The 144,179-nt window shown below is 32.8% G+C and overlaps 5 protein-coding genes and 2 pseudogenes across 7 annotated transcripts; 5 read left to right on the plus strand and 2 right to left on the minus strand.

Annotated features, from left to right (window-relative positions):
- Positions 1–17,599: 17,599 nt before the first annotated feature.
- LOC124919567 (probable linoleate 9S-lipoxygenase 5) lies at positions 17,600–23,747 on the plus strand. Its single transcript, XM_047459832.1, has 9 exons — positions 17,600–17,899; positions 20,377–20,669; positions 20,848–21,097; positions 21,266–21,607; positions 21,705–21,790; positions 21,876–21,983; positions 22,127–22,431; positions 22,505–22,768; positions 22,840–23,747. Exons 1-9 carry the CDS (start codon positions 17,686–17,688, stop codon positions 23,591–23,593), a joined length of 2,616 nt encoding a protein of 871 aa, XP_047315788.1. The 5' UTR covers positions 17,600–17,685; the 3' UTR covers positions 23,594–23,747.
- Positions 23,748–35,669: 11,922 nt separating this feature from the next.
- LOC124940443 (probable linoleate 9S-lipoxygenase 5) lies at positions 35,670–52,047 on the plus strand. The gene is made up of 11 exons (XM_047480965.1): positions 35,670–36,357; positions 36,460–36,730; positions 41,967–42,169; positions 43,217–43,509; positions 43,605–43,854; positions 44,349–44,693; positions 44,763–44,848; positions 44,916–45,023; positions 50,206–50,510; positions 50,599–50,862; positions 51,267–52,047. Exons 1-11 carry the CDS (start codon positions 35,670–35,672, stop codon positions 52,018–52,020), a joined length of 3,567 nt encoding a protein of 1,188 aa, XP_047336921.1. The 3' UTR covers positions 52,021–52,047.
- An 8,886-nt stretch (positions 52,048–60,933) lies between these two features.
- On the minus strand, positions 60,934–62,550 carry LOC124940453. The gene is made up of 2 exons (XM_047480977.1): positions 61,981–62,550; positions 60,934–61,902 (listed from the first exon to the last, which is right to left on the minus strand). The coding sequence occupies exons 1-2, from the start codon at positions 62,548–62,550 to the stop codon at positions 60,934–60,936; spliced, it is 1,539 nt and encodes a 512-aa protein (XP_047336933.1).
- A 2,916-nt stretch (positions 62,551–65,466) lies between these two features.
- On the plus strand, positions 65,467–83,749 carry LOC124919570 (DNA polymerase zeta catalytic subunit). Of its 2 annotated transcripts, XM_047459835.1 has the most exons (19): positions 65,467–65,689; positions 65,785–65,867; positions 66,291–66,345; positions 66,859–66,908; positions 67,010–67,122; positions 68,525–68,567; positions 68,988–69,056; positions 69,741–69,857; positions 69,960–70,131; positions 70,210–70,301; positions 70,369–70,749; positions 71,622–73,008; positions 75,765–75,992; positions 76,167–76,465; positions 77,484–77,626; positions 79,599–80,882; positions 81,545–81,848; positions 82,595–83,218; positions 83,413–83,749. In XM_047459835.1, exons 1-19 carry the CDS (start codon positions 65,578–65,580, stop codon positions 83,584–83,586), a joined length of 5,730 nt encoding a protein of 1,909 aa, XP_047315791.1. In that variant the 5' UTR covers positions 65,467–65,577; the 3' UTR covers positions 83,587–83,749. The 2 variants fall into 2 exon arrangements, with proteins under 2 accessions (XP_047315791.1, XP_047315790.1); XM_047459834.1 differs by lacking the exons at positions 65,467–65,689; positions 65,785–65,867; positions 66,291–66,345; ... (2 more) ...; positions 68,525–68,567; positions 68,988–69,056 and having other exon boundaries at positions 69,548–69,857; positions 69,964–70,131.
- An 8,977-nt stretch (positions 83,750–92,726) lies between these two features.
- Positions 92,727–93,593, minus strand: LOC124940462 (annotated as a pseudogene).
- Positions 93,594–93,619: 26 nt separating this feature from the next.
- On the plus strand, positions 93,620–95,773 carry LOC124940473 (annotated as a pseudogene).
- Positions 95,774–96,713: 940 nt separating this feature from the next.
- LOC124919571 (PWWP domain-containing protein 1-like) lies at positions 96,714–102,535 on the plus strand. 2 transcript variants are annotated; one of them, XM_047459837.1, is made up of 3 exons: positions 96,714–96,898; positions 97,015–97,981; positions 100,244–102,535. In XM_047459837.1, the coding sequence occupies exons 2-3, from the start codon at positions 97,021–97,023 to the stop codon at positions 102,079–102,081; spliced, it is 2,799 nt and encodes a 932-aa protein (XP_047315793.1). In that variant the 5' UTR covers positions 96,714–96,898; positions 97,015–97,020; the 3' UTR covers positions 102,082–102,535. The 2 variants fall into 2 exon arrangements, with proteins under 2 accessions (XP_047315793.1, XP_047315794.1); XM_047459838.1 differs by having other exon boundaries at positions 96,718–96,852.
- Positions 102,536–144,179: the final 41,644 nt, after the last annotated feature.

The raw sequence follows: 144,179 nt of genomic DNA on the forward strand, positions 1-144,179 counted from the left end.
GAATAACAAAAAAAATGGATATTTTGGAGTTATAGATTCCATGATGAACATTAATAGTTTTGATCCAAAAGAACATAAAATAGGTGATACAATTAATTGTGTGGTTTCTTTATGCATTTGATTACAAAGGCAGAAAAAAGAGATGACACTTATAGGGATGTTAAAGACATTATGTTGAGCCAATGTAAGATTGTGGTTGATAAGTTACAACAAGCAATTCTGAGTGAAACACCAGTTAGATTTAATTTCGAAGATGGTACATCTATAAGAGAACGGAATTAAATTGAAGAAAAAACCTACTTTGGTAAAATATTGAAAGGAGCCTTAGAGAATAATTCAAGGTAAAGAATAACAAAAAAACAAGTCAAGCAACAATAATTATGGTATTCACTGTTTCAGCCAAGCAATAATAATTCTGATATTCATTTCAAATCATTATTTACTAACAACTTTTTAATCGTTTTACTGTTTTAGCCTTCAATTTCAATGTCCACAACTTCTACATTATCAACTCTACAAAATTGAATGAAAGTTTGAGCATGGATGTTGACACTCCATTTACTATACTTGTGTAATTTCTCGATATATCTCACATAGGCCTGTGTTGATTGGCTTATCTAAAGCGATGATATTTTTTTGTATAAGGGGGCATAAAGTCACGACAAAATTGTTTATAGAGGTCGTGAGTGCAGTAGGAAATAACACATTCCAATCCCATAAGCGTGATCATGGATTCATCCTCCATCATGTATGCCATCTTCTTAATGGGATACCATAAGAGTAAATCCTGACTTTGTCGTCATTCTCTACAAGAGGTCCAAGTGAGCTTTCCTCATTCTCCTATATTGAAGAGAAGAAGACAAGATATCTTAGGGACATACTGACGAAAGGCATCATAGTTTACCGAGAAGCCAGATGTAGAGGTGAGCCTCTTCTACTTACAGTAGAGGTTAAGAACGAGTCGTTCAAACCTATCAACATTTTAGCTAAGATGATACATGGGAGGTTTTTGTTTCGCCTACGCATGTGGTATTTTACCTCGTGGATTTTGGAGGATGGGTTGTCATCTACTAGAGCCATGAAGAAATGAGCCAACAAGATTGTCATCATCATTATGAAAGATCCCATAGTTAGGGGGACTTGTCCATTCCTAATTTCCATCTTTGACCATTTTTGGAAGTCGATGACATTTTTTTTTTAGGATTGTCTCGGATATTGTTTTAGTGTATATATATTCTTCTTTCAAGAGATTCCTTAGGGACATTGATTCTACAAATAGTTTCAAATGCAAAACATTCTTGTTGTCCATAATTACGATAGCACAAAATTCTTCTATGGTTGGGCATATGGCATTTTCTCCCATATAGTAAACCCGTCCTTTATGGATCCACATCCTTTGAATTTTCATCATGAAGGTGTGGTTTATTTTCATGTTTGTGAACTTCATGATAAGGGTTAATCCGTAAATGGAAACTTTCAATCCATGGAATTAGCTCGACATCCATCAGCATGGACATTGTCTGATATTGGAAAGTCAAAACATTTATAAAAATGTGTTTGATTTGAAAAGAAGGAACATGTTTGAGATGCTCACTTAGACTATACATGTATACACATAATACATGTATAGTAGTCACAAAAGGGTTGTAGTGACAATGTTTTAGTTGTTTGAGCACGACAAATAATCGGCTTGATGATATTATCCAGGTTTTTTGTTCTAAGGGGAATCATAAGAGAGTATCTGTTGGGTCAAATTATTTTGACTAACGATACTTTGATGATGAACTTGTGTAAAATTTAAATAAGAATGAAACTAAGTCGTCTAATTGTTTTTGTGCAGGTGCATCAAATCGTACTAAGTTAGACTTAGCTTGAATCAGGCTCATTAGACGTGTTAGTTATTAGATGCGCTGCTAGTTAGACGTGCAGTCTAACAGATACGTAGTTAGACGTGCAGTCTAAAGGATACGTAGTTAGACGTGCAGTCTAACGGATACGTAGTTAGACGTGTAGTCTAACGGATACCTAGTTAGACGTGCAGTCTAACGGATACGTAGTTAGACGTGCAGTCTAACGGATACGTAGTTAGACGTGCAGTCTAACGGATACGTAGTTAGACGTGCAGTCTAACGGATACGTAGTTAGACGTGCAGTCTAACAGATACATAGTTAGACGTGCAATCTAACAGATACGTAGTTAGACGTGTAGTCTAACAGTTGAAAGTTAGATGCAGGGTGTCTAACTCCTTCAGACTAGTCTGAAGTGACCCGTAGTTAGATGTGTTGTCTAACCCCATTAGACTTGATGGTCTAATGGATCCTGCTATTAGACATGGGCGTCTAACTTCCTTAGACTTGGTAGTCCAACGAAGTACGTCTAATGCCTCGCTTCAGCAGTTGCTTGAAGTCAGCATCCGTCTACCCACGATCAACTAGTTGTACGCTACTTCTGCTCCACTCATTTGTGCAGATCAGTACGACAGCCATTTGCATCAAATGAATGAATGCCACGTAAGTAAATATTCTTTCCACTACTTGTTCCTTGTAGGACAATCCTAGAAGAATATTCGGCGCACTACCAGATTGGTACGAACACGATCTTTGTGCACAGAGTCTAATGTACTCGTGTACTATGGAGGCTTTCCAATGGGTGGAAAGCACGTTTCAATGCAGAAGATTCGACCGTTGGTACCTATTCTCTATTTAAAGATCTTCAAGGACAACAGACGAGCTACCGGGCTTACAATCTATCTCACGAATTGCGTACTTGATTACTGAGTTCTTGTACATCAAGAGAGAGAGAGAATCAAAAATCAAAACACTGTCTAGCTGAGTGATATTCTTAAACCTTCTGTAAGTTGAACAGAGTCTGTTCTGTTCAACATTTAGCTAGCACTGAAACTGTATTTTATTCAAAGAAATGTATAGTGAATCCTTCCGGTGGTTGGAAGAAGGGGTGACGTAGAAGAGTTTGTTCTGAACATCCATAAACAACATGCTGTGTCTTTTACATTCTGTCCTCTTCTCTCTCATTGGTTCTTAGCTTCAAACCTGAGCAAACATTTCCGCACTTGAATCACTTCAAGAGTTTGCAAAGAATAGAAAGTGATATAAATCCCTAACAGGATTTCTATCAAATTGTTTTCAAGAAGTTGTCATCAATAGTTAGACGCATATCTCTATTGGTGCCACCGATCCTTTCAATTGGTATCAAAGCTCTGTTTTCTATTCTCAAGCATTAAAGATCCTGAATCATGTCTATCATCAATGAGATCCCTCTACTTTCGAAAGAAAACTAAGATTATTGGATGATGAGAATGCAAGCTCACTTGGATGCTCTTGATTGTGATATGTAGAGTGTCATTACGAATGGTCCCATAAAGATTGCAAAGCCAAGATGTGAGTGGACAACGGAAGATAAAATGACAAACAACTTGGATAACGTTGCCAAAGATATCTTATATCAATCAATCAACATGAACATATTCTGCGAGATCAAAGTCTGTTCCTTCGCTAAAGATATTTGGGAGAAGCTGATTTAGATTTATGGTCATAACGTCCAAACCAAGAAAAACCAGAAAGATTAGAAAGTTTTCATGTGTGCTGAAAATAAGTCCAAATGGGCCGATAGCGATTTAGAGGATTCACCTATTGAAAAATATACGGAAGCCGTCACATGCTTGCTGGAAGATGATCAATCCAAGGTAAATGATCTTTCCCTACAAGAATTTATCAACGATGAGTTAACTACTGCACTCAATGACATGGCCATTGAGTACAAGAAGTTATCCGATTCTTTTTATGAAATGAAAGAAAAACATGAGACCAATATCCCTTCTTCATACAAAATCTCTAAATCAAATGTTTTTGAAAAGAAAGTGATCGAGATCTCATCTGAGAATGAGATGCTCAAGGAACAAATTCAAACTCTTTCTTCTGAAAACAAAAGGTTAAACTATATTATTGGTGTGTGGACAAGGTCTAGAGAAGTTGTCAAATATCATATTAGTCTGTTGAAACCTGCTGGATCTAAATCCAGTTTAGGATTTGATGGCAATGACTCAAACCATTCCTGTAAGAAGTTAAGCTTAGTAGCTGACAAGCTTAAGCCAATAAATTTTGTCAAAGAGAGTCTAACTAACATTGAAACTGATCCAATTCATGAAGAGTTAGCTTTGAAGAATGAAATAACTTATGTTCTGCCGACTATTAGCTGGCTGAAAATTAAGTTAGATGCAGCCAGCAAGTCTGGCAATCTAAAACCTGACAAGAAGTCAAGGATTTTTAAAAGAAAATCATCTTCAAAAGCTAAGGGATTAGAGGCTAGCAGGAAGACGTCTGCTATGTCAAAATCATACGCATTAATCACAACACAAAATGAGAAATCCATCAAAATAACTCAAATATGGATTCTTAAGGGACTGATTGATCGAGAACCCAAGAAAATGTGAGTACCAAACGATTGTAAATACTGTTTTGTGTAGGTACATGTGAGTGATTGTCCTCTATTTGCTATCTGTACAGCGGATGTTCTAGACACATGATAGGAAACAGACGACTTCTTACTGATATAGTAGACTGTTCAGGTTCTCAGATCACTTTTGGTGACAACAAGAAGGGTAAGACCATGGGTAAGGATAAGATTATCCATGGTAATCTAACCATTAATGATGTCTTTCTTGTTGACAATTTGTGTTATAACTTGATTAATATTAGTCAACTATGTGATAACGGTTTGTCAGTTGTTTTTCAAACTCATGCATGCCTAATTAAGGTTCAAAATAGTAATACTTTATTAACTGGAAGTAGGGTAGGAAACTCTTATAAAATGAACTGGCAAAATAAAACGTATGACCTTATGTGTATGATTGCCAAGAATGACCAGAAATGGTTATGGCATAAAAGATTAAATCATCTAAATTTTAAAACCATCAACAATATTTGTTCGAATAATTTAGTGTTCGGTTTACCTAAACTACAGTTTTCTAAGGACAGGGTCTGTCTTGCTTGCCAGTTAGGCAAATAGGGCAGATCATCGTTCAAAAGTAAAGGGAAATCTCAATCCAGCCGCTGCTTAGAACTGTTACACATGGATCTATTTGGTCCAATTCTTGTAAAGAGCCTAGGAGGAATGGGATTTACCCTAATTGTTATTGATGATTTTTCACAATTTACATGGGTAGCATTTTTGCAATCAAAGGATAAAATGCTGAAAATTTGATTAAAATCTTTAGAAGAATTCAGAATCAGAAATCTTTAAGTATTGTTTGCATTAAAAGTGATTAGGGAACTGAGTTCACCAACAGACGTCTATCCTCTTATCTCGAGGAGTCTGGTATTGGACACGAGTTTTCTAGTTCCAGAATTCCACAGCAGAATGACATTGTTGAGAGGAGAGTGAGGACACTGAAGGAAGCGGCGAGATCTATGCTTGCTGAATCAAATGTTCCTCAAAGTTTCTGGGCAGAAACCATAAACACAGCTTGCTACACACAAAATCGGTCAATAATCGACAAACGTTTTGATAAAACACCCTATGAACTGTTTTACGTAAGAATTCCTACAGTGTCTTACTTTAAAGTATTCGGGTGTAAATGTTTTATCCATAATCATGGGAAGGATTATCTAACAGCTTTTGATGCTAAAGCAGATACTAGATTTGTGTTGGGATACTCTTTAGTAAGCAAGGCTTACAGAGTATTTAACAACAGAACTCAAACCGTTGAGGAGTCTTTACATGTTGTTTTTGATGAGTCTGTTGAAAGTAACTCCATTTATCCCATCAACCTTGCTAACAGATTAGAAGCGACGAGTCTTGAGTCTGTGTGTAAGGATGAAGCTCTAGTTAAACGAATCCATTGCCTGATCCAATGGCTGATCCGGTTGAGAGCCAACCAGACGTCCAAACTCCTGTTCAACAAGATGTTGAGAGTTCGGACAGCGTGGAGCCATCTGGTCAGATAACTAATCCTTTAGGACCCAACTCCAGATGGAACAAGAATCATCCACCAGAATTGATCATCGGAAATCCTAACTCTCCTCGTAGGACAAGACGTCAATTGATGAATGAAATGGCCAATTCTGCCTTTATTTCTCAAATTGAACCTAAGAAAATTGGTGAAGCAGTGCTTGATCCAGATTGGATCAATAGTATGTAGGAGGAGTTAAACCAATTTGTGAGAAATAAAGTGTGGCATCTAACTCCAAGACCGACTAATCAATCGGTTATTGGAACTAGATGGGTCTTTAGAAACAAGCTTAGTGAAGATGGCCTTGTTATTAAAAACAAAGCCCGATTGGTTGCTCAAGCATACAGACAGGAGGAAGACATCGACTTTGAAGAGTCTCTTGCACTTGTAGCTAAACTCAAGGCAATTAGAATCTTCCTAACTTATGCGTCATTTAAGAATTTTAAAGTTTTTCAAATGGATATGAAAAGTGCATTTTTAAATGGTAAACTAAATGAAGTTGTTCATGTTGAGCAACCACCCGGTTTTGTAGATCGCATTTTACCAAATCATGTTTTTAAACTTGACAATGCTTTATATGGTTTGAAAAAAGCTCCTAGAGCTTGGTATGATACTTTGACTAAATTTTTGTTTGATCATGATTTCGTTATTAGAACTGTTGATAAAACATTGTTTAGATTTACTAAAGATTTTCACATCTTGCTTATTCAAGTATATGTTGATGACATTATATTTGGATCAACTAACCCCAAATTGTGTGAGAAATTTGTCAAGCTGGTGTAGGACAGATTTGAAATGAGCATGATGGGAGAATTAACCTTCTTCCTCGGCCTTCAAGTTCGTCAGCTGGAGAAAGGAACATTCATCAACCAAGCCAAATACACCAAAGAGCTGCTGAAAAAGTTCAGGATGGAGAATTGCTCTATTACAGCTACTCCAATGAGCTCCTCTAGTAAGCTAGACAAAGATGATGGTGGACAGGGTGTAGACATCACTACCTATAGAGGTCTTATTAGATCCTTACTCTATCTCACTGTCAGCAGCTAGACATTCAATTTATTGTTGGTGTCTATGGAAGATTCCAGGCTAATCCGAAACTCTCTCACTTTACTGCTGCTAAGCGCATTCTTAAATATCTGAAGGGAACTCAAAATGTGGGACTGTGGTATCCGAAGGATTCCAATTTCAATTTAACTAGTTTCTCAGATGCAGACTATGTTGGATGAAAAATAGATAGGAAAAGCACGAGTAGAACCTGTCAGTTTTTTAGAGATCGTTTAATCTCATGGTTCAGCAAGAAGCAAACGTCGATTGTCATGTCTACAGCTAAAGCAGAGTACCTTGCTGCAGGTAGTTACTGTTCTCAGCTCTTATGGGTTCAAAAACAGCTAAGGGACAATGGGATTGAGGCAGAAGAATCTCCAATTTTCTACGACAACACGAGTGTTATAGCCATCAGCTATAATCTAGTTTTGCATTCTCGGACAAAGCACATCGAAATCAGACATCATTTTATCCGAGAGCATATCAGTCAGAAGCAGATTCGCCTTAAATACATCCCAACAGATCAACAAACTGCAGACATCTTCATGAAGCCTCTACCCGAGACTAAGTTTTCTCACTTTAGAAATATCTTAGGACTTATTGATATTGATTGATTTACTAATTTTATTATATGCATGAATTGAGGGGTATGGGGAACGTATTGTTCAAATGTAACCGGACAGACAAGTAGACAGAGGTCTCAATACGTCCAATGGATCAGTAATTTAAGAAACACAACTACTTAGACGTGAGTTTGCTCAAGCAGTTTTTACCTTCATTTGGATTCTTGTCTTAGTTAATAACCTGCGTAGTTAGACGCTGACGTCTAATAGACGTTTAGACGTTTATAAGACATGAGCAAGTGGAAGCTCACGTCTAACCAAACACACGTGTAGCACGTGGTGTTTATGCGTAATTAGACGTTCAAAGTCTAATAGACTTCTGACCGTCTATAAGACAAACGTGATTAGACATAGATGTCTAATAGACGTATATCCAAATAAGAAGTAAAGAATGTGGAAAGTAAATTAGATGTCTAACTACTTATGTAATTAGACTGTTCATCTTCTGGCTATTGGGACAGTTGTCCACTGCCACCGTATCTGTCCATGTACTTTTCCCGCCAAAAATAAAACAGTCACATCTCAAATGGATTGAAGACATGTGTATTTCAATGTTTAAAGAGTGACTAAAATGTCTGATGATTTCCACTACACGTCTAACATTAATAACATTTTTTCATGATTAATATTAAATGATAGCTGCGTCTCTTGGGAATAGGTTTCTTAAGTTTTTGACGGTTCATATAATCATCAAGTTAATAGTCACACGTTAGCTTTCCTGTATTTAATAATCGATCATACTCAAAGATTTGAGTATCTCATTTCTGAATCTCTAATTCTCTCTCTAAGAAGTCCTCCCTTTAGCATTTGAATCCCTAACATCGTTTGTTCATCTTGCCAAAATGTCTTCTCTTTCTCCAAAATCTCTTCAAATAGATTTTAAATCTGTCTCCACCTTGGTGATTCCTGAAATGGTGTCGATGTTTGAGTCTCTAAAAGCTTCTGGGATGAAGTCATTTCTTCGTATCCACTGCATCTTTCACGAACAAGCGGTTCGTGAATTCTTTGAAACTGCCGGATTTTATCATAACAAGTATATTTGTGCAACCATTCTCGACAAAAGCGTCTGTTTTTCGGAGGAAACATTTGCCATGTTCTTTCGACTTCCAACTGAAAGAATTTATGAATTTCCTCCTTCCTCTGATGAAATCTTGTCCAAGATGAAACTCGTTTTCTCGAATCAATCGTTCGAAGGGCACTTCTTTCCGGTCGCTTCTCACGGAAAGAGTAACTACCTGAAGGTTGAGTATGCCCTACTCAACGACATTATCTCAAAATCCATTCTTTCTAAAGATTTGACCTACATCTACTACAACAAAGTCTTTGAAATAATGGTGTCCATCACAAGAGGTGTAACCATCAACTGGTCGAAATTCCTCTTCAACAATCTGGTAAAAATGATTTCTTCTCGTAAGAAGATTTATGGATACGATGCTCCTCCCAGCACGTTCCTTTGTTGTCTCCTCTCTGAATCCGGTCACGGGTTTCACTTTAATCCTTTGAAAGTCCTCAACAACCAAAAGGTTCTCGACTATGTTCTACGGGTAGGTAGGCTTAGGTTGAAGAGAAGAAACCGGGCAGTTTTCTTCCCTAATGATGTTAAAAAGGGGGAAAGAGAAAAGATTAGCCTTAGTCTTAGGGGGAAGAAAATATGAAATAGTTTGTTGTTTTTGATTATTGTTGTTTTTGAGTATTTTTGAAAAATATTCCTGATGCTATGGATCAAGTCATGTATATCTATTGCTATGAAATATATGAATAGTATTTTGCTATCTATTGCAATATGAATTTTCAACTATACTTATACATTTCTAATCTTTTATTTAAGTTTTAACATCATCAAAAGGAAAAAATTGTTGGGTCAAATTATTTTGACTAACGGTATTTGATGATGAACTTGTGTAAAACTTAAATAAGAATGAAACTAAGCCGTCTAATTTTTTTGTGCAGGTGCATCAAATCGTGCTAAGTTAGACTTAGCTTGAATCAGGCTCATTAGACGTGTTAGTTGTTAGACGCGCTGCTAGTTAGACGTGCAGTCTAACGGATACGTAGTTAGACGTGCAGTCTAACGGATACGTAGTTAGACGTGCAGTCTAACGGATACGTAATTAGACGTGCAGTCTAACGGATACGTAGTTAGACATGCAGTCTAACAGATATGTAGTTAAAGGTGTAGTCTAACAGATACGTAGTTAGACGTGCAGTCTAACAATTGAAAGTTAGATGCAGGGCGTCTAACTCCTTCAGACTAGTCTGAAGTGACCCGCAGTTAGACGTTTCGTCTAACCCTATTAGGCTTGATAGTCTAATGGATCCCGCTATTAGACGTGGGCGTCTAACTTCCTTAGACTTGGCAGTCTAACGAAGCACGTCTAATGCCTCGTTTCAGCAGTTGCTTGAAGTCAGCATCCGTCTACCCACGATCAATTAGTTGTACGCTACTCCTTCTCCACTCATCCGTGCAGATCAGTACGACAGCCAGTTGCATCCAATGAATGAATTCCACGTAAGTAAATATTATTTCCACTACTTGTTCCTTGCAGAACAATCCTAGAAGAATATTCGGCGCACTACCAGATTGGTACGGCCATGATCTTTGTGCACAGAGTCTACTATACTCGTGTACTATGGAGTCTTTCCGATGGGTGCTTGCCACGTTTCAATGCAGAAGATTCTACTATTAGTACTTGTTCTCTATTTAAAGATCTTCAAAGACAACGGACGAGTTGCCGAACTTACAATCTATCTTACGAATTACTTACTCGATTACTGAGTTCTTGTACATCAAGAGAGAGATAGAATCAAAATATCGTCTAGTTGAGTGATATTCTTAAACCTTCTATAAGTTGAACAGAGTTTGTTATGTTCAACAGTTAACTAGCACTAAAACTGTATTTATTTTAAAGAAAAATATAATGAATCCTTCCGGTGGTTAGAAGAAGGTGTGACGTATGAGAGTTTGCTCTGAATATCCATAAACAACATGCTGTGTCTTTTACATTCTGTTCTCTTCTCTCTCATTGGTTCTTAGCTTCAAACTTGAGCAAACGTTTCCTCACTTGAATCGCTTCAAGAGTTTGTAAGGGTTTGTGAAGAATAGAAAGTGATATAAACCCTAATAGGATTTCTATCAAACCGTTTTCAAGAAGTTGTCATCAATAGTTAGACCCCTGTCTCTCTATTGGTGTCACTGATCCTTTCAGTATCATTCGTCGATAGTAGAGGGGTAAAATCATCGCCATAAACCATGGACTATCAACTTAATTCGGAATTTTTCCCCACCTCCACAATGCAGCTTTTAAAATTAATTATAAAAATAATTAATTTTATTCAAATTTGAATAATCTGGGAATTTGCGATAATCAAATAAAATTTTGATTTTTTATGAAATCCTTGTTTAAATAATTAAACATAATTAATTTAAAGAATATTATTTATTTGAACATAGAGTTGCCAATTCAGTTTTGAAAATCAATAAAAAAAAAGTTATGTACGTGTACAAACGTATTGGCCATAGTTTCTTTTGGTTCGTAGTTTGGTGATACTCAAGAAATGTCTTTCGCGCTTCATCCTTCGTACCTCTTTTAAAAACGGTCTTTATTTATAAATTTAGCTTTTAAAAATTGGTTGTATCACATTTTATTTTTACCGATTATTCTTTTGATCCTAAGCACGCATAAGGTTTGTACGTTATTTAAAAATTGGAAAAATAATTATTTTAAATGTTGGTACCTGTTGCAGATGATAACTTAGGGAGGAAAGTACTTGAAAAACATTAGTCATTTAAAGGCATTAGGGTTTAAACATAATCCCAAATAGGCATTTATCAAAACTTATTTTTTGGAAACATCTCAAAAATATTTTGTAAACATTTTCTAATTTTTCAGGATTTTTAGAAAATGGTTTGAGGTTCCAAAATTACAAAAACAATTTTGGATTTGAAAATGGGAACCAAAGAGGCCTTAGAACTGGTGTTCTAGATCATGGGTTCGTTTTCAACGGTCGGGGTCGAGGAGCCTCTCGGTCCTAGGTTCGGGATCTTTGGTCGTGGTACCGAAGTCCCTCGGTCGAGGTGCTAAGGGCTTTTAGTCTTTGGTTGAAATCCTCGGTTGGGGTATAAAAATCATCGGTCATGGGTTAGACCTCTCGGTCCTAGGTTTTGGAATTCTCTGTTAGGGTCGAGATTTTATGGTCCTAGGTTTGATCTCTTGGTCCTGGGTGAAAGTCATTGATCATAGGTTCGACAGTTCTCGATCCTAGGTCTAACCTCTTGGTCGGATGTAAAAATCTTTGGTCGGACCTCTTGGTCCTAGCTGAAGAACATCGGTTGGACTTGTCAGTCCTATCAAAAATATCAGTCTTATGTTAAGATTTTTTGGTCGGACCTCTCGGTCCTCAAGAATATCAAAATTGTAGGTTTTTCAATTTTGATGGAGGCTTGAATTCTTCGATCCAAGGGCCTAGATAGCTTCACAAAGATCCTAGGAATATTTAGAACATCACCCCAAGGTATCAATCGACCTGGGTTATGATCAATTCATTCAAACAGCTTGTAGCCAAAAATCGAGTTTTTGGTTTTTAAAGTTGTTTTGAGGTGAAAGGAGCTAGCCAATAGCTTCCTTATACCTCATATACTTGGTTAATACCAAAACAAGAATATTGGCTATTTATTTGGACCAAATCAAAAACTCAAAATTTTTTATTATTTTGAAATTTTTGATTTTGATCAAACATGATCGGGACAAATCAAACATGATCGAAATAGTTGTCCAACATCATTACAATCATGTTAGAAAGTTTTCTAGGATGTGATCCTCAAAGATTAGCCCAAGAACAAGAAACCCTTTTTTTTTAAATTCAAATTTGAGTTTTCCTTTTTAAGACTGATTGATCGACTCTAACTTTCAAATAAATGATCATAAGATCGATTTCCAACCATCAAATTCAAGAACCAGACATCATAAAAATTTATGAAAACTAAAATAAAAAAATTTTAATTTCAAACCGGAAGTATGAATTAAAGGATGATTGGAAGTTTACCAAGGATTGGAGAACACTCCTAAAACCTTAGGAAAGCTTTTGGGATGCCTGGATCTAAGCTTGAAAACATTAAACAAAAATTTCGAAAAATCCGAAGCTTTGAGCTTCAATGGAAAAATTTCGATTTCTTTTGTTTTAGAGAGCTTGAGATGTTCTCTCTTCCCTTCAGAAGTGTTGAGGTAAGCTATTTATATCCTCCTTGAGTCGGTGGAGACTTCAAGTGGATTGAATCAGTCAAAAGTGATTAATGGCATTTTGGTTGTTCTTCATCCCACTTGCCGGAATAAGGATGAATCATCCCTATTGATGTAGGGAAATTATCATCGTGGTAGGGTGATCATTTCACATTTTTATTTAGTTCATTTGGTTGACTGTGGATAAAGTTCCACTTTTGAAAAATTAAAGGATGAGACATCATCCTTATCTCTTTGGTGTCGCGATGAAGATGATGGTAGCGGTCGAAACGACATTGTTTCATGCACGTGGGCGCGTTCTGTCACTAGTCCGTCAAGCGTCGTTGGCATTTTGGCGTTCTGTTAGCGATCCAGCAAATGGGGCATTAGCTGATCAAGTGCGGCGCGGGCGCAAGTTCCCTCTGTTGCAGCGAGCTACGCGGTCAGTCTGGGTGTGTTGGGTAACAATCCAGCGCTCATCCGATGGATGTGGTCCTTGCTACAGGCGAATTTCATAATTTCGGCTACACAAGATTACATATATATATTTTTATTAAATCCTTAAGGTTTATTTGAAATTGATTTTTCTTTCACCATTTTGACTTTAATTTTGATCTTTTTTAAATACACAAAATATTAAAATAAATATGATAAATATTTTGCCAATTTATTTTATTTTTTATATTTTATGGTTAAATAAATAATTTTGGGGGATAAAATGGGTACCTCATTTCATGCTAAATTATTTATTTGAATCTCTTGATTTTTTCTAAAATTATTTTAGGATAAAATGAGTACAACATTTATCCCAGATAATTTTTATTATTTGTTTTGGCCATTTTCTTTAATTAATTATGTTTTAATTATTACGATAATTAGTCTAATTAATTATTTTAATTGAGTTTTGGCTTTGGGGTTAATTATTTTGATTTTATTTATTTGAAAATAAATCAAAATAATTATTTTAATTTTATAAATTGGGTGTGTAGATTTTTAGTGCTTACAAACAGCTAATGTTCATATTTTGATTCTAATCAATCATATGAAACATAAGGAAGCTATTGACAAGCTCCTTACACTTCATTAAAGCATAAAAACCAAAAATCCAATTTTTACATCAAAACTTTTGGTTGAATAGAACATCATCCCAGTCGAATGACACCTTGGGATGATGTTAATAATGATTCTAGAAGCTTCGTGAAGCTTCCCATGCCCTTGAATCAAAGGATCCAGACCTTAATCAAAATTGCAAAACCTGTAGTTTTGATGATCATGAGGACCGAGGAACATAGCCTAGGTTCAATCAGGACCAAGAGGTCCGACCAAGAATTGCATTCGACCGAGGTTTTTTGAACCTAGGACCGAGGAGGTTCGACCGAGAATTTTGACATCCGACTGAGGATTCTAGCCTTAGGACCAAGAGGCTTCCGCACTCGACCGAGGATTCTAGCCTTAGGACCGGAAGGCTTCTGCACTCGATCGAGCAATCTAGCCTCAAGACCGGGAGGCTTTAGCACCCCAACCGAGAATCCCAAATGAGGACCGAGGAGGTCTTGACCTCAGGACCGAGGGTTTTAGTCCCGACCGATAAAAATCACACCCAGGACTAAGGACACCGGTCCTAGGGTCCGTTTGGTTGCACTTTTCATATTCCAATATTATTTTTGTAATTTTTGGATCCTAAATCATTTTCTAAAATCCCAAAAAAAAATAAAAAATGATTTCAAAATATTTTGGAATATTTAAAAAAAAAATATTTTAATAAAGGCTTGTTTCAAATTTATTTCTAACCTTAATGACTTTAAAAACTGATATTCTTTAGGTATATTCCTCTTTAGTAATTATCATCATCAATAGGTATTAGCATTTAAATATTGTTGTTACAATTTTAAATACAAAAAATCATATGAATGTCTAGAACCGGAAGAATAACTAGTTAAAATAAAATGTCATATAACCAATTTTCAAAAGCCAAGATTTTATAAAGTAGGTATCGTTTTTTAAAAATAGGTACGGAGGATAGAGCGCAAAAGCCATTTCTTGAGTATCATTAAACTACGAACTAAAACGAAACTCCAGTTAAAAATACGTTTATCTACATATGTCATTTTTATTGATTTTATAATTACTGATTCTTTATCAAATAAATAATCTTAATTAATTTAAATAAAAGATTTCTTTAATCAAGTTGTTTTATTTCAAATCTAAAAAATTATTTTAAATTTGATTAATAATTAATTATTATAATTAATTTTAAACGGTTAGGATTTGTTTTAATCTTTTAAAATAATGTTTATTTTAAAAATAAAAATCTGACATGTAAATCGTTATTAAAACTTCTCGAATCTCGAGTTTTTCTGGGATAAAAGTTTTCCTAGAGTTATAAATTGAGACTCTCATATCTGTTGTCCCAAACCAAATCTTCGAACAACCATTGATAATTCAGGCATTACCAATTGAGTTTTAGGTATGCTCAAAAGAAAACTTAAATATCTGCTCCCGTACACCAATGCAAAAAAAATGTGAGATGTGAGATAAGACACGTCCAAGAAATTAAGTTTATTTTATTAGATTTCGATCATGTGCAATATTTTAGAAGAAAAAAGAAATGTATATTTTATCTTGCTCCTTAGGTATGTATGACTGGAATTAAAGTTGAATGCGTGTAAGAATGTATGTGTTCGTGTCCAATTGGGAATATTAATTGTATTTTTCAGCAAATTAACACGACAATATTGGAATATTTAATATTGAAGCATGGAAAATAAGATAGTTAAGTCAAACAAGCTTCTATATAATTATTATTATTATTAGATGATTACTATTAGCACGACGTTGTTACATTTGTTTTAAATTATTATTTATTAATCTCAATATCTATTATATATATTATTTTTATAAAAAGAACACTAACGATTAAAATATGTTTTTTATACCATATCTCGTTGGTCTTGTCAGCACCACTGATATGTTCAATGGTCGATAATAAAGATCGGACCATATTGGCGGCTTAGCAGAAAAAGATAATAAACATGGCTTTGAAGAATAAATAAATAAATATATATATATTTATTTAAAATGGTTCTCATCTAAAGATAGGCAGATATAATAATATATATAACAGTAAGGCCTTCGGATTAGGGGATTAGGGTTATTGAAGTAACTTAAAGAGGGAAAAAAATGAGTAATGATGGGTGATTATTTTGGAGAGATAAGAATATTTTTGATAAAATTACTTAAAAAGTATTAATATATAATAATAAAATAATAAATAGTGATTTAAAATAAAGGGTATTTTAATATTTTGGGTAATGAATTGAGTGATGTGATTGATGAGAGAGAGAATGAAAAGATGTTTGAGTGGGTTGAGTTATTTAAATAACTCTAACCGAACAAGGCCTCAGAAAAATTAATAATAATATCTCATCTCAAAATTATACATAATTAATTAAGAAAATTATTATAAATTTGATTTAACAAAGAATCAATTTATTAGAAATTTTTAAAGAGTAATGATTTTTTTAATAAAAAAATTATATATATATATATATAATAAAATATAAAAAATAAAAATAAAAGATGTTTTTGTTAATGAATTGGATAATGTGATTAATGAGAAAATAAAATTATGTTTAATTTGGTTAGGATTAACAAAATCTAAATTAAGGTGTCAATATATAATATGAGTAATGATAAAGAAAAAAAAATTATTAATTTTTTATGCAATAAAATTGCCCGAAATCATTTTTTCCCTTTTATCCAAATTCTCCCTCAAACCTTTCTCATCTAATATATTTTAAAACATATAAACCAAGGACAATAGGAAAATATAATAAAAAGCAAAATGCCATCAATTAATTACTTTAGAGATCTGACATATCATATCTTTAAAACATTGACTCGAGGCATTTTCTTAACTCATTTTAACCCTGAAAAAGAAGAGTCACATGCCACAAAGCAATAAAAATATAATTTATTTATACGAGATGGAATTATATATATGAACTAAATATGTTGGATTGAGAAGATAAAAAAAAAACTATATTATCTAAACTAACAAGTATATATATTGAACAAAAGACAACAAACATAAAAAAGACAGCTCTTAATCTGAAATACAAAACCATTTTTATCCGCTCAATCTTAATCATTCCACAAACAAATGAATATAAACTAATAATTAATAATTTCATGGTATATAATAAAATAATTAAATTAACACATTCAAGTTAATTCAATCCTTAATTTTAACTTTTTCTTTTTTCTTTTAAATTAAATGAGAACTAATATGACAACCCATCTACAACTATAACCCCATTCAAACTTAAAATATTTTCAGATATAATCGAACTTGTGACCTTTTTTTAAGCCGACTATAACCCCATTCAAACTTAAAATGTTTTTAGATGTAATCGAACTTATGACCTTTTTTTTTTTTTAAGCTGATTCTGGTTTAAAAGACAATAAATATAAATTTAAATGTGTTTAACTAATTTTAAAATAGGTCTCAAGTCTTGTTTGGATAATGAGATATTTGGTATGGATTTCTTATAATAAATTAACAATATGTATAACTACTTGGTAATTAGTAATTAGAAATGATCAACTTTTGCAGCTTAGCATAGAAGGATTGACTTGACCATCTCTCTTTCTCTCTCTAGAATTTTCTTGGAGATGGTCCAGAGAGCTTTAATGGCGTCTAGTTATAAATACAACTAATTGCTTTCATTATCTTCACCGCTCAAATCATTAAGCAAACACTCATTCTCTCTCATCAAAAAGTTTTTCCTGTATCATTATCATTCGTCAATTTAGAAATCATATATAGTTGTGATGTGCAGTTGCATCAAAGATATGATGAAAATCTTTAACAAGGGTGGTGGAGATGATGAACAACAGAAGATTGTGAAGGGTAAAGTTGTGCTGATGAAGAAGAATGTTCTTGATTTTAGCGATTTCAATGCGTCTCTTGGTGATAGAATCAATGAGTTGTTTGGAAAGAAGATTTCTCTTCAACTTGTTAGTTCTATTCATTCAGATCCTTCAGGTATTATTATAATTACTCTAATCATTTCATTTTTTTATAGCATTTCTTAAAGATTGAGAAAATAGATAAAAAGGAATATCACATTCATAATAGAAAGAAAAAAAACATTATAAAGTTTAAGTAGTTCAAGGTTGTTTAATATTAGTTTTGTTGGGTTTTTTTTGGATTTTGTTAAAAAAAAAAAATTGGTTTTTTATTGGGTTAATTATTAAAATATTTTTTTTTATATTAAATAGAGGTGTTTTTAGTATTTTAATTAATAAAATAATAAAAATTTTAAAAATATAAAATCTTTGAAAAAAATATGAAATCAAACCAGCTGTTAAACCAGTTGTTAAGATAGTTTCACAAAAATACAAAAGATAATTTTTTTCATTATTTCAGTTATTATTATATGGTTTGATAATATTAAGTGATCATTTGATAATGATTTTTTTTGTTAGCTTTTTCATGAAAAATTTATATATTTTTTATTATCAAATTAATAAATTTATTAATTAAAATATTTTATTTTTATAAAATTTAATACAATTTTTTTTATAAATAATTTAACTAATTAATATTAAAAAATAAAATTAGAGATATAAATGTGAAATCTGACCAATTAATTAAAATCCCCAACTACTTATCTGTAACATCAAACAAAAAATTGCAGACCACATTTAATTTGTAGTTAGGCCTTGTTTTCTTTGGGTTTTTTAAAAAACCCATCCTAAATCAATTTTCCAATCAATCACTTCTCAACAATCACATCACTCATTTCATTAACCAAAATACTAAAATACCCTTTATTTTAAATTATTATTTTTTATTTTATTCATATATATCAATACCCTTTAAGTCTTTTTACCAAAAATAATCATCACTTCCTCAAAATTATCACCAATCATTACCTTTTTCACTCTCCAAGTTTTTTCAAAAACCCCAATCCGAACAAGACCTTAGAATTGAATAAATAATTGGTTTATAGGGGTCACCGTCATTGAGTAGAAGATATTTAAATGTCACGCTGTGATTAGTTATAAGATTGTGATCTTTATCATTATTTTACTGGGTTTGTTGAATAATATATAGATAAATTATAAGGAAAAAAAATAGTAATCTTCTCTTATAAATATAATATCAAACATGTAAGCTCTTAATATTGGACTTTTAGTTTTTTTTTTAAAATTAATATCATTATTGTTTTAACTATCAAATCAATTATTTTATTAAATTTTAAATACTAAAAATACATTTTAATAATTAAATTACTCATTAAAACCATAGATCAAATAAGCTCATGATTTTAATAGATAACACAATATCTTTAATTAATAGTACTTTATTTAAAAAAATAATAATAAATTGATATGCATGACAACTAGAGCTTGTTTATATTGGGTTATATAGAATTTTTATTGGATATGAAAATGTATGTTATTTAATTTTTTAATTAAATTAAGAATATTGTAGTATTTTGATGAATTAATTAAATATTTTAATTGTTAAAAAAAAAAATAAGATGTGATATTTGAATTTTTGATAAAAAAAAAATCAACATCCGACTAGCTCTTAAATTTTGTATCTTTATTTTTCACTTATGTGAAATATTATGATTTATGATTATCTAACTGCCAAATTAAAATTTTGATCATATGAAATAAATAATTGGTCAATATATATGATCGTATGACAGCTAATATTTTTCAATATCTCATAAAGTTTTGTTTACCAACTAATAATTTTGTTTGAATTTTATAAATTTATTTGGTTTTGATTATTTATATTGATTTTATTTAAAATATTTTATTATTTTTATTTAAATTATATATGTTTTTTTTTTTACTTTAATTTGAATATCATTATTCGATTTAGATTAAACAAAACTAAACACAAATATATATATATATACATATATATATATATATATTAGAAATAGCCGATTGAACAATTGAAGCGAGGTCCACTTTCCCAATCACAATCTTGTTGTAAATAAATAAAATAGGTAAATCTGATAACTATTTTGAATTTCTTGTAATTTATTAAAATAAATTAATTTTAAGAATAGTTGAGTTAGTATATAATTTTAACCAATCAACTCTTAGAGCTCCTTTAATGTTTTTTTTTTTTAAATTTAAATTTTACATAGGTTTTTAGATTTTTCATCTGTTACTTAGTATCATTTAAACTGTTATATTATTCATTTTATTAATTAAAATATTAAACTAATTAAAAACCCAAAAAATCTACAAGTATAATTTTGAACAAAATCTCAAAAAAAAACACTTAGAAAAAAATCAAGATCAAACAAGCTCTCATTTATTGTTCGATCACCTAAGAAGATCCTAACTTCATTAACAAAAGAGGTTAGTGATAAAATACGATAAACAATACATGAAGTTTTAATTCATATATGAAAATTAATTATGATACATATATTAAGTATAAAAGTGTTATAAAAGTTTGAATGATTATATGATTATTATGATGAGCAGACAAAGGATTAAGAGGGAGATTAAGCAAGGAGACATCTTTGGAGAATTGGATCACTTCAGCCACCTCTTTAGCAGCTGGAGATTCAGTTTTTGATGTGGTTTTTGAATGGGAAGAAAAGAACATGGGCCATCCTGGTGCCTTCATAATTAGAAACAACCATTCCAATGAATTCTACCTCAAATCTCTAACACTTGAACATGTCCCTGGCCATGGTAAGGTCCATTTTGTGTGCAATTCATGGGTCTATCCCGACGAAAAATACTCCACCGACCGCGTGTTTTTCGCCAATCAGGTAATAGTTTGTTATTTTTTAATCATTGCTCAATTTAGTGTGACAAGAATTCATAAACTCATTGACCATTTCTCTATTTTAAGAAACCAAATTAAATGCTTCCAAATTTGGTAGTTGTTTGTTGTAGAGTGTACAATCTTATACAATATTATTTAATGATTTGTGATAATTCATGCAGTCTTATCTTCCACATGAGACTCCGGTTGCACTTGTGAGCCTTAGGGAGGAAGAATTGAAGAATTTAAGAGGAGATGAAACTGATAAGACTAAGATGCTTCAAGAATGGGACAGAGTTTATGACTATGCCTACTATAATGACCTCGGAAACCCTGATAAGGGCGCAGAGTATGCTCGCCCAGTTCTTGGGGGTTCGTCTGAGTTTCCGTATCCTCGAAGAGGGCGGACTAGTCGTCCCCCTGCAAAGACAGGTAACTTCTAGACCAATATATTTCAAAATTTTAAAATAGATGTGACATATTACCACATTTGAATAGAGACAAATGTTGGATTTTTTTTATGTTCATTTTCTTAATCTAAACATACAAGTATATGACTTAACTAAAAGTTTTTTCTTTTGTTTTTTTAATCATTGGCAGATGCTAACATTGAGGGTAGATTGCCACTTCTGTCAAGCTTAAACATTTATGTTCCAAGAGATGAGAGATTTGGGCATTTGAAGATGTCTGACTTCTTGGCTTATGCACTTAAAGCCTTGGGCCAATTTCTCTTGCCTGAATTCGAGGCTCTTTGCGACAAAACCCCAAATGAATTCGACACAATCCAAGACACTTTGGAGTTGTATGAAGGTGGCTTTAAGTTGCCCGAAGGAAAATTACTTGACGATATTCACAAATACATTCCTTTTGAAATGCTCAAGGAGCTTCTTAGGACCGATGGTGAAGGCACGTTTAAGTTCCCTACACCCCAAGTCATCCAAGGTCTTGTAATTTTTTTTAATTGATTTCAATAGTTCATTATGCTTTTTCGAATTATTTGTTGTTTAACCAAACAAAAACATTCACGATCAATGAACAGAGGATAAGTCAGCTTGGAGAACCGATGAGGAATTTGCGAGGGAAATGTTGGCCGGAGTGAACCCTGTCATAATTAGTTTGCTCGAGGTAATTAAACTACACACATTCATTAACAAAACATATTTTTTATGTCGCATTTATAGACATACTCACCTTCTTTGATTACTTTCAGGAATTCCCACCAAAAAGCAAGCTAGACCCTTCAAAATATGGAAACCAAAACAGCACCATAACAAAAGAACACATTGTGCCTAATCTCAATGGATTATCAGTAGAAGAGGTATTCTTATTCATCATTTCATTGAATAAAAATAGATTATATTTATATTAAACCATGTACCAAGGCTCAACCAACCAACACATCCTCCTAATCTTAAAAAGAATTATTATTATTTAACTAATTGATGAAAATTATATTTTCAGGCAATAAATCAAAACAAGATTTTCTTATTGGATCACCATGATAGTTTGATGCCATACTTGAGAAAAATTAACACAACCACCACAAAGACATATGCTTCAAGGACTCTTCTTATCCTTAGAAATGATGGAACTTTGATGCCATTAGCCATTGAACTAAGCCTGCCTAACCCTAAAGGAGATGAACATGGTGCCATAAGCAAAGTCTACACCCCAGCTCAACAAGGTGTTGAAGGTTCCATCTGGGATCTTGCTAAAGCCTATGTGGCGGTTAATGACTCTGGTGTCCATCAACTTGTCAGTCACTGGTATAAAAACAACCTAATTTCCTTCTCCCATAATATTTGTCTTGGTTCGATGTTTATGCTTTTCAATATGTAGGTTAAACACGCATGCAGTGATCGAGCCATTTGTGATCGCGACAAACAGACAGCTGAGCGTACTTCACCCGATACAAAAATTGTTGGACCCTCATTTCCGTGATACAATGAACATAAACGCATTTGCTAGGCAAACTCTCATCAACGCTGGTGGAATTCTAGAGAAGACGGTTTTCCCTTCGAAGTATGCGATGGAGATGTCGGCTGTGATTTACAAGAATTGGGTTTTCACCGACCATTCCCTTCCCGCAGACCTTATTAAGAGGTACAAGATAATAATAATGTTATGGTTTAATGAATCAATGAAAAAATTCTCACTTTTCAAACAAAAAACAGGGGAGTTGCAGTTAAGGATGTAAAAGGCAAGCATGGCCTTCGCCTATTGATAGAAGATTACCCATACGCGGTTGATGGGCTAGAGATATGGTCGGCGATTGAAACATGGGTGGAGGACTATTGCAGTTTTTACTACAAAACCGATGAGACAGTTAAAGGTGACAAGGAACTCCAAGCATGGTGGAAGGAACTTAAGGAAGTTGGTCATGGAGACAAGAAGAACGAGTTGTGGTGGCCTAAAATGGAAACAAAGAAAGATCTAACCGAAACATGCTCAATCATCATATGGGTGGCATCGGCCCTTCATGCAGCAGTCAATTTCGGGCAATACCCATATGCTGGTTACCTCCCAAACCGACCCACACTTAGTAGAAGGCTAATGCCTGAAGTGGGTAGTCCTGAATATGAGGAATTGAAGACAAATCCTGACAAAATCTTATTGAAAACAATAACTGCTCAACTCCAAACTCTTCTTGGAGTGTCCCTCATAGAGATCTTGTCGAGGCATTCGTCTGATGAGGTGTATCTCGGGCAGAGGGATACACCCGAGTGGACCAAAGATGTAGAGCCACTTGAAGCCTTTGACAAGTTTGGAAAAAAGTTAGTTGAGATTGAAAAAAGTATTGTTGAGATGAACAATGATAAGAATCTTAAGAACAGAGTTGGACCAGTTCAAGTGCCTTATACTTTGCTTTTCCCAACCGGTCAAAGTGGGCTTAGTGGAAAGGGTATACCTAATAGTGTTTCTATCTGATTTCAAACTTTCACAAGCATATACAGTATTCTTTTATATTCATAAAATTGTATTTTTTTTTTTGTTATTGTTGAACATTGTAATTGTATTTCTTTCTTGTAAAATGTATTCCACTTTATTGTCATATATTTGTTTATAAAATAAGTTTCTTTATGTATATTTAGCTTAATTTTAATTTTCAGCATATTGTAGAAGTATATAATAAATATTATATATTAATATGAACTCACTAAGTACCTCCCATTCCAACTAAAAATCTTTAAGTTGAAATAGGCTACTACTATAATGCAACCTAAATTCACTCAATTAAACTAAATATTGCATTCTTAACCTAAGCTTATTTTTGAGTATTTTTAATTTCATGTTTTAATATTATCTTTTTATTTAGTGTTGCTACTATTGTTATGTCTATTAAAATAATAAAAACTGTTATATTATTTGAAATACTTAAAGTAAACAAGCACCACAATAATTTACTTCATCAAAATATAATAATGTTATCATTATGTATTTTTCTCTTTCATCTCTCCTCTCTCTATTATTCTCTTTTTCTTAATTAAATTTTAGATTTTAAAGATTATAAATATATTTTATCTTTTATATTTTTATCTTTCCTAATTTTTTTCCCTCATTAATTAATTAATTAATTATATATATATATTATTTTATTTTTCATCATTAACTTTATATATATAAATTTTATCTTTTATCATACATTTTTTTCTCGTCACACACGTATATATATATATTATATATATATATATATAATATTTTTTTTATTAGCATAAATAATTTTTTAATAAATATAAAAATTAATGGTAATAAATATTAAATACAAAATATATACATATAAATAATAAAATTATTTGAAAAATCTCAAGTGGTATAGCGGTTAAGTGTTCACATTTAACGCTTAAGACTAGGTTTGAATCCCAAAACATGCAAATTTAAATTTTCAAAAATGCATTATTGACTATAATATATAGTGACGTAATTTTTAAACAAATGATACAAAACATCTGAAAGTGTGATGTCGGAATTAGTAGTTGGTTTGGTGAGCATTTGAAAGTGTGAGGTCACGAGATGGAGGTCAGGTGGTTTGTCGAGTGAGGTCGGAATTATTGGTTGGTTTGGCGAACATTTAAAAGTGTGAGGTCATGAGATGGAGGTCGGGTGGTGAGTGATTTATTGAGTGTGAGGTCAGAATTAATGGTTAGTTTGACGAGCATTTGAAAGTGTGAGGTCACAAGATGGAGGTCGGGTGTTGGGTGGTTTGTCGGGTGTGAGGTCAGAATTATTGATTGGTTTGACAAGCATTTAAAAGTGTGAGGTCATGAGATGAAGGTCGGGTGATAGGTGATTTGTCGAGTGTGAGGTCGAAATTAGTGGTTGATTTGGCAAGAATTTGAAAGTGTGAGGTCACGAGATTGATGTCGGGTGGTGGGTAGTTTGTCGAGTGTGAGGTCAGAATTAGTGGTTAGTTTGGCAAGCATTTGAAAATGTGAGGTCACGAGATGAAAGTCAGGTGGGTGGTGGGTGGTATATCGAGTGTGAGGTCGGAATTAAAAGATTGGTGGTTGAGTTTGACGAAAGATAAGAGATGTTTAATCGATTAAGGTCGACTAAGATTGGTGGGTGGTTTTATGAAGAGTTAAAAAAAGAATATGAAAAAGTGCGAGTCAAAAGATGATGGTCAATTGAGGGGTTAAACGGGGTACCGAGGGAATAAAATATATGTTAACATTAAGTTTGAGATTAAACTTATTTTTTACCAACTAAAACCAATTTTAAATTAATTATATTTGAATAATATTGATTTTATATAAAATATTTATAAATAAATAATATTTTAATTATATTTTTATCCGTAGATTCATGCTACTTATATATAAATTTCTTAAGAATAAAAGTGAGATGTGACCTATAAACTTATTCAAATTATTATTTGTAGATAGATTTTGAAATAAAATCAAGTTTGAATAAAAAAATAACTTGGTAATTAATTAGAATGATCAAATTAGTCAGTACTACTACGAGGAATTACTGCTTTTGAGATAAGGTAATGAAAGCGACCTCGCCAAGAGCGAAATAATGCTTTTGGTGATATTAATATCCCCGAGGGCCAGGGTGCTCTCGGTAAAAAATATGATTATAACCGAGAATAGATGTTTGCTCTCGTTACAAAAGTTATATTTTGCCGAACGACCTCATTTCTTCCTCTCATATTCCCCCTCTAGCTTTTTATCTTCATTTTTTCCTCTTTAATGTCTCTTTTTCTCTTCATTCTCCCAAACTAAATTCCAAACTCTTCATCAAAACCACTAAGTTATTCAAAACTCTTCATTCTCCCAAGTTGTTTCTCTAGAGGCTCTTCAGTCTCGCCAGATCCAGATCTGAAGAAGTAGAAGAATCCAAATTTGAAGAAGTAGAAGAATCTAGATCTAGATGGATGTTGTAAGATACGTACTACAAGGGAGGAGTAAGTTGTGAAGGAGTGGAAGATTATATATACTGGTTAGTAATCTACTATTATTAATTAGTTTGAATGTTATGTGCGGATTAAAAGGCGTGGAAGATCATATATACCAGATCTGAAGAAATAGAAGACTCAGATCCAGATCTACTAATTTGAACTTCATTTTGCAGATGAAAATTATGTGCGACGTAGATCTGATGACTTGAAACAAAATTTTCATGTCTCCAAAACTATTTGCGAAGTGGTAAAAAGCTGTTGTTGATTTATGGATTAATTTTTCTCTAATTGAAATGAAATGTTAATAATAATGTTGGTATTGTAGACATTGATTGATTTTAGGTTTATATGATTTTGATCAGATTGGAGATTTAGAATATTATGAAGCTCCAAATGATCTGAGGAAGATTAGGAATTGAATGGGCAGGCAATGATGAACGAGAAGAAATTGGTGGAAGAAAGATCCGAGGGAAGGAGGGTGAAACCCAGATGAAGACTTCAGAATATTTTTTTATAAAGTTTATTATCTCCGAGAACATTAGCTCCACCCTTGGTAAAAAAGTTATAATTATATCCGAGAGTCACAATTGCTATCGGTGAAACCTATCATTGACACCATTCGAGAGCATTTATCACCCTCGACGAAAACAATCACCGAGGGTATTTTGGCTTTCTCCAAGGGTTTATTCCCTCGTTAAAAATCTGTTTTCTACTAGTGCACGTTGGAAAAAAATTATTAATTTTTTTCACAAAAACAGCGCGCCTCTTTATATTCTTTTCTCTCATTCCCCTTCCGCCTTCTCTCTATCCGTTTATGGTTAGATCTGCGCGCGTTTTTTCAAAACCCACAGCTAAAAATTGAAGATTTCAAGCTCCCTTCATGGTTAGATGGAATGTAAGATTTCTCTCATTCCCTTCTCTCTCTATCTTTATACCTTAGAAAAGTTGATTCAGTTGCAAGTCAGATGCATCATCCAACTTTTATTTTTCATGTTGAGATTTGAGAGCACTCTAATCAAAGTCCACATGCTAGCTTCTAAGAGTTACAAAATTCTTCTCTCATTACAGATCTATGATGTCATTTCATCGATAGAAACCAGAAAAATGTTTATAACGACACTAGTTAGAAATGTCGAATCCTTGTCTAACCCTATTGGTTTATGAGTATTTATATTGATTCACTTTCTTCTGCTTTAATTTTTCATCTTAGCTGTTTCAAATATTGATTTTATTTTGTTGTTGTTTTCTGAACTGTAATATTATTTAATTGAACTATAATGTCTTATAAACTAAAATGTAATGTCTTATAAACCGAATCGTAACGTTATATATAAATTGAACTATAAGATTTTTTAAAACTGAACTATAATCTTATAAATTAAAATGTAATGTCTTATAAACTGAATTGTAATGTTATATAAACTAAACTATAACGTTTTTTAAAACTGAACCATAATCTTATAAACTAAACTTTAATATTTTTAAAAACTGAACTGAAATGTGTTTTAAACTGAACTGTAATATTATTTAAACTGAAATGTAAAGTTTTATCAACTGAATTGTAATGTCTTATAAACTAACTGTAATGTCTTATAAAATGTAATGTCTTATAAACTGAACTGTAATGTTATTTAAACTAAATTGTAACTGTTTTTAAAATTAAACTGAACTGTAACATTTTTTAAAATTGAACTGTAACGTTTTTTAAAACTGAACTGTAATACTATTTAAACTAATTTTTAATGTTTTTTAAAAGTGAATTAATACGTATTTTAAAGTAAAATGTAAAGTATTATAAACTGAAATGTAATGTCTTATAAACTGAAATGCAATATCTTTGTAAACTGAACTTTAACGTTTTTTAAAAACTAACAATAATGTATTTTAAATTGAACTACAATTTTATTTAAACTGAATTATAATGTGTTTTTTTATTAAAGACTCTATAATTAAAAAGCAATACATTGAGTCTCTTGGTTTTCATATTCCAGCTATTAAGTGCATTAATTTTTTTTTACATATTTTAACTCTTTAATTTCCTTTATTTTTGTATAAATTCATACTCTTGTAATTGTAATAACACACTGAAATACATTCTTAATCTACAACAAGTTCTTTGTTACTTATATTCTCTATTTGTTTTAAACTGAAATGTAATGTCTTATAAACTAAACTTTAACGTTTTTTAAAATTGAACTATAATGTTATTTAAACTAAAATGTAATGTCTTTATAAACTAAACTTTAACGTTTTTTAAAAGTGAATTATAATGTATTTTAAACTGAACTGTAATATTATTTAAACTGAATTTTAATATTTTTTAAAGCGAAACTATAATATGTTTTAAACTAAAATATAATGTTATGTAAACTAAATTTTAACGTTTTTTAAAACTGAACTATAATGTGTTTTAAATATTAAGAAAGTGTGATGACTTAAGATGTGAGCTGTAAAGAATATTTCAATATACGGGCAACTATGTTATGGACAATTAATGATTTTTTGGCATATGCAAATTTATCTGGATAGAGTACGAAGGTAAAACTTGCATGTCCGTGTTGTAATAAAAATACAACTTTGCTGAGATTGGTACACTGTCAAAAAGAGTTTTACATGAGTCATCGATGGTTTCTTCCACCTACACATCGTTGGTGCGGGGAAAGATATTCTTTTGACGACAATACAGAGTTAAAAACGACACTTGATCTTTTGTCTGGAACCAAAATACTAATGCAGGCAAGAGATTTGAAAGACATCTGTTTGACTAAATACCATCCTAAAAGAAGAAATATTTCTCATGAATCTTGGGGTGATAATTGGAATAAACTCAGCATATTTTTCGAACTACCATACTAGAAAATGATGTTATTGAGGCATAATTTGGATGTGATGCATATTGAGAAAAATATTTGTGATAGCGTGTTGGGTACTATAATGGATTTTAAAGAAAAACGAAGGATGGACTCAGAGCTCTTAAAGATTTGGAATTATCGAACATAAAGTATTCATTGCATCCCGTTGAGGTCATAGTGTTCTTCAATGTCCGGCAGCCACATACGCACTTTCCTTGGATTAGAAGAAATAATTATGTATGTTTCTTGAAAATGTAAAAATACTAGAAGAGTTCTGCTCTAATATTGGAAGGTGTGTAAACGTAATTGATAAGAAAATTTCCGGATTAAAGAGTCACGATTATCACATCCTATTATAGTATTTGATTTCACTTGTAACACGTGCTTTACTTCCGGATGATGTGTACGATGCTCTAGTGCACTTGTCTAGGTTCTTCTGATTCTTAAATCGAGATGAATTGGAAGAGTTGTAGGATGATATTCATGTTTTGACCCTTTGTAAATTGGAAAAGATATTTCCACCTTCATTCTTTGATATAATGGTACATTTACATATACACTTGGTCTTTGAGGCTTTGTTAGGGGGGTCTATCATATATCGATGAATGTATCCAATTGAACAATATATGGGTACCTTGAAAAAGTACCTTCAAAACAAAAATTTTCCTGAAGGGTCAATCAGTGAGAGTTACCTTTTGTACGAGAGTATAAGTTTATGTGTTCGATATTTAGAAGATCATGAGTCAATAGAGACATCGATACAACCAACTTCAACACTTTTTATATTCTTGATAATAGAAGATTTGTCGATTGCAACACTTTACACATATGAACCGGGTGATCGGGAGCGTTCTCACATATATCTTTTGAAAAATTGTCTCGAAGTCGAACAATATTACAAGTAAGAGTTCATAAGCTTATTAGTGACTAAGTGTGAATTTTGTAATTAACTAATTACAATTAAATTTCATTATATGCAGCGAATTCATGCAAGATTTGACTAATACAGGGCGACGCAATCTTTCTAATCTTGAATGCGATACACTTTACATAAGATTTTTTAAGATGAAAGTGGGGAAAATGACTGATGATTCATATCGAACTTTGAGTCTAAAGATTCTTAGGAGTGGCCCGAAAATCTATGCTAAGAAATATAACTTCTGTAAAATAAATGGGCACAAGTTCAACAGCGAGAAACATGACGAAGGTCAAAGGGTTAACCACACAAAATAGTGGTGTCTTAGTAATTGACAACAATGGGGTCAAAATGATAAATTACTATGGAGTACTCATAAATATCATAGAAGTTCAGTATTTTGGTGGTAACCAAGTAATTCTTTTCAAGTGTAGATGGTTTGATGTACAATCCTAGGACCGTGGTATAAAAGTAGATAAATATGGGTTTGTAAGTGTTAATGTTAACAAAACATTAAGAACTCAGATTTATGATCCGTTTGTAATGGCAAGTCAATCACAACAAGTTTTTTACGATACGGGTATAACATCTAGACATGGATGGAAAATTGTCACAAAGACTAGGCAAAATATATGCATAGAATTCAAAGAGGTGAATGGAAAGACCTCTTGCGATAACAGTAACTACTAGTCGAGGCATATTGGCACAATTGTTCGGAATCCCATGGTAGTGCCACATCGTCTACTATATTGGTGTGATCTGTCACATGCCTAGTTAGACCATATATGGCGATCCATCTCCGTGAGTTTGATATTTTTTAACGTGTTATCTTATAATTTGAAACTTTTATAATCTTAAAATCTGTTGTTATATTTCAAGATCTTTTCAAGTCTTTACCCCATCATATTGACACCTACAAAGATAGGACGATGACACATGTGAAGAAAACATGAGATAGGTGGAGATATACAAACAAAAAGAACTACATCCAACCACATAATGGTGACGTGGAGATAATCAAATTAAACCCTCCTCATAATTCGACTACGATGATTAGAATTATCTCCTTGACCATCACTACTTCACGACTGCATTTTAGGTATAATAGTCATTTTTAATTCATTATATGTTTAATCGACTATTAACTAACAACTATAACTATTTTATAATTGTAAAAAAAAGCACGACCAATTCCAGCAACAGAGAAAAAGTTGTATACACCCACCACACAAGTAGTAGACCATTTTTGCAAATGGAGCGACAGATGGTAAGTTTTAGCTAAAGTATTAAATTTTCATAATATATAACAGATTTCTAGATTAAGTTAAATAAAGAAAAGGGTGGAAATTATTAAAAGGGAAATTGTTAATTAAGTGGAATTATGAAAAACGCTTTAATTGATTAAAATGAATTTAGGATAATTAAAATCAATACGACATAGTTTTAATGATGCGTTGATAAATAAATAAAACTAAGTTCAACAAATGTCTTAATGCGCATGTAAATTTTAAGAAGCACTGACAGCAGCCGTGCTCCATCGGTAAAGCTGAAGAGGCGTCAGCAGTAGGCTTGTTCTAACAGCAGAGTTGAAGAAGCGCAGGCAGCAGGCTTGTTGCAGCAACAGAGCTGAAGAAGCGTTGGCAGCAGGCTTGTTCCAGCATTAGAGCTGAAGAAGCGCTAGCAACATGCTTGTTTTATCAACAGAGTTGAAGAGACATTGACAGCAGGCTTGTTCCAGCAGTAGAGCTGAAGAGGCGCTGGTAGCAGGCTTGTTCCAGTAGCAGAGCTGAAGAGGCGCTGACAGCAGGCTTATTCCAGCAGCAGAGCTGAAGAAGCGTTGACAGAAGGCTTGTTCTAGCAGAAGAGCTGAAGAAGCGCTGGTAATAGTCTTACTTCAACAGTAGAGCTGAAGAAGCACTGGAAGCAGAGTTGCTCCATCAGCACAACTGTGTTGCGCTAACAGTCGAGTAGCGAACATTAGTGTTACGCCAACATATGTGTTGCGATAACAGTCGAGTATGTAACAATAGTGTTGCGCCAATAGTTGTGTTGCGCTGACAGCCGAATAACAAATAACAATGTTGCGCCAACAACTATGTTTCTCTAACAACCGAGTAGCGAACAACAATGTTGCGCCTAAAATTGTGTTGTGCTAACAGTCGAGTAGCGAACAACAATGTTGCACCAACAGCTGTGTTGCGCAAACAGCCAAGTAGACAACAACCGTGTTGTGCTAATAGTAGTGTTGCGCTAACAACTGTCTCATCAAGAACCTTTTTTATCAGCTTAATACACCAAAATGTACAACTACCACGCACACGATTATTTCACTAGCCCACGCAGTACTATCTAGTACACCTTGTTCTATCGAATATTCTATTAGTCCGCACACTACTATCCTGTATGCCACGTTCTAATGAATATTTGATTCCCATGTGCACTACCCCATACGCCAGGCGTTCGTCAACCGTACCACTACCACGTGTCAATAATATAGATTCGACCGTTGTCATGCAGAAAATATTAACATGGCATCAAAGGACAACGTCGAACCTCTCTGAATTCCTCTGGTTCTCTCTATTCTTGAATCTCTTGATTACTCTCTCTAGCTTATTCTTTAGAAGAGAATACGCCAAGCATACACGTTACGATATATATTGAGAGATGATCATTTGTATTATTGCATTAATAGTTGATTTGTATAAGTTGAACAGAACGTTGTTTGTTCAACAAGAGAGTGTGATAGCTAGAAGTTCAGAACAGGCAAGTGTTAAGACATGTGATCTGAGTGTATTTTTGTAGAGACTATACAAATCAAAGTCTTCTAGTGGAATCCTTCTGGAAACAAAAGAAGGGGTGACGTAGGAGTTTTATCTCCGAACATCCAAAAAATCTTGTGTTGTATTGTCTTTGCGTCATTTAGTCTTATATATGTCGTTTCAAATCCCACAAGCATTTTCCGTACTTGAAACCGTTCAAGAGCTTGTTACGATTTGTTCAATAATATAAATAGATTTTCAATCCCTAATAGGATTAAAATTGCATAAAAATGAAAAATACAACAACAATATTCAACCCTCCTTCTATTGTTGTAGTCGATCCTAACAAGTGGTATTAGAACGAGGTTTTCTATTCTCAAGCAACTGCAGATATCTAAATCATATCTCCTAAACAAAATTCCAATGTTCTCAAAGGAAGATTATGATGACTGGAAGATCAGGATGTAAGCTCATCTGGCCGCTCAAGATGATGATATGTGGCATGTCATCACTGATGGTCCTATGAAGATTCTGAAGGTCAGCACATCCACAAGCACAACTGAGGGTGCTCCTAAGATGAAGGAGAAACTCAGATATGAGTGGACTGCTGAAGACAAGAGGAAGACCAACCTTGACAACGTGATCAAATATAATCTCTACAAAACATTGGACAAGAACATGTTCAATAAGATCAAGTAATGTTCCACTTCCAAAGAAATCTGGGAGAAGCCGACTCAACTTTGTGAAGGCAACGACCAAACAAAAAAAAATAAGCTGATGGTTGCCACACAGAAGTTTGACAACATCAAGATGCGTCCGGGTGAGACTATGACTGAATTCGATGAAAGATTCAACATCATAGTCATAGAGCTCTCAACCCTGGGAAAGATATATAACAACAGAGAGGTTGTTATCAAAACTATGAGAGCTTTGTTTAGAGAATGGGATATCAAGACGATGACCATGAGGGAATCCAAGGACCTCAACAAGACTAAGTTGTATGATCTCTTTACTGATTTGAAGGTCTATGAGTTTGAGATAAACTTACGAAATAAGGAGGGGACGTCTACCTCCATCACATTTCAAACATTGGTAACTACTGAAGAGCCACCTATTGCGATAGTTGCGAAGTCTACTAAACAGATTAGCGACGACGCTATATCACTATTTGTCAAGTCGTTTTGCAAATTCATGAGGAAGAATCATTCTAACTCTAATTCAAACATAAAAAATTATAAAAATGATTCTAATGCTAATTTAAGATGTTTTAATTGAGACAAATTAGGTCACTTCAAGGCTGATTACAAAAAAAACCCAAAAGGGATGATAAAAAGTCTTTCGATAAGAAGAACATGAAGGAATATAAGGCTCTTATAGTCGAGGAAAGCAAGAGAAAATGGGCTAAAAGTGATTCAGATAAGAGCTCCTCAAGTGAAAGTGAGTATGAAATCGTCAAATGTTTCATGGTAGACGACAATGAGGTATTTGATTTCAATTCTGACGAATTTACAAGAGATGATCTAACTAATGCAATCAATGGCATGGTCATTGAGTACAAGAAACTGTTAGATCTTTTTAACAAAACAAATTTGACAGTACAAGTTTTTCATCTCAAAACAATGAACTGGAAGCTTTGAAAAACAAAATAAATGAGCTCTCAGCTGAGAATGAGAAATTCAAAGAAATAATTCACATTTTTTTTGCTGAAAATCAAAGATTAAACTATGTGGTTAGTTCTTGGACGAAGTCTGAAAATGCTGTCAAACAATTGATTATGCAGCAAAGGCCTATCAGATACAAATTTGGTCTAGGATATGTTAAGGGCAATCCAGTTGAGTCCTACAACAAGTTAAACCTAGTAAAAGGCAAGCTTAATCCCATAAGCTAAGGGAAATTTAACTGATATTGGATCTAATCAAATCTGTGATAACTTGATTTTGAAAGATGAAATTAAATATGTTAAGCCAACTGACAAAAGTCAAGTTGGCTTAAGCCTAAAAATAGGACAACCAACTGGTCTGGTAAGCAAAATCCTAACAGAAAGTCAGGAATATTTTTATCAAAAATCATCTTCTAAAGTCAACGTATCATTAGTAGGTAGAAAAAAATCTTCCAAGTCTAAAACATACACAGTAAATGGGAGATTATTTCACTAGTCCACGCAGTACTATCTAATACACCTTGTTCTACTGAATATTCCATTAGTCCGCGCAATACTATCCTGTATGCCACGTTCTAATGAATATTCGATTCCCATGCGCACTATCCCGTATGCTAGGCGTTCGTCAACCGTACCACTACCACGTGTCAATAATATAGATTCGACCGTTGTCATGCAGAAAATATTAAAAGGGCATCAAAGGACAATGCCGAACCTCTCTGAATTCCTTTGGTTCTCTTTGTTCTTGAATATCTTGATTACTCTATCTAGCTTATTCTTTAGAAGAGAATACATCAAGCATACATGTTACGATATACATTGAGAGATGATCATTTGTATTATTGCATATATAGTTGATTTGTATAAGTTGAACAGAACATTGTCTGTTCAACAAGAGAGTGTAATAGCTAGAAGTTCATAACAGGCAAGTGTTAAGACATGTGATCTGAGTGTATTTCTGTAGAGGCTATACAAATCAAAGTCTTCTAGTGAATCCTTCTGGAAACAAAAGAAGGGGTGACGAGGAGTTTTATCTCCGAACATCCAAAAAATCTTGTGTTGTATTGTCTTTGCTTCATTTAGTCTTTTATATGCCGTTTCAAATCCCACAAGCATTTTCCGTACTTGAAACCGTTCAAGAGCTTGTTACGATTTGTCTAATAATATAAACAGATTTTCAATTCCTAACAGGATTAAAATCGCATAAAAGTGAAAAATATAACAACAATATTCAACCCTCCTTCTATTGTTGTAGTCGATCCTAACAAGTGGTATTAGAACGAGGTTTTCTATTCTCAAGCAACTACAAATATCTGAATCATGTCTCTCCTAAAAAAAATTCTAATGTTCTCAAAGGAAGATTATGATGACTGGAAGATTAGGATGTAAGCTCATCTGGCCGCTCAAGATGATGATATGTGGCATGTCATCACTGATGGTCCCATGAAGATTCTGAAGGTCAGAACATCCACAAGCACAACTGAGGGTGCTCCTAAGATGAAGGAGAAGCTCAGATATGAGTGGACTGTTGAACATAAGAGGAAGACCAACCTCGACAACTTGGCCAAATATATTCTCTACAAAACATTGGACAAGAACATGTTCAGCAAGATCAAGTCATGTTCCACTGCCAAAGAAATCTGGGAGAATCTGACTCAACTTTGTGAAGGTAACGACCAAACAAAAGAAAATAAGCTGATGGTTGCCACACAGAAGTTTGACAACATCAAGATGCGTCCGGGTGAGACTATGACTGAATTCGATGAAAGATTCAACAGCATAGTCATAGAGCTCTCATCCTTGGGAAAGATATATAACAACGGAGAGGTGGTTATCGAAACTATGAGAGCTTTGTTTAGAGAATGGGATATCAAGACGATGACCATGAGGGAATCCAAGGACCTCAACAAGATTGAGTTGTATGATCTCTTTACTGATTTGAAGGTCTATGAGTTTGAGATAAACTCACGAAATAAGGAGGGGACGTCCACCTCCATCACATTTCAAGCATTGGTAACTGCTGAAGAGCCACCTGTTGCGATAGTTGCGAAGTCTACTAAACAGATCAACGACGACACTATGTTACGATTTGTTAAGTCGTTTTGCAAATTTATGAGGAAAAATCATTCTAACTCTAATTCAAACATAAAAAGTTATAAAAATGATTCTAATGCTAATTTAAGATGTTTTAATTGATACAAATTAGGTCACTTCAAGGCTGATTACAAAAAACCCAAAAGGGATGATAAAAAGTCTTTCGATAAGAACAACATGAAGGAACAGAAGGCTCTTATAGTCGAAGAAAGTAAGAGAAAATTGGCTGAAAGCGATTCAGATAAGAGCTCCTCAAGTGAAAGTGAGGATGAAATCGTCAAATGTTTCATGGTAGACGACAATGAGGTATTTGATTTCAATTCTGACGAATTTACAAAAGATGATCTAACTAATGCAGTCAATGACATTGAGTACAAGAAACTGTTAGATCTTTTTAATAAAACAAATTTGACAGTAGAAGTTTTTCATCTTAAAACAATGAATTGGAAGCTTTGAAAAACAAAATAAATGAGCTCTCAGCTGAGAATGAGAAATTCAAAGAAATAATTCACACTTTTCTGCTGAAAATTAAGGATTAAACTATGTGGTTAGTTTTTGGACGAAGTCTGAAAATGCTGTCAAACAACTGATTATGCAGCAAAGGCCTATCGGATACAAATTTGGTCTAGGATATGTTAAGGGCAATCCAGCTGAGTCCATCAACAAGTTAAACCTAGTAAAAGACAAGCTTAATCCCATAAGATAAGGGAAATTTAACTGATATTGGATCTAATCAAAGCTGTGATAAATTGATTTTGAAAAATGAAATTAAATATGTCAAGCCAACTGACCAAAAGTCAAGCTGGCTTAAACTAAAAATAGGACAACCAACTGGTCTGGTAAGAAAAATCCTAACAGAAAGTCAGGAATATTTTTATCAAAAATCATCTTCTAAAGTCAACGTATCATTAGTAGGCAGAAAAAAATCTTCCAAGTCTAAAACATACACAGTAAATGGGAGATCCATAAAATTAACTCAAGTATGGATCCCCAAGAGACTAATTAACTATGGACCCAAATAAATATCGATACTAGAACTGTCAATGTTTATATGTGCAGGTAAAATAGGACAACAACTTGGAAGATTTAGGATTTCTGATGGTAAAAAGGGGGAAAAGCGGTAGATGAGGCGGAGTGGTGAGGGGAAAGCCTAGACGAGGAGTAAGGGCGAACTTCTAAGAGGGAAACCTGAATGAGGAGAAAGGTAGAAGAACAAGGAAGCCAGATGAAAGCTCAAGCTACCTAGAGGAAGAAATTAAAAGGGGGGGGGGTTTACACTCTGAACATTTTGTTTATTCTTATTAATATATATAAATTTACCCTCATTTTCCTGTGTTTATAACTTAGTTTTAACATCATCAAAAATGGGAAATTGTTTGATTAAGTTAAAGAAAGGAAAATGGGGAAAATTATTAAATTAAGATTAAATGGGAAAATCGTTAATTAAGTTAAATTATGAAAAACGTTTTAATTGATTAAAATGAACTTAGGATAATTAAAATCAATACGACATAGTTTTGATTATCCGTTGATAAATGAATAAAACTAAGTTTAGCAAATGTCTTAATGCGCAGGTAAATTTGAAGAAGTGCTAACAGCAGCCTTGATCCATCAATAGAGTTGAAGAGGTGCTGACAGCAGGCTTGTTCTAAAAGAAGAGCTGAAGAGGCATTGACATCAGGCTTGTTCCAGCAGTAGATTCGAAGAAGCTCTGACAGCTGGCTTGTTCCAGTAGCAGAGCTAAAGAAGCGTTGTCAGTAGGCTTATTCCATTAGTAGAGCTGAAGATGCGCTAACAGTAGGCTTGTTCCAACAACAAAGATGAAGAAGCGCTGACAGTAGGCTTGTTCCATTAGCAGAGCTGAAGAGGCGCTGACAGCAGGCTTGTTCCATAAATAGAGCTGAATAAAGATGGGTAGCAGTCTTGCTTTAGTAGTAGAGCTGAAGAAGCGCTAGTAGTAGAGTTGCTCTATCAGCACAATTATGTTGCGCTAACAGACGAGTAGGCAACAGTAGTGTTGCGCCAACAACTGTGTTTTGCTAATAGCCGAGTAGCGAACAACAGTGTTGCGCTAACAAATGAGTAGGCAACAACAATGTTGCGCCAACAACTGTGTTGCGCTAACAACCGAGTAGCGAACAACAGTGTTGCGCCAACAACTGTGTTGCGCTAACAGCTGAGTAGTGAACAACATTGTTATGCCAACAACTGTGTTGCGCTAATAGCCGAGTAACGAACAATAGTATTGTGCCAACAACTAAGTTGCGCTAACAGCCAAGTAGACAATAGCCATGTTGTGCCAACAGTTATTTTGCGCCAACAACTGTCTCATTAGCAGACTTCTACATTAGCTTAATACGCCAAAATGTACAACTACCACGCACACGATTATTTCACTAGCCCGCGCAGTATTATCCAGTACACCTCGTTCCACCGAATATTCCATTAATCCACGCACTACTATGTCGTACGCCACGTTCTTACGAATATTCGAGAAGTTCAACAAGAGAGTGTGATATCTAGAAGTTCAGAATAGACAAGTGTTAAGACCTGTGATCTGAGTGAGTTTGTGTAGAGGCTATACAAATCAAAGTCTTCTAGTAGAATCCTTCTGGAAATAGAAGAAGGGGTGACATAAAAGTTTTATCTCCGAACATCTATAAAATCTTATGTTGTCTTGTCTTTGCTTCATTCAGTCTTATATATGCCGCTTCAAATCCCACAAGCATTTTCTGCACTTACAATCGTTCAAGAGCTTGTTACGATATGTCCAAGAATAAAAATAGATTTTCAATCCCTGACAGGATTAAAATCGCATAAAAGTGAAAAATACAACAACAATATTCAACCCCCTTTTATTGTTGTAGTCGATTCTAACACAGATGGTATGTATGTTATTTGTACAATAGAGGGATATTGGACACACCCTAATTATACAGAATTCTTCCTACATACTCATACTAGGAGAGCGACCGTTGAGGATCTAACTATCGTGGCTTCTCCACAAGACCAGCATGCCGTTGTATGTTCTAATCATTTCTATCGTTTTATTTTGCATGTCTAAGTTTATAATTACTAATAGTGTTGTAAATGATTGTATACTATGATGCGCGAGCGACTTGAAGAAAACCATGATATGTCGCCGTTTGAAGTGTCTAAGGCTACTTTTGGAGAATAGGGACACGAGAGGGTGACCGAGATGTGATCCGGAGTACGTCCAATGCACTTTAGAGCGGATCAACGGGGAAATTCTTCCTCGAGCGTCAATAGCACACGTGTGTCACAACGTTAAGAGACGCAAGCGCCGCATGAGGAGAACAGAACTCTATGAGACGAGGTGGCGTACTAGGGACGTGTATTAAAGGAGATGCGTGCATAGTAGGGTGCTTTAAAAGCGCAATTTGCACACAATAAGAGACAATATAGATGCTTATGTCTAGGATGTCCCCTCCTCCCCCAGATCAGTATTGATTGACATACGATTTGATATTTTTGTATTAATACCATTTGCGATTTTTTATAATTTAGAATTGATGTTATTTATGAATGAATTTTTTTTTTTGCTAATAGTAGTAGAAAAAAATGAAACAGGTTTAATAATAATAAAAAATGTGTCAAAAACCCGAGAGCAAAGATTATCAGCGACAACATTAGAGGAAGGCCGACGTTGATAATTAACAATATCAACGACGGTATTAGGGGAATGCCAACATTGATAACTAGATTCTGAAATGTGTCAAAAACCCGAGAGTAAGGACTATCAGCGACAGCGTTAGGGAAATGCTGACGTTGATAATAGCAACGACGATAGAGGAATGTCGTCACTATTAATTAAAATATAAACTACGGCGTAGGCATAATACAATTGCTATTATTCTATACATAAGCGACAAAGTAAGCACAATGCCGTCGCTATTATTTAAAATTATCAGTGACGGAATTCCCTATTCACCGTCACTGATATTTCGATTATCAACGTCAGCCTATCGCCGTTGATAAAAGCCATTATATTTTAACAACGAACTTTTAAGAGAAGAATGACAATGGTTTTGTTTGTTGACGCCAATATTTATTAGCGACGGTATTATGACTTTTAGCGACGGTTTATGTTGTCTCTAATGATACATTTTCCACCGGTAAATTTATATTCATTTGAATTTAATTTCACCATTAATTCAAATTTGAATTTGGTGTGAATTTTATTTAATTTATTTACCTAAATTCTTATTTTATTTGATTAATTTAATTCTAACATCGTCAACGAAAATGTCAAATGTGAGATTATGTAAGAATGTTGACTCGGGGAGTGATCTCATTGTTCTTTTGAAATATTTTTGTACTCGATGATTTTGTATTTTTTTTTTAAATTTAATTTCTGTGTTTTATTTTTATTTTTATTTTTATTAATTATCTGCATTTTCATTTAATGTTTTTATCATTGTGGTTGAAGACACTTTATTTATTTTTATAAACCATTTAAAAAAAAAAGTCTGAACCGTGGTGATGGCACTACTCATTTGCAAACACTTGTTAGGTGGTCACTCAAATACCAAAAAGTGTTTATATAAAATAAAATATAAATAATATTATTTGACTAGGCTCCTGGATCTTCCTTATCTTCATCCACAATATCTAAAAGATGTTGATCAAAACAGCCTTAGTTTCTTCAGAGATTAATTAGGTCGGCCGATGAATGGAGATTGTGATTTGTTTTCATTGAAGAAAGAAGAAGAAGTGCATATTCAACCAAGAGTCAGAAAAGCAATCCATTAATTCAAAAATCAGTAAATAAGATCTCACGCAAGATCCACTTAACACGACAAGTAACCGAACTTCGATGAATCCTCACGCGTAGGATTCCAATCGACCAACGATGAACTCAAAGAACATGAGATAAGAATCATAAGATCAACCTAGGCTGGCACAAGTCAAGAAGATGGAAAGTTTTAATTCGTGAGTTTTTATTTTATTAATATAAAAAATTCAATTATATTGGTTAGGGTTAAAGACGTGATTATAATTTGTTCTTGCGGTTTTCGATCCAAATTTGTCTTATTTGGGACGAGTGTTTTCGGAGTTGACTTGGGACCTGGGACGAAAATTGTATTTGTGTATCACATCTTGATTCTACCCCAAACATTAATAAACATAATTAAATATATAAAATCACTAATATATTTATTTATTATTTATATTTTATTCGAATAATTTTATAAAAAAAAATATTTTTTATAAATCTAGAAATAGTATGACTTTTATTATTTTATTTGAAGAATATTGACAAGCACATGCACTTGAACGATTTTTTTTATAGACAAATTAACCTTCTAAAGTGCATGAAAACGAAGTTAGATATCTTGTGGTTTTGAATGAGTTAGAATCAAGATATGTGCTAACCCTATAATGATTGAGTTGACTTTAATAGATATGTAATACAATAATAGATTAATTTAAAAATAATTTAAATAACTCAATATCAAACAAGCTTTCTTGGACATGTTTGGTAAACGGTAATAGATGGCTTATAAATACAACACATTCCTTTCATTATATCATCTCTTCTCAAATCAACATATACAAAAAAAATTCTTTTCATTTTTCTCTCTTTATAATGTATAGTTGTATCAAAAACATCGTGGGAATGTTTAATCATCGTGACGAAGAGGATGAACAAAAGTTTGTGAAGGGAAAAGTTGTGTTGATGAAGAAGAATGTTTTGGATTTCAGCGATTTTAATGCGTCTATTATTGATAAGACTAATGAGTTATTTGGCCGGAAGGTCTCTATTCAACTTGTTAGCTCTATTTATGGTGACCCATCAGGTACTATATTAATTATTTAATAAGAACGTCCTCAAGTCTATCTTATATTGCTTCAAATAATAAATTTTGATTAGTAGATTTTTTTTTAATAATATTATCTTGGGCCCTCTAGAGGAAAGTCGGGAACCTTAAATCGATACAACATCAACCCGAACAACCATTTGCATTTCAAATACGTCATGTGTGTCACACCATTTACACTTGATTATAACGAAACTTTGTGAATGGTTTTCGAACTCACACCATTACAAATTGATTTGTCAAAAAAAGGTTAAAGCAATCAATCCAACTTGTTCCAATATGCATCCCTTGTGTCTGTTGGAAGTATTAGGAAACAATCTAGAGATATTTGAAAATATTACCCGTTTGATGTGTCCTGATTGAGGAGACCTATAAGATTATAAGTTGTGGGTTATTTGAAATAAAATTTTAAATAATTTAAGAACAAATATATAATAAATAAAGTTTTCAAAAGAATGAAGATATTTGAATTAAATATTCAAATATAAAATAAAAATGAGTTGATATTTATTATTATTATTATTTTTAATTTATGAAATCAGCATGACTTTATAGTCATAATCTCACCTTAACTTAATCGTTATAAGTGAAAATCGATTCATAACTTTTGATAACATATTCTTCTCATTTAAACTAACACATTGCGTTGAATTAAAAAAAAAAATGATTAGTTGATCTAATTATTTAATGTCCAGTGCTGCCCTAAATAAAGCATTAGTTATATTCAAATAATCCAAGATCAATCAAGCATATTCAAATAACCTGATTTTAACCATATATCAAATAAGGTTATTTAACTCTAAAAAAATAAAATATTAAACATTCAGACCTATTAGTTTGCACATCCAAAGTTTGATTTATTGACTTTTACTTACATTATTTAATTTTACAGAGTTTGTATCAGATTACTTTTAATCACAATTGTTTGCATAGACTGAGAAACTGTCAATCAATTTAGCTAGGAAATGTATACATTTTTTATTTAATACAAAATGCCATTGATTATATTATTGTTATGATAAACAGAAAAAGGATTAAGAGGAAGATTGAGCAAAGAAACATATTTGGATAATTGGATCAGCTCATCCACTTCTATAGCAGCTGGGGATTCAGTTTTTGATGTGGTTTTTGAATGGGAAGTGAAGAACATGGGCTGTCCTGGTGCTTTCATAATTAGAAACAATCACTCCAATGAATTCTACCTCAAATCTCTCACCCTTGATCATGTTCCTGCCCATGGCAAAGTCCATTTTGTATGCAATTCATGGGTCTATCCCAAGGAAAAGTACGCAACCGATCGCGTTTTTTTCACAAATCAGGTAATAGTTATTTAGATCCAAATTAAGAAACTAGTGGGGGTCTTTGTTTTCTAACACTTGTATGTGTTTTTAATGATTTGTGGTGATTCTTTTAGACGTATCTTCCGAATGAGACTCCGGTTGCTCTTGTTAGCCTTAGAGAGGAAGAATTGAAGAACTTGAGAGGAGATGGAATGGATAATACTAAGAAACTTGAAGAATGGGACAGAGTTTATGATTATGCCTACTATAATGACCTCGGAGATCCTGATAGAGGCGAAAACTATGCTCGCCCCGTCCTCGGAGGTTCGTCTGAGTATCCCTATCCTCAAAGAGGGAGAACTAGTCGCCCCCTTACAAAGACAGGTAATTTTGTGGTCTCGTATAGTTGCATTGTTTATTTTCAAAAATATAAGTAATAGTTACAAATTGTTTAGTCTTTTTAGCATTTTTTTAATATGTTATATCACAATGTCACAATTTATTTTTTAAATTGTTATAAACTACCGTCGATAGAGATCTTTAGCGACGTAATTTGAGAAATAACCACGCTTTCTTCGGTCATATTTACTCTTTATAATAATATTATTTTATTTTGGTCAAATAAAGACAAATAATTAACTCTTTGCTAATTTTATCGTTACTCACCCTCTAGTTTTTAAAATAAATTATTATAATTATTATTTACTCTTAAATATGTTCTGGTATAAATAATTTGGTATTACCATTCATAATAAAATTTTATATTAAATGGGACATATTGCCATATTCAAGTGGATATATAATTTCTTTGATCATTTTCCTAATCTATATAGGACTAATTAGACTAAAAATAATATATATATTTTTATCATTGACAGATACTAACATTGAGAGTAGGCTGCCACTTATCTCAAGCTTAAACAATTATGTTCCAAGAGATGAGAGGTTTGGGCACTTGAAGATGTCAGACTTCTTAGTTTATCAACTAAAAGCCTCGGTACAATTACTCTTGCCTGAATTCGAGGCTCTTTGTGATAAAACCACAAACGAATTCGACACAATCCAAGACACTTTCGAGTTGTACGAGGGAGGGTTTAAGTTGCCTGAAGGACACTTACTCGAAGAGATTTACAAACACATTCCATTGGAAATGCTAAAGGAACTTCTAATTATGACGGATGGAGAAGGCACATTTAAGTTCCCTACACCCCAAGTCATCCAAGGTCTTATAATTTCTTTCAATCGTTCCCATCATTTTCTTTCGGTTTATTCATTCTTTAAAAAAAAATCAGAGGATAAATCATCATGGAGGACAGACGAGGAATTTGCAAGAGAAATGTTGGCGGGAGTAAACCCTGTTATAATCAGTTTACTCGAGGTACACTTCATTAACAAAATGTAGTGTTTATTGCCTTACCTTACTCAACATGTTTTATTATTTGTAGGAATTCCCTCCAAAAAGCAAGCTAGATCCTCTTGAATATGGAAACCAAAATAGTACCATAACAAAAGAACATATGGAGTTTAATCTCGATGGTTTAACGATAGAAGAGGTATTCATATTCATGATTTCATTAATTATAATAAAAGAAATAATACTTCTGGTAGGGAATTTCCCTCCTAATCAATCTTAGAACTGAGAAATATAATAGTAAGAAACCAGAAAAGCAAAACAAGATTTGATATCGGAGTTCGACCAAAAAATGGTCTACGTCTCCGTCGAGCTCTGTTAGGAACTCGATTCCACTATCACAATCAAACGTTTCAATTACACCTCGTTCTTTATATATATCGCTCACACATATAAAATCACTAACTATCTTGTGTGAATTACTCATATATAAATATAAACAACTTGTCCTAACTAACTTAACAAACTTAAGCCTTGAACACTTTATTTAATTGGGCCTGACCAATCAACTCAATATCAACAATCTCCACCTTGGGTTGAAGGGTCGTTCTCTTGTTCTAGTGAAATCGAATATGTTCATCACTTCATTGCTCGAAGCCTTCATTACACTACATCTCTTGATCTAAGCAAATCCAAATAATGTATGAATTTACTTACAGGTAGTACATTGGTTCCAACATCAGTCGGGTTATCTTCTGTTCCAACCTTTTTTATTGAAACCACCCCTTGTGCTATCTTCTCACGAATGAAATGGTGCTTGATATCCACGTATTTTGTCCTGTCATAGAACACGGGATTCTTGTACAAGTGTAGTGCACTTTGGCTATATGTGAACACTGTTGCAGGTCCTTCGAACACCTTCAGTTCTTGCAGCAGACCCTAAATCCACATTGCTTCCTTTACAGCTTCAATTGCTGCGATATATTCGGCTTCTATTGTTGATAAATGCACTACAGATTGCAACTGGCTATACATTTACCGTTCACCAAAAAATAGAAAGCCGAAGTTGATTTCCTTGAGTCTTTATCTCCTACATAGTCTGAGTCCACGTAACCAATTACACTAACCTTTGTATCACTTCTTTTCTTGTAACATATTCCCACATTAGTAGTTGAGGCTATGTATCTTAGTAACCACTTCATTGCAAGCCAATGTTCATGGCCTAGACTCGCCATAAACCTGCTCAAGCACTATTAACATGTGCCAAGTCTGGTCTGGTACAGACAATTGAGTACATCACAGACCCAGCTGCACTTGAATACAAAACTTTTTCAATGTAAGTCTGATCTTACCTGCTTTTTGCCGAGTTCACAGACGACATCAGATACTGATTCGTGATCGGCAACTTTGATGTCTTGGCTCCTTGAATTTCAAACTTGTCAATCACCTTCTTGAGATAGCCCATGCTGGTTGGGAGTCATTACACCATTCTTCCTGTTTCTGTTAATCCTTATCCCAAGAATCTTAGCGGCTTTGCCTAAGTCCTTCATATCGAACTCGGAACTTAGAACTGTCTTCAACTTCTTTACACTTAAAACTTCTTTACTGATTAGTAGCATATCATCTACATATAGCAGAAGATAATCAGCTTCAAGTATATTCTTCCCTCCAAAGTATAAACAAGTATCATAGTTGCTCCTCATAAAGCCTTGTTTAGTAATAAACACATCAAACCGTAGGTACCACTGCTTTGGTGATTGTTTGAGTCCATATAACGACTTCCTAAGCAAACACACCATGTTTTTCTCTTGATGAACTTTGAACCCTTCTGGATGCTCCATGTAGATGGTTTCTTCTAGATTTCCATGAAAAAAATGCAGTCTTAACATCCATCTGTTCTAACTCAAGATCGAACTGAGATATCAACGAGAGCATGATCTGAATGGTTTTGTACTTAACAACTGGTGAGAAAATCTCATTATATTCCACTCCTTCCTTTTGAGAGAACCCTTTAGCAATTAATCTTGTTTTGTACTTGACCCCCTCTCAATCAAAATACATTCCTTGATCTTATAGATCCATTTTCACTTGATCACAGATTGCTTGACAGGACTCAGAACAATCTCCCAAGTTGATTTCTTATAAAGAGAATTCATTTCTACCTTCATAGCTTCCATCCACTTGGATCTATCACTAGAACTCAAAGCCTCTTTGAAATCTTCTAGCTCAGTTTTGTCTAACTCAACTCCTGTCATAAACCCATATGCCAACATATTAGTATAAGCTGAGAACCCATACCTCTGGATGGGTTTTGGTTGCCTCATTTCCCTGTCCCTTACGAGTTGATAACTAGCTTCCAACTAAGTTGTAAATTCTTCCTTTTGTGCCACAACAGGTTCAACATCTGTACCTGTAAACTCCTTATGATTATCAGCAACCATTTCAGTGTTTTGATCTGAAACCAATGGCTCCACCTGACCATGATCCCCTGCATTACTCTCCACTTGACCAGTCACCTGCTCGCATTTACCCGAGTCACCTTGATTAGTTTTAGATTGATTCTGAGAGAGACACACAAACTCCTCTTCATTGAATATTACATCTCTACTGATTATGGTTTTAAAACCACTATACTATCTCAACCACAGTCTATAACCTTTCACTCCATGAGGATAACCAAGTAACATACACTTCACACTTCTTGGCTCTAACTTGCCTTCTTTTTGATGAGCAAAGGTTGCACATCTAAATGGTCTAAGATGAGACAGATCCTGAGGCTTACCAGTCCACATTTCTTTAGGAATTTTGAACTCAATTGATGTCGATGGACATCGATTCACCAAATATACTGCTATCATTACAGCTTCACCCCAGAAGGACTTAGACAAACCTACCCCGAAAAGCATGCATCGAGACTTATATATTAAAGTTCAATTCATTCGCTTAGCAACTCCGTTTTGCTAGGGTGTGGATCGAATTGTTCTATGTCTTTGAATCCCTAGCTCACGATAGTGATTATCAAACACTTCGTTGCAAAACTCTAACCCATTATCTGTTCTCAGGTCTTTAACTTTCTATCTATCAGATTCTCAACCAAAGTCTTCCATGTTTTGAACTTCTCAAATGCATCACTTTTGTGTTTCAGAAGATAAACCCATACTTTACGAGAATAATCATCTACGATTGATAAGAAGTACGAGTTACCTCCATGCGTCAATGTTTTCTCAGGACCCCATAAGTCTGAATGGACATACTCCAACACGCCCTTGGACTTGTGAACCCCTATCTTAAATTTCTGTCGATGCTGCTTGTCTAACACGCAATGCTCGCAAAAGTTTAGACTCTTGACTCTATCTGAGCCTAATATATTCTTATCACCGAGAATCCGCAAACCCTTTTCAGCGATGTGACTGAGCCTCCGATGCCACATCGTGGATTTCTTGTCTTCATCTAAAACTACCAATATAGACTGTCTCGACACAGTTTCACGAATCAGCTGATACAAACCTTCTTGCTTGATACCTTGCATCATTAACCTGTTTTCCTTCATTATCTTTATCTTCCCCGACACTATCTGATTTGTGTATCCCAAGTCATCAAGAATCCCGAGAGAGATGAGGTTTCGTGACAATTGAGGCACGGACCTGACTTGTTTTAGAACTCTCACAACACCATCGAACATTTTTATGCTGACATCTCCAATACCTTCCACTTGACATGCATTCCTATTTCCCATCAGCACCTTGTAACCACTCAGATTCTGAAAATTAGAGATCCAATCTTTTCTGTACGTCATGCGAAAAGTATAACCGGAATCAAGAACCTAGTCCCTCCTAGCATCTTCCATTAACGCCATTAAGACCTCTCCACTATCATAGCCATCACCATAATTCACAGATTCTTTAGTCTCCACTTATTTTTTCTTGTTATCTTTCAGCCAACTATAATAGTGGTTTCGAAGATGACCAACCTTTCCACAATGATAGCATTTTCTTGTTTCCGCAGATTCCGATTCTGATGTTTTTCTTTTCTTATCTTTCAATTTGTTATTGGTGCGAGGTTGCCCTTTGAAGAAGTTTTTCCCTTTGGCCATATAATTCTCGCCATACGGACTCGCTTTCTTTTCTGTCCTTAATTCCAACTCTCCCAACTTCAATGCCGAAATCACCTCTTCAAGAGTGATACTTGTTCGTCCATATTTGATCACATTACGGACTTCCTTGTAGGATTCGGGAAGAGAGTTGAGGATGATTATTGCCTGATTTTCATTGCTCATTGCTTCGTTCAAGCCTGAGTTTGCCAACTCGATATTGATTTTTAAGAACTCATCAAGATTCTGAGTAAGAGTCTTTTCTGGCATCATCTTGTAACTTAACAACCTTTCCTTCAAGTAATCTTGTTGATTAAAAACTTGGATTGGAACAGCTCGTCTAGGCGCCTCCACATTAATGCCAGAGTCTTCTCATTATCTATCAATTAGATCACAGAATCTGAGAGATGAAAAATGATAGGGCCAATCACTGTTTCTGTCATCTCGATTTTTTAATCTTTACTCATCTCCAGTGGCCACAAAACTAGTTTTTCTAGAGTTCGTAGAAGATGCTGCTGTGCCAAGAGAGTCCTGATTTTCCGCTGCCAAATGCGAAAATCTCCATTGCCATCGAACTTGTCAATGTTAGTCTTCATGTTTGAGATGGACTGCCACTGGAATTCCCAATGTGCCAATTTCTTTGTTGATCTCTTTCTTATATAATATTGAACCTTGTTAACTTTGTCTCTACGTGCGCCTGAGCCGAAATCTTCCTTATCCGTATCACTAGCCAGCATTAAAGACCTTTCCAAGATTCCTCAAGATTCTTCAAGATTGATTTTAATCTTGCCCAAACCGAGCTTTGATACCACTGTAGGGAATTTCCCTCATAATTAATCAAAGAACTGAGAAATATAACAACAAGAAACCAGGAAAATAACACAAGATTTGATATCGGAATTCAACCAAAAAATGGTCTACGTCTCCGTCGAGCTCTGTTAGGAACTCGATTCCACTATCACAATCAAACATTTTAGTTACACCTCGTTCTTTATATATATCGCTCACACATATAAAATCACTAACTATCTTGTGTGAATTACTCATCTATATATAAACAACTTGTCCTAACTAACTTAACAAACTTAAGCCTTTTACACTTTATTTAATTGGGCCTGACCCATCAACTCAATATCAACACTTCTCATCATTAATAGCTCAAATGGTAATAATATTGAATTAGAAGATTAATGATGTCTCAAGTTTCATTACTTTTGAAAACAGTTCGAAAGATTAGTCGAGATAAATGCAAGTTGACTTGGACACGAAGTAAAATGTACAATTATATTTCCAGACAATAAATCAAAACAAGATCTTCATATTAGATCACCATGATAGTTTGATGCCATACTTGAGTAGAATTAACACAACCACCACAAAGACATATGCTTCCAGAACTCTTCTAATCCTTAGAAAAGATGGGACTTTGATGCCATTAACCATTGAACTAAGTCTTCCAAATCCAAAAGGAGATAAATATGGTGCCATAAGTAAAGTCTACACTCCAGCTCAACATGGTGTAGACAATTCCATATGGCAGCTTGCTAAAGCCTATGTTGTGGTTAACGACTCTGGTGTCCATCAACTCATCAGCCACTGGTATAAAAACCACTCAATTTCCTTCCATTAATTGCGGTTTTAATTTCTTCTTCTTTTTCTTTTGATGTTCACTTTTATCTATTCGCAGGTTGAACACACATGCAGTGATTGAGCCATTTGTGATCGCGACAAACAGACAACTTAGCGTACTTCACCCAATACAAAAGTTGTTGGACCCTCATTTTCGTGACACGATGAACATAAACGCATTTGCAAGGCAAACACTCATCAATGCTGGTGGAGATCTTGAGCTTACATTCTTCCCTTCTAAGTATGCCATGGAAATGTCGTCCGTGGTTTACAGGAGTTGGGTTTTCACGGATCATTCTCTTCCCTCAGATCTTATTAAGAGGTAAAACCGGCAATTTCACATTTGATTATTCAAAAAGAATAAAAAAATAACATTTAAATTTTGAACGAATGAAAAGAATAGCAAGATACAAAATCATAGGAAGACATGAAAGCATTCAAACTTGGCACGAAATATCAACTATATATGAACTAAAAAGGTAGGAATTGCAAGTGATCATAAAGATCAGTCATCTTGTATGTCAATTAAGTAGTACCCGAATAAGTTATGACAAAATATGGCATGAACTAAATGATTTTTTTTTTTATGATTTGTACTGTTAGGTTGTGGTCCTCGACTTAATGGATCAAGAAAATGTGTTTTATCCTTTCAAAAGTTTGAAAGTATAAAAGAAAAATGTAAGTAGAAGAATCGGGACAATAACAACTTGGTTATTGTACGTGCAGGGGAATTGCAGTTAAGGATGCAAAAGGAAAACACGGCCTCCGCCTACTGATAGAAGATTACCCATATGCAGTAGATGGGCTAGAGATATGGTCGGCAATTAAAACATGGGTTGAAGACTATTGTAACTTTTACTACAAAACTGACGAAACAGTTAAGAATGACAAGGAACTCCAAGCATGGTGGAAGGAGCTAAAGGAAGTTGGTCACGGAGACAAGAAAAATGAATTGTGGTGGCCTAAAATGGAAACAAAGAAAGATCTAACCGAGACATGCACAATCATCATATGGGTGGCATCTGCCCTTCATGCGGCACTCAATTTTGGGCAATACCCATATGCCGGTTACTTCCCAAATCGACCCACACTCAGCCGAAGGCTTATGCCCGAAGTGGGTAGTCCTGAATATGAGGAGCTCAAGACAAATCCTGATAAGATTCTATTACAAACAATAACGGCAAAACTCCAAGCAATTCTTGTAATGTCGATCATAGAGACCTTGTCGAGGCATTCGTCTGACGAGGTCTATCTCGGACAGAGGGACACACCTGAGTGGACCAATGATGTAGAGCCGCTTGAAGCCTTCGAGAAGTTTGGAAAAAAGTTAGCAGAAATTGAGGAAATTATTGTTATGATGAACAATGACAAAAGTCTCAAGAATAGAGTTGGGGCAGTGCAAGTGCCTTATACTTTGCTCTTTCCAACCGGTCAAAGTGGACTAAGTGGTAAGGGAATACCAAATAGTGTTTCTATTTGAATACAAATTTCATTTTGAATTCAAACTTGTATATATTAAGCATAGTGAAAAAAGTGTATTTCTATTAGTTATTGTTAAAACATAGTAATTGTATTAATAAATATTAAAATTATTGTACTTTGTTATCTTATGTTTGTTTATATAACATTTCTTTGTGTAGGTTTGGGCTTTCAAAACAAATTTAGAAGTTATTTTTGTACATTTTATTACTGCTAATGAATTCTTATTACTACAAGAGTTCTTACAAGAGTTCTTCGAGACATAGATAATCATCCGTTGTCAAAACCGGATTCTTGAGATAATCCTTTAATATATATATTTATTTTATTTTTAAATTAAGGAGAACTAAAATGATTTTTCACATTTAGTCTATGCTGGGTTATATATATATATATATATATATATATATATATATATTGGTTGACATATTTTACATTAAAATTGTTAATATAAATGAGTAAATGATGATCTTTAAATATATATAAAAAAAATATAATTTAACAGTGACTTAATTGCAAGTGAATCCTTTTTTTTTAAGATGGGTCTATTGGTTTATTAAATTTTCATGAGAGTTATTTCATTCATTAAATTTCTTTGTCTCGTGCTTTCATATCAGTTATTAAAAAATAAAAATAAAACTCCTAAGTACTTTCCTTTGTGATAATCATGTGGGATCAGATTTAAAATGTCTTGCGACTCCAAGTATAATCACTAAACCGGTCATCATGGTCGACGACTTCAATGTACTTAGACTATTGCATTTCAATTGAACTATTTTGTGAAATGGTTGTGGTGGTACCAAGGGGAGACATGGCGTCAAGTTATCTGTGCTAAGTTTTGGAACCTTGATTTTAGTTGAACGGTCTAGTGATCCTTTATGGTTAATTGGTACTAGTTGTTGCTGAATTATACATAAATTATGGAAATTGTTTTTACAGCTAACTTCTTTTCGGGTAAGGGATGAAAGCAAATTAATTACTATTTTTGAAAAATTTGTTGTTGAGACCTAATGCCTTTTTGTTCCTTTTTTAAATGAACATTATGTGCATTTATCATCCTTGTCTTATTCTATTTTGAAAATTTTTTTTACTATCATCTTCATTTCGTTCGTTTTCGGAGAATTCATGTGGGACACTGTTTATACAATATTTTTTAAAAATAGTGTTTTATGATAAAAGTATATATAAAATAATATATTAGTTAACAGGCAATATGAATGAAAGATCAAGAAAGGAAGATAAATGGAAGACATTTATAAGTTTAGGTGAAGAAATTATTAGGGCAACTTTCAAATGAACTAAGAAAAAATCATTGCATTATCTTTCAATGTGAGAAAATGAATAAAACCTTGAGTGAAATTCCTAATATGAAAAAAGGCTGAATGGGAGGCTCGATCAATTCAAAGGTGGTGATTTTTGTACTTCTTTTGTTCTATCTTAATTAGCCATGTATTGTGGATCATAGTTAAGATGAATGAGATGATTGATTTATGAACTTATTAAGGAGAGAATTGAGACCTTGTGTGGTGTTTCTAGTCATGAAAATTAGGCTAGATAAGAGGCTCGATCATTTTGAAGACGAATGAGATAATTGACTTTTCATCTAATGCGAGAAGATATATGAGGCATTAAATATGATTCATAATAATAAAAAATGAGCTAGATGAGAGAATCGATCAATTCAAATGGAAGGACATTTGTAATTTCTTTTGAACAAACTATGAAGCATGGTGAAAACAATTGAAGACATTTAGTGAGTCTTGAAATAATATTCTTGAATTGATAGTTGTTTTGACATTATTCAAAAACAAGTAGATTGCAAGTTAATTTGTTCAAAGAGAAGTATGCGGTTCAAATTGGTTGAATATGCAAAATTCAAGGCAAGATGGGTGGCAAATATTTTGTTAGACCTTGATCTTGAGTAATTATAATATGTTATATTATAATTGGGTATCTAGAGACATTTTTTTTTACTCAAGCTCGAGATCTAGAAAAACATTTGTCATTAATCTTACCTTGAACTTTGCACACTTAATCAACTTGAACGACATACTTCTTCTTAAACAAATTAACTTGCAATCTACTAGTATTTGAATAATGTCCAAACAACTAGCAATTCAAGAATATCTTTTCAAGATTTTCTAACTATCTTCAATTTTTTCACCATGTTTTATAGTTTTTCAAAAGAAATTGCGAAATCTAATTTCAATGAGGGTTGGCCCATTCAAGGGATGAGAGACCTGGAATGTCCTTCTATTTGAATTGATCGAGCCTCTCATCTAACCCCTTTTTCATGACTAGGAATCACATTCAAAGTCTCATTCATTTTCTTTTATTATGGGATAATTAATTTATCTCATTCACATTCAAATTGATTGTTTCTTTCATCTAGCCCATTTTTATGACTGAATTTCATTCAAAGTGTCAATCATCGTCTCAATAAGATGTCAAATCAATCATCTCATTCATTTTAACTATGATTCACAATGAATGAACAATAAAGATAGAACAAAAGAAGTATTCAAATCACCACATTGGAATTGACCAAGCCTCCCATATAGACCATTTTTCATGACTAGGAATCTCACTCAATGTCTTATTCATCTTCTCATATTAGAAGACAATGATTTTTTCTTGATTCGTTTGAGAGTTGCTCTAATAATGTCTCCACTTAAACTTATAAGTATATTCCATTAGTTTTCCTCTTCTTGGTCTTTCATTTATATTGCGTGTTAACTAGTAATATGTCAATCCTTAATCACCCTCCAATTCAATGCAATCTTGCAATTTGCCTGAAGGATTGTCTTATCAACATGTCGGTAATATTGTCATTAATAAATGTCTTTTTGATAATATTTGTTGTGTACCATTTTTTCATTCATCTATGACCAAGAATACCTCTTCACCAAGGTCATTCTCTTCCCCAACATTATAAGAAATCTTAATGGTCCCATGACAGTTCTCCCTTGGTAGTGTGCTTTTTTATGACAGATCTCCACCTCGTGTTATGGTTCCTCTTGAATCACTATTTGTGTCTTCATTGTGTGTGCTCCAACTTTGTTAAACTTCACATCTCGACTTAGCATAATATTATCTCTACCTTCTTTTAGCTAAACTCTATACCTTTTGACATCATCATGAAATCCAATAAATAAATATTCTTTTGCCCTTGGTTTTACTTTCCTTCATTCACATTCGCAAATGCAACACAGCCAAAGATTTTTGGTTGAGCATGTGAATTAGATGAACCAATTCATACCTCAATTTTGTCTTCAAACAAAGAGAAATTGATGAACTTATATTGATCAATTAGTTAACTTTGAACATTTCTTCTCCACCATTTTGTAGACGCGTCTCCTTAACAAAGAAGTGTCTTTCAATTTTGGAAGCATTTCCAAATCCTTTGAACTCCAAGTTCACGTACTCATAATGATTGTAAGTCTTAATCTTCTTATTCCTCTTACTTACTTGATTCTCCATCAAAGTCTTCCAATCTTTGAACTTTTGAATTGTTTCAGTCTTGTGATTCATTTCCCATGGCCTCCTTAAAAGGTCTATAATAAATAAAATGAAATATCTTAAATTATCATGATTTAAAGTATTGCACCAAGAACTCCTTTCTAACCCAATTCTTGCAAGTCATTGATGCCAAGTCTAAGATGTCAGAACATTGATGTACACTAAGGAACCTCATAGATAATAACTAAACATACTTGTGAATTACCTTATAGAGAATACACAGTGTTTTTATTTACTCCTTTCATAACAACTAAATTATCTTGCTCACTAGTAATGATCTATCTTTTCCCTTCCAAGTTTAACCTTTCTAGAATGCTTCTTTAGTTTTAGGCAGTCTTTTATGAAATGTCATTTCTCTTAACACCAGAAGCACTTCACATTTTTTTAGTCTTCAACATAGACTTAAAACTCTTATTGTTCTGCCTTTTTCTCATTATGTTGTTTACCTCTTGCAAATATGTCTTCTTCATTGTCTTCTTATCTACAATAGTACAATCTACTCTCTTAGTTTATTCCTTGAACATCAAGTAACTCACACTTCTTCCACCTCAAACTTGACAGTCATTCATACCAACACGAACTACAACTTGGACATGCTTGCCCAAGGAGATAATAACTTCTTAGAAAAGCAAGGCGGGACTAGTTTGAAAGCAAAATTTGAAGATTAGTCTTTATCGCCTTTCTGCTACTGGTAATCCTCTCTATCACGCCCCGAACCGAGTCGTGACCAGCCGCCGCATGTCATCTCCTTGAAATACACTTAAATATAACATGCAAGGCTAACATAATTCTTTACTAACTTTCTTAATCAAAATATCACCCTTCTTTCATTAACAAAAAAATCCTTTCAGCTACAATATGTTATTGCCACCTCATCAAAAGTCCAAAAATACAAGGTGACAATGCTATCATCTTAAGGTTTACAAAATACATCGTTCTAACTCTCCCTTAATACACTACTCTGAGAAGAGGGCTAATTTTTCTTACCAAAAGTAGATCGATATCCAAGTCTTCACTGTCTAGTAGCTTCTGTTACTTGATTTGGATCCTTCTCTGAAAAGGGGACCCATTAAAATGGGTGAGCTAAACTTGGCCAGTAAGAAAATCATAATTTCATTACAGTTGGATCAATAGACATTTAATATAAGTATAGAAAGATCAAACCTGTATTAAAAATATAATATGTACTGTTAATAACCAATATATTTTTTCTATATAATTCTGGGATAGTGATAATGACTACATTATTGTGATAACTCATTACCATCAACCAGGACTTTAATGTCCTGCGTTGACTCATTAACCATCAATGAGGATTTGGTGGTCCTGCATTGACTCAATAGCCATCAATCAAGATTTAGGGTCATGCATTGACTCGCTAACCATCAGCTGGACATGACTGTCATGCGTTGACTCATTACCGGTATAAGCACTCGAGGCATTAATAACTATTATCAAATAAATAAGTACATAAACCTATCCAGAGTAATAAAATCATTCTTGTATTATTCACATAATCAAATCCATACATGTGTATCAGTCTTTCACAAAACATTTAACATAGGCTTAACAAAAATACTTTATCAACTAGTTTTGCAAATCATTTTATAAATCACATTATCAAGTCATTGCTGTCAAACGTTTTATCAAATCCTTTTATAAAACATTTTATCTAAACATTTCTATGTCAAATTGATCCATAAGTTTAGAAACACATTTTAATAAAACCATTTTATCAACATAATCACATTTTTGTAAAATAAACTGTAATAAGGTATGATTTCTTACCTAATCCCCAATATCTAGTTATTTCCACTCTTACGCTCTACCAAATATCCTTTGCTATTTTCAAATAGGCCTTTGACACTTTCTTCCTTCAATTATCAAATTAAACTCAAATAAGTCTTTATATTTCCACCTACTAATAATCCATATTATTTTACTTCCTTAAATCCAACAATCTTTTTCATTCTCTTCCAATAAACATTCAAATTTATACATAAACCCTAAATACCTTTTCTCATCTTCAAGTTTATCCAAAACCAAATAATCTATATTCCTTCATTCTCTGTTTTCTCTTCCTCCTTCCTAAACAATAAACAACCTTAAATTATTCAACCATATCAAACAAATCAACTTTATTATTTCTACCAGCAAACTCTATTTCATTTATAACCCTAATTCATTCATGACATTATCAAATACCCTTTACTTACCTTTAAATAAAATGAAATGTTGATGATGAAGATGATCTGTTGACGGTGATAATGATGGGTCTTCTGAGCAGATGAAGAAGAATCAGTTGCTGAACTAATGCAGATCTGCTGAAGATGAGAATGCTGATCTGATGAGTTGAACTGATGAAGAGGATCGACTGAAGATAAGGTAAGGAAACTTGGTTGCTGGGTTTCTGAAATAAGGAAGACAGAGAGAGATGGACTGCTGATCAATACATCCCCTTTATAATTAATATAGATGCCACCTACGTGGCCCATTTTCAACCACTTCCTTTTTTTTTCTTTTTTGAATTAAAACTTAACTTTACAATTTATTTCCTTAAAAGAAGTTTGGTCCCCAAACTTGATTCAGCTTTCAAAGAGTGAAGGATACTTACTTTTCATATCATCTTCAAGTTCCCATGTTGCTTCCCTCTTAGAATGATTACTCCACTAAACTTTAACATACTTAATAGTTTGTCGACGTAGAATCTGTTCTTTTCTATCAATAATTCGAAGTGGGATCTCTTCATATGCTAAGTTCTTCCCAAGTTCTAGTGGAATGGATTCTATTATATGATCGTTGGAAGGAACATATTTTCTTAACATGGACACATGAAAGACATTATGCACTTCCGATAAATGTGGAGGTAATGCAATTTCATAAGCCACGCTGCCAACTTTCTTTAACACTTCAAACTGTCCCACGAACCTGGGACTCAGTTTTCCACGCTTTCTAAATTGCATAACACCTCTCATCGGAGACACCTTTAGGAATACATGATCCCCCACATTAAACTCTAAAGTTCTTCTTCGATTGTCAGCATAACTCTTATGTCTGCTCTGTGCAATGATTAAATTCTCTCTGAGTTTTTGGATCTTGTCTGTCGTTTCTTGCACAATCTCTGGTCCCATTAGTCTTCTTTCACCTATTTCATCCCAACACAAAGGTGAACGACATTTGCGACCGTATAATGCTTCATAAGGAGCCATTTGAATACTTGCTTGATAGCTATTATTGTAAGCAAATTCTATCAAAGGCAAGTGATCATCCCATGATCCACCTAAGTCAATAATACAGGCTCGAAGCATATTCTCCATAATTTGATTGACTCTTTCTGTTTGCCCATCAGTTTGAGGATGCAATGCAGTACTAAAGTTCAGCTTAGTTCCCAAACATCGATGCAAACTCTTCTAGAAATGTGATACAAATCTACTATCTCTATCCGAGAAAATAGTAACCGGTATCCCATGCAACCACAATATTTCTTTGACATACAGTTGTGCTAAATTGTCCATCGAGAATCTGGTTTGAATTGCTAGAAAGTGAGCAGATTTTATCAACCTATCAACAATTACCCATACAACTGAATTATTCTTCTTTGTTCTCGGCATTCTGAATACAAAGTCCATGGAGATATCTTCCCATTTTCACTGCGGAATGGGTAAAGGGTGTAGTAAGCCTGCTGGTCGTTGATGTTCTGCTTTCACTTGTTGACATGTCAAACATTCCAAGACATATTGAGCAATTTCTCTCTTCATGTTGTTCCACCAATAATGCTCCTTTAAGTCTCGATACATCTTGGTACTATCGGGATGAACAGTGCATCTAGAGTAATGCGCTTCCTCTAATAACTCTTTCTTTAAAACATCATTTTGAGGAACACATAATCGGTTGTGAAAACACAAAACTCCATCTTTATCAAGCTGAAATCCCTTCGCAGCCTCAGATTCCATATCTCCTTTGATTTTAATCATTTGAGAAACATTTGTTGAGAGCTTTTAACCTTCTCAATTAACATAGGACGAATCACAATATTTGAAATTAAACTTGGCTTTTCTCTTGATAGCTGCCTACTCAAAGCATCAGCTACGACATTAGCTTTTCCGGGATGGTAACTTATCTTCAAATTATAATCTTGAATTAGATTCAGCCACCTCTTCTGTCGCATATTTAATTCACTTTGCGTGAAGATATACTTCAAACTCTTGTGATCGGTATAAATCTCGACTTTTGGACCATACAATAAATATCGTCAAATCTTCAATACAAATACTATCGCTACTAATTCCAGATCATGAGTAGGATAATTACGTTCATGTGGTTTTAACTGTCGAGATGCATAAGCAATGACATGCTTGTTTTGCATTAAACACACATCCCAAACCTTTATTTGAAGCATCACAATACACAGAAAAATTTTCACTTTCAGAAGGTATGGCTAGAATAGGAGCCGTAGTCAATCGTCTTTTGAGTTCTTGAAAACTCCATTCAAATTATGTTGACCATTCAAATTTTACGCCTTTTTGTGTCAAGCGAGTAAGTGGCGATGCTATTTGAGAAAACCCTTTAACAAATCTCCTGTAGTAACCTACCAAACCCAAGAAACTACGTATCTCTGAAACAGTGGATGGTCTATGCCATTCAGATACCGCTTCCACCTTTTTAGGATCAACACATATTCCATCCTTAGATATAATGTGTCCTAGAAATGCGATACTATTCAACTAGAACTCACACTTTGAGAATTTAACATACAACTAATTTTCTCTCAAAGTTTGGAGTACTATTATGAGATGTTTTTCGTGCTCTTCTTCAGATTTAGAATACACCAATATGTCTTCAATAAAGATTATCACGAATTCATCTAGAAATGGTTTGAATACTCTATTCATAAGATTCATAAAAGCAGCTGGAACATTTGTCAAACCAAAAAGCATTACCACCTACTCATAATGTTCATATCTTGTTCGAAATGCTGTCTTGGCAATATCAGCCAGTTTAATCTTTAACTAATGATAACCTGATCGGAGATCAACCTTGCTAAAAACTTGTGCTCCTTTCAACTGATCAAACAAGTCATCAATTCTCAGTAACGAATATCTGTTCTTAATAGTTACCTTATTAAGCCCTCGGTAATCAATGCAAAGCCTCATTATCCGATCCTTCTTTTTCACGAAAAGAACGGGAGCTCCCCATGGAGAAACACTTGGCCTGATGTACCTCTTTTGCAATAGTTCTTCCAATTGATCTCATAATTCTTTCAATTCTGCTGGAGCCATACGATACAGATTCTTCGTTATTGGAGCTGTTTAAGGCACTACATCAATTGCAAATTCTACCTCTCTATCAGGAGGTAAACCTTACAATTCATCTGGAAACACATCTAGATATTCATTTATGATCGAACAGTTTCTAAAGATTTCTCATTCTTTTCGGTACCCCATAACACCACCATATAACATTCACAACCCTTTCTAATCATGCGTTTTGCTTCTAAACAACATATCATCTTTGGAGGAATAACAATTTTACTTTCCATAAAAGAGAATATAGGCTGCTTGGGAATTTGAAATATTATCCTCTTTTCATGACAATCAACTGTAGCAAAGTTGTGAGCTAACCAATCCATCCCCAAAATGATATCGAAACTATGCATATCTAGTACCGTAAGATCTACTAGTAACAATTTATCTCCTATATGTACTTCTCGAGACTTACAAATTAGGTTTGCAATTATTTTGTCACCCAATGGTATTTCTGCACTTATACTCACGTCTCGAGGTTTAGTATTCCAATTATGCTTTTTGATAAAGGTTTGAGAAATAAAAGAATCGGTAGCACCAGAATCAAATAACGCTAAAGCATAAGCGGAAGAAACGTAAAGAGTACCTGAGACCACAGCGTTAGACGCACGCGCTTGCTCGACATTCATTGTAGAAAACACTCTAGCTTGGCCTCCTGATGTCTGTCCCATTTTCTGATTTTTATTGGGAAAGGGTTTTCGATTCATGGAATTTCCTGTCTCGCGCGCATTATGCTGAGTGAATGTCTTTCTAAAGCGTGTACAATTTGCTCTCAAGTGACCATGTTGCCCACATAAAACACATGCTCTAGATAGCCAGCGACAATCTTCCATGCGATGGTTTCCAGAACAATACGAACACTGCACAGACGACGATGAATTATGTGAATGCACATTTCTAGTGACTTGAGTCGTACTGCTCGCAAAAAAAGGCTTTCTATTTCGGAATGAGTTTCGATTTCCTTCATTGGCACTTTGATGACTTCTTTTCTTCGAGCTCGCCTCATCAATCCTTCTCGTAATACCCAACTCCCTTTCAATCAATCGTGTCTTATCAACCACCTAAATGAAAGTGTTAAGCTTAAAAGGAACCACAACTTGCCTAATGTGGGGACTCAAACCCATTTCAAACTTTCTCGCCTTCGTAATCTCTCTTCCCATCCATGATTGAGCAAACTTTGCTAAGTCTACAAACCGAGCTTGGTATTCAGTAATAGTCATATTTCCCTGTTTCAGATTTATGAATTCCATCTCTTTCTCTGGCCTCAAACTCTTGGGAAAATAGGTGTTGTAAAAATCTTTCTTAAATGTATCACATGAGAGTGTACTTGTATCGCGCTCGTAAGTTTGCTTCTTCAACTCCCACCAGTCACTTGCATTTCCTTGTAACTGAAATATTGTAAATTGTACCTTTTCTGCATCGTCACATTTGAGTACATCGAATAACTTCTCCAAATCTTTTATCCACTTTTCAGCTTTTAGCGGATCGATGCTACCATCAAAGTATGGTGGAGCCAATTTCTTGAATTCAACAAACTTATTTGTCGGTGCATGCTGTTGAGCTATTCCTAACATAGCTCTAACGATATCCTCAACTGTTACCGCTCTGGAGGTCTCCCCTTCCTCTTGACTTACAAGTCCATTTGGTTCATTGGTATCACGTCTTCTCCTTGTACGTCGTGCAAAACCGGCAAGAACTTCATCATCCATTCCTACATCATTAATACCATTGTTAAACCTTATGCTCTGATACCACTAAAATTGTAACGCGAACCGAGTCGTGAACAGCCGCCGCATGTCATCTCCTTGAAATACACTTAAATATAACATTCAAGGCTAACATAATTCTTTACTAACTTTCTTAATCAAAATATCACCCTTCTTTCATTAACCAAAAATCCTTTCAGCTACAATATGTTATTGCCACCTCATCAAAAGTCCAATAATACAAGGTGACAATGCTACCATCTTAAGGTTTACAAAATACATCGTTCTAAATCTCCCTTAATACACTACTCTAAGGAGAGGGCTAACTTTTTTTTACCAAAAGTAGATCGATATCCAAGTCTTCACTGTCCAGTAGCTTCTGTTACTTGATTTGGATCCTTCTTTGAAAAGGGGAACCATTAAAATGGGTGAGCTAAACTTGCCCAGTAAGAAAATCATAATCTCATTACAGTTGGATCAATAGACATTTAATATAAGTATAGAAAGATCAAACCTGTATTAAAAATATAATACGTACTGTTAATAACCAATATACTTTTTCTATATAACTCTGGGATAGTGATAATGACTACATTATTGTGATAACTCATTACCATCAACGAGGACTTTAATGTCCTGCGTTGACTCATTAACCATCAATGAGGATTTGGGGGTCCTGCATTGACTCATTAGCCATCAATCAAGATTTGGGGGTCCTGCATTGACTCATTAACCTTCAACCGGACGTGACTGTCACGTGTTAACTCATTACCGATATAAGCATTCGAGGCATTAATAACCATTATCAAATAAATAAGTACAGAATCCTATCCAGAGTAATAAAATCATTCTTGTATTATTCACATAATCAAATCCATACATGTGTATTAGTCTTTCACAAAGCATTTAGCATAGGCTTATCAAAAATACTTTATCAATTAGTTTTGCAAATCATTTTATAAATCACATTATCAAGTCACTGTTGTCAAACGTTTTATCAAATCCTTTTATCAAACATTTTATCAAAACATTTCCATGTCAACTTGATCCATAAGTTTAGAAACACATTTTAATAAAACCATTTTATCAACATAATCACATTTTAGTAAAATAAACTGTAATAAGGTATGATTTTTTACCTAACCCCCAATATCTAGTTATTTCCACTCTTACGCTCTACCAAATATCCTTTGCTATTTTCAAATAGGCCTTTGACACTTTCTTCCTTCAATTATCAAATTAAACTCAAATCAGTGTTTATATTTCCACCTACTAATAATTCATATCAATTACTTCCTTAAATCCAACAATACTTTTCATTCTCTTCCAATAAACATTCAAATTTATACATAAATCCTAAATACCTTTTTTCATCTTCAGGTTTATTCAAAACCAAATAATCCATATTCCTTCATTCTCTGTTTTCTCTTCCTCCTTCTAAACAATAAACAACCTTAAATCATTCAACCATATCAAACAAATCAACTTCATTATTTCTACCAACAAACTCCATTTCATTTATAACCCTAATTCATCCATAACATTATCAAATACCCTTTACTTACCTTTAAATCAAATGAAATGTTGATGATGAAGATAATCGGTTGACAATGATAATGATGGGTCTTCTGAGCAGATGAAGAAGAATCGGTTGCTGAACTAATGAAGATTTGCTGATGATGAGGATGCTGATCTGATGAGTTGAACTGATGAAGAGGATCGGCTGAAGATAAGGTAAGAAAACTTGGTTGCTGGGTTTCTGAAATAAGGAAGACAGAGAGAGATGGACTGCGGATCAATACTTCCCTTTTATAATTAATATACATGCCATCTACGTGGCCCATTTTCAACAATTCTTTTTTTTTAAATTAAAACTTCACTTTACACTCTTTAAAGCTTGTCAATCCTCGAATGATCATCCAAGTTCTTCATCCTCCTCTCCTCTTGAATAGCCTCACTCTAATACCACTTATTTGGATACTAGGAGATGAAGTATCCCTATGCAAGAAGAACAATAACACCGAATAATTACGGAAATTAAATAAAACAATTAAATAATGCAAACACAAGATTTATAGTGGTTCGACAAACTAGGTCTACATCTACTTTCGAATCACAAATAACTCTCAACTTTATTATCAAGAATATTACAGAAGTATTACAACGATTCTCTCATAATGAAATCTCACATACAACTCACAAGAAAATAATGCGCTTAAGACAAAAGCTTGATTTTCTAAAGTGTTCGACTACACCTTTAAATAAACTTAAACAGGTCAATATTAATATCTTGTCCAAAACTTTCAAATAGCTTCCAAAATATTTTTATCATATTTTCTAATTATATTTCTATAACAAAATATATCTTTTCCTTTTGAGTTAATATTCTTTTAAAATATCAAGATTATATACCAAGAAGTATAGTTTTCTTTTGTTGAATATACCCTTTCCTTGTTTATGATAAATTTAAGATAGGGTATATGTAGTGAAATTAAACACATGCGGTTATGGTGAGATTCTTTTAAATTAAAAACATGTAAAATGTCATGTTTCTAAAAGGTAAGTCAAGAATTTCAGAGTAGAGACCGCTCATTGAACGGATGTGTGGGGCATAACATGGAGACCCTTCTCCACAGCAACAAAACATTAACATTGAACCCAATTTTTAAAAAAAATTTTTGTTTCCCTAATTTCTAAAAGTAGAAAAATTAGGTAAAACTCTCAAAAAAAAAAAAAAATTAATTAATTAATAGGTAGTTTAATTTTTTATATTTTATATTATATTAAAAATATATGGTAATTTTATATTTTAATTAAATCAATAAAAAAATGATCTATTATTATGATCATTGTATATAAATTAGTGAGAAAAAAAAGACAAAACATAAGTTGAACTGTTTGCTCAAGCGTACGGGGGAAGTTTGATGGCGGGAAGTCATCATAGAAGCGGCACCAGTTAACACCATCGCTACTACCCTACCGCAAATTTGGCTTAATTTATCTTTCTCTAGTTGGAGAGTAAGTTCGAAAATGGCTGATTCTCAGTCTGTTTCGGACGTTTTCAGTCTTCGAATCGTCTCGATTGATTATTACATGGCCCCTCCAATGCACAATCTCGACGTCAGTTACAGCAGTTTTCAAGGTACCACTCATGCTTGGAATGATTTTATCGGAAATTCATTAGTTTTTTGTCTGTTCAAAGATAGGTTCTTGATCTATATCCTCATTATTCTTTAGGTGGGAAAGTGAACGAGGTTCCTGTAATACGGATTTACGGGCCAACCCCGGCCGGGCAGAAGGCTTGCTTGCACATTCATGGGGTATGATCAATTTGTTCTCTGAATTGTATATGAAATTGGTTATAGATGACCTAAATTTTTGGTCTTTCAACCACATTTGACTTATTTGTAGTAATACGCAAATACCAGAATGTAATTTTTGTTTTAATGGTGATTATGAGTGGTAAGTAAGTTGTGCAAATAATTTGTGTGTTGTGACTTAGGGCAACATTTATGCATCCACACCGCCTGAAGATAAAGGATCAGGGTCTACTATTTAGGAGTTGATATTAGTAGTATACCTTCTAGAAAAAAAAGTAACTCTAAGAAGAGGAAGTGAAGATTGTCATGTTTCTATTATGTTTCTTTTAAGGGGCAATTCAACATTTTAGGACTGACTTGTCTAAACTTAGAGTTTCTTTAGTTTAAAGTTCTTTGAATTCACTTTATTTCTTTTCTGTGCAGGCTTTACCTTATTTATATGTCCCGTATGCAGAACTTCAATCAGTCCACCAAGAAGGTACATAAAATGTTTGGAATAGATAGTTGCTGCTTCTGTTCTAAAATGTTTTTGAACCTCTTTTGTATGTGTGTTTGAATTTAGTTGATTCTAGGCATTACATTTGAGCTTTGACCTTTGATCGAAGTTGACAATCCTCTTCCAAAGTTCAAAGAACACATGGAGCTTCGTAAATCCTTTCCTACTGAAATTTTATAGAACATCTAGATGTTAAATGCATACACATCTTATAAATGTCAACTTAATGAAGTTGTTTTAAGATTAGACCTTGGCTCATGAGTCTCCATAAGTCTAATCTCATGATGCTTAAGGTACAATTTAGTAATTAGTATGTACTGAAGATGAAAGTTTAGGTTCCTCTTATAATTGAGCAACAGTTACGTCCTGCACTAGTAAAAAACAAGTCCTTTTAATTCTTAGTTCACCTGTAACACTACATTTGTCATAAATGATAATGTTCCCATTCTACTCTATGTTGGTTGTACTTAGTTTTCTGTCTGATAAATGACTCAGGTGATTCATGCTCCCAATTAATATCTCATTTTCTAGAGAAGGCATTGAAGGTATATTTGGAAAAATAATATTCAATATACATTACTTGTGATATTCAAGCATTATTTAAATCGATGATGGTGCTGTTATATTTTTCCACTCGACTTCACAGCTTAAAGGCAATGCTGGTTCAAAACGACAACATGTGCATGATTGCAGTCTTGTCCGAGGGAAGAAGTTTTATGGTTATCATCCATCAGAAGATCTTTTTGCAAAGATATACCTGTATCCTAGATGTGATTTCTTCTTCATGTGCATATACTCAGTGTGTGGTGTACTTCACTGCACATAGTTTTCCCTAGATTTCTATTCCTTTTTGGCTTATCGTCATCTCTATAACTCTTCATTGATTATGTTCTAAGTTGTTTCTATCATCGCGAGTAGCATGATCCATTGAATATTCAGGATGTTTCACCACAAATTCATATATAAGTAACGAGTGAGCAATGGAGAAGAATATGATGCATTGTCTCCATATACCTCTCGCAAATGCAACATTGGGTCTGTATTGAAGGTTGGTGGACTAGTCTGTTATGAAGGACTACTATGATTGCTCTTAGTAGTCAGAAAAATCTGATACAAAAGGCAGACTAGGCTGCCATAGGGTTTTATACCTAGCATTGAAGGACCAGAATTATGTGCCAACCAACGACTAAGATAAAAAAAGGGGATTATGAGTCTACAAATGCAAGTTGCGTGAAGGAATAGGAGCAAATAAAAGGCAGAGAGGTGGCAACTTGAGTTGTTCTAAATAAATAATAAGCAAATAATTAGTATTGTAGTTATTTGTAAATTATAAAATGGTTAATAGTAGTTAAAAGTAGTTAGGTTAGTAGTTTAGTTTCTTGGCTAACCTATGTAAATATATATAAAGGGTTTACGACTGTGAGATCTCAAGTATGATTCTTATTGAAAGCACTTGGATTGAAGTTGGGGTCATGTGTTATTGTGCTAGCCTCTCGGGGGAATTATTTGTGGTGCACACATTGACTCGGATTTCCTGGTGCACACGTTGACTCAGATAGCCATGTCATAAAAAAAGAAGTTAAACATAGTTGTTTAATTCCGAATTTAAGTTCCTAGGATGTATATTGGATATAAGGAGTTGGTTAACTCATCTATTGGATTCTTCATCTTTTTCTAAATCAACCAAACCTAGTTTGTGACTTATTAATTGCTTGAGGTATTTCTTGGGTGGGAATGTTTGGCATCTTGGTCCCGAACTTGCGGGTAGGCTTCCTAGTACTCTTGTACTTTACGTCAGGAAGGGTAAGTTTCATGGTCCTCTATTGTATCTAACACCAGGAAGGGTGTGCTCCTGCGATAGAATTGGTAAGGATCATTTGTTGCATTTTATTTGCTTCTAGCTTCTTTTATTTGTAAGGTTGCTGACCATTTCTTTTCACTTATATGCAAGCTAAACAACCTTTAAGTGCATTTGCTGATTCAGTCTATGGTAGACACCCCAATTATTTTCAAGTATGTTGATGAGTGTACCTTTTTGACATGGATCATATTTCTTATTGTAATTATAGATTTTTAAATGGCTTGATCTGACTTGGTGATGGTATCAGCTATTTTCTAACATGTTGTCAATACACATACCATAGCCTTAACAGTTCTTAAGCTATTATCCACAAGATGTCTCACGTGCAGCTAATCTCCTCTTGGTAAGTAACATTTTGCCTATCCAGTTATAAATAGTTTTGTAGGATCATTATATTAATTACCTCTGTGTCATGTCTGTCATAGCTGTATAAGGATTAGTTTCCATATTCACTTACTTTTTCTGTTCTTACATTTTTTTTCATGCTTAAAACATGTCCAAAAGGATAGTTGATATTTGATTTTTGGCTATAATTGTGGAGTACTTGATTAAAAATGCTGTCACTACCATGGTTCAAAGCTTGAAACAGACGAGTCGTTATCCTAAAGATTCACTATTTGCTTTTTCCCCTTTTCTTTCTATACATGAATTGGTTATCCCGAAGTTATCACTTTAGTGGTTATTTTCTTTTGTGAAGGTATACAATTACCCTTTTTGTTTTATCTTTGGTATTATCATTGTGAATTGACAGACTATCTTGCAGGCGGGTGTAGAGCAAGATAGAAGCTTACAGCCTCATGAATCTCACATTCCCTATCTTCTCCAATTCATGGTAAATAGCTTTGTCTTTGGAGTAGTTTGATTGACTTATTTAGTCTTCACTTTGAAAATGTCACTGTTGGTTTATTTTTACTTCAACTATTTATGTGATGTACTCGCATCTTGTAGTACACGCGATTATCTTATTTGATACATTTTATGGTCTTAACTTGTTGATTTTTTGCATTTTTCAGAAAAGCATCTAATATGGTGCTATTGAATTTGTTGTTTACTTTAGTGAATTTGCAGATCTCACTCATTTACCTTGACACTTTTACATCCCTACATAAGCTTTAGAGTCAGTGGGCAATAATTAAGAAGAACACTTCTGTCTAAATGCTCTTAAAATGAGTAGTATCTGGTTTTTGGTTTTTGCAACTTCAAGATTCTTAGAGTTTGTTATATCAGAAAAATTCGACGATCATATGGTTGATTGATTGCTTATTTCTATATTTTCTTTGTTTTTGTGGCTGGGAGATAACATGCTCATATGGTTGATTGACTGTTTCTTTCTATCTTTTTTATGTTTCGGTGGTTGAGAGATAACATGCAGATGTAAGTGCAAAGTTTCAACATCATGATTCCAGTTCATTGATTGTTCATTTGTGTACCTCTGTTTCGTTGTCCTACTTAATGTCTATCTATTGACTCTTTCCTTTTTTTCACAAATACGCTCTATTTACCATCCTCATGTTAGATTGACCACAACTTATATGGGATGGGGCATCTGCACGCTTCAAAAGTGATGTTCCGACATCCAGTACCCAATGCTTTCTCCAAAAGGGAGCCATCATATTCTTCTACTAGTCTTCAGGTTCCCCCTTTTCTGATGCTTACCCATTTTAGATCGATCTAGGAAAGACCATGACGCTTGCAAGTCAATTTTAACTGTACATATGCTGTAATTTTTCACTAGGTAGGTTCATGTAGCAATACATCTGTTAGTTCTCCTGTTTGGATATCATCAACGATCCCAGGTGGCTGGGTGTGGGACTCTCTCAGTCAACTCATCTCTTCATCCTCTCCAATGGTTAATTCAGTTAAACGTCAAAGTACCTGCGAACTTGAAGCAGACATTTTTATTGACGGTTTGTAGTTCTCCAAGAAAGCTACCATAATCATTTATAAGTTTGTGTTGTTGACGTGTTTCTCTTGGAATATTGCAGATATCCTCAACCAACAACTAAAAATTTACTCGTCTCTCTCACAAACCTCTTCAGATGTGAGGATGGTCCAATCACTAATACCAATTTGGGAGGTGAGTCTATAATTCCAATTATTTGTGTTGTAGTTAGTGTTTCATGTTTATTTTTTTGTTTCCTTAGGAGGAGTATGAGAGAACTGGAATCCAAGAGGAAGCATTGCCCCCTGATCCTGGGAAGCCACACCCTGAAGATGTTTTGAGGGTTTTTTCCCATGGGCTTGAGTTTGAACAAAAAGTTTTGGAGTTATGCAGCAAAAAAGAGAAGTCTCCATCTGCTCTTTCACTTGAGGTTGATGTAAAATACCAACAGTCAGTGAGTCCTTCAACCAATAAGGTAAATGAGTTAGGGCTTGGTGATAGTGTCATTGATGGTGAAGAAGCTTGGAAGAGTATTAGCTCAAAAAAGGACAGTCATATCAACCTGTCCCAACAGTTATTATGTGAGGCTAATGCTGCCAGTAGGATGCAAAATCCTGATATTGTTGGAAGTTCACATGTGAAGGTAAACCGATATGAACATGTTATATATTTTTCTTCAAGCATTAAATTCCATTAGAAAGGATGATATGAACATGTTAATTACTTCTATACCAGATTGGTTGTTCCTCTCATGTCTTGCTTTACTTGCTCAAGTCATTAAAAAAATGTTCATCGAACACTACCCTCTCCTTGTTGCAAATGCAATGTCAAGCTCGAGAGAGTTGGTACAGAAAAGTCATGGTTGATGAGCCAAAACTTTTTGTGATGCAATGGTATGGAAAAGAGCCTCTTCACAAGACCTATATATGATTGTCTATATGTTTGTCATTTTTGGATTGTGTCCGGGGAACCAGAACCCAAATAGTGAGCATACCTGAAAAGTCCCATTTGGAAACATTAACACAGATTTTGTTTTGTATCCGGATCCAGATGAAATCACTTATAAATATCAGATTATGTCTCTAACTAAGTTTAGTTTACAAACATAATCTCATGTCGATATGTTCTGGATCTAGAATTTTGTATCGAAGTGTTTCCAAATGGGGCCAATATTGATCAACTTTGCAACACTTTCCTGTTCATTTATAGAAGAAAAAGAAACTTTTATAAGACTATTAAATCTCAGGCTCGTTTGGAAAAAATCAACTCATGTAAGTTGTTAAGTTGCTGAATGTAAGGAAACTGTGCCAAACCTGTCAAATCTAGTTCAAGATCATAAGCTGATTAATAAGGATGATGTTGAGGTGGATGTTTTTTCTCTAAGCTCTTAGCTAATCTTGATCTAATCTTTGTTTTATAATGTGTTTGATTGTACCATGCTGAGATTAACTTAGTTGACCTCCAATAATGTTCCGTAACTTCCCAAAAATTCTAAACACTATTCATACTCTCTAGGTTGGGGATAGGGAGGCTTTGGGTCTTCTGCATTGGCTTGCAGTCTCTCAGGTTTCAGAAGATATAGATTCTGGTGATGAACTTGTTCGCGAGACAATTTTGAGTCCATTATTGCCTGCAACAACAATTGACAAGGTACTGGAGCAAGCAAATATGGATTTTGAGAGCCAGTCCCAACAAGAGTGTCAAGACATCCTTGATTCCATCGAGGCTCCAGCTAAATCAGATACTTTAAATGACAAATGTTTCTCCACTGATCATAATTCTGCATGTCAAATATCATTGAAGAACATGATTCCTCAAGTTGATGATTCTCGCAATGTTCCAAATTCAGTTGAGCAGTCTTATAATGTGGAAACACATCATGAATCTGAAATGTTGTTCCGGGGGAATGCACATCAGGGAAAAGGATCAAGTTCTACCCATAGAAGATCAAGGAAAAAGTCAAATTGGGGTTCTCTGCCCTTCTCATCAACACAGAAGATACATGGTGACAAGGCACCTATTGAAGCTGCTGAATGTAAGATTGCAAACTCTGAAAATGAGGAAGTGTATGAAAGCCCTCGTACTTGTAGTGATACTGTGGTAGACAGTTTGTGTCCTTTAACAAGCACAAGTGCACTTATTGGGTGCTCAACACGAGACTTAATGAGGCAAAAGCGGAGCCAACGATTTCAATGTTCGCGAGAGGTCCAACGGCTTAGAAAAGCTTCGCCAGAAAAGGGAAAAGATCCCTTTTCTTTTCCAAGAGACTTGGAAGCTCATCAACTACAAAATGATATGCTAGGTAAGAGGCCTCTTGCATCTGTCGACTCCAAACCTTCACTTAGTAGGGATGTGGAGGCATCTCTTCATATGAACAAAAGCATTGAAGATCTAAAGATGCACTTGTCTGGAGAAACTTGTCATAGCAGACCTGATTATTTTGAAGACCTGCAATGCTGTAAACAATCTCTTACGTGCAATGATGGCCTTTTACAAGAAAATGCATCTAAAGAAAGTACTAATTTTCCTTCTGAAATATTTGAGAATGTGGTTGGGACAGTAGACAAGGCAGAATTCAATATGATACTGGAAGGTGGTAAATCACCAGAAAATGACAAGACTGCTAGCCAATGTTGTGCTGTTTCTGTGGACTGTTGCAAAGACAAGGGTATAATAGGTCGACAAGATGCAAATCGTAAGACTTTAGATTCTCCTGTTTTGTCACATCTTATTAACACAGGACCCAACGAAGTTGAGCTCAGTCCCATGACCTTTCACAGAAAACCTCCATTAATGTTGGAGACACTGGAGTGTACTGCACCAATCGGAGAAACATATCCCTTTCTCAATGCGGCCCAAAACGATTCTGTTGACGATCCTGATAATTGTCAAGGGAGATCAGGTTTATCATTTATTTCAATGGAAACTCTGCATGTGTTACCTTGATGGAAAGTGTTCTGTTATGTGTTCATATAATAACTTCTGCCAATGTCATATTCTGTTTGGGGCTTGTTTCATATGTGGGTATTTCGAAGTAATGATTAAAAAACAAATTTAATGAAAAAGTGGATTATTTGGGTCAATTTAGTAAATCCTTAATATTAATATTTAAAATGTTAAAAAGAATAAAATAAGGGTTTTTGGTATTTAAATAGAATCATTTGATTGAAGAAGTGATTGATGATAGGATGTTGGTTAATCCAAAATAATCCAACATCAAACCAGGATTTGGTTCCATTTCTTTGTCACAGCTTCAAGAATCACTATTAGAAATTTAAGTAGGATACTTCAAACGTAAGTATATGCCAAATTGTCTACCCAATCACACTTTTTAAATGAAAATTGCCTTTATTTGTTAACTGTTATTATCTTCTGAAATGTACTCCTTTTATCGAATTTATGTATTTCATTTAATCCACGTATAGTTTTATCACATCATATTCTTTTCATTGTTTTGACCAAAAATAGTGTAATGTTAAATATGTGAATGCCAACATAAAGCTGAAAATAACTAGGTAAATAGAATAAAGAAACTGAAGTCATTGTCGATCATGACAAAAATGGGATTAAGGAAAAAATTAAGACACAAAATGTGTTTAAGGGATAGTATTTTAATGCCCATGCCTTTTCTTCATTGTATAGTCTGGACATTTTCTTGTGGATCATGGTTGAATTGCAATCTTCAATCTTGATTCTTGACCTTCTGTTTAAAGCTTTCCAAAAGTCTATTGAGTTTCGTGGTATATCTCTTTAATGGTTGCAAGATAAGATAAAGAAGAAGGGATGACTAAGAGAATATTGGACAGATTTGGATTGATAATAGAAAAGATAAACACTACACCTCTATTAATGATAGTGAATAGGGGGGCCTTCCTATGATGGACCTGGCGTAACAGACTGATTACTGCCAGATCACTAACAAACTTATTACATAATCTAATTTCTTATCCTACTGGCCAGCTTGCCTTGAAGTGGTTATTGTAGTTTATAGGACTTTTATCCTCTACACCCTATCTCATAGGTTTTCTCGTACACCTCTTGGTTTACTCATGAGAAGACATTCCCCTTAACTTCTCTCATCTCTAAGAAAATTGGTCGCAAGAACAGTTGACGTTGGCACCATGTTGTGTCACCTCTGGTAAATGGTTGGCTTCACACACCTCTTGTGTTGGTTGGTAAGTGACCCTAATAAAAATGGGAAACAAGTGAGTAGGGAAGATGAGGCTTCCCATGTAGCATGCTCATCTAAAGTGTTATCCCATCGAATGAGAAATTCCATTAGGGTGTGTTTGGTAACCCTAGAATTGGCATTGGAATTGGGGGGTCCAATTCCAATTCTTAAGTTTGGTACACCATTTAGTATTAAGAATTGGAATTAGAATTCCAATGAAATTCAATCTAACGTAATTTTTCAGTTCTCAATCTCAATATTTTTAGCTCGGAATTGTAATTTCAATTTTTTTTATTATGTTTTTTCAAACAAAATAACTTTTATCATCTAAAACATGAATAAGGTTTTCAATCAATAATTTTTTTTTTGAATTTAAGATGTTAAAATATCAAACCGATAACTTTTTTCTTTTTTAATTTAGTAAGTTAACATTTTGAACTGATATATATATATATTTTTTTAATTTAAGAAGTTAACATGTTGAGCCGATATTTTGTTTTTGAATTTAGAAAGTTAAAATGTCCAACCGATATGTCAAATCAATATTTTAATAAAATATATAATGTATATTAAAATCATTTTTATTATATTCTTTTTTTCAAACATAGGAGTTGAAATTGGAATTGAATTACAATTCTATAGTTTTCTCAAACAAAGAAATTGAATTGGAATTAGAATTCCAATGTCAATTCCAATTCCACCATCCAAACATACCCTTAGAGTAGTTGAATTGACTTCATGAGATAACAAGAGGGCTCTTCCTAAGACATTTTGATTCATTTGTTTCAATGGCCACTACAGAGTTTTGGTGTAATTTGTGAAAAAGGTTGTAAGGTTGGTTAGGATTGTATGGGGAAGGTAACAAGGAAGCACCCTTATTAGCCTAGAATCTTGGAATTTTTAGGGATTGATATGTAGCCATACTCATTGCCTCCTCTATATCAACAGGTTTTAGGAGACGAACCATATTAGCAATAGGTTCAGCAATACCTCCTAAATAGCTATTAATCACGGAAGTTTTAGATGGAGAGAAAGAGAGATGATTTTGATATATTATTATGATAATAGATTATACCTATTTATACAAGTTTAGAGTTGATTTTCCTCGATTAGGATAAATCAGAATAATCTCTAATACCCCCCTACTCGATTATGAATAGGGTGTCTCTAAACCGGTAATGCTCGCACACCTCATTTTCCTCGTAAGTTGATTCCTCCTACTCGATTATGAATAGGGTGTCCCTTCTATATAGGACCTGACGTAGAGGTCACTAACATCTAACATAATCTAATTTCTTATCCTACAGGCCAGTTGGCCTTGAGTTGGTGATTGTCATTTCTAACGCTTTTTATTCTCTACACCCTAGCTCATAGGTCTTCTCGTACACCTCTTGGTTTTCTCATGGCAATCTCCCTTCACATATTGTCATTATTTTGATATTTTTACTACTATATGCACTTACCTACTCATTGGTATGATCTGGCAGCTCAGGGAAATGATCCTGATGAGTTGCTCCCATTTTTCATGCATGACTCCCTTGAGGAAAAAAGCATTGACGGGGAAGGTTTGGAGAATAGACCCTTAAATAATCATGTTGCCGTGGGTATCCCTACACATGTCCTAAATGATGGATCCTCCTTGTACATGTTGACACCCAAAGTTTCTCCACCTTCCACTTATAGAGTTATCCAATGGACACTCAAGGATGGCACAGGTACCATATTTAATTCCCTAAACGATAAATAATGTATCTAGAATTATTAAAAAACATTTGACTAGAATGTGTATATACAAACAAATACGCTGTCTATAACAAAAAGGGACTTGTTTTTCTTACTTATGTGGTAAAATCTCGTTCCATGCTCCTCTGACTGTCAGAATATTGCAGAATGTTCTTTGTCAAGTAAAAGGGATCTCATGTTGGAACCTTGTGCCATGGTCCTGGAGAAAATATTGAGGAATGACCTCAAGTCTGATATGGATCCTTCCAGAAATAAGGCAATAGAAGAACTGGAGACTCATGGTTGTGATGCTATGAGAGGTAAACAGAATGTTAGTTGTTCACAGGACATTTCTCAGATCTCTGGCCCAGATGAGAAGTCAAGGTCCACTCCTTTAAGTCAAACGGGTTTCAGGGATCCAGCAAGTCTTGGTGGTGGCCAGCAGCTGATGATATTAAGCATAGAGGTAAAGTCGTAATGCATGGCTACATCTCATAAATTCATGTAAAATATTATGTGGAATTGTATTTGATGTGTCTTACATTATTATAGTTTGTTTGTGAATGAATGAAAGAAAGATGTATCATAATTCCCAAAAAATAGAATGATGTATCAAATTAACTAATAAATTAATTTTTTTAAGATGGAGTGTCCCAATAAACTTTCTTTTGGTGCATTTTTCACTTTTTAGCTTATAATACTTCTATCGTCTTTCAATACTATTTACTTGTTTTCTGTCTTTACATTAATTATCCCTTGTAACAGTACATGTTTAAATTTAATTACATTCACTTGGTAGCTGCATTCACATGTATATCTGTTGATTGTCTTTGTTCTTAATTTTGAAATTTTAGATAAGGCTTACCTTGGTAGCTTTTGTTAGAATAGGTCCTAATTTTGTTTCCAATTGAAGAGAGAACAGTTCATATCTGTATATTGGAGTTCTGTTATCCTTCTTATGGTCAAAATGACCATTTTCAGGAGCTATAAAATCATGAAATAGTTGACATAATCCCCAAATGATTTCCTATGCCTTAATTGATAGATATGAAAATGCACTTTTATCAGCATAGAAACTTGAAGACTCTTCAAGACAAGTTATTCTAGTTTATAATAGTGGTTTTGGAAAATTGTCAGCATGAATTGCTTGTGTTTATCACCAAAATGAGATGATCTTCAATAATTATACAGATAACATAACATCATGGTTGGATATACCATTTCTCGTTTCAGGCATTTCATTCTAGTTTCCTTCTCCTGTAACCCCCAAGGATAGTAAAGTTTGCACAGAAGGTTGAAGGGACTAGGAACCAAATAAGTTCCCCAAGTATGCATTTTTAATTTAGATTATTTTATTCTCTTCTACATGGAAGAGGGGTTAATTGGAAACTTGATCATAGAATTCTTTTTTTTACAAAAGCTTCTTGTTTAAACAGATGTGATAAATCCTGCCATGTGCTAGTGTCTGATACTTCCTTTTTCAGATTCAAGCAGAATCCCGTGGAGATTTGCGACCAGATCCTCGATATGATGCAATTAATGTCGTAGTTCTTGTCTTCCAGGAAGATAATGATTCCATCATGGATGTTCATGTCCTCTTGCGAAGTGATACAAGAAACTGCTCAAGGTACAAATATTTGATGACCTCCAATAGTTTAGGCATGATTAGTTTTAGTTCAATGTGTCTCCTTGTTTCTTAGAGCTTTTGTTTGATCTTGGGTAAAAAAATATTTTTTCAAAAAATATTTTTTGACGTAAAAAGCGGTTGGAATATTTAGGTAAATTGACTAAAATATCCTTAGTAGTTAATAATTTAAATTTTTTTAAAATAATAAGGGTATTTTAGTTGATAATTTGATGGATTAAGTGATTGGTGATGAGAAATAATTCAAATAAACCACATCAAACAAGCCCTTAGTTTGTTGTATGCTATTATAGTAATGCACCTGCGTCAGCTCCTACAGGTCAACCTAAGAAGCTCTTTCTTTTTTTGGCAGTGCCGAATTTGTGGGATCCAAAAGAAGTTTTCATCAAGCATGTAGTCTTTCTTTTTTTGGAGAAAATATTTAATCATTTATTAATAAAACAACCAAATGACATCTTACACATAGTGAACAAGTCATACTCATGTCACAGAAAAAGGTAACTTTGTGAATGAAATTTCATTCACATTTGTTACACTAATCCTAAACACCAAACATTAAGATTGAAGCATTCCCACAATTCATAATGTTGTGAAACCGAAAAACACAAAAAATTATCATACTGTAACATCATACCTTTATCATAAAGGAAGAGACGACGCCTCAACTCATCATGGTAACACTCTAATTGACCAAATCAACATGAATACGACATACTCTCTAAATTGTCACCACAAACTTCTTCCAAATTGAACGCTTCTATTTTTGAATCTCTATGTTAACATTCTATCTGTTTCGATTCTCGATACCCCCATTGTTTGCACAAAAGCCAATTGTCATATGTATTTGGCTTTTTCTTCCAAGTTTCACTTTGAAAAATTACTTCTTTGTGAGTGTCTCTCCAAACTTCCTCATTTGTTATGAAATAATCACTAAAGCACCTGTTGTTTCATCTTTCTATATTTCATAGACACTTGTTGCAAAAACAGCTTTGTATAGGTTTGTCTTGAACTCTTCTTTCTCTGTTTTTGCAATTATCCAATCCTTGATTTATCTCCAATTTCTAGGGGCAAAATCTAGCATCATACAAAATTTATGTTTAGTCCAACTTTTTAATGAAAACTTGTATTCAAATACAAATGGTCAAGATTTTTATCTCCCTGTTTATAGATAGGACATCGAGCCTATGCTTGTGTTTAGGAAAAAGTATTTTCTGGTCACTTCTCACTAAAGGAGATCTTTTAATATATATTCTTAATTTCGTAAGACTAGCAAATGTTGTTGAACTAAAATAGTATTCTTGACCTGTTGAATCTTATGCATGACTAGACGACTTGCTATAGATCATCCTTGAGAAGCTTTTACTTGTATTGCATTTTTCCCAATAGAAGCTTTACTTCGTCTTTGAGTTTCCCCAATTTTTATCGCTTGTTAATCCTTATCCAATATCTTTTCCTGGTAGATTCCCTTGCTATCTTGCAACAACATTCATTAAGATTATTAACTTACCAAAAAGTAACATCATCCCATTTGGGTCTACTGCACATGATTTGACAAACAACAATTGTAGCTAGATTTATAAACCAAAGAATTGCAGTTCTTATGATACTGTTATGAGTGCATTACATGATGATAAGTGTTCAAAATATTGGTCCTTGGAAATAGTTATTATTTTTGGATCCATTTCTAGATAAAGAAACAAAAATAAATTTCTCAATATGTAAATTTAGTTTCCAAACGTTTTTGTATTGAAAATGGATCCAGATATTTAAACACAATAAATGTTTCCAAATGGGTCATGTTCTAGTGAAGAAGTCACTGCTTTAATTCTGTGGTCATATAATTGTTCAATGTAACAAGAATCTTGCTCATGTATATGGATAACAGTACTTTATTTGCTTACATTTTCTATCATTTGTATGAAACTAGTTCATTTCTTTCTTTTCTTGTTTGCAGAAATGCTAATGGAGTGTCTGGCTACAAAGTATCATGTTTTTCTGAAGAGAAGCACATATTCATTCATCTAATAAATATCATTAGATCCATGGATCCTGATCTTATAATGGGCTGGGATATCCAAGCAGGTTCCCTGGGTTTTCTTGCCGAAAGAGCCTTGCACCTCGGAATCACTTTCATCAATAATATATCTCGAACACCTTCTGAATTAAAAGAATCTTCCAATATCACAGAGACATCTGATTCTGCTCAAGATGGAGCCTTAGTCGGAGAGGACGAATGGGGTAGGACCCATGCAAGTGGTGTCCATGTTAGTGGTAGGGTTGTTCTTAATATCTGGCGGTTAATGCGTGGCGAACTAAAGCTAAATATGTACACTCTCGGATCCGTCGCTGAAGCTGTTCTAAGGCAAAAAGTTCCGTTTATTAGTTCTAACATCCTTACAAGTTGGTTCGCTAGCGGTCACGGGGAAGCGCAAGATCGGTGTATTCAGTTTGTTGCCGAGAGAGCCAAACTGAACCTAAAGATAATGGAACAACTTGATATGATAAACCGAACATCAGAACTTGCTCGTGTTTTCGGAATTGATTTCTTCTCGGTTCTCTCAAGAGGTTCACAGTATCGTGTCGAATCTATGATGCTGAGGCTTGCCCACACCCAAAATTATCTCGCCATTTCTCCTGGAAGCCAACAGGTTGCTTCTCAATCTGCAATGGAATGTTTACCTCTTGTAATGGAGCCCGAATCTGGATTTTATATCGATCCCGTTGTAGTTTTGGATTTTCAATCACTTTATCCGTCAATGATCATTGCCTACAACCTCTGCTTCTCTACTTGTTTCGGGAATGTAAATCCTTTAAAAGGAAGTACTCTTGGTGTTTCTTCGTACACACCGGATATGGATATGCTGTGGAAGTTAAAACGTGAACTGTTGGTTACACCAAACGGAGTTATGTATGCGCCTTCTAAAGTTCGTAGAGGGATACTTCCTCGCTTACTGGAAGAAATATTATCAACTAGAGTTTTGATGAAACAAGCAATGAAGAAACTGTCGCCTTCAGAGAAAGTTCTACACAGGGTATTCAATGCAAGACAGCTTGCTCTTAAGTTGATAGCTAATGTAACGTATGGATATACAGCTGCTGGATTTAGTGGTCGTATGCCTTGTGCGGAACTTGCTGATAGTATAGTTCAATGTGGCCGAAGAACACTGGAGTTTGCTATTTCTTTTGTGAATGCAAATGATAAGTGGAAGGCTAGAGTCATTTATGGTGACACTGACAGGTATAATTACTTTAACTATGACTTAAGTTGTTGAGACTTGAACTGAGGACTTAGTTTTGATTCTCACTGAAAGCACCTTGATTGAGGTGGTTTCAGGAAAAGAATAATAACAGCTAAAAGGTTGCAGTATGTGGCTATTTTTTATTTTCCGGGAACTGGAAACTGCAATTTTGCCACAATTGGAAAACCGCCATAGTCAAATTGACATGGATATTTTTTCGTTTGGTTTAAGATTGTTTTCCGGATTATGATTCAAATTTTTTTGGATCATGATCCATATTATAATGTAATTTTCTGTTTGATTTGGTATAAAAATCATGATCCAAATTATTGTTTAGATCATGATCTTAGATTATTTTCTAGATGATTATGATTTTTGAAAAATATAACAAATGTAGATTATTTTGGATCAGGATCATGATATACTAAGTAGGCTCATTATCATTTTCTGTTGATATGTGTACTTGTCAAACCAAGTTTTTGAATTTGAAAGTACTAAGTTTTATTTAGAAAGATCTCGAAGTTGACATTTTTAGATGATAGTTGCATTATTTCAAGAACTCCAGTAATGGCTCTAATTTTGCTCAACTCTCGATTTTTATCTTTTTTATCTTTTATGTTGTTACGTTGTCTTGTAAAATGTGAGGGTGAATGTTTTGCAGTATGTTTGTCCTCCTAAAAGGTCGCTCTGTTGAAGAAGCTTTCGAAATTGGAAACCAGATTGCATCTGCAGTTTCTGCATTGAATCCAAATCCAGTTACTTTGAAAATGGAGAAGGTATATCATCCATGCTTCCTCCTCACCAAGAAACGGTATGTTGGTTACAGTTATGAAAAACCTGGCCAAACCAAACCTTCATTTGATGCCAAAGGCATAGAAACAGTGCGAAGAGATACATGTGGGGCTGTAGCCAAGACAATGGAGCAGTCACTGAAACTATTTTTTGAACATCAAAATGTCAACAAGGTATTATCTCTTTAATACAAAAGAATAAAAAAATTAAAATAAGGTAGCTATGTTTTTTGCCAAGTTCCTTAAGGATTTTAAAGTTTAATAAAAATTAGCAAACAGCATTCTGTGATGAGGCAATTTGTTGGTTCTTTATGATCTCTTTAAGCCAATATTTTGGAAGTGTGAACCTTCAAAATGCCCAAGTTAAATTGCAACACATGATTCTCAAAATCAATTTGCATCATTCACTTCGCATTTTAAAGGATCCAGGGCGGAGGAATTTGCACCGGCTATGACTATTTTGATTTGATAGGAATCTAAAAACCTCTATTTTTTTAGTCTTTTTGGTACTAGTTTTGACAAATGAGAAAAAATAAAAATATACATTGGTTAAACGATTCATCTAAAATTTTGTTGTAGCATGACCTACAATTTTGGCAAAAATTCACTTTTCACTTTAAAAGGTTTCATCTACTTTAATCTTACAATAAAATCTCACTTTTCACTTTGTAATTATTTTCCCACTATGCTTTTTTCGGGGCTTCGCTTTATTTATTTTTCCCCTCGTGAGTTGTTTTCAAAAGAAGGGTGAAATGTTTTTAGCTTTGACAATTTTTAAGTGTCTGCTACTGGGATAAAATCCCATTTTACACTTTCCAAAAAAAGCGTAACCTTTTTTATTATTATTTCCTTTACTGTAAAATGATCTCACCCTCTTAAAAAAAGTGAATGATTTTACCATCTTAATTTATTCTTCTTAGGTGAGAGCATACTTGGAGCGACAATGGACCCGAATACTCTCCGGGAGGATTTCATTTCAAGATTTTATCTTTGCAAAAGAAGTTCGTTTAGGTACTTACAGTATGAGGGGGAATTCAACTTCACTTCCACCAGCAGCAATCGTAGCAACTAAAGCAATGAGAGCCGATCCAAGAGCCGAACCACGTTATGCTGAACGAATACCCTACGTTGTAGTCCATGGCGAACCTGGTTCACGTTTGATTGATATGGTGGTAGGTCCCATGGAACTTATGGCTATCGATTCCCCTTACAGGTTAAATGATGTATATTACATAACTAAACAAATCATCCCGGCTTTGCAAAGGGTATTCGGCCTTGTAGGAGCTGACTTACATCAATGGTTCTTGGCCATGCCTCGTCCAGAAAGGGAAGTCACCTCTAAACGAGTATTGTATGCTCAAAATTCACATCGCACTAGAATTGATTATTATTATCTGTCGAAACATTGTGTGTTGTGTGGTGGTTTGACTCAGTTGTCTTCTCAAAGACTTTGCGGTGATTGTTCGAAGAACAAAGTTGTTGTTGCCACAACTTTGGTTGGAAGAACTTCTAAATTGGAAAGAGAAGCACAACACCTTGCTGCGGTAAGTATGTAGTTTCCAAAATATTGAATGAAAATATTTATTCCAAAAGTAGGCAATTAGCATAATATATAGATGAAGTCATTGATATCAGTAAATAGAAAGGGTTTATTATGGTGTGTTTTATTTGGGAGTTGTGTTAGTTTTTTAAAACTTGGTCCCAAAAAATGGCTTATAATGGTGTGTTTGATTGACAGATATGTGAACATTGTGGAGGACAAGATTGGGTTCCTGGGAATGGAGTGAAATGCACTTCCTTAGCATGTTCGGTTTTTTATGAAAGGCGAAAAGTCAAGAAAGAACTAATAGCTTTGTCAACTGTCGCTATTGAAGCAGGTCTTTTTCCGTCTTGTAAATTTGAATGGTTTTAAGTTAGATGCATTTTTTTTTTTCATTTATGTTGTTGTGTTGTTCTGAATATATATTTGTATGTGAGTTAATGTTATTATCATTATAGCAAATCATTTGAATGGTTCTTGTAAAATTTTTGGGAAGGTTTGTAAGTTAATTTTTTCATTACATTCTTATTGATCATTTTTAAAGTGTTTTCTCTACAGAGTTGCCCATATCGGCATAATTTATATTTATTATTAATAAACATTTTCTTAAAATAAAAATTATTAACAAACTTAGAAAGAACTATATTTTAAATTTGAGAAAAATATATTTAAAAATACACCTTTCTACCTCCCAATCTGGTTATTATGTTATCAATTTCTTTATGCCTTTGTTTCGGACCAATTAAAATACAACATTAATATTATATTATTAAATTATATTCGGGTTAATACAAGTGAGGCAAACTTCATTTGAGTGCATTTGCTTCACTTCTATTAACAACGTCAATAGAAATGAAGCAAGCAAGTTATATTCGATAGCGCTTATTTCACTTCTATAAGCTACGTAAATAGAAGTGAAGCAAACTCCACTCGATAGTGTTTGTTTCACTTTTATAAGCAGCATAAATAGAAGTGAAACGAAACTTGTAATTAAATCATCAAAAAAACTGAAGTAAACTTCACTCGATAACGCTTGATTCACTTTTATTTATATCGTTAATAGAAGTGAAACAAATTTCACTCAATAACGCTTGCTTCACTCGAGTGCGCTTAATTCACTTCTATTACATCGTTAATAAAAGTGAAACAAATTGCACTCAATAGCGCTTGTTTCACTTCTATTAACAACGATAATAGAAGTGAAACAAACTTTACTCGATAACGCTTGCTTCACTTTTATTAGTAGCGTTAATAGAAGTGAAACAAACTTTATTCAATAGCGTTTGTTTCACTTCTATTTACAGATAACGCTTCAATTATAATTTATAATAGAAAAATGATTGAGGAGAGGGAATGACGTGGCGCAATCTGATTCGTTGAAAAAATAACAAATTTTCTCTCTTTTCTCTCTCTCCTCACCCTTTATCTATTTTTTAGTCAGTGATGTGGTGACACATCATTCTCTCTCATACTTTCTCTCACAAATTCTCTCCCCCTATCACTCATCTTTATAATAAAAGTGAAACAAACTCTATCGAGTGAAGCTTACTTCATTTCTTTTTACGCTGCTTATAGAAGTGAAACAAGTACTAACAGCTTCACTTTTATTTACGCTGATTATAAAAGTGAAGCAAACACTATTGAGTGAAGTTTGTTTCACTTTTATTTACGTTTTTTTTATAAAAATAAAATAAGCGCTATCGCGTGAAGCTTGATTTACTTTTATTAATGTTGTAAATAGAAGTGAAACAAGCTTCACTAAATATAAATTAATAAAACATTTTGTAATAACTAAACATAAATTAATAAAGCTTTCCCGCTCATTGTCTCTCTCTACCTTTTCGCGTATGTTCGTTTGTTCTACTCTTTCGTGTCTCTTCTTCTTCAAATCGTAAATGCTCGTTTTTTCTTTCGATTGCTCTTCCGTTTGCTCGATATCAAACATTTTGGAAAACAGTTTCCGAAGCTCTAGTCTTGCAACCAAAATGGTAAGAAAATGGTTTCTCATTTCAGTTTTTCTAGCTTTAAGTTTTATTTTTTATTAGTTTTGAAGTTTTACATTTATCTCTCATTTTATAATCAGGATTCAGAGAAACAAATCGTTCTATTTACTGAATCGACGAAGAAATCGGAAATAAAAGATAAAATTAGGAGGTAACTCATTTAAAGTAGATAATATAAATATTTGTTTGCTTTTGATATTGTATTTGCTTTTAATATTGTAGTTGGTTTATATGAACAAAATTATAATTCATGTAAACCATTTATACCTTCATGTTATGAATGAAAGATATTTTTACATGATCAATTCTTCTATTTACGCCTATATTAATGAATAAATAATAGTTTTACATGTTAATTTGTTGCATATACACATATAATTATGATAATTTCTTCTATATAAGTCTATACATTCTCTTATTTGTTTGATATCATTTGTAGAGTTCAACTTAAACAATAAATGAGGAAAAGTAAATTAAGTAAACCCTCCACATCAAGCAAGCACTCCACACCCTTGAACATACTAGCAACAACAATTCATGAAGATTTTATTGAGAATCCTCTTAAAAAAAGAAAGTTTTCAGAATCTCCAATTTTTAAGACCTAAACATCTCTAATGGGTCTTCACAAGCTCATTCAACATTTATCCAAAGAACAAAATGATGCAGTGATGGACATTGAATTTGGTTCCCTTCTTTCACTAGGCATATCTAAATGCCTAGTTTAATTTTTTCAAAGTATTGTGAGTCTCTTCAACTCTAGAAGGAGAATCGTCATCCTGTATAGTGGAGAGGAGGTACATATTAAAGAAGATGATGTTCAATGTGTATTGAACATCTTGAGAGGGGAATTAGAAATTGAAGAGTCCATTTGAGTCGACTCTGACGAGAAGGAGTACAAGAACAATCTGATGGCGTGGAGAAGGAGATGGAGAATGAAGACAAACAAGGGAGGTCCTCCAATCCATGAAATGCCCAAAAGAATTCTACATAATAGAGATGGAGACAACAATTTTCAGATATACTTTGTTGTTTATGTTGTCACCAGTTTTTTTGTGGACATCTCAAAATCCACATTGCAAGTATACCCCAATTTCTTAGCAAATTTTCATGTAAAAGTATTTCAATCTTAATGTAAAACTATTTCATCTTTCATGTAAAATGATTTGAGTCTTCATGTAAAACAATATATTGTTTAGCAAAATCTTATACTTATATTAAGGATTTGTGTTTTTTTGCAGATTCAAAATCTTAAAATCCCTACAAGGATATTTCTAAATTAAAATATTTTAACTGGTGCAAGTTCAACTTAGATGGACTTATGGATAGTGCTCTTAAGTTGCATGACAATAAAATGTCTCCAATAGCCAAAAATCTGAACCACTAAATACAATAAATACTAGAACAATTAGGTTATAACATAACTTTTTAAATATTATAATACCCTTAATGAATTAAAAGTGAACTTGAACCACTATTGGGCATTTTTCATAGATGGGAGCCCAAACAAAAACCCAACAGTTGGGTTTTACTTCGATTTGCTTGGTATTCGTGATTTGACATCATTTTGTAATCTATTTGTAAGTTTATCATTGACCCATAACCAATTAAATCTTCGTTAACCAAAACACCCAAATTGAGTTTAAAAAAATTGTTAGAATATTTTGTAGAGAGACTTTGAGAGAGAATTTATTATTGTTACAAAGCCTTAATATATATGCTAGAAAATAACTGAAAAATCTTGCTAATCAATATAAGGATTCTAAGCGTTCCACTCATAATTGATTTAAATTAAATGATAAGATAATAATAAAATTAATTGTTAATAATCAAATATGGTGGATGACACCACATTAATTTTAACACTACTCCTTAATGTGTTGTCCGATTCCAAGTTTAGCTTGGAGTTGTTGGAACATCTCTCTTGGAAATGCTTTTGTGAGAATGTCAGACACCTGTTCTTCAAATCGATAAAACTCAAATTGAACTTCTTTGTCTTTTATCATGTGTCGGATAAAACGATTTTTGTCTTTGTAGATCCATTTGTCACAAATGACTTTTTTGTCGGGTGGCTTGTCAACGAGATGTCATGTCTAATTCTTCATGATCACATTAATTTTTTCATCCGTTGTTTTTCTCTACGATTCTTCTTTGATTGCTTCTTCAAAGTTTCCAGGCTCAATTAAACAATAGTTACATGTAGCATATATATATTGTTTATTGATTTGTACCTCTTTGAAGTTGAACTCGGGGATGAAGTCGGATGTTGAGTTACAACTTTTTTCATTGAGTTGATCTAAGCTAGGATTTGGTGATCTTGGCACTGATTAAATATGTTCATCAATGTTAGTGCTAATTAGAATGTCATTTTTCTCAACTTTGTTTTCTTCCCAATTCAACGAAGAATTTTCATCAACTTGACCTTCTTTTAGGTTTGCATAATTGATGTTGAGAGTGAATCTTCGATTGACCATTTTGATTTTGGTGAGCACCTTTGACTTATCTTATCTATCAAAAATAATACACTCATTGTTATTAAAGCAAAGCTTATACCCATTTACACTAATTGTCCGAGATTGAGTAAATTTTGGTTCAAGCTCGGCACACATAGTACATTGTTAATATAACTCGGTCCTTCCTTCGTCTTGATGGAGATCCTTCCAAGCCCTTTTTATTTCGTTTGCTCTCCATTCCTGAACTGAATAGGGGCATTGACGATTTTGTTGAGCTCAAAGAAAGTTTCTGAGGTCGGCGTCATGTGGTTGATGCATCTGTTGTTTAGTAACCATTCTCCTCTATTTTTGTCACTAGCTATGTGACACACATAAAATGTTTTGTGTGCCTCCGGGCTGTTTGATTTGCCTCAGCCTGACTTGCTTGATGAGTGTTTCCACTTCGGAAATCTTTGGTGAGGTGACCAAATTGATGACATTTGTTGCATCTAGATTGGCCTTGTACCAACAGTTCTTCTCAGAGTGGTTTGGCTTATTGCAATTTGATGTGTTGTATTCTCCCTTGCCTTTTGAGTTACGTCCATCTAATCCTCTTGAATATCTTCCACCTTTTACTAGTTTGAACTCAAGTTATCTTCTTGTTCGTTATTGCTAGTATTGAGTTTTGACTGAAATGTACTCTCTATTGGATTTTCGGAGTGTCTAGACAATCGTTTCTCAAATGATTTTAAGGACGACATCACTTCTTGGTCTGTGAGTGTTGACGAATCCTTTGTTTCTTCAATGACGACTACGATGGGATCATATTTCTCAGGAAGGCATATGAGAATCTTTCGCACCATTCTCTAGTCTGTGACATCTTCACCATGAGATTTCATGTGGTTGACCAAATCAAAAAAATTTGGTCGAGAACTCCATCGGGGTCTCTGTCTTCTTCATTTTGGCATTTTCGAATTCCCTGAGTAGTGATTGGAGCTTAATTTCTCTAACTTTCACATCTCCTTGAAATTCACTCTATAAGATCTCCCATGCCTTTTTGGCTACATCGTCATGCATGATTCTGAAAAAGATTGTTTAGTGACTGCTCTTTGGAGGATTTAAAGAGCGTTTACATCGGCTTGTCGAGACTGCTTTAGTTCCTTCAGGTCGGCTTTATTGAGGTCATTTTCTTCCTCTAGCTCATTCACTCCATTCTCCACAATCTCCCAATGATTAAGAGATCAAAAGATAATCTTCATCTTTACGTAACAGAAATCATAGTCTTCGCCATTAAACACTGGAATAAGATGGTTGATATTTGTTGATGCCATGAATTTGGATAGATTGTTAGAAGATTTTGGTGGATTAAAAGAAACTTGGAGAATTGAATAGATTAGTAGAAGACTTTGTGGATTAGTAGAACTTAGAGGCTCTGATACCAAATGTTAGAATATTTTTAGAGAGACTTTAAGAGAATAATATTTTGTTATTGTTGTTTTAATACGTTGGAATTGAATTACACAACCTTTTAACATATATATAGGTTAAAAATAAATCTTATTAACGAGGATTCCAACGTTTCACTCATAATTAATTTAAAATAAAAAATAAGATAATAATAAAATTATTTGTTAAGATTTTTTAATTAATATGTTGTATGTTACACCACATTAATTTTAAAAAAAAATTAAATGTTAAATTAATGCTATTGCTCAAAAACAATAGTTTAGAGAGAGATATTCTAGAGTTTTAAAAGAAGTTTTAAAAGATTTTTTCAATTATTTTTATCATACGAAGAACTTTCTAATTTTTTTATTAATTTATGATGATTTTGTGATTTGGGTATTGTAACATATTTAGTGTTAATATATAATTATTTGATAAGAGTGCTATCGAGTTTTCATTGAGAAATTAGATTTTTCCATGATGGGTTGTTGGTTGCCGAAGAAATGGCTATGGTCTGGTTTTCTCCGACCGAAAATTTCTTGGCTGCCCAACCGAATTTTCCAGCTACACGACCTACGCCTTGCTGTCGACCAAAACACTTGGTCATTATCTAGTTTTTGACCGAGAAAACGAATCATGATCGATAATTCCTCATCCGCGACTAAGAGTTGACTTCACATCTGATCGTGGTTCCACTTGCTATCGAGGGCTTGAAGTCGGATGGAGGATTGACATAGATTTCAAACGAGGAATCTGCCTACTAGACTCGTATCCGACTTTGGCTCCATGTGTGACCGAAGGCATTGCACACGATTGAGGTCCAACGATTGAGGGCCTAATTTTCGACCGAGGTTCATTTTCCTGCCAGCCGTTCACATGCCCGCGCCTGTGCCCACAACCCACGCCTGTGCCCGCGACCTGATCCCGATCCAAACCTATCCACATGATCATTTGGGCTCGTTTGCATAACATTCTTTTTTGTTTTATTTCATTTTTTTATTTTTAATGCTTATTTAATTTCTAAAAAATCTTTTGCTTAAGACCTGTTTAGTCTAATTTTTAGCATTTTATCATTTTATTTATGCTCACAACTTAATTTTTAAAATACTCACAAAATTAATTAGTGATTATAAGATTTTAGCTTTCATTTTTTTAATTCTTTACAGATTTTTCAAATTTATCTTTTGTTCTTCAAAGGATATTTATTTTGTTTTATTTTTACTTTTCTCTTAGATTATATTTAGAAATATGTAAAAATTATTTTCAACAGATAGTCAAATAATTTGTAGTAGAGCTAGACATATGGCTAAAGCTCTCTCACGTGTAAGTGAACCCTAAAATGAAATCTCTTTCAAAAATAGCTTTTGAATTAGCCAAATATTTTTTTTCAATAGATGATCCACTAAAAAAAAACTTGATTAGCGACGAATAAATACTGACACATAGTTGACGTATAGTTAACGTTGAAGATATGCGATGGATATTGTGACGGTTTGATCCAAAAAAAACATTAACCGTGAAAAATTTGTCGCAAAAAACAAAGATATTTATCTAGTTAATTGATACTAAATTTTGGATACAATTTTTGACAAAAAAAAATATAAGATTTTTTAGTTAGTCAAAAAATTAATATAAAATATCTAGCATGGAAAATTCGTCCCATATTTCCGTTCGTTAGTTTCAACTATAGTTTCGACGTATTATTTGTATTAAGGAGAGAATATATTTTGTAAAAAAAGTATCTTTTGAAATATCATTTAGGATTCTAATCAAGTTTTAAAAATTATTAATAGTCAACTAATATAAATAATAATTTATTAATAAAAAAAATATATTTAATCAAATATTTTGATACCTTAAATTTCAACTATACATTTAAGTTAATATAAATAATGACAATAATATCTAACAAATTATTTATAAGCTAATTAATTTAATAAATTATGTATAAATAATTAATTTAAAAATAATAGATAATATTAAGTCGTTGAAAATTCTGTAGGTAATACTAGGTTGTCAAAAATTCCGTAGGTAATATTAGGTCGTCGAAAATACTGTAAGATTAGGCCGTCGAAAATTTCGTAAGTAATTCTAGGTTGCCGAAGATTCTGTAGGTAATACTAAGTCGTCAAAAATTCTGTAAGTAATATGATTCGTCGAAAAAACCATTGATACCCTAAAATATCAATGAATTTTTTCTTCCTCGTCCATGATTTGTCTTCCACTCTTCATTTTCTTATTTTTTTTTTTCTATAGGTGAAACCAGTGAATATGGAGATGTAAGTATGAACTATGAAGATGTGCTATTATATTATGTCCAAACATGCATCATTTATTTCTTATTGTTTATAATTGGAGGAGCATAACACTTACCAATTCTCACGGTTTTAGATGCTTTGGAGAAAGAATTTGTTTATGTTGGACCTGGTCTGCTCATAGATGAATACTTTAGAGATGGGATCAAGCAAGGGAGGTAATTTCTTTTTTAGATGATGACTCCATTTTAAAATAAGTTTAATAAATTTTATAATCCAATTTACAATTTAGAAACACTTTTTTTACCTCTTGTTTAACAAACAAATGAATGATAATGTTCTCTCAATTCTCATTGCAGCCCCCTACAAATTATAGTAGAGAACATAAGTTGTATTATAGTAAAAAAAAATATGTTAATTTAAAAATTAAAGATCTATTTGATTTATTTTTCCATTATTTATTTATTGTTTCTATTTTGTATAATTAACCAGGGTTGAATTGAAGATAGTATAAGAGTTTTTATAATTAATTGTATTTCGAGTTGTATTCCGTCATCGTTGATATGTGCTTGAAAGATTAAAGTTTCATAACGTCGCGTTGATATACTTGGTGCTTAAAGAAACAAATGCGACACCATATCCATGGTTAACGCATTCATCGTAGTTAGCAGCTCCAACTCCGTATTAAAGTCGTTTATAGATTGTGTTTAGTATTATTATTATTAGTTTCAAAAATATCATTTAATATATTTAAGAACATTGTTTATAAGTTTAATTAGAATGTATTTTATGATAATGGAGGATTGATTTTGCTATTTTATGTATAATTTTGTTTATATTTAGTTTTATTATATTATATATTTTTTAAATATAATATAAATAAATTAGGTAAAAAAAATTAAATTATAAAATATTAAAAAAATAAAATTACGACAGATATTTTCATAGAAAATGTCATCAAAAATAGCGACGTAAATATTGTCGCAAACTCTGTTGCCAATATTACCAATGCAAAAGTTGTCGCAATAATGTTTTTATGTTTTATTTCTTTATATTTTAATTTGTTAATATTTTTATTTTTATCTTATATTTTATATTAAATTTATTTATATAATTTAATTTATTTATATAATAATTTTTATATAACATAAATTTATAATAATATTCTAAATTTATAATAATGTTCACAAAAATTATAATAATGTTAAAAAAATTACTTTAATATATATATATATATATAATAATTATAAATATAATTATAAAAATTACAAAATATATTATAATAATACACAAAATACAATTTACTTCATAAATTAAAATAATACAGAAACACAACAAAATAAAAATACATTACAAATTATGAAACAAACAACTAATATTTAATAATCCGACAAATCTGCATTGCTTCCTCCAATATTATTGAAATATTGATCAAATGTATCAGTTTGAAATGCATTTGATTGAACTTGAGCTCTTTTCTCCAAAATGTGGGTCTGTTCGGCTTCTACATAAACATATACACAAATCCTGAGATCTTTTATAGAACTCACATCTTGAAACAAAATTTTATTTTCTTCCCTTACTTTTGCATTTCTAAATGGTATTGCAATTGGTCATTACTCTTTTTTAACTTGACAAAAAGTTTATTGTTTTGTTCTTGAATGGTGTTGATGGTCGATGATGAATCATCGATCATCTTTCTTTTTAGTTTGGCTTTCTTCACTCCAATAGGTTTCTCTGATGGAGAATCACCAACAACATTATCTGAGTTCTCCAAGTTTAAAGAAAATAAAGAAATACCTAGGGATGTTTGTCTCACTGACTCGGGAGTTAGGTTTTCTGACTCCGATGAGGGATAATTACTAAATAGTTATTTTTTCTTGGCCTTCGAATTACCATCTTTAAATTTCTCAAAAAATTTAATAATATTCCAAACATGATCGTATTTTCATCCAGACTTGAATTTAGAATCTTGTGTAAACACTATTTTTGCTCTATTCATCTACAAGTTATAAGAAGATTAATCAAATTTAATATAAATAATAAAATGAGAAACAAAATGTTCATTATATAAAATGTGGATGCTTACTATATCTTCCTTTGAAGCACCGCTTTGATGCATATTTGATACTGCTTTTATGCATGCATGTAGTTTTTTAGTTGCTTTCTCGATTGTTTGAATTCGTGCTTGCATAGATCTTCTGGTGCGAACCTCCCAATGCTCAATTTTTTTCATTAAACAATTGTTCTATACGTGACCAAAATCGATCAGATGATTGGTACACCCCAACAATTGGGTCTTGAGAAATTTCCATATAAACCCGACATAAAAGAATATATTCATCGAGGTTATATGAAGTTGACCAGATCGACATTCTTACAACAAGTTAGATATGATAGAGAGATTTATTTCTAGAGAATAAAGGATGTTGTAAATCTTATTACAACATCATATTTTGTTTCATAGTGAAAATCTTCCACTTTCACACCTTTTAATTTTTTGAATTGAAATGACCATTCACTACAAAGATTCTCACACCTCTCAACTTTCAAAGATTCTCACACTTCTCAATTTTTTGAATTGAAATGACCATTCACTACAAAGATTCTTATACCTCTCAACTTTCAAAGATTTTCACGTTTCTCAATTTTTTTAAATTGAAATGACCATTCACTACAAATATTCTCAATTTTCTGAATTGAAATAACCATTCATTACAAAGATTCTCACACCTCTCAACTTTTAAAGATTCTCACTCTTCTCAATTTTCAGAATTGAAATGACCATTTACTACAAATATTCTCACACCTCTCAACTTTTAAAGATTCTCACACTTCTCAATTTTTTGAATTGAAATGACCATTCACTACAAATATTCTCACACCTCTCAACTTTTAAAGATTCTCACATTTCTCAATTTTCTGAATTAAAATGACAATTCACTACAAATATTCTCAAACTTCTCAATTTTCTAAATTGAAATGACCATTCACTACAAATATTCTCACACTTCTCAATTTTCTGAATTGAAATGACCATTCAATACAAATATTTTCATATCTTTCAAATACACTACTATAAATACATATCATATGCTCATGGTATCACTCTCAAATTATTTATACATCTTAATCTCTCTAAAATGAATTTCAAATTTGGCAATTTATCTTCCTTTTCTGATGTTGATGATAATATGTTAGTTATAAATACTCTTAAAAAAAACAAGAAGTGATATGTCATGTTATTGCTAATAACAACATTATCATTCAAGAACTTCGCCAACAACAAAACCACCAAGCCTCGCATTGGGGTTCTATTCCTGGTCATATATTTATCAATCGTGATTGAGAGGCTGCTCATAGTAGATTGTACAATGATTATTTCTCAGATAATCCATTATATAATGAGGCCATGTTTTGTAGAAGATACTGATCAATGTCTCAATCGTTGTTCCTTCGAATTGATGATACAATCAAAGATCATGATCACTACTTCCAACAATGAGCGGATCGTGCTGGCAGACTTGGATTATCTCCCATACAAAAAATGATTGTTGCCTTTCGTATGTTGGCATATGGTGTCCCAGCAGATGCTAATGACAAGTATATTAAAATTGGGGGAGTCTACTGCTATTGAAAGCATGAAAAGGTTTTGTTGAGCTGTAGTTGAGGTATTTAGTGAACGATATTTGAGGAGACCCACCACTAATGATTTTCTAGACTTCTTTATATTGGTGAAAAACGTAGTTTTCCTGAAATGTTAGGGAGTTTAAATTGTATGCATTGGAGATGTAAAAATGGTCCTACAGCGTGGTTGGGGTAATATGCAGGCCGTAGTGGAAAACCTACAATTATTTTTGAAGCAGTAGTGGATTATGATCTTTGGATATGGCATGCTTATTTTGGCTTACCCGACTCCAACAATGATATCAACGTATTAGTGTCATCTCATCTTTTCTCGGATTTAACTCAAGGTATCGTTCCTCTAGCTCATTATGTAATTCAAGGAAAAGAATATAATATGAGTTATTATTTAGCTGATAACATATATCCAAAATGGTCTACCATTGTGCAAACAACTCATGAGCCACGTGGTTAGAAAAAAAGTATTTCACAATGAAACAAGAAACTTGTAGAAAAGATGTTGAACGTGCATTTGGAGTTTTTCAAGCACGTTTTGACATCATAGCAGGACCAAAGCGTTATTGGAAAAAAGAGGTGATTCATGATATAATAACTACGTGCATAATTTTGCATAACATGATTGTGGAGGATGAACGTGATCTAAGTGTACCAGATTGAGTTGGAAACACTACCACCGAAGGTTGTCATGGTAGTAGATGAAAATACTCGATTTGAAGAATTCATATCTCGATATAAAAAATTAGAAATAAAGATGATCACATTGCACTTCAAAATTCATTGATTGATTATTTGTGGGAGGAATACAACAATTCCAACATTTGAAAAATTATCTCCTTTTCATTTGTACGAATAATTTTTTTATTTCATTCTCATATATATATTTTTTAGTTTGTGTATTTTAATTTTTGAATTTTAATAATTAATTTACAGTTAAGTTTAAAATAATTGGATGATATTATAATATTGTGGTGTAATTTATAAATTTGTAAAATATATGTGGCAATATTAAAAAATTATAAAAGTTGATGTAAAGAATAATATTATTTAAATATTTGTTTAGGTTTGAGAATGAGTTTTTCGGTTGAAAAATAATTACTGTTTGATACTTTGATGTGATATTTACACCTAAATGAGTTTAAAAATGATTTATTCAGTTGGAGATGGTCTAATAAATCCGAATGTGAGGACAATGTATTATTAAAATAATAAATCTACCTACTCATTCGAAAAACATTTTATCAATTAGACATATAATCAAATGATATAATAATATTCAATATATTATGAAATAAAAAATTCTTACAAATTTTTATTTTCAAATAATTCAAATAATTCAATTTGCAATCAAAATATATTGATTTAAAGTTATAAATGTAATAATTTTTTTATAAATATAAAGTTATTTCTTTTTCAGTTTTTTTGTTTAATTATAAAATATTATTTTTGTACTTAATTTAGTTTTCTTAATTATTTTAAAATTAATACCTTAAATATGAATTATTGAGATCAAATAACTAAATATATTATCAAATTTGATAGAATATAATTGACATAAATGACATTTAAACTGATTAAAAAAACTTATTATATCCACAATTATATCTAGTTATATAATATAATTTTATTATAATTGATACAATTTTAATAAGTATGATAGAAATGAAATTTGGTTTTACTTATTTTTTTTCTTCTAAAGAATGATACATGAAAAGCAAACAACCCCACTTCATTATGGTTAGAAATGAACTTCGTTCATTATCACTCCTCTCCCGCTAGGGTTTACTCTCTCGTTGTCCTGACTCATGTCCAATTAGGGGGTTTTCAACCATTTTCTCGCCAGGTTCAAATGTTCTGAAGCTCGTAAGAATAATTTCATGTTTTCTGAGCTTTTCCTTTGCTAGAGAAGGTACCCTTTTTGTAAATCTCAGACCTTTCAGAGACTTGATTTTGGGTTTCGAATTCATTTTGTTCTGCTGCTATGGTTTCAGTAATGACTAACCAATTATTTTGATTTTTGTATAGAAAGAGATGGTTTTATTGGAAGAGGAGATTCAACCAAATGCTGAGGCTGAGGGGAAGCAAGGTATGTCATCGGAGACTGTTGATTCGAGGGATGTCGTAGGTAGCATGACTGTATCTATGAGTAGGGAAAATGTAGCAGATGTTGACGGAAATTCAGAAGAAACGAAAGAAATTAGGGTTTCTACGATGTCTGATGTGAAATCTCATGCTTCGGATATGAGAAATGAACACTTATCACCGTCTGACTCATCACTCTCTATGTTTGATGATTCTGCCGCATCAGGCACAAGTAGGTCCTCATCTGGAAATCTTCCATATTATGTGGGTCATCATTATGATGTTGGAGATATGGTTTGGGGGAAGGTGAAATCACACCCCTGGTGGCCTGGACATATATACAGTGATACATTTGCCTCCCCTGCGGTTCGTAGAACAAAGAGACCTGGTCATTTCTTAGTTGCATTCTATGGTGATAGTAGCTATGGGTGGTTTGATCCCGAGGAGCTGATTCCTTTTGTGCCTAATTTTGATGAAAAGTCGCAACAGTTGAACTCGAGAACTTTTGTTAAAGCTGTTGAAGAGGCTATTGACGAGATTAGTCGCAGAAGTAGTATGGGTTTGTCATGCCGGTGTAGAAACCCATATAATTTTCGCCCCACTGAATTTCAAGGGTTTTTAGCTGTTGATGTGAGTGACTATGAATCTGGTGCAGTTTATCCTGTGAAGCAAATTGAGAAGGCTAGGGACCGTTTCCAGCCAAGTGAAGCACTTGAATTTATTAAAATGGTAGCAATAATGTCTATAAATGTTGACAGTGGGAAAATTAGTGTGATGCAAAATAAGGCTACTGCAATTTCATACCGGAGAGCTGCATTTGAAGAGTTTGATGACACATATGCTCAAGCATTTGGGGATAAAGCAGACCGTCCTCCTCGTTTATCTTTAGAAGTATTGCATACTGCCAAAGGTATTACCAGTTTCTTCAGTTTCATTTACATGTTAATTTCTTCTATTCCCTTCCATGTTTGCATTTTTTCTTGTGCCTGTTGATCTGAATATCTGATAGTTGAGTTTTTTTTGAGCTGCAGTTATGAGAGAAGCATTGGTTTGGTTGTGGTATAGTCGGAACTTAAAAATAACTTGCATTTTTCTTGCACAATTATCTGATATAATTTTTATAGTCCTTTTACATTGTTATGTGAATGTGTCCCTTCTCAATAATTAGGAAGCTATGCATTTTGTGCATGTTTGTTGGGTGTGTATTAACATAGCACCTTCTTCTAATTATTCAGCCACCCACCCAGGCTAGCTCAACTGGTAGAGTCTTGAGCTAAGAGGTTGAGGTTTCATGTTTGATTCCCTCTAAGAGGCTGTGGTTCTGAGTTTGATCCCCACTAAGAACACCTTAGTTATAGTGGATGGTCATGGCAGTGGGATGATGTGCTAGCATGGGAGGAAACCATGGTCTAAAAAATATTATTTATTAGGTGTCGTTGTTAGTGGCTTACCATTCCCAACAACATGTGTTTAGAAAAATCCTTTTGTTATTATTATTGTACATTTAAGACTTGATGCTGTATATGTATTGTTTGGTTATTTGTTTGTTTATACGTTCATTAATTTAGCACTTAGTCCTCATACTGTGTATATGATAGACACTAAGGTTGTCTTCAATACAAATGAAAATTAAGTTCTAAATGTTGAATGTTGAATTTTAGTTGCTGAATAAGTTACTGAAAAATAAATGTTGTATTAATCAAATGAAAATATCTAAATTTGAAGTACTCGGTAGGTAAATTTGTTACTAAAATGTGGAATCAATGTCTGAAAAATACGTAAAAGGCTATTTTACCCTTACGATGACATAATTTAATTAATTTTCAGTTGATAAAGTTGTCTTGTGGACGCTTTTATTTGATTACCGAGTTGAATCTTTCATAGCTTACTGAATTAAGTTAGATTTTATCTTAATTTGAGCTGTATAATAATAATTAGCTGATTTTGAAATATCGACTATGAAATTAACTTAATTCAAATAAACACTGAATCCTAGATTAAGTGATCATTTTGTTATTAAACACTGTCTAATGGAAGCCAGTAGATATCAGAATTCATGTGGTTATGTTAAAGAGTTTAGGAGAAAGAAGAAAATGAACCTGAATTACAGTCTAATGCAATTAATATCTGTCATACAGAATTCATGTGGTTATGTTGAAAGCTTAGGAGAAGAAGAAAATGAACCTGAATTACAGTTTAATGCATTTAATATCCACCATACATAATTCATGTGGTTATGTTAAATGCTTAGGAGAAGAAGAAAATGAACCCGAATAACAGTCTAATGCATTTAATATCCACTACACAGACATAATGTCTCTCTTGTAGTTAAAACAGCAATGTGTTACTTAATACATGATATAATGCAAAATATAATAAAAAAGTTATCTTCCATATCTTAATTCTGTTTCCTTATTGACCGTTTTCTATGTAATCCAAATTGAGTTGTGCAGCACCAGATTATTCTAATTTACTTGGATGTTTGTTTGCTGACTTAATATTAGAGGTTGCATAAGCAGAGACTCATTATAAATGATAAGAGATATTATATCCTTGATTCTGAAATATGTTAAAAATGCCAACAAATTACAATTGTTTTTTCCTTGTGATAATTTCACACCTGATAAGTTGAACAAAATATGTTGAGGGAAATGAGCTGCAATTAATCTTAAACTTATTTATTGGTTAATAAAGCCTTCTATCTTATAGTTTATTAGAACCCATAACATTATATGTAGTAGAAAGAAGCTAGATACTATATTCAGGACCTCTATTTTTTTTCATGTTTCTGCTAGATTTTGTAAGTTGTGGACATAGATTTTTAAATTGAAGATATGTTAGAATATGAAACCTCAGTTGGAAACACTTATAATTTATAGAGATGAGAAACAACCAATAAATATTTGAATTTGTATCTGACTAAGAGCTTGTTTGAGGAAGGGTTTTGATCAAAAATATGATTTTTTGAAAATACCCAGTTTGATAGGGATATGAGATAGTTGTTTTTCTTGTGTGTGAATTGTCCAATATGACCTTTGAATTGTAAAAGACAAGACTGCCCTTTGAAAGATATAGTGAAAGAAAATGAGGGTATTTTAACTAATGATTTGAAAGATATGATTGATTGCAAATTGTTTCACTAATTTTCATTATTATTTATTTTGTTGAAAAGCTCCTTTGAGTGGTCCTCTGGTCATTCAAGAATCTATGAGCAAGAAAAAGAGCTCCATCAAGCTCAGCAAGCCAAAAGAGACAAACAAGGACAGATATCTATTCAAACGAAGAGAAGACCCAAACGAGCCAAAAACAAATCAGAAAAAGCAGATAACAACTTCAATCATGCCAACAGCTTACATAGAAGGATCCGAAGAAGTCGCTTCCGGAGATTTCGTCCTGCAAAAGAGAGCACCCCCAGTTTCTTTAACGCAAAGCACAATTGGTACTGAAGTAAAAATTGCCGAAGCAAAACCATCATCTTCAATTGAAAGAGAAAGCGATCCCAAGCCAAAAGCTGATTATCATTATCAAGAAGAAATAGGCCTTGCCATTGCGAAATCACACAGGCAAGAACCCGACAGTGGAGGAAAGGTAATTCCTTCACAAACAGGGCTGCCTAAGAAATCTAAGGCTTTTAAACGTCCTGTTGAGATCGACATTGAGAAATCTGGTCAAGGCGAGACGAGGAAGAAAGTGAAGAAAGAACTCGGCATGGAGATGAGCTCTGAAGAACAACGTAAGAAAAAATTGACTGACGGTAAACGAAGTTCTTTACATGAGGTAAAAGACGAAAGACATGATCTGAAGCTTGCAGAGTTGCTAGGAAGCTTGCAAGGTCTTGCCATGGACCCGTTTCACTCCTTCGACATATATTTTCCGAAGATGGTAAAAAATGCGATCATGCAATTTCGCTCTCAAGTTTTCCAGAAAAGCTTAGCTTCAACCACCACAATTGATATAGATCCTCCCGTTGAATCTGACAATCATCTGGCTGAGAAACACTCTGTTAAACAACAGGCGAAACCTCAAACGAACAGACCAGGGCCAGCCGTGGATCCATCTAAAGTTGTTGTTAAAAAACGTGAACTGTCTGATCGTCAGGAGGAGTCAGCTGTCAAAAGGGTAAAGAAAATCATGGATTTAAAATCCAAGGCTACAACAAAGCCATCATCGGTAAAAGCTGATACTATTACAAAGACTATCACGAGAATAAGGGAATCTACCGCACTGGTGATGAAATTCCCTCCCCACGTTTCTCTCCCGTCAGCGTCAGAATTGAAGGCAAGATTAGCTCGATTTGGGCCGTTGGATCAGTTAGGGACAAGGATATTTTACAAAACGTACACTTGTCGCGTCGTCTTTCTTTACAAAAACGACGCGATGGCTGCGAATAATCATCTGTCGTCGGGTAGCAGCTGTCTGTTTGGAAACATCCAGCTGAAATGTCATGTTCGGGATATGAATTCAACGTTGCTCGATTCCGAACCAAACAAGATCCTAAGAGAAGACACAACAACAACAATAATAAATCCAGCGCCTATGATTGTTAGAAACCCACTACAACAGCAACAACTCAAGTCTTGTTTGAAAAAGCCAACTGGCGATGACGGTTTAGGGACAATTGGAAATGGCAGTAGGGTTCCGGGTCGCGTGAAATTCATTAGCGGTTTGGTGGAAGAATCGAGTCCAACTGACATCATCACCACGGGTAACTCATCGTCGATGACGACACCATCTTCTTGTTGTTCTTCTTCTTCTTCACATGGGTTTGATCATAATAATACTATTGGTAAGAGTTGTAACAACAGGCCGGTTTCTTTACCTACTACTGCTACTACTACTACTATTGATCATAATAATCCAAACTTGCCCTTATCAAAAAATGTGGAAGTTAAAGCAGCACCTAAGAAAGCGGATGTAGGATTGGAGATGTTAAGGCTATTGGCGAAGTGTGGTGATGTGGTGGCTAAGGTTAGCAACTATTTAGGTTATACACCATACCACTCACTTTGATTTTGGGACACCAAAAGCTAGACACAATTTTTTTTGTCGTAAACTGTCTGCCAGCTGGCGGTAGCTGACACCCTTCGAGGATGGAAGAGAGTATTTACTCTAAAGGGGGAAATAATGAAGAATTAGGGGGAGAGACTATGAAAGTGATCAAAAGAATGAGAAAAAGGATGAAAGAAAGAAAGATTGTAATTTTTTACAAATTACATTTGAGAGAGCATGGTAGGTTTGAATGTGGTCCTACGAGAAAGAATATATATATATTATAATGTATGATGTATGGGTTAATAGTGAAATATTTACCTTATTTTTAGTTACTTATTAGTTGGTCTCTCTTCCTCTACCATTATTATGTATGTTTTTTTAGTACAATCATTGCACTTTTGTTCTTGATATCTTATATTGTATGGTTTTGCATTTCCTTGCTTCCATTTTATTCCATTTTTACTTTTAACTATAAGCTGGTAAGAGTAGGAATAGGTGTTAGGATTAAATTTGTTTGATTACTAATTAATTAAATATCTACAATTTTGTGTTCATTTACAATGCTTTGCTTTAAATTGTTAGCCACTTAGTAAGAGTTTATTTTAAGTCACTTGGGAGCGTTTGAATTGAAATTATAAAATAACTTAGGAACGTTTAGGATAAAATTATAGAAATAATTAAGTTTAATAACCAGTGTTTGGTTAATAAGTTTGAAAAAAAAAATTGAAATCATTTCTTAATATTGGGGAGTGGAACGAACAAAATTCATGGTTGGACTTAGAACTAGGGATGACAATGAGTATCCGATACTCTGTGAGTACCCGATGGTCGGGATCGGGTATTTTAAATTGGAGTCGGGTACGAAGGAGGGGAGAAGGTACCCAATTGGTTACGGAATTGAGTATGAAGAATGTGCAAAACTCAAACTTGATACCCCACTATATATATATTGTTAACGTGATATTTTACATCTCATCATTATCTTTATCAAGATAATTAAATAATTTAATTTGTTCTTATCACACTTCACTATTACCGACAATTCACTCTTACTCACACTTAACTTTTTTCTACTTTTTTTTTATTATAAAAAAAATTATTTTTTAATCACTATTTTATCTTTATATCTATGTCTTCAACTATATATCAAAAAAAAAATTCTCCCCCTCTGATCACTTTTTCTTTTTCATCTATAATATTTTTTAGCATTTTTTTTATAATTTTTTCTTCAAATTATAGTAATAACAAAATTGTTATATATTCTTACCTTTATAACATACTTAACTTTTGATAAATAATGTTTTTATTTTTTTAAAATATTTTAAACTTTATTTTAGTAAAATACATAAATTTACACTTTAATTGGGTAATGAGTTATTCGTCGGAAATCGAGTACCTTAAATCGGGGATATAGAAGAAATAAAGATACCCGTCAGTAGGGGTGTTCATCGGTTCGGTTTCGGGTTATTCGAGTTCCTCAATTCGGTTTCTTCGAATTTTTTGTTTTTTTTCGTTAATTCGAAAACCGAACCGAATTCGAATTTTATATTCGGCTCAAAATAAAATGTACCAACTAAGAATTGAACCCAAGGTCTATACCATGATATGGTACTATTCTACCACTAGACCACTAATGTTTTTGTTTCATTTTTTTCTTTTATTATAAATCTTAATTCAAAATATTCTAGTTTGATTATTTTGAACTTATTCTTAAGTTAAGTTTGGAAAATAAATAATAAAAAATGAATTCGGTTTTCGGTTTGGTTTTCGAGTTGAAACCCAAACTCGAAAACCAAATCGAAAACCGTATTTGAATTCGAATTGGTTTGAAATTCGATTCGAAAACCAAAAATGAAATTCGAATTTGGTCGGATATTCGGTTCAGACCAAATATTAAACACCCCTACCCGTCGGTAGGGGCGGAGCCACGCTTGGGCTAGGGTGGGCTCCAGCCCCACCTAAATTAAAAAATGCTTGGGTTGTAGTCGAAGATAAAGTTTTAAATATATGTATATTAATTTAAACATGTAATAGTTTGTCATGATGGTTTTAGATTTAACCTGATTAAAAGGTAGGTAATCAAACCCTGCCTCCCACTTAATTTTATAAAAATTATTTTAATGTTAGTTTTTTTATTATATAATAATACATAAATTTATATATTATTTATTTTTTTAAAACAGTTACATTAATATTTTATAATTATCTTCTCCATTTTTTTATATTCTTACCAAATATGCGAAAATACACTAAATTAGATTTTTATATTTTCTTTATTTATATATTTAGTTTTCACTTATTTAAAATCTAATTAATTTAATTTTTCACGTTTTCTTAACTTAATTTTTCTTTAACATGTATAATTTTGTTTTTTAAATCGAGTATTCTAATCACTCTTAAAATTCCATTTATTTATTTTATTTTAGGAAGGGTTGGCCGAAGATCTATTTAGTAAGGGTATTTGTAGAAAAATTCGATTAATATGTTCACGTATTAATACACGTAATAGTATAATACCAAAAATCTTACCGTCTAGTGAAAAACCTAGATTCGCCATTTGGTTAGGGTGGGTTCCGCCCCACCTAAATTAAAAAAATGGGGCAAATTAAGTGAATAAACCGGGCAAATGAGTCAGTCCCAGGTAATTTTTCATCCTGGCTCCGCCATTCCTGTCGGAGTCGGATAATAAAATAAAAATCGTGTACATGACTGAATACTTCAATACCTGGCGGACCGTTGATATCTCTGGTTAAAACCATTCTTTTTTATAATTAAATCCATTACTTAAGTTATCAACCAACCCACAATTTCTTCAATCCCTTTTTGTTCAACTATTAAAAATGTTATCATGTATAGTAATATGTTGGTAAAATGTTATCAAAATATTATATTAATATATATTATTATTATTATTGTTATTATATCTATTTTCTTATATAAGATAAGTAATTCTATTATGACAGAAGAAATGAAAAAATAATTGTGCTCAGATCTAATCATCAACACTAAAGAAGCTACTCGGAGTTAATTCATAATCTTTCTTCTATATATGCATAGATTCTTTTGTGTAGACTTAATTCATAATCTTTCTTCTCTATATGCATAGATTCTTTTGTGTTGTTTAAATCCAGTTTGATCATTCTCGATTGTCCATTCCATAACCATCGAAACACAAGTTATTCAGGGCCAGTTATTCAACACAACAATGTATTTTTCAAGTGGTAAATATCATGTTGTTTTATTTCTTTTAGGTTTGAATGACTATTTGTATTGAGCTTACTGAATTTGATAAATCAAACTTGTGATGATTTTTGTATGGAAATTATATTGGGTTTTCTGTATTTTATCTCATATGCTAATTTATTTTGATTTAGAAGATAATTGCCGGGGAAAATGGCTTTACAAAATATTTAATATGTAATTGCTGAGATAATAAACCTTAACCTTTATAGTAGTAATATTTTAAAATAATTCATATATTCACAAGTTAGGATAAGATTATGTCATATTCAATTTTCAAGGAATTACGTGGTTAGCATGTTCGTACCCTCCGCAAATCGCAAATATATAGATAATGCTGTTGTATTTTTTGTTGGTCTATAAATATATCGCATAAAAACGATATATTTTGGATAAGTTAGAATGTTGGATTATTATGATACGATGTTTTGAATATGTGTTTTAAATTTAGTTGAATATTAGATGTATTTTTTTTATTTGAAATTGATATTATGTTAAGAATTTCTTTAAAATACGGTAAAATAATTTTAATGTCAAAATGTATAAAAATTATATATAATATTTATTAGGAAAAATGCCAATTTTACACACCAAGTTTTAAAAAAGTGTCAAATTTACTTATTAATTATCAAAATTCTATTTATATGTATTAACTTGTCAAAAAATGTCAAATATGTTTAAAACAACAAAAATGTTAAACGCTGTCAAAAATTTTGCCACATATAATATCCACTTATTTTATTTTTTAAATTGACATTACTTTTAATTATTTTCTCATTGAAACAAAACTTATTTTTTCTTACTTATTTTTTTCTCTTTCATCCCTCCACAACTCTCCATTTTTTTTCTAATTTATCTCTCTTATGATTAACCCCAAGTTCTTTTAGATTTTTACATTCTTCTGATTAACCTCCAAGTGCTCCCTAACTGAGCTTTAAACCGTCATCGTCGTTGGTGAAAGTTTTGTTGGCCGATTCCTAAATTATAGATGTTGTGGCCAAAATCTCCATTAGTCGAACCCTAAATCATTGTCGCCATTAGCGGACAATGCCGAATCAAAGTAAAATCTCCCTTAATCAACTTGTTTTAATTTTAGTTTTCATAATACTCACACTATTAAACTTTATCAGCTCCCAGACGTAATCCCCAAATCCAAGTCCTTCTCAGTTAAACCTTAAACTATCATCGTCATTGGTTGAAACATTCCTTGGTCGAATCCTAAATCGTCAATGTTGTGGTGAAGTCTTTGTTGGCCGAATCCTAAATCGCTATCACGGAGAAGTCTTAATAACTCGTTACTTTTTAGAACAATTTTTATAATTAATCAACTAAATATTCTTATCAATAATAAAATTACTCATATTATTGATGGAGAAATGAAGAGAGAAATATTTAAAGAAAAATTGTAAATTGTGAGGGTAAAGAGAGAGAAAAAATAAATAAGAAAAGATTTTGATGTTTTGTTTGAATGGAAAAATAGTTAAAGTAATTTCAATTTAAAAAAATAAAAAATAGGTAGACATGTGACAAAAATTTGACCGCTGTTTAACAGTTCTGTTATTTTAAATATATTTGACACCTTTTAACAAATTTATATATATAAATAGAATTTTGATACTTAATAATAAATTTAATACCTTCTTACAATTTAGTGTGTAAAATTGAAATTCTTCCAAATATTTATTTTAAAGATAAATTTAGTACGTATTTATTATATTTATATTCCCAAACATCTAACCAACCAAACATCAATATTAGTAATTATACATCATTTCAGCTTATCAAACAACAATATTCAAATGACTAAACTATTTTCATTCGAGCTATTATCAAACTCATTCCCATCTCAATTTCAGCATTCAAACCAAACAAAAACTTGTAAAAATTTATTTTAAAGATATATTAATTATACATTATTATTTGTATATATTTAAGTATAAGATTAATTTTAAAAATAATAAAAATAAATTACACTAAAAAAATAATAGATATAAAATTAGTTAGACGAGTTCATTTATTTTAATACTTAATAATTTAGTTCTAAATTTATAAATACAAATTAAATTTACAAAATTATTAAATAAAAATATTTAATATAATAGTTTAAAATTTAATAATTTAATTTTAAATTATCATCTACTTTTATCTGAATTATTTTTAAAACAAAAATTAATTTTTATAATCTATCTAATTTCTTCTTCTTTTTTTTTGAATTTAATTTTTTTAAATAATCTTGTGGGGGCAACCCTTAAAGCCATTTATCATATGTATATAAATTTTTCTAAGAAAATACATATTTAGACGAGTTTAGTACGAAAGATCAGTTAAATCGATACATCAGAAATTATGTAAATATGAACAACTATGATCCAATCATTTTAAAACAAAAATTAATTTTTACAATCTATTGAATTAATTTTTTAATTTGTTTATTTTTGTTAATATTTTAATACTTGTGGGCAACACTTAAAGTCATTTATCATATGTATCTAATTCTTAATAAGAAAAAATATATTTGGATGAGTTTAGTATAAAAGATCACACAGTTAAATTGATACATCAGAAATCATATTATTATGAACAACTATGATCCAATCATTTAATTATCATAAAATTTGGTAAGTTTAAAATATATCTTCTGTTTTATTAAACATTAACAAATTCAATAGACAATGCCTCCACCTAGAAGAATTGTGAACACACTGGAATTTAACGAAACATTATTTCAACAAAATCACCACTAAAATAAGATATTGTAAAAATATATAGTCTTTAAATAATAAAAAATATAATCCGCCCAAACCGAGCGCCAACTCCGGAGTGATCAAACCACCCGCCCAAACGGAGCTCCAACCAGGGGCGGAGCCAAGTACAAGCCGGTCCGGGCTGTAGCCCGGGTAGCCCTAGATATTATGTATGCATTCATCAATAACGACGGTAATTTACCGTCGTTATTGATTGTTTCCCGTCATTATTGATTGTTTATTTGATATTATTATAAAACTAGCCCGGGTAGATTTTTTTGTTAAAAAATTAGCCCGAGTAGGTTTCAAATCTTGGCTCCGCCCCTGGCTCCAACTCCGGAGTTCAGCAAACCATCCGCCCACTGGAATTGATCAAATATGACAGAAATGAAAAAAAGTGATTTTCAGTGTTTTTTAAAATTATGCATCACTTATATATATCTTTGTCATTTCTTAACAAGTAAGCTTTATTCCATAGGATAATTAAGTTTGTTTTTGTAAAAAATAAAACATTATCATTAGTCTTGAAAAAGAAAATTGATTCTAAAATAGAAGAGATACATATAATTAAATAAAATACATCAGACAATATTACAATTAATTTATTTAATTTCGTTCATATGTTTTTTTTAAAACTCAAATTTCATAAAATCTTCTTATCAAGTGAAGATGGTCATGAAATCTCTTGGTCCAATTTATAAGAACTTTTAATTTGTTCATGAAAATTTATATTTAATTAAAAAACCATTAATGAAGTTTTAGATAATTTGAAATGAAAGATGACACTAAAACTAGTTTTATATATAAAACATGTAATAGTTTTAGTTCTTTATAAGTTGATAAAATAAAATATAAAATAAATAATAAAAAATAAAACTCTCATAATACGAACCTGGAAGAGATAACATAATCCAAGTATAACTAGCATGTATCCCGTGCATTTGCACGAGTAATAATATAAAAAACCGTGAAAAAAATATTACGGTAAAATTTTCTGGAAGGGTCAACCCACAATCCGACTCAAGTATCCATTTACTCACACATATATCCAAATTAACCACAGCTCTCGACCCGGCAATCCGGACACTTTAAAAATTAAGCATCATTATATATATATATATATATATATATTAGTTAGTTAAAAAGTTGAACTTATATTGTTAAAATGTCACGCGTTTATCGAATTTTGGGTTGAATTTAAAATATAAAGTGTTATTAGCCTAGTTGGTTAAAATGTTGTACTTGTTTTGTTAGGTTGCAAGTTCGAACCATACCTATAGCATTTTTAATTTAGTTTTTAACCGTTTTCAGTTTATGGGCGGGTCAACCCACAATCCGACCCAAGTATCCATTTACTCTCACATATATCCAAATTAACCACAACTCTCGACCCGGCAATCTGGACACTTTAAAAATTAAGCATCATTATATATATATAGATTAGTTAGTTAAAAAGTTGAACTTATATTGTTAAAATGTCACGCGTTTATCAAATTTCGGGTTGAATTTAAAATATAAAGTGTTATTAACCAAGTTGGTTAAAAGGTTGTATTTATTTTATTAGGTTGCAAGATTTTAATTTTATTTTTAGCCGTTTTAAGTTTATGGGCGGGTCAACCCACAATCCGACCCAAATATCCATTTACTCTCACATATATCCAAATTAACCACAACTCTCGACCCGGCAATCTGGACACTTTAAAAATTAAGCATCATTATATATATATATAGATTAGTTAGTTAAAAAGTTGAACTTATATTGTTAAAATGTCACGCGTTTATCAAATTTTTAGTTGAATTTAAAATATAAAGTGTTATTAGCTTAGTTGGTTAAAAGGTTTTACTTGTTTTGTTATGTTGCAAGTTCGAACCATACCTATAACATTTTTATTTTCATTTTTAACCGTTTTAAGTTTATGAGCGGGTCAACTCACAATCCAACCAAGTATCCATTACTCTCACATATATCCAAATTAACCACAGCTCTCGACCCGGCAATCCGGACTCTTTAAAAATTAAGCATCATTATATACACTAGCATTTAGCCCGTGCATTTACACGATTAATAATATAAAAAACCGTGAAAAAAAATTACGGATAATATTTTTAATTTTATTTTTAACCGTTTTAAGTTTATGGGTGGGTCAACCCACAATCCGACCTAAGTATCCCTTTACTCGACATCATTATATATATAGATTAGTTAGTTAAAAAGTTGAACTTATATTAATATTAAAATGTCCCGCGTTTATCAAATTTGGTGTTGAATTTAAAATATAAAGTCTTTCTAGCCTAGTTGGTTAAAGAGTTGTACTTGTTTTGTTAGGTTGCAAGTTCGAAACATACCTCTAGCATTTTTAATTTTATTTTTAACCGTTTTAAATTTAAAGGCGGGTCAACCCACAATCCGACCCAAGTATCAAAATTAACCACAACTCTCGACCCTTAAAATGTCCCGCGTTTATCAAATTTGGTGTTGAATTTAAAATATAAAGTCTTTGTAGCCTAGTTGGTTAAAGAGTTGTACTTGTTTTGTTAGGTTGCAAGTTCGAAACATACCTCTAGCATTTTTAATTTTATTTTTAACCGTTTTAAATTTAAAAACGGGTCAACCCACAATCCGACCCAAGTATCCAAATTAACCACAGCTCTCGACCCGGCAATCCGGACACTTTAAAAATTAAGCATCATTATATATATATATAGATTAGTTAGTTAAAAAGTTGAACTTATATTAATATTAAAACGTCCCGCGTTTATCAAATTTGGTGTTAAATTTAAAATATAAAGTCTTTGTAGCCAAGTTGGTTAAAGAGTTGTACTTGTTTTGTTAGGTTGCAAGTTCGAAACATACCTCTAGCATTTTTAATTTTATTTTTAACCGTTTTAAATTTAAAAACGGGTCAACCCACAATCCGACCCAAGTATCCAAATTAACCACAGCTCTCGACCCGGCAATCCGGACACTTTAAAAATTAAGCATCATTATATATATATATAGATGACCCTAATGTCAGGTTGTTTTAAAATTTGTATATATAATAATCTATCGAGAACTGTGGTTAATTTGAATATATATGTAAGAGTAAATATATACTTGGGTCGAATTGTGAGTTGACCTATCCTTAAAATGATTAAAATTAAAATATCCTTAAAATGATTAAAAATAAAATTAAAAATGTTATATCCATGTTTCGAACTTCCAACTAAACAAAACACATAAATATTTAACTAACTAGGCTAATAAAACTTTATATTTTAAATTTAACACAAAATTTGATTAACGTGTGACATTCTTAATAATATAAGTTCAACTTTTTAACTAACTAATCTATATATAATTATGCTTAATTTTAAAGTGTTCGGATTGCCGGATCGAGAGCGGTTTGGCCTCCATTCATACTGCACCCTAATGGTAAATATATTTCCAAACCTATCTTGCCATTCTAGCTTCAAAGGGAGATAATTGGCTGGGTGAATCTCCACACTAACCCTTGCAACCAATGCCCTCTCATACCCCTCCATGGCTGGGTCAAACATCAAAGGTTTCCCGAACATACTAGAAATGTAAGCAAGCCCAATGGGATTGCAAATGTGAGGGGGAATGTTCTTTAGCTGCACCCAAATCTGCTCAAGTTCTGGAGGCTTGTGGTTGTGTTGAGCGTTTCGCTCCATTTGTAAAGTTTCAACCTATGATTCCTGACGAAGGTATATTCTGCATTGATAATACCTTGAAGTTCACTTCTATTGTAGAAAGTAAGAAAGTAAAACCCATAGTCATTAACAGTAACCTTCTCGAGTCCACTCTTCTCCCATAGCTCCAGCAAAGAGTTTCTAACAATATTAAATTGGACTTTTGTGTTACCCATGAAATGACCTACTAAAACATATTCCCAAGCCTTGACACAACTTTCTTCAATTTCAAGGGGAGCTTAAATTTGTGGGGTTGATCAAGAATAATTACTGTCAAGGAGACAATGTCTACTTTAAACTTCCCTTTTTCAGGGTCTGGCACAACAGAGTTATTCCATACGTTGCCTTTTTGCCAAGATCTATTAGGATTATCCCTAACAGAATATACTCTGGCTTTAGGGCATTTAGAGACCTCTTTAATAAAGCAAATCGACCATTTAACGACAGTGTCATACTGATCCTTATATAAAAGGTTCCAATCCTGCAAGTAGTGTACATTAAACTGGACATTAAGTAGCTCACAACGGTCCTTGGCCATAACAATTTTTTGCTTCCGAATCTGAAGCAGCAACTTCCTAATTTGATTTCGCAGCCCAGCCAAGTTAGAAATTTTATTTTTATTCATTACCCATGCAGGGGGTACTTCAGCAGAATTTGGTTGGCCCTGATCATGAATAACATTAGCTTTAGAAGAACTGCAATTAACTTCAGGGGCTGAACCAACCAAGAGAGTAACACACTCTTTCTACACAATATTAACTTTTTCAGCCCACTTGACCCGTTTTCTACCAGTATGGGCACTATTGGCTGACCCAACCTTTAGCAGAATGTCTGCATTAGGATCTGCCATTCTATTTTGCGGTCTTGCCCTTTTGCTTTGACTAGAATCCAGCTTTGGACTAGCCTCATCCTTATTTTCAGCACGTTGAGTACTTCTCCCATCATGAACCCTTGACTCAGGATCGTTATTAAAGAGAGGAGATAGAATTCCAACATAGTCTGACCCTAAATTTGGAAGTTCAAAAGCATCAACATGAGTAGCTGAACTTTCACTAGAAACAGGATCAAGAATGACCACTAAAGTAGAGGACTGAGCATTGGGCACCTGTTTTTTATTAATTAAGCTAATCTTGGCTATTAACTCATCACATTGCCTTTCTTCAAGAGAATCAGAAAATTCAGGGTCACACTTGATGATTTCATCACATTCCAAATCATCAGATTCAACATCAACAACCTCAAGACCAAGATTGATTGAATCAAGTGCAGCATTTATATTATTCTTAATATCAAGACTCAGTAATTTCTTTGATTTCTTCTTTCTGCCTTTTGAGTTGCTGCAATTGACTTCAAATGAACCCGAGTCACTAGAGTTAGTACGAAAACCTGTGCCCTTAGAAGAATAAAAGCTCGAAGACCGAGTTAAAACAACATCAACATTATCTTGTGAGTACTTTTTACTAGAACTAGCTTCAAGAGTTCTGGCATGAACAATGTCGTCAAATCGAGTAGTAGAAGTAGGGCTCCGATGAGAACTAGTTCTAAAAGACCTAGGACTAATCCGTAGAGTAAAATCAGAAGTGTTTACAGTAGATAACATAGCCTCTAGATTACTAGGAATTGACTTATTCTCATTTAGAGATGTGACTATGGGAACAGATGACCGAGAGACATCTAAATCAGAGTTCACCCGCCTAAAATTGGACCCCATAATTCTAGAAGAATCATCGGACCGGGAGCTAGAGCTTTGCAACAAAAGCTTCCCTCTTAGTTTTTTAGCCATCTTTTTCATTCTAGCTCCAGGCGTAATAGGATCAACATCAGCTCCATCAATAAATCCTGGGCCCATCATTTGTTCACAGGATCTAACAACCACTGAATTTAAAGAACCATCGATCTGAGTTCCACTACCAACCCCTAACCCAACAGAGTAAGCATGAACATTTGAAAATTTAAGGTCAGTAGTCACTACAAAATAGTTAGACCCAAATCATCTGCAAGGGTCAAAACCTCCACACCCAGCAAGCCGTTATTACATTTTCCAGACATTGAAAGAGAACCAGAATTAAAAGCAGAATCAGAGTCAGAATCAGTCCAACAAGCCCTATGCTCAAATCCAGAAGGCATGCAAAAACCAACCCTTAACGCAGAAGATACTTTAGTTAAACCAACAACATCAGTGTTGAGGATGTCATCAGAGTCAAGTACAAAATCAGCCACATTACACAGGTCCAGTTTGTTGCGCAACACAGCATCCTCAACAACTCCACTACAGAATTTGGGAACACCTTGTCCTGAAACAGCAGTATCACCTTGGCATGAGACAACAACACCTCTAGCCAAGACCGCACCAGACCCGAAAGTGCTCAAAACATTAGAAATATACGGAGCAGCAATAGTAACCAGAACATCACCACCACCAGACCCGATAGCATCAACTTCATCAGAAATGCAAACAGATTCCGCATCAATTAGAGCATCACAACTAGACCCAAATGCATCAGGGGAACCTAAACTAGTCACAACACCTACATCCAGCCCAACATTAGTATATCCAAACATCAACGCATCACCCGAACCTAATCCAGCATGACTAGACTTGACATCACCCAAATCTAAACTGCACCCTGACCCTACTATCATACCAGCACCAAACCCAACATCACCAGGACCGACCACCATAGTATCCAAAGGAGCATTCTTACCACCAAACCCGATAACATTAGAACCACGAATAGAACTTGGACGGATCCCAACCTCTGAACAATCAAGCCTCACTGCACCACCAGAACAAAGACTAGCAATTATAGAATCTAGAATACTCAAAAGGGCAGCAGACCTGGGCCCGATAACACCCAGAATAGCACCAGCATGGTAAAAAACAGACAAAGCAGCGACATCATCCAAGGGAGCATCCACAATGGACCCGATAACACCCAAGTAGCACCAGCTACAACATAAACAAACATAGCAGTCGCAACACAAAAGGGAGCATCCACAATGGACCCGATGGTTTTTAAAATCGCAGGGCAGACCGAAAAATTAGCAGAACTCAAGATAGCATTAAGAACGGACCCAGAAGGATTAACCACAGCATCAGCACCCAATATTATAGGGGTGCTTCTCAAATGAAACAGGGGCTAGAACAAAGGAATTTTGCCTAGAACTATGATTATTAGATTCAGTCTGTGCAACAGTAATTCCCAATGCATTTAAGGATAATAATTCATCAACAGAAAAGAGTTTCTATCAATCCTAATCATGTAGTTATTAACATCCCTAGATTCCCTAGATTGTAACACACTATCAGATCCTAGTTCCACATTTTCAATCAAAGCATCACCTAATTTCCTATCAGAATCAAGACATTTATCATTATTATTGTCCCCGGTAGGACCTAATGCACAACATGCTATCTGATGTGGGTTATGGGGTAAAGAAGACTTACCTAGAGCCTATTTAGCCTCGAAATCAGAAGAGCCTTTGCGTCCATTACCTACAGAACTACCTTTGATTGATTTGCTCTATTTTCCATGGGATTTTAATGCAACCCTGACCCTCACCGAGCTGCTGCTGGTCATGGGACCGGGTATCACCTTGTCTAGGCTAGATGGATGATTAAGAGCAGCACCTCTTGCCCAAGTAATGACACTATACGGGCGTGTGCCGGCCATAGGATAGACTACCCTATAGAGAGGATGGCTTACAATGGAGCCACCATACAATGAGTATTGCAACAGTAAGTGAGGGTGGACGAATGATTCAAAGAGGCGAATATGATGGTGCATAGGAATCCGACCAGCGACCTCCGCGGTGTGGACTGAAGCTAAGTCCGAAACCTCGACCAAAACTGTAAGCGATACACGAGGGGAGAAGCTGGACCGATCCGCAGTGAGCAGAAGGCCCCGATAAAGGCCGACGACGATGTTCTTCCGTCAACCGGCAAAGTGACGACCAATGGCGGGTTGCTACATGCTTCAGAGAACCATAAAACGCCCTTGCAATTGACCAGAAGGCGATGGGGATTCAGACCCACTCCTAGGGAGGGAGAAAGGCCGCGACCGACGATTTTTGATAGTTTTCACCTTATTCTTGCAGTTACGATTCCAGTCGATTCATCCATCCAAAGTGAAGATCCTTCGATCAGATTGTAGGGGAGAAAGAGACGCACCGGTTGGAGAAGTTTGAGACTATTCCGACGTCGGAGGCGCTGCCGGCGATTAATTTTCCGGTTGTGTGCGAAGTGAGAAAAAAAGTCTCCAAAACAACTTCGCGTTTTCTACACCTAATTTGTATCCCGTCGATCTTAAATTGTCTAGTGGTTAAACTATTAATATTACATAATGGAGACCATGGTTCAAATCCTGTTAGGCACAATATTTAAACTATTAAAAAATATTGATGGTTCATACATGAAATAAAAACGCTAGTTTATCGGAGTGATGAGATGGTTGGATACGAATGATATTAGTTAAAATTTGCAATGACCGAAGTGAAAATATAATGTCACAAGATTAGAGGTTCATTGAGGTGGATACAAATATGGAATGAGATGGTTGGTTAGTGTATGCCCAGAGTAAAAGAGATTGGTGATGTTGAAGATGGGTTGTATGCGAATGATATTTTGGTTAAAATTTGCGACAAAATTGGTGGGTGGGTAAATGAGAGTGTTCTATTTTTTATTTTTAATATATTATTTGTGATTTATTAAGAATTTTAAACATTAACATACATATTATTATAGTTTTTTAGTAATTTAGTTTGTTTATATTTTTATCCATGTGCATCCCACAAGAATCTTCATAATTTTAATATAAAATATATAATTTAAAACTCAAATATCATAAAATTAACAGTAAAAAATCTAATATATACCGATAGACTTATTTACCTCGCTATATTTTTGTTTTGATAAAAAAATTTAATTCACATTAGTTACATATAGAACAATAATTTTTAAAAAAAATAACATTTATAAAATTAAATCTAGACGTTACATAATATAAAATTAGAGATTAAGATTCTGTTAGATAAAGATAGAGATTCTTCCAAAACTCCTCCCTCAAAATTTTTCGAAAAATTCTCTAAGCCTTTTTCAAAAATCGGCCAAACAAAATAACCGGCCTACGGTTGCAAACTTACATGATTTTGATAATTTTAAATAAAATAATCAAAAAGGGAGAAATTGTTAGATAAATTCATACCGGTTCAAATAAACCTAACTTAAACAAACTTCCCATGCAGGAACAAGAAACCGGACCGGATGAACAAAAGAAAACCAACTGAAGAAACCGAACCGGTCAAGCTACCAAACCGATCAAGAGTATTCGGTACGTGACCGCACAGAGGAAGGATCGGCCAAAGCTCAAAACCGGAACCATCATACAGCCGATCAATCCATAAGGCAAGCATAACCGGAAGAAGTCCGGTTACTTCACTACCAAAGACATTCGGCCAAGTTAAGAGGCCGACTAGTACAAGAAGACACTTTGGGTATCTGTTGAGAATGATACCAAAGGAACAGACTGAATACTTCCATATCCATGCAAGTCTGAGGAAAGACTGTAGGCTGCAGAAAACAGTACTACCGGATCCTTCTACTTCGGGATAAGCCAGAAAGGAAATCTTCAAAGTACAGACAACTGTCCAAGCAGACAGTGCCTACATTGAGTAAAAGACAAACCCAGCAGGTTTGCCTTACAGACCGGCAGGTCTGAAACAGGATACCAGGTCTGAGACGACCGGCAGGTCTGAGACACTGAATCACTGCATCTCTGATCAGCCAATCAGATTCAAGGCTTCGAAATATGACCGTTGGCATATTTCACCTATAAAAGGAGGCAGTTGCAGAAGAGTAAATGCAGTTACTAAGCGGGACATTAAGTGAGACAAGTGAAGCGTTGAGAGCATTTACTACAAGTGATAACAGTGTGGTATTCTAAGAAAGCCTAAGTGCTAAATTCTAAGTGTGTGCTACAATTTCGGTGTGAATTGTAAGAGTGTTATCGAGCAGGAAATAAGTCTCGATCGAATTGTACTTGTATTCCTTAGTGAATATCCTTCTCGCGGTTTCGAGAGGAAGGGGTGACGTAGGAGTTTTATCTCCGAACATCCATAAAATCTGTTGTGTTATTTACTTTCTGTTGGCTTCATTACATAACCGACTAATTTATCCATACCGCTCCAAACCGACTCCATACTGACCATACCGAATATCCAGATAACCGAAACCGACCCACCATTCTTCAAATCTCCATCATCCGAAACCGATTCCGCCTATCATACACGTGTACCGCTTCAACTTGAAAGCAAACCTCTTCCGCGCTTGAACCTAGTTCAAGGGTTTGTGACAGGTTGTGTAGTATTGAAACCCCGGTGTTAATCTCTAACCGGATTAACCACCACCCTACGAGTGAGAACCGCTAACCGGTCTAACCCCCGGTCCACCAGCGGCGACCTAGATCCTAACAATTGGTATCAGAGCAGTTAGTTTCAATACTCAAGCAAGCATGTATCAGGATAGGCCTCCAATGCTAGAAGGTGAAGACTTTGCCAACTGGAAGGCACGGATGTATCTACATCTAATCACCTTGGATGATGAAATGGAGTCCATTCTAACCGAAGGACCGATATTCATTGATAAAGATAGAAAAGAATGGACGGCTGAAGATAGGAGAAGGAACAATCTGGACAACCATGCAAGAAACCGGATCTCCAACAGCGTAGACAGAAACACATATTGCAAGATCAGAGATTGCAAAACCGCGAAGGAGACATGGAACACAGTTATCCAGATCTTCGAGGGAAATGAAAGAACCAAGGAAAACAAGTGGGAATGCAGAAAACCGAGGAGAGATGACCGGAAACCGGACAATCAAAATAACCGAAATAACTATCAACAAACCGGTGAAGGAAGTGAGGTACCGAAAGCACTAATAGCCGACGATGGTGGAAGTTTGTGGGCTCGCAGTGACAGCGATGATGAGCTCACGTGCCTCATGGCAAATGAGGAACAGGTATTTGATTCCCCCTATGATGAATTTACTAAAGATGAGTTATATGAAGCATTGAATGACATGGTCGAAGAATATAAGAACCTACTGGTCATGCTACCTAAGCACCTCAACATTAGAACCGATCCCATAATACCCACTCCGACAGAACCAGAGGTACTTATCATAACCGAACCGGAAGCCATACAACCTGATGATACTCCTACTCTAGAAACCGAGTTAGATCCCAAGACCGAACAATCTAGTGAACCTACTAGGGAACTGACCAAGGAAGAAGAGGAGACCGCATACTATAGGGAAGAGAAGCTAAAATACGATTATGTTGGTCCAACCGACTCATGGCTTGACCCTGAGAAAAGAAAAGCCGAAATCCTCAGATATAAGAAAAACTTCCCTGAACCGCGTAGGTCAAACCACAGATCACCGAATCAAAGACCACCATTTAGGACATTTGAAGGAAAACCGAAATACACGAGACCGAGCGCCAAAAGGACAGTTAAAACCCTAGCAAAGAAAGCTATCCGATTTATTAAAGTTTGGATACCCAAGGGACTAATCAACCGCGGACCCAAAGAAAAATGGGAACCAGATTTTCTATTGTCTATGAATGTAGGTAAATCAAGACAAAGGCTTGGAAAAGACAACATTGCATTCGGACAGCCGGCTGCTGACAGACACATCACATGAAGGGAACAAGCATGAAGTGGCTAACATCCTCACAAAGCCACTTCTCGAGTCTAAGTTTTCTTCCCTTAGAAATATTTTAGAATTATTAGATTAAACCGGCCAAACAAACATAAGATTTTTAAACCGGCCTACTTCTTACTTCTTGCATGGTTTTGAATATTTATTCTAAATAATCAAAAAGGGAGAAATTGTTAGATAAAAGATAAAGACTCTTCCAAAACCTTTCTCAAAATTTTCTCCCAAAATTTTTCGAAAAATTCTCTAAGTCTTTTTCAAAAAACCGGACAAACAAAAACAACCGGCCTACGGTTGCAAACTTACATGATTTTGATAATTTTAAATAAAATAATCAAAAAGGGAGAAATTGTTAGAAAATAAACCGTTAAGTCATATCAAGTATATTAATTGGTTTAAATATAACAAGAAGGTGTTGTAGCGTAGTGGTAAACACCCATGCCTGTCACACATGTGACCAGGGATCAAATCTCATCGACAGCAAATAATATTTAAAGTTTTGCTATTTCAGGGAAGCTGAGCAAAATCCGAAATTTACCTACAGGCAAGATCGGTTCGACAATGTATACCGGCTCAGTCAACCGGAGTTCGGTCAACCGGTTCGGTCAAGAAGTTAGAAATCCGGACAGGTTCAAGTTCAGGACCGATTGAGTTGTAAACCGAAAGAACGGTCAAGAAATCTAACCGATTGAATATCAAACCGGCCAGAAGAAGCTATGAAAAACCTAAAGTCATCCGGAACCGGCTAAAGAAACCTAACCGGTCAAGCTACCAAACCGATCAAGAGTATTCGGTACGTGACCGCACAGAGAAAGGATCGGCCAAAGCTCAAAACCGGAATCATCAGGAACAAGGAACCGGACCGGATGAACAAGAGAACCGACTGAAGAAAATCTAACCGGTCAAGCTATCAAACCGATCAAGAATATTCGGAATGTGACCGCACAAAGGAAGGATCGGCCAAAGCTCAAAACCGGAACCATCAAACAGCCGATCATCCACAAGACAAGAATAACCGGAAGAAGTCCGGTTACTTCACTACCAAAAGACATTCGGCCAAGTCAAGAGGCCGACTAGTACAAGAAAACACTTTGGGTATCTGTTGAGAATGATACCAAAGGAACAGACTGAATACTTCCATATCCATGCAAGTCTGAGGAAAGACTGTAGGCTGCAGAAAACAGTACTACCGGATCCTTCTACTTCGGGATAAGCCAGAAAGGAAATCTTCAAAGTACAGACAACTGTCCAAGCAGACAGTGCCTACATTGAGTAAAAGACAAACCCAGCAGGTTTGCCTTACAGACCGGCAGGTCTGAAACAGGATACCAGGTCTGAGACGACCGGCAGGTCTGAGACACTGAATCACTGCATCTCTGATCAGCCAATCAGATTCAAGGCTTCGAAATATGACCGTTGGCATATTTCACCTATAAAAGGAGGCAGTTGCAGAAGAGTAAATGCAGTTACTAAGCGGGACATTAAGTGAGACAAGTGAAGCGTTGAGAGCATTTACTACAAGTGATAACAGTGTGGTATTCTAAGAAAGCCTAAGTGCTAAATTCTAAGTGTGTGCTACAATTTCGGTGTGAATTGTAAGAGTGTTATCGAGCAGGAAATAAGTCTCGATCGAATTGTACTTGTATTCCTTAGTGAATATCCTTCTCGCGGTTTCGAGAGGAAGGGGTGACGTAGGAGTTTTATCTCCGAACATCCATAAAATCTGTTGTGTTATTTACTTTCTGTTGGCTTCATTACATAACCGACTAATTTATCCATACCGCTCCAAACCGACTCCATACCGACCATACCGAATATCCAGATAACCGAAACCGACCCACCATTCTTCAAATCTCCATCATCCGAAACCGATTCCGCCTATCATACACGTGTACCGCTTCAACTTGAAAGCAAACCTCTTCCGCGCTTGAACCTAGTTCAAGGGTTTGTGACAGGTTGTGTAGTATTGAAACCCCGGTGTTAATCTCTAACCGGATTAACCACCACCCTACGAGTGAGAACCGCTAACCGGTCCAACCCCCGGTCCACTAGCGGCGACCTAGATCCTAACAGATTCTAATCAAACTAATCCACCAATCATGTGATTTCTTCAGGATAACTTCAATGACAAACTCATTTGAAGTCAATAACAATGAGTGGTGAAGGAGAGCAAGTCGAACAAACTAATTAAGTTGTGTCGAAAGAATATCTACAAAAAGTTATGAGCGGTAATAAAATTTAATTTTGCCTGATGGTTGGTAACCAACGCTAAAAAAAGTTTTGCCAAATATATCTGACCATATTAAAATAGCGAGAAAACCATAAAAATCATTAGAAGATACATATAAAAGACCTTCAGTTAAAAAATAAATTCCAAAAACTTATTATAAGAAAAATAAAAAAGAACTCTAATTCCAAAGAAGGAGATGAATACAGACTCGAGAAATGGTCGCCAACACAATTGAAGGGTATAAGCAACCGACGATCCTCCAAAGGTTATGAGTATTATTCGGATTACAAAAATCCGAGATGACACATCCGATCTGGCTAAATAGATTGCCTACCGAACACACAATACCAACTTAAATCCGAGTGGTAGAAAAAAATAAGACACCCTCTGATGTTAAAAAAAATCTTGAAGGAGCTATGAATAAGATGACTTTTCAACTTCTTTGGAGATTTTTTTTAGAAAGGTTAAATCAATAAGCTTTTTTTTTGTAATGACTAATTATATTATATATCTCATTATTAAAATTTGATATTTTAACTTGTTTGATAAGTTGTAAAATTTCTCTTTCCATCACTTAAATTTGAGTGGGTATTGCGTTTTGTTCGGTTAGACATTATGTTTAGTCGAATCGGTTTTTTCGTCTCGAATTTTTATAATCTGAATAATACTTCCAATCATTGATGGTCTCAATCATTAATGGTCTCAATCATTAATGGGCCATTTAATACTCAGACCCTCCGATTGTGTTGGTGAACTTTTCTCTCCGTGTTCATCTCTTTCTTAGTAGAAAAGAAGATGAAATAATCGGATATAAAGTTTTTTTTCTTCATTTTTTCAATAAAAAGTTTCTAGATTTGATCATTCATATGGAGGATATCTTACATGTATCTTTCCATAATTTGTATGGATTTCTCACTATTCGGCATATGTATACGATCAATTTTCACTTGACATGACTTTTTCTAGCGTTGCTTACCAACTATTGGCTAAGGATAATTTTAACTATCGCTCAAAATATTTTATAGAGATTCTTAAGACATCGTTTTATTAGTTTATTCGGCTTGCTATACTTCAATACTCATCGTTCAGAAACTCTAATGAGTTCGTCTTTAGAGAAATTTTCAACCATTTGAATGATTGTAGAATCATTTCCATTAGAAATTTTTATTTTTTGTAAATTGTTTATACAATTTAATATCTAGATCATCAATTAATTATTTTGTATTACTTACTAATTAATTTAATGAGAATGAATTACTTATCAATTTTTTTATGAAGATAATATTATTCAAATTTTAACTTAAGATGATTTTAAGTAAGAATCAATTAAATAACCTTTCAACCCTTATATATGATTCTTATCATTTAAGCTAGTTTGGTTAGTTTATTATTATAATAATTTTAAAATGTTAAATTATTTAAATTTATCACGATTGCTTGTATGAGTCTTTTGAGTGGAATCCCATTAAGGAGGGGATGTGAATAAAATTTTCAAGAAGAAGAATAGTGTCAAGATAATAATTTTTGTAACTAGGGAAAAAATCTCTTTAAAAATACCCCCACACATTACCCTAGAAGACTGAACCCACATGAGAAAAATTGTTGATGACCTAAAGTAAAACACAAAAAATACACAAAAAATGGTGGTGCTACATATTGGGGGGTTCAATCTCGGCTATAGAACATTAAAGAAGATTGGTAAATAATTTATTTATTTAAGTTGTATTTAATTGATTGAAATTAACATTACTAACACATTAATTGATATTTTACAATACACAAAGAAACTGAGAATACACCATTCCCTTTTTGAAATATTTGAAAAGACATTTAAATTAAGGATGGTAGATGGAGTGGAAATATGACAGCAGTAGTTGTGGTATGTGTTACACACTACTAAGTATAAATATTTTATGTTCATTAAAATGTTATTTTTATACACAACTAACTATATTTTTTGTTATGCATAATACTTTTACTCAACTACATCAAACTCAGGATTCTTTGGATATCAATGAACAAAAATCTGAAATGGTGTTATGGATGGAGGCATCAGGGAATTCTAAGAGTGGACATGTGTTTGTAATAGGCTACAGGGTCAAAAATAAGTATTCGAAAATGGGCAATCCAAAACACAACTATGTTTTGAGGTAAATACTCTTAAAGAAATTATAAGTTCTTTGCAAATGATAAATTCTGAGAAGGAGAAAAAGAATGCACTTCAAAAAGAAGAAGTTGATAAATGTAAGGTAAAGTATACAGAACAAAAACTCTGAGCCTAAACACAAAGTACAATATTTAAATGAAAATTTTGACAATATCCTAGCATTATGGAAACACAGAGAAACGAATGAACCCAAACGTTACAACTCTGGACGACTTATGAAAAATATTAGTGATTTCAATCTTTTATTTTTTAATATGCTTCATATTCAAATGCAAGGGTATGATATTATCATAAAATGCTATTAATGTCAGTTATAATCATAATAATTTAATTATGTTGAATTATTGGTTTGAATAATGAATAGGTAGATGACAAAGTTAACATAGTTATTTAGTAAGATCATGTTTAATCCTTAATAATTTTAATATGTTGATTTGTCAATACATAAACTTTCAAGTGGTTTATTTTATATTTTATGTCAAATATTTGAGTTTTTAATGTTGTCAAATATTGTTGGAGAATCCACCATGATGGGTGTGATGAGTCTTGGCCTGCCAATGCAATGATGTAAGAAAATTAGTATTGTACATTAATATGTTCAATAAATAAACTAGATAATAAATATAAATACTTATTTTGTTAAATGTATATAAGTTTGCAGAAATGAATATATGATATTAATTATTTTTTTGAAATTTTATTGGATGAGGTGAAAAATGTACATACCAATGGATGGAGTGAAACATTTAGAAATTATTTGGAAATCTAATTTTGTGTAATTGTTTTGATATGTTTTTTCATATTTTTGAAATATTAGTACTTGATGAATTTAATTTGCAAATGTATTTTGTAAATTTGTAATTAATTATATAGTTTACAAAGAATTGATCATATAATTAATGCTTGCTTTGATTACTATTTATATATATCAAATAGAAAATCATTTGAAAATGAATTCAATTAAATTATAATATTAGTTTTTGAAATAATGTGCATAAGGTTGTAAAATGTTTGCAAATTTAATGCAAAATTTGAAAATATATGATATAGAATTATGCAAATTGTGTATTTTAAATAATCAAATTAAGTTGTATAAGTTATCAATATGCATAATGATGCTTAATTTTCAAAGTGTTCGGATTGCCGGGTCGAAAGCTGTGGTGAATTTAGATATATATATGTGAGAGTAATGGATATTTGTGTCGGATTGTGGGTTTACCCGCCCATAAACTTAAAACGGTTAAAAAAAATTAAAAATGTTATATGTATGTTTCGAACTTGCAACCTAACAAAACAAGTAAAATCTTTTAACTAACTGTGCTAATAAAATTTTATATTTAAAATTCAATATCATATTTGATAAACGCGAGACATTTTAACAATATAAGTTCAACTTTTTAACTAACTAATCTATATACATAATGATGCTTAATTTTCAAAGTGTCTGGATTGCCGGATCGAGAACTGATGTTAATTTGGATATATATGTGAGAGTAATGGATATTTGGGTCAGATTATGGGTTGACCCGTCGATAAACTTAAGACAGTTAAAAATAAAATTACAAATGCTATATGTATGTTTCGAATTTCCAACATAAAACTCTTTAACCCACTAAACTAATAAGATTTAATATTTTAAATTTAAGACCAAATTTTTTGAACGCACGACATTTTAACAATATAAGTTCAACTTTTTAACTAATTAATATATATATATAATGATGTTTAATTTTCAAAGTGTCCAGATTGTCGGGTCGAGAGATGTGGTTAATTTGTACATATATTTGTGAGAGTAATAGATACTTGGGTCAGATTGTGGCTTGACCCGCCCATAAATTTAAAATGATTGAAAATAAAATTAAAAATATTATATGTATGTTTCGAACATGCAACCTAACAAAACAAATAAAACTCTTTAACTAACTAGGCTAATAAGATATAATGATGTTTAATTTTCAAAGTGTCCGGATTGCCGGGTCGAGAGATGTGATTAATTTGGATATATATGTGAGAGTAAATGGATATTTAGGTCGGATTGTGGGTTGACCCGCCCATAAAGTTAAAATGATAAAAAAAAATGCTATATGTATGTTTAGAACTTGCAATCTAACAAAATAAGTATAACCTTTTAACCAATTAGGCTAATAAAATTTTATATCTTAAATTCAACAACAAATTTGATGAACGCGAGAAATTTTAACAATATAAGTTCAACATTTTTACTAACTAATCTATATATATAATGATGCTTAATTTTAAAGTGTTCGCATTGCGGGGTCTAAATATATATGTGAGAGTAAATGAATACTTTGGTCGAATTGTAGGTTGACCTACCCATAAACTTAAGATTGTTAAAAATAAAATTAAAAATTTTATTTATATGTTTCGAACTTGCAACCTAACAAAACAAGTACAACCCTTTAATCAACTAAGCTAATTAGATTTTTTTATTTTAAATTCAATACCGAATTTTATGAACGCAGAATATTTTAACAATATAAGTTCAACTTTTTAACTAAATAATATATATATATAATGATGCTTAATTTTCAAAGTGTCCGAAGTGCTGAGTCGAGAGTTGTGGTTAATTTGGATATATATGTGAGATTAAATAGATACTTGGGTCGGATTGTGGGTTGACCCGCCCATAAACTTAAAACGGTTAAAAATAAAATTAAAAATGCTATATGTATGTTTATAATTTGCAACATAACAAAAAACACTACAACCCTTTAACCAACTAAGCTAATAAGATATAATGATGCTTAATTTTCAAAGTGTCCGAATTGTCGGGTCGAAAGATGTGGTTAATTTGGATATATATGTGAGAGTAAATGAATACTTGAGTCGGATTATTGGTTGACCTACCCATAAACTTAAAACGGTTAAAAATAAAATTAAAAATGCTATAGGTATGTTTCAAACTTGCAACCTAACCAAATAAGTACAACCCTTTAACTAACTAGGCTAATAAAATTTTATATTTTAAATTCAATATCAAATTTGATAAATGCGGGACATTTTAACAATATAAGTTCAACCTTTTTACAAATAATATATATATATATAATGATGCATAATTTTCAAAGTATTTGAGTTGCGGGGTCGAGAACTGTGTTTATTTTGGATATATATTTGTGAGAGTAAATGGATACATGGGTCGGATTGTAGGTTGACCCGCCCCTAAACTTAATACAGTTAAAAATAAAATTAAAAATGATATTTGTATGTTTTGAACTTTCAACCTAACAAAACAAGTACAACCCTCTAACCAATTAGGCTAATAAGATTTTATATTTTAAATTCAACACCAAATTTGATGAACGTGGGACATTTTAATAATATAAGTTCAACTTTTTAACTAACTAATATATATATATATATATATATATATATATATATATATAATGATGCTTAATTTTTAAAGTGTCTGGATTGCCGGGTCGAGAGCTGTGGTTAATTTGGATATATATGTGGGAGTAAATCGATACTTGGGTCGGATTGTGGGTTGACCTGCCCATAAACTTAACGGTCAAAAATAAAATTAAAAATTCTATATGTATGTTTCGAACTTGTAACCTAACAAAATAAGTACAACTCTTTAACCAACTAAACTAATAAGATATAATGATGCTTAATTTTTAAAGTGTCCGGATAGTCGGGTCGAAAAATATGGTTAATTTGGATATATATGTGAGAGTAAATGGATATTTGGGTCGGATTGTGAGTTGACCCACCCATGAACTTAAAATGGTTAAAAATAAAATTAAAAATCTATATGTATGTTTCGAACTTGCAACCTAACAAAACAAGTACAACTCTTTAACCAACTAGGCTAATAATATTTTATATTTTAAATTTAACACCAAATTTTATGAACGCGGGACATCATAACAATATAAATTAAACTTTTTAACTAACTAATCTATATTTATAATGATATTTAATTTTCCAATTGTCCCGATTGCTAGGTCGAGAGTTGTGGTTAATTTGGATATATATGTGAGAGTAAATAGATACTTGGGGGTCAGATTGTGGGTTGACCCTCCAATAAACTTAAGACGGTTAAAAATAAAATTAAAAATGCTATATGTATATTTCGAATTTGCAACATAACAAAACAAGTACAACCCTTTAACCAACTAGACTAATAAATTTTATATTTTAAATTCAACACCAAATTTGTTGAACGCAAAACATTTTAACAATATAAGTTCAAATTTTTAACTAACTAATATATATATATATATATAATGTTTAATTTTAAAAGTGTTCGGATTATTGGATCCAGAGTTGTGGTTAATTTGAATATATATGTGAGAATAATGGATATTTAGGTCGAATTGTGAGTTCACCCGCCCATAAACTTAAAACATTTAAAAATAAAATTAAAAATGTTATATGTATGTTTCAAACTTGTAACCTAACAAAACAAGTACAACCTTTTAACTAACTAGGTTGATAAAATTTTATATTTTAAATTCAACACAAAATTTGATGAACGCGGGACATTTTAACAATATAAGTTCAACATTTTTACTAATTAATCTATATATATATATATATATATATATATATATATATATTGATGCTTAATTTTTAAAGTGTTTCAATTGCGGGGTCGATAGTTGTGTTTATTTTGAATATATATGTGAGAGTAAATGGATACTTGGGTCGGATTGTAGGTTGACTACCCATAAATTTAATACACTTAAAAATAAAATTAAAAATACTATTTGTATGTTTCGAACTTGCAACCTAACAAAACAAGTACAAACTTTTAACTAACTAGGCTAATAAAATTTTATATTTTAAAATTCAACTTCAAATTTGATGAACGCGTGACATTTTTAACAATATAAGTTAATCTTTCTAACTACTAATTTATATATATAATGATGCTTAATTTTCAAAATGTTCGGATTGCCGGGTCGAGAGTTGTGGTTAATTTTGATATATATGTGAGAGTAAATATATACTTCGGTCGAATTGTGGGTTGACCCGCCCATAAACTTAAGACAGTTAAAAATAAAATTAAAAATGTTATATGTATGTTTCGAATTTGAAACATAACAAAACAATTACAACCCTTTAACCAACTAGGCTAATAAGATTTTATAATTTAAATTAAACACCAAATTTGATGAACGTGAGACATTTTAAAAATATAAGTTCAACTTTTTAACTAACTAACTAATCTATATATATACTTTGGTCGGATTGTGGGTTGACCTGCTATAAACTTAAAACGGTTCAAAATAAAATTTAAAATACTATCACATTTTTATCGTATTTTTTTCATGATTTTTTATATCATTACTCGTACAATTGCACAGACTAAATGCTAGTTGTTAATAATATTACAAAATTGTGAATAAGGTAATTGCATGCATAATTGTAGTATTATCAATAATATAGCTTTTACTGTGATAATGCGAAAAAATTACCGATCGTTTACATAAATATAATCCAAATGATAATGCTATAATATACGAAAATATTCAAATTAAATAATGCAAATAAAATTGTAGATAAATTTGTAAATGATAATGCAAATTATGAATATAGATATTGCGAAGAGTATTGCATTATGTAATTTAATAAGGTATTAAAAAAGTATTGCATTATGTAATTTTATAAGGTATTACAATTTTTGTTGAATATATTTTTCATATAGATAGTGTTGATATGGTTGCATAGAAAGATACAAAGCTTATTGCTTCATTTTCATATATTCGTTATATTTAATACTGGAAAAAATATTCCCGTACATAATTTTATAAGTTATTACCGTTTATGTTGAATATATTTTTATTATTAAATAAATTCATCTTATAAGAATTTTTATTGAAAAACAACAAATTTATTAATAAACATATATTGTTAAGCTTATTGCAAATATATATTAACCATAGTTTAGTTATAGTTTAAAAAAAATGTATTACATCTGAATTTAGTGAAAATGATGTTGAAACAATTATTATAAACACTAATGCAAAGTTGCAACATGACTATTTGCAATGTTTAGGTGTGTTTACAAATTTAATTGCAATTATTATACTAATTTTTTTTTTTGTTAAAGTTCATTTTTAATGCAAGGAAAGTCATTTTTTTTTTTGTTAAAGTTCATTTTTAATGCAAGGAAAGTCATTGAGGCACATTTAGATTAGAGAATCTAAAAAAATGTCAGTCCATGTTACCAACAACATGAATATCCTCCATTTTAGAACCAACTAGACGATTGATTTAATCCATATAAACTTTTGTTTAATTAACAAACATAATCACTACCTTTTAAACTATCAAGTACTTTCGTATACAAGTTTTCTTAAGAACAATGTAAGAAAACATTGTTTACATCGATCTAAATTTCTTTTTTTTTTGCCACTGTTTAGATAAATATTAACATTCTTAGCTACAAGTGCATAAATCTGGTTAAAATTTATTTAATCATTTTTATTATATCATTTTTCAACTAATCTCACTTTATATATACTTATTTAATGTGGTTGCAGTTTGTATAAAATATTTATGTTTTCTTTAATCTACATCATTTTGTTGTGGTGATGTGGTAAATGAACACTTATAATTTGATAAATAATTAAAAAAAATAAACAAATTTAAACCTTTTTCATTTAAAAATTCAGTTTCATTATTTGTTCTTATAAACTTCTAAATAGTATATAATAACTAGGTACATGAAATTCTGAAATTTATCTTAGACATGGATTTTACTAGAAATTAGAAAAATTTAAATACATCTAGAAAAATATAAATTCAAAATTGACTCATCTCAATAGCCTCACAAATAAAATGTATTAATTAAAAAAAATAGTTATAGTTTTAGAAACATTTAAAAATAGTAACCCTTACATATTTGCAAGTGTATATGTGAAACAATGGAAATTTTATTAACAAACTCTAAGAATACATATTTTATTACATCATCTACCATCTGTCCATGTCTTTTATGAATTAAATAAAAATCAATAACATTTGTAATGGAATTTAATTGAAAAATATAAACATTATTCAAAATAAACTCGGAAATATAGATTTTCAATCATTTTCTTAATATTCACATTCACCTCGTTTTTTAAGGTCCTATAAAACATATATCTTAACAAATAAAGTTCCTCCTTTTTCATTTGTAAATTTTGAAATTGCTATCCAGCAATATTAAAAAAGATGTGCAAATAAAACATCTCCTAATCCAAATTCTAACTAGGCCGAGCATTAAATAAATTAATTCGAAATTCAGTCTATTCCAATCTAATCTAAATCAAAAATACTAATTCTGATCCAATATTTCAGATTGGATTAAGTTAGGATTTATTGAATTCGAATTTGATTAAGTACAGATTGAATTGAATTCAAATTTGATTAAATAAAAATTTGATTAAGATTATCCAAATAAGTTATATTTAACATTTTTTTACTTGTTCACCATAATATATTATTATTTTTAATTTTACATAATATTTAGGCAATTATTTTTTGAGAAATGATAGAGAGCGACGCTGAGACAGCGACTCCTCAACGACACTCCACCTGGAAGCCAGTGTGGAAAAATAAAATCACGATGGATGAGAGAGAAAAAAAGGGCACGCTCTTCTTCAGTTTTGATCAAATCATAACCTTCTCTTATCAAAAAGAGCTCAAAAGTATGAGTTTTAGATTTCTCTCTCAATGAGAAACCCAAATCAAAGTAAATGACGACCTAGAAAACGACTATTACGAAGAAGACCATAAAAAAGAAGAGCACCGTGAAGTCCACAACGAAGAAGACAACTTTTATGAACAAGACGACCGCGAAGAAGACGACCACATAACTAAACGGTAATGCTATTTTTTAACTTAAACTATAATGTATAAACTGAATGTTCTTTTAAGGTGAAGTGAATTGTCTAAACTTTAATATTATTTTTAAAATTGCAGCGTAATATCTGATAAACCAAGGTGAAATATTGGTAATATTGGTCTGTTTGGGACGAAATTATCGAGAACATTCCATGTTGGACCGAAATGGTCCAGAACATTTCCATGATGGGGGACGAAATGGTCCAAAACATTTCCATGTTGGAGAATAAATGGTCTAGAACATTTCCATGTTGGAGACGAAATGGTCCTTAACATGGTAATGTTGGGGACCAATTGGTCCCGAACATGATCATGTTTTGGACCAATTGGTCCCAAACATGATCATGTTAGGGAATAATTGGTCCTGAACATTGTCATGTTAGGGACTATTTGGTCCCGAACATGGTCATATTAGTGATCAATTGATCCCAAACATGACCATGTTTAGGACCATTTCATCCCTAACATAGACATGTTCTGGACAATTTCGGTCCCAAACATGACCATATTCATCTAAAACATGAGCATATTCTGAAATTTTTTGTCTATAACATGAGCATATTCTGGAAAATTTCGTCAATTACAATTTTGTGTTTTATTACTATGTTTGGTTACATATAACTTGCCTAATTTTAGCTCAAGAATATAGTGAACTCCTGAAGCCAAAGTCCACATGGAACGGAGATACACACACGAGGGAACCGCACTTATAAAAAAGATATTGCATTTGAAATCTTAGGATGCAAAATCATCACTCTCTCCTTTCTCTTCTCAACATATACATGAATGTTGCTACCTGTTATGCAAATAAACAAATATTTATTTGATTTAACATCATATGTTCTTTCGGCATCTCTATTAAATCAATATTCTTCATGTTTTACCTTTATTATCTATCTCTTTATTCAGGATGCAGTCATCACTCTCTCCTTTCTCTTCTCAACATATACATGAATGCTGCTACCAGTTATGCAAATAAACAAATATTTATTTGATTTAACATCATATGTTCTTTCGGTATCTTTATTAAATCAATATTATTCATGTTTTACCTTTATTATCTATATCTTTATTCAGGATAACATCTTTTAGGGAATCACTATGCTAGAAGCTCTAAGATATGGAAGGAATTTTGGAGAACAGATCATGGGAAATGTATTCAACTTACCATAAATAATAAAACTTATACACTTCAACATGTTAGTTTTAAGTTTTGTTTTTGAACTTTTAATAAATGAATTTAAGTAAAAATGAGCTTCAACCTCCATTACAGTAGACTCCAACCTAGTTTAAGGATAACCCAGTTTGCTGCCTCTCTTATGTGAATTATTGTGAATTGTGTAGTTGTTTTTCACGAGCATAAAAGCAAGAACGAATAATTACTATTAAATATCAAGTCACTTACTATGTATAATGGGATGGGAGAGTTAAATGCCAATGCCTTCTTAACCGGTGGAGTTTAATACTTCATCTTTGTGAGATTCTTCTTCATGACATGCAGGCTTTGGCTGCAACAACAAAACAGTTAATTGTCTCAATCTTGTCCAATGCTTGCACGACTACTTCCTTCTTGTTGGGGGATGTTGATTGTATGAATTTGATTTATTATGGAATTAATAATATTTTTCAGTATCAAAATACTTTTAAAATCTCATTAAGTTTAAAAGAGTGAAATGGATTTGTAACCGCAATGGAATTATATATACTTTAGGAATTGGTTCAAATCAAAGGGAAAGCTTTCTGATGATAATATAATGTTTCTTCCTACAACTTATTATTTCGTTGATTCAAGAGGGATTAATCAGGAAGCCAACTATACCAAAAGACACTAGTTCCATGTAGTCAAAGCTTTAAAACTGCTCGAAATGGCATTGCTGCATGAATTAAATTGAATTCTATTAGCAGGCTATTTATTTCAATAATTTTAGTAACGGTAAATACTAATAATTCATTTGAAGTGCATTTTGATTAGAGAGTAAACTCGTATGCTAGGGCATGACTCGGGCATGACTCATGAATAATAAATGGGTCAATTCGAATACAATTTCTTTTGTGTGGGTTAACATTGGTTGGATTTTGAAATTATGGATAAAACTAGATTGTGTCAAAACACATTGAGCTATATGTTGTCACTATTTGTTTTTCTCTCATTTTTACACCAGATAAAGAAATCAAAATACTTAAAATAAAATATCATCTAGCTACAAATAAAACTTTACAAAAACAAAACTAAAAAATTCAAATGAAAAATTGTAACCTTAACTAAGATAAAAGTTATACAATAGAAATTACAGTGTAATTCAAAAATAATTGTTGAGTACAAACTATTCAGTAAGTCGTTCAGACAAAAACAAAGCGAGTCATGCATTGTGACAAGCATACAAACAACATTGACTTAAAAGCAACACATATATTACATGTACAAGTCGAAAATTGTCAAGTAAAATTAGCTCTCTCCGTTGTAGGATGAATGAAACATGGCCTTGTTTCTTCTAACTTGTTTATTCTGGATATACATTTTTTCATTCGTTTCATAACCACCAGAATGTTTGACAAATTCTTCGAATTCTTCCTTTTAACCAGTTATGCTTTCTCTAATATCTCTTTATCTTCTTCAACTAACCCCCTTTTCGTGAGGTCCATCTGATTTACATTTTACATTATATCCGTATATTCCCACCACCAGCCATATATAAATTACAAAATAAAAACCTTAATTTTGTACCTATGAATAAAGAAAATCATTGAGGAACTAACAGTATAATAACAAGTATTGAATTTAAATGTTTTGTTGCTTCAGTAAATTGGAAATCACTCTTATAATCATCATTAAGAGTAACATGAAACATATAATAAAAAAGAAGGATCCAAGATCATAAAGAAAACATGATCAAATTTTATGTTTGAAAAGATCAAAAAGTAGTTAAACTTGAGTGATAAATTTCGTCCAGAACATGAACATGTTCTGGAAAATTTCTCCAAAATATGAGCATGTTCTAGACTATTTCTTTCCTAACAATGCCATATTCGGGACCGATTGGTACAAAACATGGTCATGTTAGGGACCAATTGATCTAGAACATGGTCATTTCTGAAAATAACCAAAATCTATCATTTTCGATAATGGTCAAAATCTAACAATGCTGAAAATGTTTGATGGTATAACTAAAAATGTAATATTTCTAAAAATGTCTAGAACTGCATATTCAATGTTGTTGTCATTATATATAGATCTATATAACTGAAAATCTTATATAACTAAATATCCTATATAACTGAAAAGGTAATTTTGGCGAGATTTGCAAATTTTTATAACTATAACTGAAAATCCTATATAACTGAAAATGTAACTTTGGCCAGATTTGCAAATATATATAAGTTTGGCCAGAATTACAACTTAGTTATAGTGGGAATCTTAAACTCAGTTTATTCCACTGTAATATAGTTTTGTTATTATCATTATTATCATTAACTTGTAATTACACACTATAAAATGTAATTTTGGCCAGATTTGTAAATGATAGTTACAGTGGAGAATCTTCAACTCAGTTTATTCCACTGTAACTCTGTTTTGTTATTATCATTAACATGTAATTACAAATTATAAATTTTAACCAAATAAAAAATTGTAGTACCATAAATTCAAAGATTTCTTATTTTTATTAGGAACCTATTCAAAATTCTCTAAACCCTAAAACAAATTTCAAATGGGGTTTACTATGATACCCTACTAGTTGTCTTTACTATACCGTGTCCTTAAATCTCCCAACTCAGATACAAAAATTAAAAACAGAAATAGAAATATAAACAATTTCCAAATTTTCAATCAAGTTTCCGAACATTAAATGTTCGAAAAAACACTAATTATAGGATAATCATGTTTGAGAATTTACCTTCTGTAAGTGTTGGAAATTGATGTAGTTGAAGGAAACTAATTCTTCTGTAGTATAAGTAAAACGGTTTTAGGATTTTAATTGTTCACTAACATTGTTGTTCGCCATTGATTTAAGGGTTTACCATTTTCAAAACTCGAAAGAAAAAAAAATCACCGAAGTTCAAAGTCGCAAAAAAATGAATAAGAATCTCCGAAGTCTGAAGTCGCGTAAGGAAGAAGATACAAGAAAGTAAAAGTCACGGAAGAAGGAAGACGAACAGTTCAAAACTCAGAAATCGAAAATAGAGAGTGAGAAAGAGAGAGAATGGAGAGGGAGAGATTAAAGAAAATTAAAAATATGTTTTATTTTAATTTAGTCTATCGTAGTTCTTTCCACCGTGGCTGTCAGGTCGTCGGAGGCGTCCCTGCCCTTCTTATCATTTTTCTTATTTTTTTAATATGATATATACAATTTTTTATTTTTTCGCATAATTTAGAATATTTATTTATTTATTTTAGTATAAGTAAGTGATTTGTAATATATATATATATATATATATATATATATATATATATTAAATATTAATTAATAAAATAAAATAAAATAAATAAATAAATTAAGCAATTAAATAAAAAAGATTAATTTGAATTATTCAAACTATATTAAATCCAAATTAAACAATATTATGGATTCAATTACTGATTAAATTAATATAATCTGGATTTAATATGGATCCAATAAAATATATTGGATTTAATCATTTGCCAACTCCTAATTTAAACAAATTTCACAATTCTTATTTTAATTATGCTTCTATTTGTACCATGTGTTAAATACATGACCTTAGATATATTTCAAATTTTCACATGGTTAAATATATAATATGATGTTCCATAATCTATATATCATCTACCTCACATGATTAAGCATTCATTCGATCTTAGATTATAGTTAACAAAAACAAATTAAATGTAAATAAATTATTGATCTTTAAGGGGTGGGGTGTGTTTGATGAGGGGGAATTGGAATTGGAATTGGAATTCTAATTCCAATTTCATGAGAATTGGCATTGAATTACCATTCAATTCCTATGTTTAAAAAAATGATAGAATTGTAATTCAATTTCAATTCCTATGTTTGGAAAAATGATAGAATTGTGGAAAAATGATAGAATTGTAATTCAATTCTAATTCCAATTTTTGTAAAATAAAATATCGGTTCGAAATGTTAACTTTTAAAATATGTTTTCACGTTTTGTCACGTTTAATACGTTTTTGACATTTTTTCACATTTTTACACGTTTTTCACATTTTTCACACGTTTTAACACCTTTTTCACATTTTTCACACGTTTTCACACGTTTTTTACGTTTTCACGTTTTCACGTTTTTCACACGTTTTTCACGTTCTTACGTTTTTTCACACGTTTTTCACATTTTTGGCACATTTAACATGTTTTTGACATTTTTAATATGTTTAACATGTTTTTCACACGTTTTGATAGGTTTAAAACGTGTTAAACCTATCAAAAACGTAAAAACGTGTTAAACATATCAAAAATGTGTTAAATGTGTCAAATAAGTGAAAATTTTGTTAAACATGCCAAAACGTGAAAAACGTGTTAAATGTGTTAAAAATGTGTCAAACGTGTCAAAAACGTGAAAAACATGTTAAACATGCCAAAACGTGTTAAACGTGTCAAAAATGTGGTAAACGTGTCAAAAACGTAAAAAAAATTGTTAAATGTGTTAAAAACGCGAAAACATGTTAAACGTAAAACGTAAAAAAATGTGTTAAATGTGTCAAAAACGTGAAAACGTGTTAAACGTGTCAAAAACGTGTTAAATATGTGAAAAACTTGTTAAACGTGCCAAAATGTGTTAAACATGTCAAAAATGTGGTAAACGTGTCAAAAACGTAAAAAAATGTGTTAAATGTGTCAAAAACGTGAAAACGTGTTAAACGTGTCAAAAACGTGTTAAATATGTGAAAAACTTGTTAAACGTGCCAAAACGTGAAAAACGTGTAAAACGTGTCAAAATGTGGTAAATGTGTCAAAAACGTAAAAAAAACGTGTTAAATGTGTCAAAAATGTGAAAACGCGTTATACATGTTAAAAACGTAAAAAAACGTGTTAAATGTGTCAAAAACGTGAAAACGTGTTAAACACGTCAAAAACGTGTTAAACATGTGAAAAACTTGTTAAACGTGCCAAAACGTGTAAAATGTGCCAGGGTATAAAAAAACGTGTTAAACGTGTCAAAAACGTGTTAAAAACGTGAAAATCATGTTAAACGTGTCAAAAACATGTTAAACGTGTCAAAGACGTGAAAAACGTGTTAAATGTGTCAAAAACGTGTTAAACATGTTAAGGACGTGAAAAACGTGTTAAACGTGTCAAAACGTGTCAAAATGTGTTAAACGTGTCAAAAACGTGTTAAACGTGACAAAAACGTGTTAAACATGCCAAAAACGTGTTAACGTGTTAAAAACGTGAAAATCATGTTAAACGTGTCAAAAACGTGTTAGACGTGTTTAGGACGTGAAAAACGTGTTAAACGTGTTAAACGTGCCAAAACGTGTTAAACGTGTCAAAATATGAAAATATGTTAAACGTGTAAAAAAACGTGTAAAACGTGTTTAATGTGTGAAAAACGTGTTAAACATGTCAAAAACATGAAAAACGTGTTAATTTGGAATTACAATTCCGACCTAAAAAGATAGGAATTGAGAACTATCAAATTACACTATATTGAATTTCATTGTAGTTCTAATTTCAATTCAAATTCTTAATATTAAAGTGTCTAACAAACATAAGAATTGGAATTGGACCTTCCAATTCTAATGCCAATTCCAATGCCAATTCCAGGGTTATCAAACACACCCTAATATTTTTCAAGACCCTAATATTTTTTAAGAGTTGCTTATACATCTTGTAGTTTTCCAATGATTTGCCTTCTTTTTTGTTGCTAAATTAAGAGAAACTCCTATACACTTTTTCTTTCCAATAAATTATTTTGGTCCCAAACAATATGCCCTTTTCGTCCAAAGAGAACATTAGCATTTTTGTTCTTATTCTCTGAATAGCCTAGTTAACACTTCTTGGAGTTTTATGACTCTTGATAGGGAATTTTCTGTCTGGACTTCTTCTCCCCATTTTGCAGCATTTTAAGCGATATATACATATTTGACCAAAGATTTTGTAACATAATTTGTTCATTCACATATCACATCTCTCATCGAGGCCTATTAGAAACTGTAATGGTTTCAACTCTTTATCATCTTGAAATATTTGTGCTTCAATATTACAGTTATCACTAGAATTAATCTTTGACATATACACCAGCAAAATGGTATTAATCCCATCATTTCATCCCAAAGTAGCATTACCTTATAGTAATACTCTTCCAAAACCAACTATCCTTCTTGCACACAACTAATATATCCTTTTGCAAACCATACATTTTTTTTTCAATTATTGCCTTCATAAATAGACTTAACTTCAAGCCATAAATTTGTTGGTGCATTATTGCCTTCATAAATAGACTTAACTTCTGAGTAACTAGAAGTCATAATTCGAAAATCTTTCAATAGATCTTCTCTCTTAAAAAAGTATCTCTAATACCATATGCAATTCCATCCTAATCAAGTTATTATATTGAGAGAAAAGAGATTGTGAGCGACCCTTTAGGATTATATCACTATTCAACTTAAGTCCCAAAACTTTTCAGGTTAACCTATATTTCCTTAAGAGTTAATGAATTGTTCTTAATCATATTTACAACTGTTATCATCTAAACTGCTATTAACAAATAACTATTTATAAGTAATAATTTCATATCAAGCTACTTAGATTCAAGATTTATTCCTTTATATTCATTTTAGCACCAAATTAAAGGTCTCAAAAAATAAAATTTTCATAACTACAACCGAATTTGAGTTGGTTGTCTTAATCATAGGATAACCGGGTTCTTGTGGACTAACTAGAGGAGCAACACGTAAGACTCTATCTTTTTAATACTATCAGGTTTGATCAGATTTATGCATCATGTATTTTGTATGAATAATACTTTGACAATGATGTTTGAAAATCCTACATCTAATGTTTAGATATTTGTTCTGAAATTTAACTTAAAGAATCTAATAATCCAATAAAGATTGCATCCACAAAGATGATATGAAGAAATGAAAGAAGAGTAGGAGTACCACCGCTGGTCAAGATCAAATTCCAAATACTTTTACATCTATATATAGTGACATTTTGAAGAATCCAATGCATTCAGAAGAAAATTATTTTTTTCTCAAAAACGGTTTGTATCATGGAAATATCTTAGGGCTTGTTCTCTTTGGGTTTTTATAAAAACCCAAACCAAATTAATTTTTCAATCAATCACTTCTCACCAATCACATCACTCATTTCATTAACCAAAATACCAAAATACCTTTTAATTTAAATTATTATTTTGTATTTAATTTATATATATATCAATACCCTTTAAATCCTTTTAAAAAAAATAATTATTAACTCCTCAAAATGATCATTCATTATTCAATTTTTCTCTCCAGTTAAGGTACAAGTTTCACCAGCTTCTATTGGTCTCTTAAAAATCCTTTGAAATTTAAAAATAATAACTACAAGTTTATAAGTTTTTAGTATGTGTATAAGCTGATTAGGCTTGAATTTATTGAAATAAATCTAATTTATTAAAGTAATGAATAAATTTAATTTATTAAAAAATGTTAAGTCGTGATTTTTTGTAGATAATAGTATTTTTTGATAAAAATTTAAAATGTATTAATATATAATGATAAAATAAATTTATTTTTTAATATATAAATTAAATAATATAATTAATGAGAGGGATATAATAATGTTTAATTATAGTTGAACTTTTTAAAATTCAACAAAAAAAAACTCTTCTACCTCTACCGAGAGTTCGTTTTAAAAAAAATGTGGGCACAGAAGGTTAAATAAATAGCCCACAAACACTATTAACCATTTAGCTATGCGCAGAATTTGTCGTTTAACGGGCTCGAATCCAAGACCTCTAAAAAAGGCAGAGGATATTCAACTCTTTGTTATCGCTAAGCTACTAGAGGGAATGAGAAATCGTGTTTTAGACCTTCACACCTGGAGCAGACTAGCTTGTTCTTCCCAAATAAGTTTGAATCACGGATCCTCTTCTCTTCCACCTTTCTCCTCTAAATCCTCTACTTTATTTCTTCTTCTAATCCTCTTAATAATGTTTAGTCGAATGAGTTGTTTTTGAATATATATATATATATATATATATATATATATATATATATATATATATATATTTGCAACACCTAAAAATGGTTCACTCAACCATAACTTAACTTTATCTCTAATCTCGTAAAATGAAACGATGAAACAACACTTTTCGGATGTCGTCTTGTCTAGAGTTTGATGAGAAATCAAAATAAAATTTGACTAGATTAAGAATATTCGGTTTTCTTTCTTAGAATTGAGAAAGAATGATGGTGGGTATAAATACGCAAATAAAAGAGATTTTTTTATGATGAAAGTGCTTATTTACACTTGAAAAAGGGCATCGGCATTTTATCCCCGCTTCGGTCTATAAAACGATTTTTACTCTAAACTTTGGGTCATTTTAGAAAATATGATATTTACATTTAGTTTACAACTTATAGATCAGTCCTAGCATGCATTTAAAATGCATCATCAATATCCATGTATCTATTTTTGTATCATTATGTTCCTATCAATCTATCATTCTTCTATGTTTGGTGATATAAAAAATATGAAATAAATTTGTACGCAAGGCTAAACTAGAAATACAACTAGAACAAAGTCACTTGATTTCCTAATGAAAAAGCACAAGTTTTACTCAAATTCAATCAATGAAAGTGCACAAACTTGTTGATTTAAGGTGTCGGAACTAATTTCACCTTTTCAAGTTTGGCTCAAGCTCATTTGTTTATTTAAATTAAATTTAGATCACCACAAAATTCAGCTCAATCGGACCATTATAAGTTAACCGATTAAAAACAACATAAACTTGTTAATTCAAAACTCTCGAACCAATTTTACCATTTTTAAATTTGGCTCGAGCTTAAAGTTCTTATTAGAGATATTTAGTCATCACAAAAAATGAGCTCAATTGGACCATTGGAAGACACCTTCATCACTTAACTTAAATCATGTCTTTTAGAATAGTTGACTCAAAATATTGTTTAACAAAAAGATTCGAACCAAATCTATATATATCTAATGACGTTTAATTAAAATGTTGGAGGTGTACTACACGCTCTTTTTACAATCATTCACAAATCAGGTAATTTCTCTTTCCTAATTTATTTATCTTAATTATTTTCTCTCTCATAATATATATACATATTTATATATATAATTTCTTTCCTAATATATATATATATATATATATATATATATATATTTCAGTATTTTTTCTCTCCTTATCATATAGATATTTATATTTTTTTCACACTTTTTATCAATAATCTTTATATTAAAATATATAATATTACATAACATATTTATTTTTATATTTAATAATAATAATATATATAATAATGCTTAATGTATTAATATGGAGATTTATATACAAACTCATCATATATAATATTACTTTCTCTCCTACTCTATTTTTCTTAATTAAATTATATTAATATTAATTCAAATTTTTCATTAAATATTAATTATAAGACCTTCAACAAAAAAACGTATAATAAAATATTAATTATAAAACCTCCAAGAATTCTCATTAATTTAGTATTAAATATTAATTATAAAACATCTGCAATTAAACCAATTAAATCAGACTTTTCATTTTCTTCTCCACCCAAATATTTTTTCTACTTATAAATAATCTTATATCAACAAAGTCCAACTACAACAACACGTCAACAAACATTGATATTTTCTTCATCCTCTCTCTTACTTTTATTTTCTTAAAAATTGGTTAAAGCAGATGGGGGATATTACATCCGAGAATATTCAACTCGGAGTCTCCATGGATTGTTGAGCACGATTGGATCCTCCAATTCTGGCCAATTACATTGGAAACTGCGTAAAGTTTCAGATAGCAACGATAAAGGTTGCATCTTTGAAAGGGGAGAAAGTTTGGCGATGGCGATGGCGTCGACTGCGATTCTAGAGGCGATTGTAAGATTGGCTAAAGGAGTTGTGAAGGGGTAGACAAATGGTTATCTGATCCAGATTCAGCCTTTGTCTGTCTAAAATTGTATGGCATTGGTGGGTTGATGCGTTTTGAGTTGTATATGGCGGATTTTGAATGGAGTCGGCCGATGAAGGTGGAGATGGTTTCCATTGACACGGCTAGAGTTTTCTTTCTCTGTGATTCTAAAGATGACCAAGGCGGGATTGTTTTTAATTAACATAAGATTGAAGTCAATCTTCTGTGAATGACTTGAAGATATTGGTAATATTTAATAATTTAATTCTCCAACTTATTATAATTATGGATTTTGTGTTATCCTAAATAAATTTTGTATAAGAAATTTTTTTTTGTTTATTATTTTAGTTCTATGTTTAATTGAAATATATATATAAATATATATATATATAACTCAATATTTTTTGATTTTTTTAATTCAAATAAATTGTTTTTTTTATTATCTATTTTTAATGTCTTACACGTCATCAACAATTATAATGTCATCGTATCATATAAAATTACAAATTTCTTTCCTAAAGGTTGACCCGCCCATAAACTTAAAACGGTTAAAAATAAAATTAAAAATGCTATAGGTATGATTCGAACTTGCAACCTAACAAAACAAGTACAACCTTTTAACCAACTAAGCTAATAACACTTTATATTTTAAATTCAACCCAAAATTTGATAAACGCGCGAAATTTTAAAAATATAAGTTCAACTTTTTAACTAACTAATCTATATATATATATATAATGATGCTTAATTTTTAAAATGTCCGGATTGCCGGGTCGAGAGCTATGGTTAATTTGGATATATGTGAGAGTAAATGGATACTTTGGTCGGATTGTGGGTTGACCCGCCCATCAACTTAAAACGGCTAAAAATAAAATTAAAAATGCTATAGGTATGGTTCGATCTTGCAACCTAACAAAACAAGTACAACCTTTTAGCCAACTAGATTAATAACACTTCATATTTTAAATTCAACCCAAAATTTGATAAATGCGTGACATTTTAACAATATAAATTCGACTTTTTAACTAACTAATCTATATATATATAATGATGTTTAATTTTTAAAGTGTCCGAATTACCGGGTCGAGAGATGTGGTTAATTTGAATATATGTGAGAGTAAATGGACGGGACTCAAGTGTGTGGGAGAATCCGATGGAGTTCAAGCCAGAGCGGTTCCTAACGGTTAAAAATAAAATTAAAAATGCTAGAGGTATGTTTCGAACTTGCAACCTAACAAAACAAGTACAACTCTTTAACCAACTAGGCTACAAAGACTTTATATTTTAAATTCAACATCAAATTTGATAAACGCGGGACGTTTTAACATTAATATAAGTTCAACTTTTTAACTAACTAATCTATATATATATAATGATGCTTCATTTTTAAAGTG

Source organism: Impatiens glandulifera, chromosome 1 (assembly GCF_907164915.1).
Source record: "Impatiens glandulifera chromosome 1, dImpGla2.1, whole genome shotgun sequence".
NCBI lineage: Eukaryota > Viridiplantae > Streptophyta > Magnoliopsida > Ericales > Balsaminaceae > Impatiens > Impatiens glandulifera.

Excerpts from the sequence above, each read along its gene's own strand:
- LOC124940443 (XM_047480965.1), top strand. The coding sequence starts at position 35,670 with ATGTGGCATGTCATCACTGATGGTCCCATGAAGATTCTGAAGGTCAGA. Across the intron at positions 36,358-36,459 it reads ACGATTTGTTAAGTCGTTTT|GTCACTTCAAGGCTGATTAC; the intron begins GCAAATTTATGA and ends GATACAAATTAG. Across the intron at positions 44,849-44,915 it reads TTATAATCAGTTTACTCGAG|GAATTCCCTCCAAAAAGCAA; the intron begins GTACACTTCATT and ends TATTATTTGTAG.
- LOC124919571 (XM_047459837.1), top strand. The coding sequence starts at position 97,021 with ATGGTTTTATTGGAAGAGGAGATTCAACCAAATGCTGAGGCTGAGGGG. Across the intron at positions 97,982-100,243 it reads AGTATTGCATACTGCCAAAG|CTCCTTTGAGTGGTCCTCTG; the intron begins GTATTACCAGTT and ends TTTGTTGAAAAG.
- LOC124919570 (XM_047459835.1), top strand. The coding sequence starts at position 65,578 with ATGGCTGATTCTCAGTCTGTTTCGGACGTTTTCAGTCTTCGAATCGTC. Across the intron at positions 69,858-69,959 it reads ATTCTTCTACTAGTCTTCAG|GTAGGTTCATGTAGCAATAC; the intron begins GTTCCCCCTTTT and ends ATTTTTCACTAG. Across the intron at positions 76,466-77,483 it reads TGATGATATTAAGCATAGAG|ATTCAAGCAGAATCCCGTGG; the intron begins GTAAAGTCGTAA and ends TTCCTTTTTCAG.
- LOC124940453 (XM_047480977.1), bottom strand. The coding sequence starts at position 62,550 with ATGGATGATGAAGTTCTTGCCGGTTTTGCACGACGTACAAGGAGAAGA. Across the intron at positions 61,903-61,980 it reads TGGGAAGAGAGATTACGAAG|GTGGTTGATAAGACACGATT; the intron begins GCGAGAAAGTTT and ends ACTTTCATTTAG.
- LOC124919567 (XM_047459832.1), top strand. The coding sequence starts at position 17,686 with ATGTGCAGTTGCATCAAAGATATGATGAAAATCTTTAACAAGGGTGGT. Across the intron at positions 21,791-21,875 it reads TCATAATTAGTTTGCTCGAG|GAATTCCCACCAAAAAGCAA; the intron begins GTAATTAAACTA and ends GATTACTTTCAG. Across the intron at positions 22,432-22,504 it reads CATCAACTTGTCAGTCACTG|GTTAAACACGCATGCAGTGA; the intron begins GTATAAAAACAA and ends TTCAATATGTAG.